This window comes from Amphibalanus amphitrite, unplaced genomic scaffold (genome assembly GCF_019059575.1).
Source record: "Amphibalanus amphitrite isolate SeventyFive unplaced genomic scaffold, NRLGWU_Aamphi_draft 000111F_arrow, whole genome shotgun sequence".
Lineage (NCBI taxonomy): Eukaryota > Metazoa > Arthropoda > Thecostraca > Balanomorpha > Balanidae > Amphibalanus > Amphibalanus amphitrite.
In genome coordinates this window covers 695,653-821,302 of record NW_024881606.1, presented here as the reverse complement: position 1 = coordinate 821,302, position 125,650 = coordinate 695,653, and the positions used below count along the sequence as shown (strand labels likewise).

The window sequence follows — 125,650 nt, the reverse complement described above, 5'->3', positions numbered from 1 at the left end:
AATATTTTACTTTAAAAATAAGCATAGCTGAAAAGTGGGGGCATGCCCCCCCCCGCTCCTATGCCTATGTTTTTTCTTAATGGTACAAATCATCCAGATTCATATGAGAAGGGTAGGTAGCTACCTACAAAACCAAACCAATGCCTCAATTGTTTATTGTTTTCTTACAATAAGTCCGTCCTCTGCCAATCGCACTAAACTATCTACTGTCACCACAATGCAGTGTGCGTCATGATTTCTCAACTCTATGCATACAATATATTTCCATTTGTCAATCACATATTGTTTTTTTTTACAGGCTTTCCGGTTATGACTGAGGCCAGCATCTCACGTGTCCTGGCTACGCCAAATCACTGCGGATGCCGGATGCCGAGGACCGGAGAGCCAACCGCTTTGAGGCGTGAGCTCTGTGGCGTGGCTCGAGTGACCACCAGCTTCTGACGGCTACGGCGCCGTCGACCTGGTTGAATAGCTGGGGCCTGGACGAGGGTGCCCTTAGTACGGTGACCAATCGGTTACGTCCGAGGGGCGCTCGAACACGCTGCGTTCGCGTGGCTGCCGGCGGCCGCCCCCTCGCACGTGAATCTCCTGGAGCGAGGACTGCGAGAGGCGGCCGCATCATCACCTGTGTCCGCGCTTAACACCGTGCCACGCACTAATGGCGGAAGCCCGACTTACTCCTATGGAGGAGCGAAGCTGGACGCTGGCTGCCAGGCTGCTGGGGAGGGCGCTGGGTCTGCCATCAGGGGACCCCCTGCGCGCGACCGCCGAGGCCTCGGCACCGGCGCGCCTGTCTTCGGTCCGAGGCTGGAGATTGCGAGGCCGCCAGGCCTGGGCGAGAGCGAGAATCCCACCGTGGCAACAGACGGCTGGCGGCATTTTCCGGTTGGACGTGTGCCCGATACGGGCTGGGGCCACGGCGGCGGAAAGGGAAAGCGTGGCTACGCTTCACCTCGCGTTCCTGCCCCTGTGTGCTGTCCGGCTTTGGACGGACGGATCTGCGGAGGGCGGAGTCTTCAGGCGCTGGGCGGGAGCCGTGCTGGTCTGACTGGACGAAGAGGCCGAGGAACTGCGGGCCCCGGCCGGAGAGCTGTGCTATAGCTACCGCGCGGAGATGGTGGCGCTGTTGACCGGTCCGGAGACCCTACTCGGAAGAGACAGAGACCAGGACCTGCGGTCCGTACCAGTGCTGGAAATGAGGCCGCTTTCTGGTCCCGGCGTTTTATTCTCCGGGTGAGTTAGCCCCGTCTAGCGCTTAGCCTTTCGGGACCCTCTCAGAGCCGCGGTTGTTTTCGCCGCTCGGCCCATTCGAGATGCAAAGTTGATAGTCGCACGAAGTTTATTTGGGGCTTCTGAATATACGACTTCGAAATTAATTGATTCTACAAAACCTTTTTCTTTCACCTATATGCATACATTTAACAGTAACTCCAGACTAGACTGGTTTGGCTGGCCCTAAATAAGCTTCGTGTGACTATTAACTTTGCATATCGACTGGGGCGAGCGGCGAAAACAACCGCGACCCTGAGTGGGTCCCGAAGGGCTAAACGCTGGACGGGATTAACCCGCGAGGAGAATAAAACGCCGGGACCAGAAAGCGGCCTCATTTCCAGCACTGGTCCGTACCTATCTGCTAACTGTGCGGTGGTGCTGGTGTAGTGCAGCATCTTTGGATGGATAGCTACATTTCACGATTAAATAGCTGTTACGTTTCTGACATTGTTCTGATATTGACATTTTTCTTTCTTTCGTTTGATAATGGTCTGTTGGCCGAAATATCACGTAAATAAAAAGGTAACTTTGCATTAATTTTGCTATAGACTCGAGAAAAAAGGTCAATGTTTTTCTTTCATATAACTGTATCAATCATGTTCCTCGCCAGAGCACTGGCAAACATTAATGCTGTTACGTTTCAGTGCAGGCGGCGTGACGAACAATGTGGTAGTTATCTGTTGGCCACTTCTGCGGCCGCTGCTATTTCCTACTCGAAGGCGGGCGCGCTGTTTGGCTGGGCCGGCAGGATGTTCCCATTATGTGTCGACGACAAAGCGAGTATATTCATGTTCTTTTAATGCACACTGTGGTCTGTTGTATATTTGAAGTTTTATTTTAGGTTCACGATTGCGAAGGGCAGATTCATCTTCTCTCTTTCATTTTTGTTGCCACTTTAGCGTTCATGTTTGTTATAAGTGTCCTGGTCCGGCTTGATTGTCATCTTTATTCGTGGTGTATTTTATTTTACGAACATGCTGGTGATCAATGCAATACACTTTTGGTTAATAATGCTGCTTTAGCTCTGATCCTTTGTGGGATGTCTTGATTGTACTACTGCGATAGTGATTTTTCCTCACCAAAATATGCAGGCAACAAATGTAAATGCTGCCAAATGTTTGTCATTGCGTGATGTATCTAAAAGACATCAAGTTCCTGAACGTGGTCGTGTACTACGCAACCGGAAACTCAATAGGACGTGGAATGCTGTGAAGCAAAACTACAGAAGTGAGGCTGGCCACGCCAAAATCAAATGAGATATGTCTAGCCTTTCTTCAGCCGCCAAGGCTTCGACAGACTATCCCCGGGTTCGGTGTCTCTCGAACTACGAAGATTCAACGTCGTCCGGCCAATCCTGGTTAAGGTCAGCGGGGACTTAGCTGTGGTTATGGAACAGGATTGGCCGTCCGAGAGACTCCGAATCTGGGGTATGTTGCAGCACAGCTATGTCGACCGAGTGCGTCGCAAGCTGCCCCACTCGACGACAAAAAGTAAAACCGTCCCGCCCTAGGCTGACTAGGCTTAGCTAGGTGGCAGCACAGTCGCGCCGGCAGGGGGCAGTGCCACAACCAGCCGACTGATATTTTCGTGTGACGTCAGAACCGGTGCCTCCCTGGTTGGGGTAGTTGCCAGTTGGTGAACGTGAAGTCCGTCATATCGGGGGACATTCATATGTGCGACAATTCAAATTTGCGACACACACGCAGGTGCTACAAATCCAAAAGTGCATCAACGAAGAAAGTGCGATTCGACGGAGGACCTAGTCGACAAAAGTTCTACAAAGTGCTGCACTTTCATTGGCTGGCGCAAGGCTGGAGCTGGGCGGAGGCGGGCGAAGCGCTGGCCAATAGGAGGGAGTGTCACAGCCACAGCTAACTCGGTACTCTCTCTGCGGCCGGCCGGGACGGCCACGCCGGAGCGCGGCAACGGAGCTCGGACGGAGGGGAGGGGGAGCCGCCGCGCACAAAAATAGCCGCACCTGGCCGGTCCGCGCGCATACCTGGGACGGGGACGCCGGCGTGGACAATACAAATTCCAGACGCCGCCGTCAAAACAGGGGGCCGGTCTCGGCCCTCCCAGGCTGCGCGGCGGCGGAAGGGTCAGGCGGCGCGGCCCGGTCAGGCCGGGCCCGGGCGGCCGGCGTCCTCGCGGCCGGCCGGTCTCGGCGGTCTTCCTGGCCGGCTACGAGCCACAGCCGGTGAACATACATAAGCATTCATACATGCGGCGGTCACATGCTGTTTTGGACAAACGATTTCAGCGAAGGAAGCAGAAGACGGTGAATTCCCCAGAACCTGCTTTTTAATTCTGCATGTTATTTTTAATGCAAATTTGCAACGAAACGCCTTGGAAAGCACAAGAGATCGTTTCAGGCAAGATAAAAACATCTCCATTATGAACTTCAATAATATGTATTTTAACCCGCGCACTAAGGGCATCATCGTGATCCTCTCGTCAATCCGCATCGAATGATATATATGTTCACCTCGAAAGGTCAAGGTCAAAGATTGACCTCAGGTCACGTGACCTCGAGGTCATCATGTATATCATTCGATGCGCCTTGACGAGCTGAACTCAATGAGACCATCCGCACGGCTGTATCTTGTTCCTGTACGGAGTTATTGGTAAAAAAACCTTTGGTGACCTTTGATGACGTCACATGACCTTACAGCTGCCCAACAGCAAAACAGACCTCAAGGTAGTGAAGGTTGGTCGTATATGAAGCCATGTATGGCTATGGGGCCATTCCGACCCGTTTTAGTGGTAAAAACAGGGAGTTGCTTTTTCCCCATTGACTTAAAATGGGGAGGTCGAGAAATTGACCTGACCTTAGGGCCCTGTTTCACCGGTGATAGCAGCAAGCTGCTATCACGTTTCGCGAGCTGACGTCATGTCGTGACGCCATACTGTTGTCGTAATGGGTAGTTCCGGCGCACGATTGCCGCGACCTTGGCGGCGGCATTAAGTGACGTATGAGCCTAAAAGTAAGAGTTTACGCAGTCATGATAGTATATATATTTTTGATATATATTTTTTCAATATGATGTATTTAAAAGAAGTTGGGTTTAGGAAAAATTTTGACATTAACTTCGAACATTTAGCTGATGACGTAAAACAATATTGCGGCAATCGTGCGCCAGAATTGCCCCTTACGTCAGCAGTATGACGTCATCACATTACGTCAGCTCGCGCAATTTGATAGTAGCTTGCTGCTATCACCGGTGAAACAGGGCCTAGGTCATCGATGTCAAAATTCCGAGATACACAAATTGTAGCTACTTATGACCTTATAACATCCTGCGACCTTCAAAGGCCTCCGACATCTACTGTAGCTGTGGCACGGTGTCAAATTTGCAAAAAAAAGTGACTTGAGGCTGAGTCATTCAAATTGACCTGGTGACCTGACCTTAAAAGTTAGGAGGTTCAAACTTGCACACCATATGTAAAATGGATGAGAGAATAGTTGTGCCAAATTTCGCGGCGCCACGCGCCACGGTTTTCCCGCTATCTACGAAAAACCTAAGGGGGCGGATATCCGCCCCCCCCCCGTCGGTGCGCGGGTTAATAGAAACGTCCGGAGTCGGAGTCGGAGTTGGAGTAGGAGTCGGAGTCGATTTTTGAAGCCGGAGTCGGAGTCGGAGTCGGAGTCACCCTAAAATCCATCGACTCCGCAGCCCTGAGGCAAACAACTTTTACTAGGCAAAGCTTTGCTACTGTGAATACCAGGTCAAAATGCAAGCATTTTTCTCAATTTGGAGAGTATATATGGTATGCCCCCTTTGCTACGTCCGAGACCACCTTTCGGGATCCGTCTTATATGATTCAGGCACAGTTTTCTCGCTTGGAATTTGTCAAGAGGTGACGCCTGCTTCCGGGCTGTTCAGAAGTGCCCCCTGTTCTGGGTTGTGGTGTTGCCCGAAACGGCACGAACCTTTCCCGATCGATGCATTTTTAGTAAATGGTCCATTGAACGGCTTTAGTCCAGCGGCTTTTCCGCAAGTCTAGTTAACTTTTTTAGTATTTTGTCCCATCCATCATGTCTGATTACGGTGTAAAATAGAATAGGCATTAACTACCGGGTTCATTTACTAAATCAATTTACCTACTCTTCCAACAGGCTCGATCCATTGCAGGGCATTCCTATTTATCATGGTAAACGACGCATCCTTATGCACGTAAAATGTAGTAGGGCATTTCCTTTATAATCACTTGCCTATCCGGGAAGACAATTATGAAACAGCAACTTGCATATAAGTTCCTGAGAAAACTGATCCTTTTTCCACTCACTGACAGACACATCTTATCACGCGTCGATGAGCTATTAATGTTTGGGAACCGATTAACCCCTTGTCAGTTCTGTAAAAAGGAAAACGGTCAAGGAACGTGATATCCACGGATATCACGTTGTTCAGTAAAAGGCACAATACGCGTATTGTGCCTTTTTCTGAACATTCATTTGGGCCCTGGTACCTGGAGATATTGTGTCAAAATTTTTAGATCCTTCATTGGGCTGAGCCGTGTCCGAATAGCTGGCGAATCCATGGGGTGGATATGAGGGCATTTGGAGGCTTATGTCATCGCCCTCCCCGCAGCCACAGCGCCGAACTAAATAAAATTTGCCGTTTATTTCAAAAGAGAGAAAATGAATAACTGTTATTAAACAAAGCTCGATTTAAAGGGAACAGTAATTACGGAGCGAGCGAAGCGAGCGTAGTCTTTCCTTAGATTAACGGAAATTTCTGAGTATGAGCGGCCGGCCGGCCGGCTGGCCGGCCGTGGTCACGCTTTTGCGAGGCTTATATCTCAGCAACCACTTGACCGATTTACATGCGGTAATTTTTGTAGGGTAGCTTCATTCCTTCTACCAAGTATTGCACTATTCCCGATGCATGTGGGTGACCCCTTATGCACGTGCCACGTGCAAAACCAAGAGGTGTCACTTTTGTAATTGTTGCAATATCTCGGTAACTACTGGGCCGATTGCGCTGAGAGTTGGCATGTAGGTAGGCACCCACTAGGCAATGCATATCCATGTGCCAGAATTGGGGCGCTGCTGCACGTGCGCACGTGCAGGGGTCGTTTCCAGATCTCGAGAACGGCTGGACCGATTGCGCTCAAATTTGGTACACGGTTACGGAGCAGTTAGTAGGGTGCCGTGCACAAGTCAGTTGGGACCCATTTTGCACGTGCGCACGTGCAGGGTGCCGCTTCCAGATCTCGAGAACGGCTGGGCCGATTGTGCTCAAATTTGGCACATCGCTAGAGACCGGTTAGTAAGGTGCCGTGCACAAGTCAGTTGGAGGTACCCCCTCGCAATTTCGCACGTGCAAGGCCCACCCTCTCGCTCGCTCCGTTAGTCGCCACAAAAGGCGTTATACTGGTGCATGAGAAATCGAAATCCGATGATTTTTTTATTTGAAGAAACTGTTGTGGCATGCGCCATTCATAACGTACGAGACCGCCTTTCTGGATCTGCCTACGCCCTATGTTTCAGGGACAATTTCCCGGGAGCGTGTTTCCGCTTATCTTCGGCGCTTAACGACTGATTCGCCGCTGATACAGAGTGACTCCTATACATCTGACACTTTTTAAATGTATCTAGGTACCGAACAACTCAACAAAAAATGTTTTCAAGCACACGAACTTAAAGCCCATGAATTTTTATTTTCATCCATGTCATTTAACTCACTTGCATTCATCATGCTTTTCGATAGATAGCATAAAACCAATACCATTGATTTTTTCGCTTCTTAGCTGGTTATTGAAACGCAACGTAATTTGATGCGTCACTTTAAGTAGACCCAAGACTCCTTCAAGTGGCAAAATATAGCGGCAAGCTGATAGATTTAGGAATAAAGGAAGTTGAAAATCTCCATGGTATGGCTGGCTTTTGGCAATCACCACAGCTGTTCACGAGATCAACGAGGAGACATGCGAAAGAGCCATCCCATCAGGTGTCGTTTCAAATCGACCAAAGGCTCCTCTAAATAGCAAAATATTGCGAATAGCTGATAGATTTAGGAGTGAAAGAATTGTTGAAAATCTCAATGGTACGGCTGGCTATCACAAGGGCTGTTCACGAGATCAGCGAGAAGACATGCAGAAGGGCCATCTGGGCCCAGTTTCACCAAGTGGGGTAATTTCGGCATGGGGTAGATTTCCATTCTGCCCCATGGGGTAAAATCCAGTTTCACCAGCTCAAACTACCCCCATGGGGTAGTTTCGGCGTCTCTTGTGAATGTTGGCTAAGCAAGCAGCATCAGCAAAACAACGGAACGTTTTGATTGGTCGAGAAATTCATTTCACGACGGCGTGAAATGAAGAACACATTTGATTTGGCTTCTTGTATTTGTCTACCAATCACCTTGGTAACGATGGCAATGGCACCTCAGTTTCCAAGATTCACAACTTTATTGAGAAAGGAATGCAATGCACAACCGCGAATCTTGATGGATAGGTTAGAGAACAATGGCATGTTTTATTATCGAATAGTATCGAATGTTTTAAAATTAATTAGTGTTTTAGTAAATTTGATGTTTATATTAGATGTTTAACTTAGATGTTTTAGATTAGATTAGATGTTTAGTGTTTTATAATTAGAATGTTTTAGTAAATTAGTGCATGTTTTACTAGTATCGAATACACCTTGCTTGGTATTTTTGACGACTTTTAACTACGTATCTTTTGCACCAGATGCTTTTATTTCTAATGTGCATTACAAAATACATACAGTACCTACAGATGCACGGCACATTTAACGCAACTTTATTGAGATATGCACAACAGCGACAAAAATAAAAAATAGATATGGAAAGTATCGAATCCACTTGGCCTGGTATTTTTAACAACTGCTTATTACGAATTGCTTGCACCATATGCTTTTTATTTCTAATGAGAATTACCTAGGTATGCACGACATTCTCTTGCTGATTTAGGTACGGCATTTTGATTTTGATTTCAGTTGTTATCGTCTTGACATTTGCTGGATATTTGCACATTGACCGTAATGCATATAAGATACCTCGAATGATAATTTGAATAGATCACACAAGTTGAAGTACAATGATCCTTTCAACAAGACACATCGTCAGCATGTAACCACCGTGAAGAATGTGCATTTTTATTGTTTATATTTCAAGGCTTCCTCATCCGGTATTCAAGGTCACTGTTGAAGGAAAACAGTTAAAAAAGTAAAAATCCTGGCATTCAGCTATGGGCGACATCTATAATGCTTCTTTTGGGTGTTGCAATGCAGATCACAAGCATAGGTGGTGCAGGCTACATGCAGTAAAATATTTGGATGAAACTTGAAGTACCTATGCTATGAATAATGCATATTCAAACATGACAGGTGATTGGACTTCAATAAAATATGTTCTTATTACTATTTTACTGTCAATTCTTGCTCACAATTCGTATCATATTCACAGATTACCCCACGTATGTCAGCCGTAATTTTGGTCGGATATTTGGGGTAGAATTGCCGGCAAACAGCTGATTGATTGGCTTGTTCAGATGCTCATGGACCGTGAGCATCTGTTTGCATGGCAAATTTGGGGTAAAATAAGAACTGCCCCATGGGGTAGTTTGGAAGTGGCCAATCAGAACCTACCCCATTTGGTGAAACTGGTTTGGGGTAGTTTCGCCGAAACTACCCCAAACAGAGCTTGGTGAAACTGGGCCCAGGTCTGTTTTGAAAAGAGTGGAGCTGTGCCTCGCTCAAAAATGGGAACATTTTGAGCACGTGCTCTTAGGAGCAAACGATGTCCGTGTGAAGATTGTGACACGTCTAAAACTGTTTTTGCTACATTATGTTGTCTTGCACTTGACCATTTGTCGAATGCATTCGAATGCATTCGACAAATGGTCAAGTGCAAGACAACACCTAATGTAGCAAAAACAGTTTTATTTTAAGTGAGACGTGTCACAATCACATTGTGCGTTGACTCAGAACTGAGCCGCTGGAGGCTCTCGTAGGTAATAAGCCTCAGGCTCAGAGAGCCCTTCCAATAGCATCTCACGGCTCACGCTCCTGGCTCGAGGATGCGCCCTTGCGCGTAAGCAGCTTTGCCAAATTATTCACCAAATAGCCCCTCTTTCTGGCCGCCTTTTTCAATGCGAATTCTGCCACGGTCGAAATGGTGGGCGCATGCCCAATCTGGGACGATCTGCAGCGCTGCCAGCCCAGCAGTCGTATGCTTATCTCACCAGTGCAGCGCTGGACTGTGCAGGCAGATGCCTTACTGACCACAGTGACCAGCAATGACACGCTGTGTCATTTCGGCCCGAAGCATGCCGACTGTCTGGTTCAGCGTAAAACTGGCCGTAGCTCGGTGACCCATGACCCGAGGTCCGTTCTCGACCTAATGTTCTGTGACCAAGGGCCGTGCCATGCAGCGGTGCAGCCGAAAGCGTTATCCCTTAGGGGTAGAAATGATTAGGAACCACATATGTGTTGTCATAGGTACAGGACAAAGCTTTTGCGGGGCCCTGTACCTATAAGCCCACCATGCAGTTTCCCTTCAATCGGCCTTGGTCCAGCAAAAATAGTCACGTGCTAACCTCTCTCCTTAGAAAGACGCTACTTGATGTTTGGGTAGAGCATAGGCTGATATTACGGATTGGCATTTGCAAGGGTGCAGCCAAGTTGGGTCCTCCCCCCTCCCTCCCCCTTTACGGCCAAGAATGCGTGATTTTTTATTTTTTGGCAACCTTATAAATAAGGTAGCAAAAATCCGGGAAGCAAATGGGATTAGGGGTAGGTTCGGTTCCGCGGGCCCCATCCTAACGAAAAACCTAATGGGCATTTGGTCCCACATTTCAGATGGTCCTGGATCCGCCCTTGTGCGTTTTACACTCGTTTCCTGTGTAGGTAGACATATGTTTCGACCCGTTTGAAAACCCGCCCGTTTTAAAACTGACCGACCCGTATTGAAACTGACCGATGGGTAGGTATTATCCGTTTTCACGACGGCCATCTGGTACACATTTGGTGCACATTTGGTGCAGATTAGGTGCAGATTTGGTCAAATTAGATCCAGTGTATCTCTGATTAGCATATCAGCTAGGGTTGCACTAATTGCTTATATGCCTGCTTTGTCATATTATCAGAGAGTAGGGGAGAGTGGGGTAAGATGCCCACTCCCAGGGTGGGAAAGACGCCCCACCCCCTCTTATAGCGGGAAACAAATAATCTAACATGAAAATTAATATTCTTAGCGTAAAGCGGAAGCCTGTCTTGCTAACTGCACAAAAATTTGCGAAGCTTAGTTGAGCAACGGTTGGCTGGTGATTGCATGTTTTTTATTTGCTGCTTTCAAAAAAATATTTTGGTGTCAAAACATTGTAAAGATCAAAGAAGGTAAATAATATTTATCTCCCTTGCTATGGTCGAGATACATTGACATACGTGTACTGTGTCCCAACCAGTTTGTTTCAGGTTGTTGTTTTATGGCTAACATATTGTACTGATTAAATGTTAATTCGGTACCTTGGGGAAAGATGCCCCCTGCCCTGATGGGGAAAGACGCCCCCCTATTTCCGTACGCTGTCCTTCAAGCAACCCGTCGAATCATTATTACATACTTGTGATGGGAGACAAAAGCCGATCTGGGACTATTGAGAGTCCAATACGGTCGGGTGCTCTCCATGCCGGTCTCTCGGCCCACACAACGACTTTTTGGGCGGCATCTGACTCTGAGAGCCCTCATGACATCCTCTGTGAGCCCCATTATTGACTCCAAGGTCCCTCACGACATCCTTTGAGGGCTCCCACGCTGGCTCTACGGGCCGCGCTAGCATCTGAGGTCCCCAGTTACTAGGTTTGTACTGTAATATATTACCTACCTAGAGTTCACCTATGCAGTTACTACTACTAGTGCTTATACATCTCGCCGAGCCGAACGACCGGCGCAGCGACGGCCAGCCGAAGGACAGACGAGGCACAGTAGAGGCACGCATTCAAACCAAATTCCACAGAAAATGGAAAAGAGGGAGACTGGAGTGTGGAGAATGCCGAGCTTACGAGTGCATACTGCATATCAAAGTCGACGTTCTCATAGAAAAGTGGCTTAGTATGGAAAACCTTCATTTGTGGCGCCGTGAATTGGCAGGCTATGTAGGCCGTGCATGTAGGTGCCTACAACAGAAATTTAATTGTGTTTACTATAAGGGTAACTAGTAATTTCATAGGGAAACGTCCTGAGAACGATACCAGGGAAAGTTTTGTCGGAATCTTTCTCGCAATTAAAGGGTTACGTGTTGCTACTTACGATGAACGATTTTATGACGATTGAGTAACAATTTGCAAAAACTGCATTTGCTTTCTCAGTCCAATTTCATCAACACATTTAGCTATGCCTATTATGTTTCATGTTTGGTTTTGCGCTACAGTGAGGTGAGACACTTAAAAAATATTTCGGCCTCATCCACTTAACTACCTACTGGTTCATTGGTTTGTACACGGCAGTGTTCCGATGAAGATAAAATGACACTTGTCAATTTCTATTTAGCTCCTACTATATAATTGCCTGTTTTCTTACACTTCATAGACATAAAAAACGTCAAATCGTCCCAGAATTTGCAATCCCATTCTTTCTCTCGCCCCGACCCCCTATACTCTACCCGGCCCAAGCGGGTCCGCCCGCGCTCCACGTGGTCCGGCCCGGCGGCTGGTGCTGTCCTCCCCTCATCCGTGCCGCTGAGCTCTGAAGCGCGGGTGCCCTAAAACCATGAATCACACCCACCCGGCCCGAGCGCCGGCCCGAGTAGGCCCGCATGGTCCGGCCCGGGCGGGTCTGGCGGCTGTGGATGGCACCGGCCTCGTCCCTATCGCGTTGTTGAGGAGTGTACCTGGCAAAGCACAGTGGAACGGGCAGCCTCATTGGTCAACCGCTAGCCAATCAAAACCGTCGCTTTTTTGAACCGCCTAAGGGCCTAATGGCGTCAGGCTCCCTGTAGCACTTAATCGCACTAACGAGCAGTCGCACTTCTGAATCTGTAGCACTCGTGTAGTATTTGCACTAATGAACTGTCGCATATTTGATATACACCCGTCATATCACCTGCAAACTCGACGAACAAGCAACGGCTAGCGTGTCCAAGATTACTTAGCGTGTCTTCAACCCATCGATCCGGCCCAAATTATTTTTTTTCGAAAAAGTTCTATGTAAATTTTTGAAAATTGACAAACATCGATGTCATGAAAGTAAAATAAGTTAGCTGAATTCGTAACGGATAAATAAAAATACTCTTGAGTGAAACATGGCGGCGCCCATGAAGCATAGGCGATTGATGCGCACGTAAAGGGCACACGGATTCACGTGTTTGGGTTATGAACAATTTGACGGACTGAAAGAAGTGTATTTTACGACTTTGACTGTTTAAATATTTGATTGGTGATTTCTTGACAAGTATATTGATATTGCTTGCCTCAAAACGCTTCTAAGCGATATTGACACCCGGCTATGACCATGACGCCAATCGGTGCTGCACGAGGTCGGAGAAGAAAACCAGCAGCTTGGGACACAACCAAAAGCGAATATTTCCTAAAATGGGATGCAATCAAGGGAGAACAGATTCAGAAGGAGTCACTTGAATTTTTTATCCATGTGAAGGATAAGCTTGGCAAACCATTTGATGATCCTGAGGATAAAGGTAACTCAAATTGACAATCCCACTTGCACTGCAGGCCTGAAAGAATTTGACTGCATTTGTTGGTCCTACTTCGGTTGCTGTGCTGGTGATGATGGGTTTCCAGTCTGGTGGAAAACATATTCCTGGTATTTTTTGGCAATATAATTTTTGTGAAGATTGTGATATAGTTGTGACTGTACTGGTGAATATTTATTAAACGTAATGGTCCGGCTGGTTGCTGCTGCTGGCTTCCACAATGCTTTGGCATCTGGCTAGGTTCCTTATTTTAAAGGGAATTTTAGGACTAGGCATTTCAGTTCATTGCTAGTTTGCATGTTATTTAACTTGATAGCTAAATACATTAGTCAGTAATGGTGTTAGGCAATATTTACTGATTGGATGCGTCTACCAAATGCCAATCAAAGAAAGGAATAAGTCATATTTTTAACATACTTAATGATTTTTTTGATTATTATCCTACTGATGTACTTATAGTTTGGGTATCATTAAAATGATTAAATGATCCATTGACCTAACATGAGCTTACTTGGTCCTAACTCTTTTTGCAGCTCTTTTCATCAGGAATGTCTTCACCCAAACCAAGGGAGAGGAGGTCCCGCTCAGCAAGAACAGTCTGGCCTCCCAGATTATTGAACAACTTATCCCAGATGTGGGAGATGAGGTTCTCCTTGATTTTTCTGCAGCGATGGACCAGCAGTTTACAGATCTCTGCGAGGACCCATTTGCAAGCCATGTCCTGCAAGCTCTCCTTCTTAGTATGACCTGCAGGATTCAGGTAACTTTTTCTTAGTTTACATCATAATAATCTGCTGTTTGGCAAAAAAAAAATCATCAATATGTACAACTTTTCATCAACAACACTAGGTCCACTTGTCAGACCAAAGATTTTGACTTATCAGTTATTATGCTATAATTTCTGTTGAATGACAGATTAATTTGCTTGTTCATTCCCTGCTTCAGGCCGGTCAGTCCCCAGTCCAGTTGGCCCTGCAGAACTGGGTGCTGGGCTGCAGCGAGCGGCTCCTGGCGCGGCTCGGCTCCCTCTGCCGACACCAGTACGGCTCTCACGTGGTGCGCACCTGCCTGGAGTGTCTGTCCGGCTGTCGCGCTCCGCAGCTGACCCGCAGTCGGCGCAGTCAGCAGCAGCGCTGGAAGGACCAGGAGGCCGCAGCCGTGACGCTAGACAAGGCCAGGTCGCCGCCAGAGTTTAAAGACAGGTTTATTGAGATGGTGAAGGCATTGAAGAATGCTGCTGACCTTCCAGGTGAGATGCATGTTATAGTTAGAGTCTGATAAATGGGTAATGCTAACGAAAACATGTAGCATGCATTTTACCACGAATTGCATTTTATCGTCCGTTATTTTACGTCAGCTGTGTATAACACTTGCAATTATGTTCTGAAAATAACTTTGCTTTTGATCGGTGAGTGTTTGGTATGCATCGCTCAATCTGAATGTCACACTCTCCGTGTTCGTTTGCAGAAGGTCTCAGCTCGCCCGACCAGAACTTCTCCGCAGTGATCCAGGTAGTCCTACACATTCTACACACCCTACCGATGACGGTTCTCAGTCGCAAGTTCGTCAAGCGTCTGATCAAGCTGCGCTTCGGCAGCTCGGCGCCGCACGATGCGGACGCTCTGCCATCGGTGTTTGAGAACGAGAGTCAGTTGCGTGTGCTGGAGGCCGCTCTTGCCAGCTGTGAGGAGGCTGAGTTCGGGAAACTGCAGCGGAAATACTTCCTGGGCCGTCTGTCGGCGCTGCTGGGGGATAACGTGACGGCGATCGCCGTGCAGCGCATGGTGGAGGCGTGTCCGAGCGGCGACCTGGTGAGTGGTAGCTCCAACCGCCTGGCCGAATAAATAACGGCCAGTGCTGGCTGACTCCTGATTTCAGTACCTATGAGTAAATGCCATGAAGGTTTAAGTATGTTGAACGGTGATATATCGGTATACATAGCAGGATGCCTAATAAGATGAAAATATGCTTCGTTTTTCCGTGGTATTTTTCTCAATTTATCAGACGTGAGTGACCTTCGGGCTCGACATCGCAGTAAGCATTGCTGCGCTGCCTTCCCGCCTGTACTACTGTCCGCCCCAGCCTGACATCCCAGCCACCTGACAACATCGCTCACTAACTGATAACACGTCCGTCCTCTACCACTGACCTGCCTCTCACCGATGCCGCCGCAGCTGGAGCCCGTGCTGGACGAGCTGGAGGCTGGCGAGTCTCCAGCGAGCTGGTGGACCTCGTCTCGTCTGCCGACAGCACTGGCGCAGGCCTGTGTCCGTCTGCACAGTCACCAGAGTCGGCTAATGAAGGTGGGTGAGGCAGAGGCGGGCTAGCCCAGCTCGGCTAGAGCAGGCCTACTCAGGACTGGCTGATAAAGGTGAGACCGGGACGGGTCGGGTTATCTCAGCTCGGTGCTCACTGCAACGGGTGGCCGGTCGAACCTTGTTCATGAGAGGGACTGGGAAATGTTCCTAACCAGGTAGCAAACAAGGAAGCTGTGTTTTTACGAGGAGGTGTCGCCCGGAACGAGTTTTCCTTCCAAGAACGCCAAGTTTGTAGAGCCTGACCTGGCCTCAAACGCTTTTGAGAAAACGTTTTATCGTCCCCTTTCCGTTTGGCCCCTGATCGAGCTAGAACTTCGTGGAAAGAACGAGCGTGCTGCCCTTGACGAGAGGAAGCCGATGATAACCAATTTTAAGGTTCTAGGTCATTGGTTGACCTTCCATCAGGTCAATGACCCAAAAGTCGGGAAAACCGGGACTTGTTAGAACGTCATAAAGTGTGGCTGCATTAAGATTTTTCGGGGTGCTGATCACGAATATCATGCTAGTTTTGATCACAGAATACAGATGATGTCTTTATGCATTCAGGTCAGGTCGGGTCAGGTCAGGTCAGGTCAGGTCAACCAGTAGGGGTCCTGCCGGGTATTCGTAATACGTGTCAATCGCCTCTGACAGCTTCGTAACATCATGGATTAAGTACTCCTAATCCATGGTAACATGTTATGAAAGCACCAAATCTACGTTTTAAATGTTCAAATAGTTTCGAAACTCGAATTCAGCTAAAAAACAGCCTAGAAACACGTAAAACTCGAAAAAGGGAACCAAGGTTATCAAAGTTCAATGACCTGACCTGATCTTCAGGTGACCTTGACACCTACCCTAATTGGGTCAGTCATGACATTTTTAGGGTAGGTAGGTGTAAAATTACTAACTCCTGGGTACTAAAAGTTCGTCGTGACCGGCCGATTTTACGCGAGTTATTCGCGAAAAAATCGAGGGGGCCGTTCGAGCCCCCCCCCCCCCCTTATACGGGGGAGGATTAACATCTCAACGGTATTTATTTTCTTAACCTTCCAGGCAGTGGGGGGGGGGGCATTTTTTGTCCCCTCCCCTTTAGTTTTTTCGATATATCTCCAGAACCGCTACGCCGATCGTCACCAAACTTTCAGTACCCTCCCGTGAATAGCTGTTGCACATTGTGACCAAACAATATTCCAAAGGCTATGATAGGTTGGCCGCAAATGACGTCGGAGTGACTTCATTTCTGCCATTTTCGACAAAAAAAAGGTTTCGCGGGAAGAGCTGTCAGGCCTACAGCTTTAGAGATACAGAAAAATGTTTCAGATATAAAAGGTGCAGAATCAGGAGGGCTACAAAACTGCTATCTCGGATTTGTGAAATTTCTGGATTTTGACCCCCAAAAATAAAAAAATAGATTTTTTAAAAATATAATAGCCGAAAAATCCAAAACGTTTTTTTGAATTTCGAAAAAACGGAATATCTGTGACAATCCCTACTGCCTTCTATCTACATACCAAATTTGAGATCGATACCTCTTATTTTGGGCAAGTTATATTATAGCGAACAAACTGTTCAAAATTGATGACGTCAAATTTTCAAACTCAATTTTTTAGCAATTCTAGACCTCGTAGCGCAACACAAAGACCACCATTAGACTTCCCGTGACGAACTGCATCGAATCTATACCCATTTTATGCAAAGCTAACAACTTTGAAATTTGACCTTTTTGACCTGACCCTGACCTGACCTTGACCTGACCTCCACCAGAAAGTGACCTAAACCGTACCTGATGGTCTTATAACCAAGATTATTGAGTTGGAAATGAAAAATTAGCCATAAAACATGCATCGCACAACCTTAGTAAAGTTGGGTTCATGTGGTGACCCTTGGTGACCTGACCTGGTATGACCAGTGACCTCTAATAGCAACATATTTACTAGACAAATGACGCCCTATCGCTGATTTTCGACAACGTAGGTTTTACTCGGTGTCATAGCGCTTTCCCTAGAAGACCCGTTAACGGTGAAACATTTTATCTTTGACCTGACCTGTGACGTCATCAGTGACCCCGAGGTCAACGAAATTTGGTTTCCTTCGACAAATTTGACAGGGCTATCGAATGCCGTTTGAATTTTCCGGATGCGTCCAGTAGTTTCGGAGATACGGGGGGGGGGACAAAAATGCCCCCCCCCCCCACACCCCGCGGAAGGTGGCCGGGAGGCCCACCGCCTGCCGGGTTAAAACTTCTACAAATTGCGTACAAGCAAAGCAATATCAGCGAAGTTGTCTTCTCACACACACATTACACTGTTGGCTAAGAAACCAGTTGTCTTTCTCAGGCGACACATTTTGTAGAATAAAACAATTTATACGGACTCCCTCGGTTACTTTTGGCGCATTCATTGTCTTTGTTGTTCATACTTTAACTTCATCCCTACCGTGTCCTCTGTCTGGCGGTCGCTGCTACCTTTTACAAAGAAAATGCCCCGTAATCAGGATTTCCGTTCGGGTGTCTGACCTTGCCGGCGGTGGCGGACGCACCCGCCCTGTCGCCACGCTCGCTACCGCCTGGTGCCGCGTTCATTAACTCGCGTCCCTGAGGAGTATAAAGTCGCGAGGAGCACCGTCACGCCGTGCACTTGTCCTCTGTCCGCCATGGCACCGCTACTCACCCAGCTGAGCTGCGCGGCGCTGCTGGCCGCGCTGGCAGTGACGGCCGTCCGAGGCGAGACGGAGCCGCCACCCGCGTCACCGACGGACCAGCCGGCCTGTCAGGGCGATCTCCAGGACCTGCTGCAGGGCACGGTGGAACTGCTGAAGGGCCAGCAGGAGCTGCGCCGAGAGCTGGCCAAGGTACGCCGCCGGCTGGAGGCGCTGCAGCCCCAGCTGGACGAATGCCCCGACAAGTGGATGGCCTTCAACGAGAGCTGCTTCATCGTCGGCGCCGACAACCGTACGGCGGACGGCGCGGCGGCCGCGTGCGCCGAGCTGCACCCGCGCGGCCGGCTGGCGTCGCTGGAGCTGGAGCACCGCTATGATGTGCAGCATCTCCTCCTGGACATCAGCCCGTTCATGCGCTTCTGGATCGGTCTGCGTCTGGACGAGGCTGGCTGGCGCTGGAGCGACGGCACGCTGCTGACGGAGAAGGGGGAGTGGATGCCCCCGGCGCCCGGAGATACAACAGAGGAGGAGTGCGCCGTCTACGACCGCTCCCACGCCCACCCGGGATGGACGTTCGGGTGGATTGATGAGGACTGCAACAGCCTGGCCGGCTATGTGTGCATGATCGGACGCTGACCGGTCACCCCAGCCGTGCGGACAAAGGACCGTGACGCAGGCGTTGACCGACCCTTCGCTGAATGGCCGCCCGCTGCCCGACCGCCTCTGCCGTGCGTGCAGAGGGTGATGACAATGGCTCGTGGAACACAGCTGCGGCGCATATGTCTGATGCTGTGTGAATGCTGGCAGTTCTCACTCTCCGAATAATGGCCTGAGACAAAAAAATGTGTGGCTGTTTTCAGATCCACTGTCCTGTCTTCAAAATAAGACATAAGTTTGTGGCAACGTGTTGATGGTGTGTTCATGTGCTGTTGATATGTGCTCTTTTCAGGTATTGAAATACATTGTTCCTCTGTCAACGTTTTTTTTTTTCTCTCGAAAACTTTGCTTTTCTGACGGCAGAACTTTACTGAATCCGATCTAGAGAAAACTGGTATCGTTTCGCCTGATCATTTTACAAGGTGCTGAAACGAAACCCAATAAAAAACAGAGGGCCTGAGAGGGTGTTTTCAGTAGGTATAAAAATTCATATTTCTTCGCCGGGGAGTGAGGTATGTAGATTAAAATGGGGTGTTTGTCGACAGTAGGTAAGTCAGCTATCTCTCGGCCATGCTAACCCTAGGTTCGATTCCCACAGCTGGCGGCGCGGATGTGAATCTGCTGTCTCTCGGGGTCCTGCAGTCAGGCCCTAACCTTAGGCTCGATTCCCACAGCTGGCGGCACGTGTCTGTGACTGCGAGTCGGCCGACCGGTCCTCTCTGCTGGCGCCCTGTCTGCTCTACCGGTGTACGTGGACCGAGTTCGCACGGATTCAGCACCAGCTGACGTCTGTTGAGATCTCCATGGATGGCTCGCTGCTGGTGCAGGCCCTGCTCAAGTTCTCCAAACCCACCAAGGTGAGCGCGTGCTGCACTGTTATAACAATAACAGCAAAACTCTCGTTCACCTCACCAATAATGTGACGCTTCTTTGCGTCTATTTTGCGTTGCGAGATATTTTATTGATCAATCGCAAGCAGCAAAGTTTTGAATGTCTGTTTCATTTTTAAAGCTTATATATGTGACAATCAATCGCCCCGCAAATCTCTGTCATTGTCCATCGTCTTCTCCTGCGTACAGTTCATAACCAGCTCGGATGCCCAAAATCTCGAGCCCCTACTACCCTCAACATAATCTATGCCCAATTACACCTGTCCTGTGCGATCTCCCCTGTACCGGGTGTGACGTCACCCGCCGTCTGCTGACGTCACTGTGTCTCTGACGTCACGCCGACAGCTGATCAGCAGCCTGCTGTCACTGCGCGCCGACCAACTGTCGGCCATCATCCAATCACCGGCTGGCAGTCACGTGATCGACGTCCTGATGACGTCACCGCACATGGGCGACAAGGGCAAGAGCCGTCTGCTGGAGAGTCTGAAGGTGGGTAGGTCACGTGGTCAACAGCGTCAGGTGGGCGACCCAATGGGTTTGGTATAGAAAAATAGTTGGAGATCAACTTTACAGGATGTTGGCTTTTCGCCCGCGGTATGAGCTACCTATTGAAAACGGCGTTATTGAAAACGGCTGGCTGTATTCCTCTTGCGCTTCTCTTTTTTTTTTTTTTTTGTTCTGGGCGTTGTTTCACGGGCTGCTGCTACCACGCTGCTATCAAATTGCGCGAGCTGACGTCACACTTGTGGTAGTGTTGGAGCAATGGGCCTGTTGATGTCTCCATGGAAACCCAATTTGACAAGTCGTAAAATCGGCGTGCTGCTATCACCGGTGAAACAGGGCCCTGAGTGGAGCGGTACCTACTTACGCTCACCTTTGGTGCCTACCTGCGAACAACAGCTCGAACATGTGCTCCGTGACAGTGGTAGGCGTTTAAACTTTAATAGGCCCCGTGAGCCTTGTTACCTGTTCCCTGCGCTTAACTTACTCGTTTGGATCGGAACTTTGCCAATGCAAAGTTCCGATTGTGACAGATGGTCAGAGTGGCTCCAGATCGGTGCAAATCACCGAATTTCAATATTTCCCCTCCCCCGATCTGTGCGTTGAGCGACGGTGGCGCCAGATTCGCCCCACTCGTGTACCGCCCGTGGTGCCACCTACCCCGCGGTGGACGGCATTTGACCACCAGACCCTTAGCCAAATGGATGGCCAGTGGCCAGTAGCCACTGAATTGACCGTTGGCCAATGGGTTCGGTAGGCATGAAAGACAATTTTAGCCTTTTCATAATCTTTACGCCCATGGCCCCATATAGTAAAAATGCTCAGAATGTCAATGCGTGCTTTTTGGCCGGGCCAGTAACTTGTCCGGTGCCCTCAGGGCTGCTTCACCGGAAATGGCGAGTTTCTAGGAGCTTGGTGCCTATCTATTTGGGTTCAGAGCTGCGAGCGGTGGCACTCTGTTCCAGTCTCTTCAGAGTAATGGTCAGTACCCCCTTCCCCCCGAATCACGGCATATTGGTTGCCGGGTTTGTGGTCACGTGGCACAAAAGTAAGGTTAATGGCGATAGAAATGGGATGGCTGATGTTGTAGGTTTCAAATTCAGACCGGTTTGAATTTCGTGCATTGTCGCACTGAAAGTGTGCAGACTGCAGAAATATGCCGTTAATTACGAGCGAGCGAGCGCAGCGAGCGAAGTGAAGTCTTTTCAATATAACGGAAAAATCTCAGCATGAGCGGCCCGGCCCGGCCTGTAACGCTTTTGAGGGGCTTATATTTCAGCAACCGCTGGACCGATTGGCCTGCGGTCTTTTTTGCTGGGTAGCCCCATCCCTTCTACCCCGTAATTGACTACTTTTGATACATCTCAGTGACCGTCGTGACACGTGCCACGTGAGGGTGTTCAAGCCGCTTTGCAAAAGTAGTGATTTTGAGAGGCTCATATCTCAGCAGCCGCTTGGACGATTGTCTTGCAATAATTTTTGTAGGGTAGATGCATCCGAACTACCAAAGGTTGGATACTCTTGATCTATGTGAGTGACCCCCACTGCACGTGCAAAATGCAAAAAGAAGAGGTGCCAAATTTATTCCCATTTTAATAACTCTGTAATTACTGGGGCGATTTCGCTGAAAGTTGGCATACAGGTAGGCACCCACCAGGCAATGCATTCCCATGTGTTGCGGTTAGGGTGCTACTGCACGTGCGCACGTGCAGGGGGCGCTTCCAGATCTCGAGAACAGCTGGGCCGATTGCGCTCAAATTTGATACACGGTTGGGGACCGGTTAGTAGGGTGCCGTGCAAAAGTCAGTTTGGACCCCGTTTGCACGTGCGCACGTGCAGAATGCCGCTTCCAGATCTAAGGAACGGGTGGGCCGATTGCGTTCAAATTTGGCACACCGCTAGCGGCCGGTTAGAAGGGTGCTTTGCACAAGCCCGCTGGAAGTACCCTCTCGCCCCTCCGCACGTGCAGGGCTCATTATGTCGCTCGCTCGTTCTTCGCCCAAAAGACGTTTTACTGGTGTTTAGTTGTACCCTAAAAACCCGCCAATGTGTCCTGCATCTTCTTTAATCTCCGCCGGGCCCCTCCTGTTCAATATGTATGTACCAGCTGACCACACCACCACAGTGGTCAATGTTTTTTTCAGTGTACCCCAGCCCACGCCTGCCTGGTCTCAGAGACTGTTTATGGCGTCATTGGCACAACATTACAGTCGCCTCTGACAGTGTTTGCCGCGGGAAATGCGCTAACTTATCTGATGGAGAGCCTTTATAGAAATGTGGGACATATGGGAGGTAGTGCATTGCAATGTTCAATTCAACTCTAGTGACTGTTTGTCTGTCCAGTATTCTACATTCAAAGGGCGGGTACACAGGCTGTATGGTTCACTTTTCAGGTGCAATGAAAGGTCCGTTTTCCAGTTCAATAACAGTTGAATGCCTTTTGTTGTTAGCCGGGGAAGGGGTGTGGGCTCAACTACGCAATGCGCGGCAGTAATCAATGATATTCCGCTTGTGAAAGAGTGTTCAATAGCGAGCCGTTCGCTGTATGTGAGTGACCTAAAAGTGGTCATGTTTTATTTCAGTAATTAAGAACTGATGTCTGCAGCGGTTTGATCAATAGCTCGGCGATTGCCTATACTTAACCCGCATAACTCCCTTACCAGAAGGTGGTACGTTGTATCGTTTCTCCTCCGTCAGTAGAACTTACATAGCTGCTATTGATTAGCCAAACTTAGCGGCAACCAACGAACTTCCACCTGCACGTGAAATAATAAATCCGGTAACGACTCGCCTCGTTCATGTGTGATCGTTGCGCTAATCCCTGTCCGCCGAAAGTGTAATGCGATTGACTGGTATACGGTTGGCGTGTCGACTGGCAGTGCGGCCGCCCAGGTAGGTGTCTGTCGGTACTAAGCAGTGTCCGACATCGCACCGCCGCTGTACTTACCCCGCGCTGGGCCGGGCTGTCTCCGAACAGCGGCTGTCTTTGTGTAATCAATGAACACAGACCGGCCGATTCCAGCAACGCGAGGTCAAACCTTCAACCGTCCATTGTGGGGAAACCATTTCGATATCAAACAGCCATACTCTGGCTAAAAATAAACCGAAGATAACCTTTTATTGGTATGCCATAGTGGTACCGGGACTCCCACCACTTTTACCGGTATCGCGATAAGTCCGAACTTTTCATAAAACAACACTCAACTTACGTCATTGGGGAAGGGGTTGGAGATCGTACCTATCTGTGTTGTGGTACCGGTAACATGGTTGGAAATAGTTGGAATGGATCAGCGGTGGTAACGCGGGACTGGCATTGGTCTGTTGGTAATGTAGGCGGAATAGGTCTATTCACCAACACCAACATTTGTTTTGACGTGATATAAAGTTGAGTCGACCAGATTTAGACATTTGGAAATGAAAGCACACTGCACAATAAGCGCAATTTATTTGAGAATACGTGTATGGAGCTTTTTTCCAATGTTGAGGACGGGAAAGCAACCACAGCTCATCGAACCTTTTGCAGGGAAAGATCCGACTGACGTGAGCCCACGCCGCATTACTTCGTGGAATTAGTCCACGCATTTAGAGCGACGTTGCTTCTCTTTTTGGTGGCTTGGTTTTAGTCGCACAGCTTAGGAAAGCAGGATGCTGTGAAATACTGCACCCTGCTAAGAAAACAACCTGTATGTCAATCAGCTCGCGGTTTTGTATCAATTCGAGCAGCATTGCGGTTTACTCCGGCGTCTTACAGTATACTCTAGGGCAGAAACAGACAGAATGTTTGGCATCGTTTACTGCCGGCAAACGGATGCCAAATAAACGTAAGAGCCTTTCTATGTTGGTGGGCTGTGCCATCGCCGGCCTGGGACTGTAGTTGTCAGTTTTGTTGCTCTCGACATAATCACAGTGGAAAGCTGGTTTGCATGTCATTACGCGGCATTTATTTCAGCGGTCGTTGCTAGCTGCCTGAGCCGACAGGACAAATACTTCGGACGTCAATCTGCAGCATGTTATTTGCAATATCCTTGGGTGCTAATTATACGCTTCCTTATATCCGTATTTTACACGATTGAGTTTCAAGTGAATCCCTCTGGTCAATCATGGTTGAACTTAATTCCGCTCGATTTTAATGGTGGACGTACCGGAGCATTTCGCCTAGAGGTGGCAAAAGATGAAAATTTTGGGAACCAGACTCGAACCAGACCCGACTGTACATTTCTGGAACCAGTCGGATCAGGTCTAAGCAGACTGGTTCTTTGGACCGGGTCCTCGGGTCCACATTTTGCCACCTCTAATTTCGCCACCTCTGAGGGACAGTCTGTAGCTCCGGCCGGGTGAATCTGCGCCGCAGACGGGGGCTCCATTCAGTCCGTCCGCTGCCTTCCTGGACATCAGAACAATGCGACCGCCCCCCCCCCTTCCCAACCCTCGTCACAGCGCGCTGATCTGCCCCCTCCCCCCACCGCCCGAGATTAGCACTGATAATCCCATCCTCTGGGTACCCGAACAAAGCCTTTGTGGCACCTCGCGGAAATGTGCCCCCCCCCCCCTTGCTCCACGGCATTCGAAGTATCCGTCCCCAGGTCATCATCTATCCCCCGGGGCTGTCAGAACTCGGCACCGGTAACTCTCGGACAAGACGCCATTTTATGGCCGCCGGCGATTGATTTTTCCCGGAGGCTACTTACGGCTGGTCACCGGCAGAGTTTTGTGGGCAAGCGGTTAACAGTGTCTGGTGTAGACGTGCGGTTATATACAATACTGAACGAGGCCGGTGTAAATAAATTTTCAAGACCGAGGTCCTTACTGAATTTTTGAACGAGGCCGAAGGCCGAGTTCAAAAATCAGTAAGGACTGAGGTCTTGAAAATTTATCACCGGCCGAGTTTGGTTACGGAGCGAGCGAAGCGAGCGTAGTCTTTCCTTAGATTAACGGAAATTTCTGAGTATGAGCGGCCGGCCGGCCGGCCGGCCGGCCGGCCGGCCGTGGTCACGCTTTTGCGAGGCTTATATCTCAGCAACCACTTGACCGATTTACATGCGGTAATTTTTGTAGGGTAGCTTCATTCCTTCTACCAAGTATTGGACTGTTCCTGATGCATGTGGGTGACCCCTTATGCACGTGCCACGTGCAAAACGAAGAGGTGTCACTTTTGTAATTGTTGCAATATCTCGGTAACTACTTGGCCGATTGCGCTGAAAGTTGGCATGTAGGTAGGCACCCACTAGGCAATGCATATCCATGTGCCAGAGTTGGGGTGCTGCTGCACGTGCGCACGTGCAGGGGTCGATTCCAGATCTCGAGAACGGCTGGACCGATGGCGCTCAAATTTGGTACATGGTTAGGGACCGGTTAGTAGGGAGCCGTGCAAAAGTCAGTTGGGACCCATTTTGCACGTGCGCACGTGCAGGGTGCCGCTTCCAGATCTCGAGAACGGCTGGGCCGATTGTGCTCAAATTTGGCACATCGCTAGAGACCGGTTAGTAGGGTGCCGTGCACAACTCAGTTGGAGGTACCCCCTCGCAATTTCGCACGTGCAAGGCTCACCCTCTCGCTCGCTCCGTTAGTCGCCCCAAAAGGCGTTATACTGGTATGTATTTTACTGTATGCCAACGATAAAATAATTGTCTAGACCGAAGCTCTTAGCCATTTTTTGAACGAGGCCATCCCAAAATGTTGACTTGGTAATTCGTTTTTGACCGTGGTCACTTTGCTTACACCAGTTATTACCACACCCCTCAGGCTAATGTATTTGAATAGGCCAGGTATACAGTAAACACAGTCCTTACTCCACTGGGCGTGCAGTTAACAGTTACCATCATCCTCAGTACCATGAGCGTGTGCTGGACAGTTTGATGCGCTTCGGTTTTATTCAGCAACCCTATATTTCCGAGCGAGGGGTAACGGTTGCCGTACTGCGACTTTTATGTCGAGACAATCGTTTTCCCTGTTGGCCTGCGTTGTTTTGCGTACAAATTCAGAGCGATTAGTATATTATCAGACAAGTATGATATCTTGAGCTTGCGTTTTAATTATGCACATTATGCACTTACCTATATATTGTCAACGTGTTTTTGCAACGCCTGAGACATAGAAGGAATGAAATGATTATAGCTTTCACCGTTACATGATCGGTAGATTGTCGGGCATTTGACGCCCACAGCTGACCCATTTTCGGGGAGGGTGAGGCGGTGTCGCATCTGCTGCCTCTAGATCAGCTGTTCTGATGGTCGTCCCGGGAACGGCCGGTCCGGTGGCGGAAAGTTTGATTGATACGGTGACCGGGCCGGAGTCTGAATTAGACCGCGCCACGGCCGGCTGATCGGACGACGTGCGACGCCTCGCTGCTCCCCGAGTAATGTGAGCCTGCACTCCTGAACAAACTGGCTGGAAGCCGTCACTCATCGACGATGCTCCTTTAAATAGGATCTCTAGACAGTGGCTGACAACTGGGTCGTTTACGCTTGCTTTGAGCTGAGCTATCGTCGCCAGAATTGTTACCGAGCTTGTTTTGTTGTTAGATTGACATGAGGACGTGCGACGATTGAGTCGAAGTTAATTTTGAGCTGGGTTATATGTTGTTGGGTCACTGGGTGCACGTTACACGATCTAGGTACTGGATTTGCTTAGCCATGTGTCCTTGCATTTTGCAATATGTTTTCCTTCATTGAAAATCAGTTTGTGAGTCACTCTCTATCAATAACGGTTCTTGTTTCCTTCTGAAATTATTTGCGCTTATTTACATGCCTTTTTTGTCCATACCTTTCTTCGCAACGCCCGTACTGTGTTCTTTTAGTACGGTTTGAGTGGTTCAAGCACCCGTATTTCATCTCCCTGCTCCTCTATTCCTCAAACGGCGATTGGCGGACTCGAAGCCGAAGTTTCAGCCTTCTGCCGTCAGGGGGCGGTGGTGAATTCAATAGAGAGCGACGCACCGACGTCCGTTCGGCTTCGGCCACCACTTAGCGGAGGAAAACATCCGACAACGAATAGTTGAAAGGCTTGGCCGGCCGGTGGAAAATGACCGGCCGAATTTCAGACTGGCTGCGGGAGAGAGAGGCCGGTCGAACCGAGCCGCGCCGCTGCGTCAACGGACGTGCCGGGTTTACGGTTACCAGCAAAACGGTCCTAAGTGTTCCGCTGTTGTCCAGGCTTTCTTACCGGAGCGTCGAGACAGTTTCCTGAAAATTGCGTGGACTGTCTGGGACGGTTCGGATATGTGACATTCTGAAAATGTGACATCCGGGTCCGGGACACCTATTAGGTAGGAGGCATTGATATTGGCACGCTCGAAGACATTTGAGTTATGAGATAATTCAGCTAGTTATCTGAAAGGCAATATATCATTTTTGGTACCTACGTCCTACATATATCCACAAATGTTCTGCATGATGCACTTCCCCGGGTAACACACATGATTCACTTCTGCAATTAAACTAACTGGGTGATTTGAACTGTTTCGGATATAGTGCAGCCACAAAATGCATTGACATCGGCTTGAATATTCTTACGCAGGTATCTTGAAACCCTGCGCACATTTCTTTAATGAACCTAACTCGTAACCAGTCACGTTAAAACACTGCTATTGAGCTTAAAAATCGGCAAGCTGCTGCTCTGTCATGTTTTGGCAACAGAGGGAGCTCCCCTAGCTCTGCGAGTCCTTCCCTCTGACCCTCCCCACCCCTTCTCTATCCACAGGACCAGCTGGTGCCCCTGGCTTGCTCTAAGCACGGCTCGCGCGCGCTGGACGCCCTCTGGGCCTCGGGCAGCCCAGCCCACCGCTCCTTCATCGCCGAGACGCTGGCTCCGCACCAAGAGCAGCTCAGACAGGACTTTTTCGGTAGATTCGCCGTGCGCAACTTCGCCCTGCCGCTGTTCTCCAAGAAGCGTGCCGATTGGACGGCTTACGTCAAACGGGAAGCCAACAAGCGCAAGATGTTCGCCGACCTGCTTCCGTCGTCAACCGGTAGGTGGCAGGGCCGTCGAGCGCCCGCGCAAGTCGGCTGAAGCGCTTTTTACCGGCTATTGAGCACGCCGAGAGAGAGCGAGAGTCGTTTGTTTTGCTTCGGCGCGGCGCGTCGGCGGCGTTTGCGCCAGTGCGCCGCTCTCTCGCCGGCGGCGCCAGTTATGGATCGGCAGCCCGTGTGCGGGACACGGCCGGATCGATTCCGCGCACTGGGGATTGCTGGAGCTGGCCGTTTGAACGTGCGCAGACATTGCCACGGGGGATGGGGTGCATCTCCCCGGCTCTGGCTGCGGCGCCGTGCTGCGCTCAAAGCCGCAGCCGCGCCGGTGGACGGCACGGGGGTGTTTGCAAACTGGGGTATGACTTATGGGCGGCTCCCTTCCTTCTCTCATACCAGACACAATGTGAATGTGCGTGTGCGTGTGAAAGATGGCAGGTTCTCCCTTTCCCTCCTCCCCTCTGAAACTCTGCAAGCTGAAACAGCGAAACAGCGGGTTAGGGGTGGGATGAATCAGTTCTCGGCTGCCGGCGGCAGCGAGGTAGTTGTGATGACTCTCCAGCGCCCGGGGCTATACGGACTGTTGGGGGGGGGGGGAGGAGGGGGGCAGAGATTAGCACCGGCTACACACGCGCACCCTGTCCCGGCGGGGATTACGGCAGAGCCGCAGCGTTAAGACGGCGCAGCGCCGGGCCGGCACCCTGGCACGGGCCGCCGGGCGATGGAGGTAAGGAGCAATGTTTCTCCGGGCTGAGAGGGACTCGTGGATATGTCCGGGTGTCTGGTGCAGAAGGTAGGGCGAGGGCCTCGATTCCCATATAATTTATGGGCGCCGATGACCACTGTAGTACGGGTGCCCCCCCCAAAAAAACCCTTATTTATCATCCCATGTAATTTCGTGACTTTTTATGCAAGCTTATCTTATCATTCATTGATTTAACTGATTTAATACAAAAACAAATTGGCTGTTGTATGCTAAAGGACCAAACTCAAAAGTCATTTAGTTGTCACTTTTGGTAGCTTTGTAAGTGGCCCACAACAGACTTAAAGCGATTTCAAAGACTAAAGTGCGACTTAAAAAAGCACTAATATGTCATCGCTATGTTGTATCTTAAATTGTAGTATATTTTTGACACTGCTGAATTTACCACTTTGAAGTACGATAACCAAATTTGATACGAATCTTATTTTCTGGGGCATGTGATCTGGACGTTTTAAAACACAAATCATTTAGTGAATTTTTAAAGTCAATAGCCATTTTGCTTATATGCGTACTTTGATGCACGTAGCCAGCTTATTTTTATGCATTCTATATTTTAGGGTGTGCGCAATGCGCATGTCCATCTCTTGTTATCAATACTTACGAAACAGTTTCGTGCAAAGCACATCGTTGGATTATCAGGCTGATAAAATGATGGCACTCCTATTTAACGGTATTCTTATTTGATGAGTAAGTAAATTTTTAGTATCTGAATTCTGAGGTATGTCGCGTGAAGTAAACGTTGTTCCTTTCAAATACATTTTTTATAATAATTTTCCAGCTCCGTCCCTGTGTACCGACTGAGAGCTGACATTTTCCACAAGCAAGACTTTGGGGGCATTAGGATGATATTGCAAATTCAGGCCGTACCGTAATTTAGAATCAACCTGTGCGACCTGGTTGACTGCCGTGTTGCAGACATAATATCCATTTTCGTTTCTATTACCCTCCTTACAGCTATTATTATCTCCATAAAACGCCTTTACCGATCAAGCTCATGCGAGAACTTGGTGTAGTTTCATGCAAGAATCTGGTGTAGTTTCATGATTTGAAGCTGAATGTATCCAGCCACCACCGGCCGGCTGGTAAAATACGTCCGACGCTTTAGTCCGTACTGAGGCGCTCATAGGCCGTGGAATGAGCCGGCTGATATATTCACCGAAATATAGCGGCGGAGAATTAGGCCAGCACCCTGACACCGCCTCGGTCGGGCAGCAGACTCGGGTCACGCCCCACAAGGTGAACGGAACGCACTGGGACGCCGCGGCGGCTCCGGCGCGGCGCCGCGCCAGATTGGCGACACTTCTGGCGCGATTCATTGTTATTGCGTGCCGGAGAAAATGTGACAAAGGGCCGCCATGTCGGAGGTTCGGTGTCGATGTGAGCACCGACCGACGACCTACCACCGGTTTTGCCCGGGCCTGGTCTATTAATGGCCCGCTGCCAGCAGCTGCGGTGGCCGACTCCGCACGTCGCCGCATGACAAGTTTTGTCCGACTAACGGCAGCTAAATACAGTGTCCAAGACTAAGTTTTAATTGAATAACTACCGCACTGGCTCCGCTGACGGTGAACAGTTCGGCTACATTAACTAAGCATGAGCTGGTACGGCCTAACCGATATGGTTGGAGCATCATGATCGCGGTCAGGCAGCCGCGTTCCATGGTTCTGGCAATCGGCTCGTCGTCGTAAACGGCGCCCCATGGGAGGAGTGCAGTGGGCTCCGACTGTGCGGTGTTTGAAGAGCTTTCGGTCGGCACGAGACAGGCCAACGACACCCATATATCTGCGGCACGGGACGCGGCGGAACTGGCATTTTTCGGTCACGCGATCGGTGTCGGTGCGCTGACGGGGCTGTAAACGGCCGCCCTGCGTACTGTCCGACTGTCCTCCGGGGCGGGGCAGGGGACGGGGGAGGTCGAGCTGGCCGTGCCGTGTACGCGGCCGTGATTAAAGCGTTCGGGGCCGGCCGGCGCCGTCCCAAGTGGTGTGCCGACCGCGGCGTGCCGGGCCTGGCACGGCGCGGTACGGCACCGGCGTCACTGATTGGGCCGCCGCACAGAAAGGCTGAAATTGCCGACCGGTCGCCGGTGCGGCCCTGTTTACCTCGGCCGAGGCTCGGTGCGGCGCGGGCTAGCGCCGCCGCCGGTCGATACGTGCTGGCTCCTCTTGCTGCGGTGATTGTGTGCCGACTGGTACGGAGCTGCCGCCCCCGCCCCCGCCCCCGCCCCGCGACCGGTCAGCGATTGGCGGCGCGTCCGGCCGCTCCAAAGGCGCGCTCCTCGGACCGGCCGGCGCTGAGGGGATGTTTGGTTGGCTCGGTCGGCTTTTTCGCCGATCGGCTCGGCCCGGTGATTCGGCCGGATCGTTACCAGAGCCAGGCACTGATTGTTGAAGCGGCGATCGACTCGGCACCCTTTGATGGCTTTGTGACACGTCTTGCGTTTCGCCGACCGAATTTGAGAAATGATGCCGACGGTGAAAGGCAGGGTATTTTCGAAGACTTCTGGCGTGGAAATGTTCTGTAGCTGGTGGTGGATTCTTTGCTGCCCCTTACCAACACTGGTTTGTAGATAAAAAGCTGGCTTAGCAGCTGATGACGAAAGAGACGGTCAATACCTTTGGAAGCAGTGCTCGGCAAGTTGTAAAGGATATTTTATTGCCATTATTAATGGAAATATGCATAAGTCACCATAAATGTCATGCATTAACGAATTCTATGTGAAGAGGCTAGTTGTCTCTTTTCATCTTTACGACGATGCGTTGTGTAGGCTGATTCTGTTGCAGGCTGATGGAAGCATAGATATTTTGATTCAATTTAGGTATATATGTACTATTGGGAGCTCATTTTATCGTTTTGTGGGTGTTTGCTCACACTCAGGCTCGATACCAAATTAATCAGCATTGCTTTTGTTGATAGTAAGCCCTTTCGGCCTGATCAGGCCATTGGATATCTCTAGGATGGTAGGAAAGGGTGGAGAGTGGAGATATTGCCTGTGCCAACCACCGACGGTACGTCGCAGCGGCAGGGATAGTCCCGGTGGGACTGGGTCTCCCGTTGGGACCGCCCGCCTGCCGCTCAAATGGTCAACCCCAAAGAGGGTGTACCCAAATTCAGCTGTTGCCTTCTCCAAGCGCCATTGTCTGGTGGGGATGACCGTCGGCCCGGACGAGTTAGTGTGAGCGAGGAAACGTATGGGTAAATCCGGACAAAAAGCAAGGACAGTTGATATTTTTATCAGTATGAAACCGCGGAATCGCCAGTGAATGTAATTTGGTGGCAGGCGGTAACATTCACTGGGGCTCTAGTCAACTGCTACGATCGGATTCTATTCTTGGAACAAGGATCATATCTTGTGCTACGAGAAATCGAATCTTGTAGGTACCCAGTACCCACTTGTATTGAACTATCACAACAGTCGGTCCGTTATGTTTTGGAAGTGCAGTTGGACTGGTTGCAGAACCTCCGTTTTCAATACGCGTATTTTCCAGTCCCCATTTACGGTGCTAGAGACCCTGATGAGTGGTGATTCCATGCCGCCGAGCTCTTGCTATATCTGTATGTAGATGGCGCTGCGCTAGGCGCCGTGTGGTATGCTGTGCCGCAAGGCTGTCGAAGATCCTCTCAACAGATGGCGCTAGTGGTCAACGCCTGCCACTATGCTGTACCGCAATACACCCAGCGTCCGCGCCCCGAAAGCCGAGAGAACGGCCGTCAGGCGCTGCATTTCCTTGTGTCACGGTTAGAATGCTGTTGAACTTGTTTACGTGCAGGAGCCTCCCGTACATCTCAGAAACAGCTGCGTGGATTACGCTCGATGTTGGTACGCATTTAGTACCTACTAGGAAGACTGGGTCCAGCCATTTGTGGGTCTCATTTATCACGTCAATAACTCAATATAATTGCGTTCACTGGCTCTTGGCTCAATAGAGATCTTACTTGTTTTATTCGTATGACTTTTTAGATCGGGTTTGAGTTGCGTTCTCACTTCTCACTATTTATTTGCCCTGATTGATCTGATCCGATCGGACGGATCTGAGGTTGCGTCATGAATATTGCAAAGTTTAAAGTCTCGCATGTCTCCTAGCGATTACCCGTTTAATAAGGTGTGTTTGGTGTTATGTGTACTGCAATGCACTCGATAATTTATGGAGCAATGTGCTGCCAATCACCTCATGCTGTAATCGGAACCCCACTTTCTGTCCTCATTTCCGTACAACGGAGACCGATTAAACCATTTTACTGGACCTGCAATTAGCAGCCTCTACTGGACATATAATGGTTAATGGTAAATCAATGATGGACACATTTATGGAAGGCATTACCGCTACATAATGTCAGACACAGAATAATGGTCAATGTTAGTGGTGGCTAAATCGCGGAAGAGAAGCAACGGCTGTCCGTTAGGATGAATAAAAAGAAGACAGTGTTTAAGGCTAACTCTTTTTCGCTTTTTTGCATTGCTACTCATTTTTACATTAAAGGTGTTGGATACGACTTTTTCTTACAATGGCAGCACCAATATTATGCCTATTTTTTTTTAATATAAACTGAAAACAAGAGATTTGTTCGACTGAAATCGTATGAAAATTTCATAATGTATCCAACACGTGAATATCTTGAATTTCGAGAGCATGAGAGATCAATATGTATGTTGCGTTGAGCGCAGTTGATATGTGCGAACTTATTGTGAATTTCAACCATTCCGCCAATCAAATGTCTAACCTCAGGCACCGGAGAAGGGTTTCGCGTTATGGCGCTCTGTTAGCTGACCACTGAGAAGACGGCAAAGAAGCCGGCATCCTGCAACTCTTTCCGTTTTGAGAACTCAAGAATCGACTGGCACCGCTGTATTTGACAGCTGGAAATAATGGAAACCAGGGCGGCCGGCCGGTCGAGCGCGGCGTAATACAGTGTTCCGGTGAAGTGACCACACGTCCGCCAGTCCATGCAGCTATGTTTGGACCGTCAATACTGGCTCCGATTTAAGTCTGTGACCTTTGCGTAATGAGTGAGCGGGGCTGCAGCAGGGGGGGGGGGGCTGCCCGGCGCCGGGTAGTGTTCGAGCCGGGCAACGCTGAGCTGCGAAGAGCTGCCGGTTTTGGGCACGCACTTTCGTTCGTTTCGACCTGGAAGAAGTACTGCAGAAAGCTCAGATGATTTGCATCGTAGATCGGACCTTGTATTTTTTTTCCTGTGAAACTTAGCTCACGAGGTGTGGACTTATTCTGATCCAGTCAGACCTGATGAGCTGTCAAAATTGGCAGCTCTGACGGATCCGACGCGCCGTCAGAAGCGGCCGCTCTGGCCGGGTCTGACACACCGTCAAAAGCGGCAGCTCCGTCGGTTCCGACGCGCCGTCAGAAGCGGCAGCTCTGGCCGGGCACTGGTGACGGCCGGCACCGGCCAGCCGACCTGCATCGATCGCCGAGGGCTCCTCTCGCTCTCTCAGTGCGGACTGAGCTATTGCCGCCGGGCGGGGGCGGCGGCGGCGGCGGGGGCGGGGGCGGCGCTACACCTGACCGTTAACGCCCCGCCCGGCAGAGCCGAGCGGCGGGGGACGGGAGGGGGAGCGCACCTGATCGACCTTTGATCAGAGGTGCTGGCACCAGATGAGAGCTGTCGAGAGAACAGGTGAGAGAGGAGGGAGGAGAAGAGACAGCTCGTCGGAGACACCGCTGATGCGAGGAGCAGGTGTGTTGAATGGTAGATGGATCCTCTCTCCCCTACCCCTCCTCCCCGCATAACTGCCGGTGCCCTCTGGGAGATACGGGGTATGATGAAGCTGTTAGATAACCGGCTGTCGACGTGGGACATCAAGGAGGTTCATTGTCGTTGGTACTTTGCAGGACGGCGAGGAGAGACCAATGGACTGCCTGTGCAGAAGACTACATCTAAGTACTGTACTGTCCACTTTCAGTATCATGTCTCATGCTCTGGAAGATCATGTCTATCATGTCTCATGCTCAGTATCATGCTCTGGAAGAAATACGTGAGAACTCGAGACGTGGAGTGCTACAATCGTTTTGTCCGCGCGCGTAACGACCTGAGAAGCCTCACCAGGCGGTTGAGGCGGAGGTTTGAACAGACTCTGGTTGATGTGCTCAAAGACAACGTGAAGCCTTTTTGGAGATATGTCAACTCACGTTTGAAAACTAAGCCTGGCATTGGAAACCTCAGAAAGGCTGATGGCTCGTTAGCACTTTCAGATCAGGAGAGGGCGGACGTGCTTGCTGAGTTCTTTGCCAGTGTCTTCACCGTGGAGGACTGTTCGAACATGCCTGACCTGGCGTCTCCATGGGAAGGACGAACACTAGAGCGTGTTGAATTGAGTCCTGCACTGGTTCAGCGCAGACTGGAGAGCCTCAAAACCTCCACCTCCCCTGGTCCTGATGGTATTCCTTCGAGGGTCCTGCGAGAGCTCGCGACCGCAATCAGTTCTCCCGTCTGCTCTCTGTTCCAGAAGTCCCTTGATAGCGGCTCTCTTCCAGACGAGTGGAAACTGGGAACTATTGTTCCAATCTTCAAAGGTGGTTGCAGACTGGAACCAGCAAACTACAGACCTGTAAGCCTGACATCCGTGCTTTCGAAGGTGCTGGAGGGCATAGTCAGAGACAGAATCATGAAGTTCCTCACGGAGACCGGGCAGCTCAACGATGCCCAGCATGGCTTCCTTCCCAAGAGGTCGTGCGCAACCCAACTCCTCTCTACTCTGGAGGACTGGACTCGGCAGCTGGAGAATGGAGAGCATATTGATATTGCCTACCTGGACTTTCGAAAAGCCTTCGACTCTGTTCCGCACAAGCGTCTGCTTGCAAAGTTGAAGGGCTACGGAATCCGAGGCCCGGTGCTCAAGTGGATTGAGGCATTTCTTACTGGCCGAGGTCAAAGAGTGGCGATCAATGAAACAACCTCGATTCAACACCCCGTCATGAGCGGCATCCCACAGGGTTCGGTCTTGGGACCGACGCTTTTTGTCATCTACGTAAACGACCTCCCAGAATGTGTCAAGAGCCACATCGCCATGTTCGCGGACGACGCAAAACTGTACGGCCCAAACCAGTCGCAACCGCCTCAGGCTCCTACTGACGCGAACGGCGCCCAGTTGCAACTCGACCTAGTAGCCGCAGCGAACTGGTCAGCGACCTGGCTTCTCCCTTTCAACCTGAAGAAGTGTAAGGTTCTTCACCTCGGGAGAGGTAACCCACGGTTCCAGTACACGCTTCTGGGGGAGCCACTCTCAGCGGTGACAGAAGAGAAAGACTTGGGCATCTTCATCGACGAGGAATTGAAGTTCAAGAAGCATGCTGCTGTTGCCATCAGCAAGGCCAACCAGATTCTGGCAGTCATCCGACGCTCCTTTGAGCTACTCAACTCCGAGACTCTCCCAGTCCTCTACAAGACCCTGGTCCGACCTCACCTAGAGTATGGCAACATCATCTGGGGCCCCTTCAACAAAGAAGATCAACGACTGGTGGAGAGAGTCCAGCGCAGAGCCACGCGACTTGTCACTGAAATCCGGCATCTCCCGTATCAGGAGCGGCTGCGCAGGCTACGGCTGCCGTCCTTGCTTTACAGAAGACGCAGAGGAGACGTCATCATGCTCTACATGCTCATGACTGGTCTTCTGAACCTGAAGAAAGAAGACTTCTTCCAGGCTGCTCCATCGGCAAGCACAAGAGGTCATACGATGAAGGTGGCCAAACCAAGAGCTCTGACTAGAGTACGAAGAAACCACTGGAGCGTACGTGCGGTCAACGACTGGAACTCGCTGCCGGCTGAAGTGGTTCTCGCACCGACCCTGAATGGGTTCAAGAACCTCCTTGACAGACACTGGTCGAGTCGTATGTACGATATCCCTACCATAAACTGAGTTTGAGCAAAGAGTACCGCATGAGCTCGACGAGATCGGGTCCAATAGGCCTCTGGCCTCCAATAGTCCCGCCAACATTAAGGTAAGGTAAGGTAAGGTATGTCTGTGTCATATATGAAGTGATGGTCCCATTGCGTACAGAGCACGCGACATAAGAAAATCTAAGTGTGTATTATTGGGCGATGTCGGGATAGATTAGTCAGAATACAGATATAGAGATCATGAATTGAGTACTTTGCTTACTTGAATATTAACTGAATAATATTACTTAGATAGTAATCACAGCTTTAACAGTAAACGTAACATGGTGTCAGAAGTTTATTGAACCTATTACTTTAGATGAATAAGTGAGTAGCTCTCAATAAGTTGATAAACATGGCGCAAGGATTTCCACTTCCACCACCACTCACACTGACACTGTCAAAGACCGATTCTCTGGCTGCACCGTGGAAGACATGGAAAAGACAGTGGGATAATTATTCGATCGCAACCGGCTTAAATGAAAGGCCGGAAAATGTTCAAGTGGCGACTCTACTGACATGTTTGGGGCCTGAAGCCTTGAACGTACTGGACGGATTGTGTCCAAATGAAGAAGATCAAAAGAAACTAGCGACTGTACTTGAGAAGTTCGAAGAGTTCTGCGGGGGATCTAAAAACGAGACATTTGAAAGATACAAATTTAACTCAAGAAACCAAGAAAACGAAGAGCCCGTTGAGTTGTATCTAGCCGAATTGAGAAAACTGGCCAAATCCTGCAACTACAGAGATCTAGAAGACAGTCTTATTAGAGACAGAATCGTTTTGGGAGTCCCTGACGTGTCTGTACGTAAGCGTCTCCTACAGGAGCCAGATTTGACTCTAGCCAAGGCTATTTCAGTTGTCAAAGCACACGAGGCGACACAAAAACAGATGAAGGACTTCGCCGGAGACACCAACGCCGAGGTGCACGCACTACAAAGGCGTCCCCCGGTACAACGCGGTCTTGCTGCGGCTAACAGACATGAAACGCCAAGGCCCCGCGAGTGCAAATTCTGTGGGAGAATGCACCCATTCAAAAAGGAGAGCTGCCCTGCGTGGGGAAAAGCCTGTCAAGCATGTGGCCGACGGAACCACTTTGCAACGAAATGCCGGTACGCAGAAGTGCGTCTACTTGAGCCGGATGCAGTCCAGGACGGCTGTGTAGAAGACGGCGCGAGTCAGCACCAAACGGAGAACACTCTGACTCTGGAGATCGGTGCTCTGTCATCGCGAGACGCAGGCAAGCTGTTCGCAAACTTGCTGCTCGGCAGTGACCACTTACAGCGGTTCCAGCTGGATACGGGTGCGTCTGCCAACATAATACCGCAGCACGTCTACAAAAAAGCTTGTGTGGACAGCAGCATGAAGAAGCTTAAGCGGTGTGATATATCGCTCGTCATGTTCAACAAAAGCACAACCAAAGTCGTTGGCAAAGCTGAGATAGACGTTCTGAACCCGAAGAATGGGTCAAGATATGTGGTGGAATTTTTGGTGGTACGCGAAGACTTCACCCCACTGCTTGGGCTGAACACACTGCAGACAATGGAGTTGATCGAAGTAAGGTCGGAGAACATCGACTACGTGAATGATTTAGATGTAAATGAGAGCAAAGAGACTGGCTTCTACAAAAATGAAGCAAGAGGAAACAGGGCTGGTGAGAAGAGCAGAGCTGCAAAAGCAGACCTGAAGGTACACAAGCAAGCGCTACCGGAAAGAAGCACAAACAAAGAAGCAGAGAAAAAAGACTTCTCAACAAATGATTTACATGCGCAGTACCGAGATATCTTCACTGGGGTCGGAAAGCTACCCGGAAAGCTTCATATCCAAACTGATGAGTCAGTGAGACCAGTACAACTAGCTGCAAGATCGGTTCCAGAAGCAATGAAGCAGGACATCAAGGACGAGCTGGACCGTTTGGTGAAAGACGGCATCATTTCGACGGTGTCAGAACCGACTGACTGGGTCTCCGCCATGGTAGCCGTAAGCAAGCCCACAAAAGGAATTCGGATCTGTATCGATCCACAGCCATTAAACACGGCCATCAAACGAAACCACTATCCGCTGCCCACGATAGAAGACTTGACTCCCGCACTAGCAAACGCTAAAGTGTTCACTGTCTGCGACGCCAAAAGTGGGTACTGGCATGTCGAGCTGGACACGGCCAGTAGCTACCTCACGACGTTCGCTACACCGTGGGGTAGGTATCGCTGGCGACGCATGCCGTTTGGCCTGTGTCTAGCGTCCGAAGAATTCCAACGAAGACTCCATCAAGCTCTCGAAGGCTTGGAAGGCGTGATGGCAATAGCAGACGACATACTCGTCTACGGGATCGGTGCCTCTCACTCAGAAGCCGTGGAAGATCATGATAGAAAACTGTTATGTCTACTAGAAAGGTGCAGAAACGTAGGACTAAAACTGAACATGGAGAAAATGAAGCTCAGGCAGACTGAAGTGAAGTATATGGGCCACATCTTCACACCTAATGGCATGAAGGCAGATCCTGACAAGGTAAAGGCAGTCAAGAACATGCCTGCCCCAGAGGACCGCAAAGGTGTGCAAAGAGTGCTTGGCCTGGTGAACTATCTACAGCGGTTCGCCCCCAACCTCGCGGAAGCCTCTGCACCTCTCAGATCGCTTCTCAAGAAAGAAAATGCATTCATCTATGAGGAGGTACACAGGCGGTCATTGGAAAAAATCAAGGAGATCATAACTCAAGATCCCGTGTTGAAGTACTATGATGTCAAGAGAGAGGTTGTGGTACAGGTTGATGCATCCAGCCATGGGCTGGGAGCCTGTCTTATGCAAGACGGCCAGCCGGTAGCATATGCATCAAGAGCGCTCAATGAGACCGAAAAGAACTACGCTCAAATCGAAAAGGAGCTTTTGGCTATTGTGTATGGACTCAACAAGTTTGAACGCTTCACCCAAGGAAAGAAAACTAAGGTGGAGTCAGATCACAAACCTCTCGAGTCGATCATGAAAAAGCCGCTGGTGAGCGCACCAAAACGACTCCAAAGAATGATGCTCCAGCTGCAGAAGTATGATTTTGAAGTTGTCTACAAACGTGGCCAGGAGATGTACATAGCGGATGCTCTCAGCCGAGCACATGAGGCCGAGGCCACAGACGACAAACTCAGGGGTCATGTATGCCTCATAGAAGAAATTTCGTCAGACGAAGTGGAAATAAGAAACATGAATGCCTTGGAACACAGTCCGGTGTCAGACAGAACGACAAAGCTCATTCTACAAGCTACAGAAGATCAAGAGATGCAAGAAATGATCAGAATGATCAAGAACGGTTGGCCCGGCAGCAAGAAGCAGCTATCTGACCAGCTGAGACCGTACTACAACGTCAAAGAAGAGCTTTCCACTAGGGATGGGCTTGTCCTGAGAGGCGAGCAGATCGTGATTCCAAGGTCCATCCGCCACATCTTGAAAGAGCGAGTGCATTCGGCACACATCGGACTGCAGGGATGCCTCAGAAGAGCTCGTGAGGCGATATACTGGCCAGGTATGACGGAGGAACTGAAGGAGCTGGTCACCAGGTGCAGTGTATGTCTGGAGTACGGTAGAAAACAACAACGGGAGACACTGAGCTCACAAGATATACCACAGCGACCATGGCAGTACATAGCTTGCGACATGATGGAGTTCAAGAACCACTCGTATCTGGTGACAGTTGATACATTCTCGGATTTCATTGAATGTGATAGGCTTAGTGACAAGAGAGGAAGTGAAGTGATAAGGATCTTAAAGTCCCAGATGGCAAGACACGGATTGCCCGAAAAAATGATGACGGACAACGGGCCGCCCTTCAATTCAGCTGAGTTCAGACAATTCGCTGAGAAGTTCGACTTCAGACATCAGACGAGCTCGCCAGGATATCCCCAGTCAAATGGCAAGGCGGAAAGTGCTGTGAAGATCCTCAAGAATCTCATGATAAAGGCAGAAGCGGACGGCCGAGATGCCTACTTGGCGCTGCTCGACTGGCGCAACACACCGACCGAAAGCATCGGTAGCTCACCGGCACAAAGATTGTTCGGTCGCCGCACACGCACACTGCTCCCAACTACAAAGTCACTTCTCAAACCCAAGACAGTGCGCGACGTCCCCAGCCGATTAGCTGATCGCCAGCAGAAGCAGGCCGTCTATTACAACAGAGGTGCAAAGGATCTTCCGATGCTCAGCGAAGGGGAGCATGTCTACATGGCCCCTGCACCAGGACGTAACCAGTGGAGGGCGGCTACCGTCAGCAAGTATCTGGGGAACAGATCATATCTCGTGAAGACTGACGATGACGGCGGCGTGTATCGCCGGAATAGACGTCACCTCCGCCGTGACCCGGGTCAGGACAAGCCTCCGTATCAAGAGGCCGGGTCACGACCGACCTTCGAAAGGGCTCGACCGGCACCGGACAGACCAGGAAGGGGTGCAGCGACACGCCAGTCATCTGATGATGAGTATATGTATATACCCGTCCCCAGTGTACCAAGACAAGTGGCTGCGACGCCACAACAGGCTCAACACAGAGAACAGGCGCAAGTGACTCGATCTCCATACCTACTCAGAAGCAGGAGGAGAGTCAACTGAGCATGTTCAGAAAAGGGAGGATGTGTCATATATGAAGTGATGGTCCCATTGCGTACAGAGCACGCGACATAAGAAAATCTAAGTGTGTATTATTGGGCGATGTCGGGATAGATTAGTCAGAATACAGATATAGAGATCATGAATTGAGTACTTTGCTTACTTGAATATTAACTGAATAATATTACTTAGATAGTAATCACAGCTTTAACAGTAAACGTAACAATGTCATCGTCTTCTAAGAATAGAGGATTCCGGTAATAATGGGATGAAGTATTTTGACGTATACGTTGACAAATTGCCGCGTTCATCGTTCCATAATGCTAGCCAGAATCTCCTTCGTTGTCGTGCGGCTTGTTCATAATAGTTAACGATTATAAGAAGCGCATATGAAAGGCAGACATGAGCCAACGCTACATTTGTCAAAAGGTGCACGTTCTAGATAACATAAGAGTAGGTATGTAACATACGCTTACGCGAGACATTCTTGTACCCGCACTGTATAGAGCACAGATATTATCTACGACATATCAGCGAAGTGTATTGGTTTAACTATTTTATCAGAGTTTGTCACAATATAATCATAATCTAAAAGCTGATCGCCATTGACTTTCCCATCTCCCCATCGAAGCCTGGGTGGCATCGGCGGCTTACGTTAACGGCCGTCTCTCACCGGCCATAAATCTGGCGCCTGTGCATAGCCAATGAGCTGAGCTAACGAGACCGCCCTGCTGCTACCCGGGGCACCCACGGTCGGGTACCGGGCCCGTCAGCCTGCTGGTCGTCCGGTTATCTCGCTCCACCAGCTCCGGCCTGCCTCGCACCCTTTCAGCAGTCCCGAGGAGCTCCTCTTGCGTGGCAATTGCGCTGCCGATTCCATTCGATTCTTTTCAATTTCTTCACTAGCGGCCCAATCCGTGTCGAATGCGAGTCTTTGATGAGTCTGTCAGTTGAAAGTCGGACCGACGTAGGCCGGATTAAATTCGGAGGAGCCTTGCGCTTTTTCCTGGCAGTCGCTGGGGCGGCTTGGCGGCCGTACCGCGCTGTGCTTGTCACAGCCGCGCCAGAAGTGTCGTCGGAGTACTGATCCGTACTCGCCAAAGAACACAGGGCGAAGGGATTAGTGACTGTGATGTTGCGCACGGCTCGAATCAAGACACTGTCCTGGAATCGTCAGCGTGCATAAATTCACTGCCTACCCTTAACTATGAGCAGCGGGCACTGTTTTCCCAGAGTGGCTTCACCTGCTGAGCGAAATTAAAGTGTGTGTTGGCGGAAAGTGAAGTTTCTCTATGCTTCTATTACACAGGTAGCATTGGACCACTAATTCCGTATACCGCCCTTTTGCGACAGAGGACCTGTTCGAAATTACAGAAAGTATTGCTTAGGTTGTATAATGCCAGGTGGCGCTTATATGCATTTGTTCGGAAGAGTGAAAAGCAGAAATAGGTGGTACTGTCATGTACCAATTTGTTTTCATATCACATAATTTCGGCCAGTTTCCGGTTCAGTATATCAGTCTGAGACCGTACCAAAGCCGAGCTGAAGCTTCCAGTCGGACGATTGGCAATAGATGTCGCGATGATTTAGTGCTCGCCTCGGAACTGTGCATATGGCTGCGTTCCAACACAGATTCATGACGTAAGTAGCGCGCCATTGCTGCTTTGGCTGAGCGGAAAACTAAATCACGGGCCTTACAGCCGTGCCCGCCCATATTGCTAAGGACTCGCACGACCCCAGGGTGGAGCTGGCCAATGTCAACATGTAACATCGGTACTTCATAACTCACCGCCGCCAGTGATGAAGTGCCATGTGCACCTCACCGGTCCGGCGATCAGCCGAGCACTAGTTATCGGACTGAGCTGCACAGTGCGTCGGTCTCAACATTTAATCTGGACGGGGTAACTTGTAATGGAATTTGTTCACCGATAATGGGATATTCCTGCATATCGCTGATTGTAAGGCGAGCGCGGTTATGGTTCACCTATGAACTTGAAAGATTCCGTTAAATGTTTCCTCAGAAATAGTTTGCAACATTATGGTACAATGTTCGTTGTCCGGTTCCAATGGGATTTCCTCAGCACTGGTATGAATTGAAAACCTTGTGAAATGTAGAACGTTGGCATTTATTGATCTTAGTAGATATTTCAGGTCATAAACGAGAAATGAAAAATATCGTAGCTGTTTCACTGCGTACTGAGTTGACATTTATTTGCTCACCAAGGATATATAATGAAAATAAGCATTACAAAATCAGATTAATTTTCCTCTGAAGCATGATGCAAGCTATCCCCCCTTACGATAACGTGAAAAACGTTCCTTGCGTGCATGTGTAGTAAATCATTCTCAACTGCATCTGTGACACTGGGACTTGAGTTTGTCATTGGTCGGTACCCGTGGCTGATTTACTGAAGGTCGGGACGATATAGGGTCGCATTATACACCAACTGCTGACGCGCCTATTTCGGCAGCGGTGCTGCAGCCTGTCCCACTGTGATTGGTGGGCGAGTATCGCTCAAAACGCTGTGTCCACGCAGTAGGGACGCGGCTAGTAACGCCAGCCGTATGTGTGTCGGTGCCCAGTTTCATAAATACAGAAGAAAGGATTATCATTGCAAGTACATATAAAAATGTAAAAGTGCCTAACGTCCCCTCCTGCTACCACCTGACCGCCCATCACTGCAACTCAGACCGCAGAAACCGCATCTATTTCTAAGACACATCCTGTCTTGCAACTTTCAGCTGCATTGTTTTCTTTTTCGGTCAAATATCACCGACGCTCCTGTCCGTCCGGTTTGCCAACTGCGGCTGCCATTTCTCTCACGGGATATGACGTCACGCCGCCCGTCTCGGTAAAGGTCCCGCCCTTTGCTGGATCTGCTCAGTCGGCGACACCGCGACCGGGTTTGATTCGTGACCTTTGCCCCCGCGCGACAGTGGCGGTGACCTTTTCAGTCGGTCTGAGTCGCGCCGGCGACGAGTTGTACTTGTGATTTCCAGAGGTCGGCTTACCTGGAGATGGTGGTGGTGGTGCGAGGTGCAGCCTTTCGGATTATTGGACCTGTGGGCAGGCAATGACTGTTTCGAGTTTGTTCAAACTGTTCTGGATCACTGGCCTTGTTGAAGGAAAGCACTTAGAGTTTAGTTCGACAAGGTGTAACATCACCCAGCTGGGAAACTACAAAGACAAATCTTTTATTTATTTATTTATTTCACAGTTCGCTACCCATCCACGGACACGGTGGCTATTCCGGGTAGTACGTCAGCAGTACACAAGGTTACACAGGGAGTAGCACACATACCACATTCGGTGACAAACCATGCTCCGTTCACTACACGATGCATGTGACCTGAGCGCTCAGCAGGTACCGGCGCAGCTCCGACTTGAAGCGGGGCAGGTCTAGCTCACGCATATCATAGGGCAGTTCATTGAATTCCTTCACGACAGAATACATGAAACGCCGCCGTCCCGACTCAGTGCGAATGGCCGGGGTGTGAAGCTGCTGTACTTGCCTCGTCTTTCCTGTGTCACCTTATCCTTTCTTTGTGTTTGGCCTATGGTTGGCCTATGGCCTTTTCTTTGAAAGTAGAAATGTAATATGTATGTCTATTTTTGTCGCTCTTTTCGTTTCACCGACGCTATTTTGAATTTTCAAGCAAATCGACATGGAGCATGAGTACCTACCTAATAATATATATCCTAGCCGCTTTTATTGTTACAGTCCTCGTTTTCGTAATGTCCTACTTTTGTCTCGTCACGCATGTCTCTGCATTGCTCCACAATGGTTTGTTTATTCTTTTGAAACAAGGTTTCTGTAAGAAAAAAATTGTCACGACTCTTGACTGTGGCGCTGCGTTCTCCCCTCAATTATTCACGACTGTCGACGCTGCGGTTTATGTAAAGAAGACATTGAAGAAGGGAGGTGAGCCACCCGTAAGTGGAAAATATAGGCCAGGCTAGATAGTTTTCGCAGGCATCTTGTCAGGAAAGGGGAATAAATACACTTTTTTTTTTTGTTTATGGAGAAAGACATCTGAAATCGATTCACTGGAGCCGGCAAGCGTTACGCTACCTAGTATTTCAGGGAGTTTCAGCATCGCTAGGATAAGCAGTTCAGTCGTTGAGGATCGAGGAGTTACGAACCGTGGTATCCGAATGTTCTGCTGCCACAGACGGGTGCAGTTATTTTTTTACATCTTAGTTTTTGTTTACGCGTTTTTAGACGTTTTTCGGCGCACTGTTGTTGAAGTTACACAGGCCTATTTTACAGCTATTTTTGATTCACAAAACTGCTGCAATTTTTAGAACTTTTTTTTGCATATAGACATTTTGATGACATTGGAATGCATTAAAAGATGTTTATTCTTAAATCTTGAATGCCAATATGAGAAAAATGTGAATCGAGCCACGCTCGTAGCGAAATATTACGAATCAATGATAATAACAGTAACCGGCAGAAAATAGTTACCGCGATTGTATAAGATAATACTATATATTCCGCGTGAAATTGACAGGAGATACTACGATAATAATAGCCTAAACAAATATTAAAATAACTGAAAGCTCATAATACCCGCCTAGCACTGCTAACGCTGACCATTTTCTTCGAACATTAAATGCTTACCATTCCATCACATCGGAAGATAATGAACTTGAACCTCGAAAAGCGAGTTGTCCAGTTTCAGCCTCAGTTTGTGCGGTACTGGGATACATTCATTATCAGTGAATCAAATAAAAATTGTCCGGGGCATCATGCTGTGATTATATGAACCAGTTAAATGTATAAAATCTAGTTATTGGCCAAACGTAACGGCCACGGACCGTAGGTTGACGACCCCGAAATTTAGCGAAATGAAGTATAGGTTCAAGCACTTTAAATAATGCTGGTGCGTGGAGTTGAATGGTGATGTAAATGTGGCCACAGTCTACAAACACGATAACAAATATCGATTGCGCTTCCGCTTCGCTCAACGAGAGCCATGCTCGTTCTTGCTCATGAAACAGTGCATCCCCATAAAATGAAAAGTCTGAACGAATGCATTCAGGTTCCTAACTCTGAATCATCTTATATTGAGATCCGTTTCTTAACAGGAACACAAACGCGACCCATCAATTTGTCAGTACTAAGGCAACAGCGTCTGACAAGTGACGACGCATCCAATGGCCAACTTCTGACACTATCTACCAATACGGTTACGGCAATAAAATTGCATAGCAAAATGCAAATAATATTGCACCATTTCCAAGCGCAGCTTGAAACCAAGTGCGACCAGCTAGTGTCATTTTCACAACCAAGTGCGACCAGTTAGTGTCTCGAGACACATTCCAACTGCATAGGTACCGCAGTAACCCATTAGGGGCGAAAGGAAACACATGACTTGTGTACGACCAGCGTTCTGTCAGCGCGTACGACGCATAAAGCAAACTGCTCAAACAACTGCGATCCCGAACAACACAACACAGAGCTCCGAAACGAATGGTTTACAAAAGTCTACGACTGACGACATCGAAACAGTACGTTGATCGGGACTAGTCACATGACACGGTCAACCCAGCTGGGTTATGGGTACTAATTGCGCTTCAAATTGACCTCTGACAGCCATTTACTTACGCTAGTTTGATGCATAAAACTGTACATTGAAACTCAAGCGGCAGCACATATGTCTCCATCAAGGTGGTTATATACAACAGAGCACCTCGCTAAAACGAGCGCGAGCCGCACTGTCACACTGACAGTTAACACTGAGCCGCGAGTCGTGACAGTCGCACTGCGTCATATGCACGCAGATGTCGCACTCACGGCACCGTTGCTGGCACTGCACTGCGGGTGGACACGCGCGGTGCAGTAGCTCCACGGTGTGCGGCTCACCGGAGGGATTATCAGTCTCCGACCGGACAGTCCAGGCGGGAAATGCGGTGTCTTCAATCATGACCGCCGTCCCCGTCTCCGCGGAGTGCCGCACGGCGGCGACGCGGCGGCGTCGGATCTTGAGCTGGTGGACACTGGACTCCTGCCAGAGCTACCAGCTTCAGCCCTTCAGCATGCTGTCATCAGCAAACTCCAGCAGAGCTCCAATGCAACTGGGAAAATAAAATTTATGCTGTTAAGCTAAATCATGCAAAACATTTCCTTGCACAGGATTCTCTTGCGCAGTTCAGCAAAATCTTCTGTGATAACTGATATCCATGGCCGTGACAAGAGGACTTGATGCCATTGTAAAAAAATATAGGTTCATTGGTTCTCATTTACCCACATCGAGCCTCTATAGGTACCATTCATTTGTGTATCATGAAGTATGTTAACTACACAATATTTATGCAATAGACTGACATAAAATATGTAGGAATGGCAAGAGAGATGGGTAAATAAGCTAATTAGGTTGCAGGATTTATTGGCACCAAACAGGTTAGAGAGAAGAAGTTCAAACAACCTTACAAACTACACCAGAGAAAGTCTTTGAATTAGGCACAAAATTATGCCACAGAAATAAAAACAATGCAGTTTTGTAGAGCATTTCCCAAAAGATAATTGTGATTCAGCCTTGCTCCCATCTGAGATTGAATAAATACAAATTATGAGGTGAAAGTTACTAAAAAGCATTTTTTTTTTTTTTAGAAAACAGCTTCAATCCATGTTTGCCTGATTTCAAACTCAAGGCAACATCTCATAGCTTTGACAGCATGAAATTTCATTATTGAGGTTACAATTTCCATAATCTTGTCAAAAACAGTGCACTTAATATGGATAACTAACACCAAATCAGCCAACCTTGTATCTTTATCTGGTGAAACTCAAGAAACCAATAAAGCAAACAATTTCTGAGCAAAACATTTAGGTATTTGACAAGCTCGACTACTGCCATGCAGCCTAATGCTCGTTGTTACATAGTAAATACCTACTTTTCAAATATAAATTTGGTAGTTCAATATATAATGAAATACCCAGCTCAATAGAGGCAATTATGATAATAACAGCAGGTAAGCAAAGTAAAAACAAAATCAAATATTTCTTCTACAGAAAAAAGCACTTGTACCCACTCAACTTAATTTTACTAAATCACTTATTTGAATTATCAGTCATCACCAGACTTGCAAAAAACTTTCTAGATATTATGCCACAAAAAATAAACAAAGTATCTGAAATTGCACAACATTAGCACCAGCCACTGGAGCGGTATGATGGGGTCTCGTAACTTGAATGTTCCGTCTGTAAGAGCATGCCTGACTTGACTTAATGGCTTTGAGACATCACCTTTGCAGCAGCTCCTCCTATTCTTTTTTAACATAAACTTAAACTATCATTACCATGCTGATGATGAGGTGGCTGGTTTCGGGCGCATGAAAAGTAGCAGCCCTTCTTTCATTCGATTTCCTTGTTTTCACATGCTGCACAAAATGTTTTTTCTTCCACGTTCCTTCTGTCATTATAGAAAATAATAGGTATCATAATTGCTTCACTTCTTCTTTATATTCCAAGTATTGCTGCTGCAATTCATCACATCTCCCGTTAGTAAACCATTGCCCTATGGCCGCTAAAGTAAATAGGTGGAATGCGCCAGAAATTGTCAAAATCGCGCCAAAATAGCAAACTAAGATGAGAAAAAATAACCGCACCCCCACAGACCTGCGCTGCGTTGCCGTGCCAGACAAGCAGCTGAGCAGTGCTTTGCGGCACAGCATAATTTCAGGCGTTTACTAGTGCCATCTGTTGGTGGGAGCGTGAAATCGCTGGTGCCTGGGCCAAGCGCGTTGGCAAACACTGTCAGAATTGTTTGCGAATTTAATAAGCTCTTTTTAAGAAGAAGTACAACAAATTGCGGTTTGTAGGAAGTGCCTTAGTGATTCAGCTAATGCAACTTTAAGTATGTCAATGTTTGTCAATGTCAATGTTTGGCTATATCTATCTTGTCGACTGTCCTGGACATCATTGTCATATTTTCGGGTATTGTCATTCTACCCAGGGCAGTAACCATTTCTGTAAATATGCCGAAATCTACCGTTTTCGTATTTATATCAATTGTGATCACTCTCAATGTGTCATAAATATAATCCCTTTTTATGAATTTTCGGTATGCATGTTATATATTCTCATAGCTCATTCTTGCATCGTGAAAGTGTTTGAGCTTTTATGACGTCCGTACAGTAACGCCTAAACGAATTCCCTCCAAGTCATTACAAAGCTGCAGATTGCAGAAATAGTCCATCGCTGATTATCCTGCAGCCTGTGAATGTGTCCGTTTGATATGTCTCTCCTCTCCCCTCCGTTCCCCTCCCCTCGCGTCTCCGTCACCGCGCAGGCGCCGTCAATCCCCACGCGTGCCAACTGTACTGTGTAAGTGCGCGCCAGCCACCGCTGCCGTGTAAACTGGTGACGCGGGCGCCAGAGCGCCACTGGATGACGCACACGGTACTGATTTCAGGCGGTGGTAAGCCCCCGACGGCAGAGGCAGGGACGCGGCCCGGCCGGCCCGGAGGAGGCGGCGCCCCCAAACGGCCCCGGCACCAGCCGCCGGCCGCGGGCGACAGTCTGCTTGTCATCGACCGACGCGGTGTGCAAGGTGTGCTCGATGATCTGGAATAAACGCGCTGACGCCCCGCGCTCTGTCTCTCTCTCTCTCGTTGTGTCGGCTCTCGCTCGGTGCGCTGCGGTGGGGAGGAAGGGAGGGAGGGGAGCGGTAGAGCTGGCTGGATGGCCCCCTAGCGGCGCTCGCCGCCGAGAGAAGCTGCCGCTGACGACGGCCGATTGCCGCAGATCAAACGTCGATTGTCGCCGATGAGCTGGCCTGGTTACCGTCGGCGGCGGCGGGCGGGCCGGCACGACCGCCGAGCTCTCTCTGAGATGAGAGGACGGCTGCGCAGGAGGCGCCGAGCGCTCCGTCTGGAGGTGTAATTACTCGACCCGCCGCCTCCGCCGGGATCTGCGGGATTTAGCGCGCGCAAGAGGTGCCACTAGGCGGCTGTGCGCCGGTTGGAGGCCGACCAAGTGGGCCGGGGTGGCTGCGCAGAGCGTCTCAAACCGATCGTTAATCACAGGGCCAGCTGACAATCGCGCGCCGGCGCCGGTAAAAACTGACGGCGCACTGAGGCCCAACATTAATAGATGCGCCTGTGTGGCTGCCGGTGGCGTCCGAGAGGGATCGCTGGCGGCGCGGCGCCGAGTGGCTGTCCTCACCGCGACCCGTCACCGCCAGCCGCCGCCCCCGAGCAGGTTATGTTGCACGCGCCGAGCCAAGATAAGGTCGGAGCGTCTGATGAGCGGGCGTCGAGGTAGCGGGGCGGTGATCAGTGGTGATTTATCTACTCCTGGCCGGGATAATTCCGGAGGAATGCTGGGAGATTTAGACGCGGAGTAATGTAGCTGGATTAAAATAGTTGCGTTTTATTCGTGAAGCATGTGCTCGGTATTTTTATATTAGCTTGTGACGACCGACTGTAACGATTCTAATATAATCGTGAGTGACGATTATATTAAAATGTGCATGACAATTGTGGAAGGTAGAATCGTAAGCAAAAGTGTATCCGACTATCCAGGCATTATCAACTTCATGAGAGTGGTTTCAATTTCATTTTGTATGTAGGTGCGAAGATCAAAGAGCACGAAGGACTCAGACCGGAATTGAAGCCAGTTCTGAAGAAATGGCAGTGTATCCTCGCATGTTTTTCTTTGACTTGTTTACCTTCCGTCCTGTTTTTCTCCATAATTGAGTCGATGCTGTTATTATCGAGATCAAGCCAGAGTGGCGTTTGTTCGAAGCCTAATCCGAGCCGCATCTGGTGAGCGGCCAAATATGGGAACGGACTCGCCCACACTGGCTGCTGAATTTTTACCGTGACGGGCCTAGAGGTGCCTTTTTACGTCCATTTCTGGCGCAGCTTTCCAGCCACTGACGCACTGACGTCCGCTCCAGTGGAGGATCACGGAGTCTGATGAAAAAAGCCGTCCTGAGAAAAAACCTTACCACTGAACGACGGTTGACGGAAATCCGGACAGAAAGTCGAAACCTGACGAAAGTCTGCATGGTGCTGCTTGCTCGGGATGAGACCCATGCCATTCTAGACGCTCAGTGTGTGCGTTTTTAAGTGTTTCAGGCTAGTTGCAGCTCAGCTTAAGGATGACCCAGTGGTGCAAACAAATGAGACAGGAGTGAGGAGTCAACAACTCGCAGGAGCGAACTATTACAGTTGCATGATCCGAGGAGAGGAGGATGTGAGAGTTATGAGATGTCGTTGGTCGCAGTGTCCTTCCAGTGCTCAATGGGCTCTTTGTCGCTGTGTCGCCAGCGTCAGACACTTGCGAGGCCGTTCTCGTCGTCTGTCCCACCCACTGTCAGAAGCGCTGCCTAGTGGCTGCGTCTGCCCCACTGCCTCCACACCCGTCCAACGCCTGCTGGCAAAACACACGCTGTCGGCTCCTACGTTTATTCCTGGAAGCGCGTTCTTACACAATACTGTCTACTAAGCCCAGATCTGCCCGCGTTAGTTCCAGTCGCCGTCGGCTGTGACCCGTTCAGACCCCCAGCCGGCCGCTGCGAGCTGCCCGCAGCCAGCTGTGGCTTTCCCATTCCGTGCTCCGCCGCCGCCGCAGCCTCCGCAGCCCCGAGCGCGCAGCACGCGACAGCGCAATCCCCTTCAACGGCCGATCGATACTGGACAGGGCCGTGCTTCAATGAGGGACTCCATTACGAGCTGTCGCTGGTGGCCGGAGATAAAAACGAGCGCAAAAACTGCACGGCAAGTTGCAGAACGCTAAACGGTGTACCGCACCGCGCCTTCTGACCTGATTTCGCACAAAGCTCGGTCTCGGTTTCGACAGTTAGCTGCTTTTTGAGCTCGCGTTGCAGTGCTGACGTAAACGGCCGAGGAGGCCCAGACGCCGCAGGGACGGTTTGTGATCGGCGCGCCACGACAGTAGGCTATTTCCGGCGCGTCTGCGGCGATTGCGGCGCGGCACGTCGGCGTATGTGGCGCGCAACTGGGCCAAGTTCACTGGGTGGCGCGCCCGCGCGGCGGCGGCGGTGGCGGCGGTCGCTGGCCCGCACCTCGGCCGCCGTTCTGACGTCACACCGTACAGAAATAACTGAATTATTGTCAAATGATCACGGCGCCAGCGCTGGCTTGCGGTGGAATGGACGCCGACGAACACCGCCTGCAAACCGCCGATGCCTTAACAATTACCGATGGCTGCGCGGGGCAGGCTATTTTGGGCGGCGATGACGGCGAAAGGGACGGTGATGGCTCTAATTGAGGTGGCGGCGGCGGCGGAGGCGACAGCGGCAAGGTCGGAGCGGCTGCTGGCGACCTGACTTCGGGTCACAGCCGGGCGGCGACCGATGCTACGACACTTATCGTACACAGCATGTACAGCGGCCGTGCGGCGCGCCTAACACTCTAGTATAAAACGTGTACGCGCCGCGGCGGCGCGGTCGGCCGCCGTCGGTCGGCGCGCGCCAGTATTGCTGGTCAACCTGCAGTCTGCACAGACACGGCACTACTCGACAACATCCATCTGGGTCGGCCCGCGGCCCTACACTCTGTACACGGCGCGCCGTATGGAGCGGAGAAGATTTGAAACATCAGCTGACCGAACTGAGACGATAGAGGGGTCGCGTCAACGTCCCCTGGGGGAGGGGGCAGAGCAGGGCCTCAGGCGTGCAGCGCGAACAACACAAAACGAAACAGTCTACAACAAAAATAGGAGCCGAAGAACCGGCGCGCAGCAAAACCATGACAGTACATCACTACAGAAAAACAGCGGCACTAAATGTAAAATAGGAAGCGTTGTACTACAGTATTGTTCGATAGTTGAGTATTATTCACTATGCTCTATATCAGGTACTATCAGACAGAAAACAAGACACTACGCTCATTATCGACGGGAAGCGCCTAGTCTCTCATATGGAGTGGTTACTAGTGCAAATCAAAACAGTGGTTTTGCATGTACGTTTGGCACAATCGTTACAGGAATTACAATAATTGCCAAGCAGCCGAACACCCTACAAAATGCGACGTCAGCGCACTGGTCAACACATGAGAAGCGCTAACAACTACAGCACTACTGCATACAGAGAATACGCACAAGGAAAACTCAACAAATTTACCAACGTACGCGACAATAACGCGCAACCCTGTAGACTGAAGAGAATATATAACCGGGCGATTTTACCTGAACCGTTAGACTAGAACGCGGAAACAAGTACCTGCAATGTCCCCTGAGAATACAAACAAAACTAAACGGCGCAGGCGCCGTTTAGTGGCGCGGCGCGCGGACGATTTCAGCGACATTTTCGAATCAGCTCCGGAGCTACAGTACGACAGGGTGGCTATTGTGTTATCGACGACTCGGCGGTCCGGGACGGGCGTGCGGCGCGGGCCCCTGCCCTCCCTCCCGGGGCCGCGCCAGGGGTCACGGTTTAGAGCCGGCCCCCGGCCGCGGCCCCAATCACCGACAATCACAGAGCGGCCAAAACAAGAGTGCTCAGGTACTAGCACATGCCGGGATTGGAACCCTCCACCTACGGGTCGCAACGTTAGGGTGCTCCTGTCCCCTGCCCCGAGGCGAACCATCAAATGCCCTAGATTCTAAGGAGCCCAATGATGCCGTTCTAAGGGCGACAATTCCCTTAGCAGCTTCCAGTCCCCTATGTGACAGAAAAGCTGGCAGGGTCCTCTCCTATGGGGCTCGCTACGATGTCGATTTCACAACCCTTTACAGAATCTCCGACCCTAATCAGATCCCTGGAGATCCGTGCATCCCGTACATCGACTAGTAGACAGGCACGGAACATCTAACACTGTCCGCCGCTCCCGGCATAACTGAACCTCTCCAGGACCCCACTGGGTGACCTGCCGCGCTCCGCCGGCTGACCCAGGGTCAGCACGGACGGCCACGGCGGCAGCCCCGCACCCCCCGTCCGCCCGCGCCGCACGCGAACCCGGCCTCCGGTTCAGTCTCATCTAAGGCACAAATTCCCTAGCGAGTGTCGACCGGACTCCAAAGCAGACTACACGCGCCTACGTCTGACACAACGGGCCACAAACAGTTGTATACTAAAATAGCGATCTACCCACACGCACAGAGTATCACTTCATCTAGACACAGCTGGCTATTGCTTTACATTACACATGGTTCGGCGCGGTCACTACGGTTCGGGCCGGCTCGTCCGACACCCTCTGTCTCTACTGCTGGCGCCCGGGACGGCCGGCGGACGGTGCGCCGGGCACCGCGGACCCGCCGGCCGCCCCGCCGCTCGCTCTCTCGTTCGCTCTCAGCCGAACCAGTAAACCCTGTATGAATGACTTGCCGGCGGGCGCGGCACGCCGCGGCGCCGACCGAGGCCGGCGCCGGCCGCTCTTCTCGCACTCTGGGTGGTCGGTAAGGCGCTAGGAATCCAACAGTCTGTACACAATGTCACATTGTGTCACAAAATAGGCTCAATTTATAAATATTGCTTACGGTCGTCGGTGCATAGGGGCGCCGCTGGCGCTGGCACGGGCTGGACTATGTCCGAATCGTCTCCGTTTAACGGCGTCCGCGCACGCACGTCTACAAAAGAGCGGTAAAAATCGGACGGCTAAGCTAGTGTGTACGCCTCTGGGAGTGTGCGCCGCCCGCGGGCGGGGGCGGGGGCGGCTCAGTCGGAGCCGTCGCGGTCCGAGGTGCCGCCCGAACAGCTGGCGTTCTCCTTGTCGCCGTTGTCGGGCTCGTCGGAGCGGTCGGAGCCCTCTTTGTCGCCGTCATCGGCCTCCTCCGCCTCCTCGGGCTCCTCTTCGTCGTCGGAGCCGGCGGGCGGCGCTCCGGCCGACGGCGGCCGCCGGGCGCCGGCCACGCCCACCGACAGGTCCAGGCCCTGCTCGGCCATCATCTGGAGGTACGTGTCGAGAACCGCTGAGCCGGTGGAGCCGGGCGCCGGCGGACCTCCGCCGCCGCCGCCGCCGCCCGCTGTGGGCGCCGGGGTTCCGCCGTTGGCGCCCGTCCCTCCGCCGGCGGCCGAGGTAACCGCCTGCGCGGCCAGCTGGTGCATCAGGTTCACCCGGTACGGGTCGGCGTCGCTGGAGGCGCCGTTCTCCTGGCCTCCGGCTCCGACGGGCGACGGCACCGGTGAGCTGCTCATGGACTTCTCCCAGCGACTGACCGACTGGCGCACCACCTCGCCGCGGCCTCCGGAGCGGGCGATGAAGCGCGCCGCCAGCTCGGGGTCCCAGGGCGCCGGCATGGGCAACAGCGGCAGGTCGCGCGTGCTGATGCCGCGGTGCTGGCGCGACATGTGCGAGTGCAGCGAGTTGCGCGACTTGGCCACCGTGCCGCACAGCACGCACCGGAACCCGGCGCACTGCGAGTGCTTGTCCTCCATGTGCGTGCGCAGCGTGTGCGCGTTCTTGTAGATCTTGCCGCAGATGTTGCACGGCCGAGGGTCGGTGGCGCGCAGACGGAACATGTCCATGCCGCGTCGGAAACCTGCACCGCAGGGCCAGCCACAGAGTCAGTAGCGATTGGGGGCCGGGAGGCAGGGCCGCTGGTAATGCATGACAAGACCTCACGACCCATTGTTTATTGTTAGATCTATATGCTGAGACCGTCAGACTATAACAAAAGGTAAGCCTCGCGCCCGTTTCAGTCCCGGTATTTGGTAAGCATGAGCCGTCGCCTGACTGGCGCTAAAAGAGTTACTTGATCTAAATCATGAGACAGTTTCTGGCAGTAACATTCACCGGGGATTGGGCGCGCGGTCGGTCTAAATTTACCCGTCTCCGAGCGTCGGATCAAATGGCACTGGTTCAGATAGTGTTCACCTTCAGTCTTCTATTCTGTGAACCCACCCCGCCTAATGATTAAACCGCCTATTTTAAGGCCGGTTACCGATCTTCTTTGCATGACGTCAATGGCCGTAATAACGCGCCCAAGTATCGACCATTGCCGACGGCGGCGAGCCAGCGGATCTAGCGACATGAGCCAGCAAATCTAGAGGCATGAGCCAGCAAATCTGGCGACATATCGGCCATTACCGAGCAATGCTGAGCCAGTCGATCAATCGCCGGCCATATTCGCCGGCCCGGAGTGGAGGATATTAAGCCTTCCATCGAGGGCGGAACAGTGCGAGTGATCCGGTTCCCTCCCCCCCCCCCCCCCCCCACCGACACGGGCGGGTATCTGCCGTCTCAGCAGCTTCCCCAGGGGCGGCTCGAGGGATGCGCAGTGGGCGGATCGTAAGACCGATTCATTGACTCACCCTGCTGCTGGTGCTGCTGGTGCTGCTGGTGCTGCTGTTGCTGGTGCTGCTGGTGCTGGTCGGGGCTGGGGCCCGTCTGCATATGGTTCACCGGGCTGGTCTGGTGCAGCCCTCCACCGAAACCGGGCAGACCCAGCAGTGAGCCCATGCCGCCGAGTTTCTCCATGTTGGAGCTGAGCTTCTCCAGCGCCGGATACTTGTCCATGCCCGAGAGACGCTCCAGGCCTGCAGACAGAGGGAGGGGTCAGGTCAGGTCACAGCAGGTCACTGAGGAAAGTGAAAAAGTACTCTGTCACGCCAAACTAGTGTCATAAGTCACAGTTTGATACACTCGAATCAGACCCTAAGACTGAAGTGAGTATTCATCACATCACAAATTGAACGGTGAATTACTGTCAGCGTCCTGCACCGGTCAACTTATTTTGAGCGGCCGAGAACCTCCCGGCCCCGGCTCAACCAGCTCCCTCCCTCGCGTCGAGCCGGTGTTATGAGCCGCTGCACACTGGTCGGAAACGCTCCAGCGAGAGGCCAGCGGCCTTTCCGCAAAAGTTTTTTGCTTGTTATTCCACAACTAGTGAAGCAAACTTCATAAAACTTTGCATACCTTCTCTGTCATATGTAAGCTATCATTTGGATGTCAAGCACTAAATATATGACGTAAATCTGTTAAGTTATGACGTCATAATTGAGAATAATACAGGATCTAGCACCACTTTAAGTCAAGAAGGGAAATTGGGAGCTGCTATTCGGGCACCGGGAATGGTTTCATGCACTCCTTGCAAGGTCCAGTGCTTGACTTTAGCATTGTTGACTTTGCGTGACGTCATTTATGACGTCACTAAGGCCATGTAAGTTTTTCGTCAATAACTCCTGATCAGATGGAGCTAGAGAGTCGGGAAAGCCACCATTGGACTCAGGAAGACCTGCCGAATCGAATGATATGCGATATGACCTCCTTCAACCATTTTCGTGACCTGAGGGGCTCCGACCTGACCTTGACCCGAGGTTAACACCTTAACCCTCGCCGGCACAGAGGGGGGGGGGGGTATGATCGCGACGAAACTTTTAGTACCCTCGCATTGATCGATTTTACACCTACCCTGAAAATTGCATGACCCTGACCCCAATGACCTTTGACCTGTGACCTATTTTCCGTGACCATGTTTGGCCGAAATCGCGATTCGGCGTATGTCGGCTCGCATTAGCCGCGCGTTTGCAAGCTTTTCGTGGTTTCAAACGTTCAAACATGTGATTTGATGTTGCTCCTATACATCATGATGGGTGTCAAGGTCACCTGAAGGTCAGGTCAGGTCATTGACCTTTGGTGACCTCGCGGGTGACCTCGGTTCACTTTTTCGAGTTTTACATGTTTCTAGGCTAGTTTTTGGAGCTGAATTCTAATTAAGCAACCAATTGAACATTTACGAAGTAGTTTTGGTGCCTTCGTAACATGTTACGTATTACACGTATTACGAATACCCGTCACAACCCCTACCGGTTGACCTGACCTGACCTGACCCGACCTGGTCTAAATGCTTAAAGACATCATCTCTGATCAAAACTAATACGATATTCGTGATCAGCACCCCGGAAAACCACATAGCAGCCACAATTTACGACTTTCTAACAGGTCCCGATTTTCCCGGTTTTCGGGTCATTGACCTGACCTGGAAGGTCACCCGATGACCTAGGACCTTAAAATTGGGTATCATCGGCTTCCTCTCGTGACGGGCAACACGCTCGTTTTTTCCGCGAGGCTCTAGCTCGATCAGGGGCCAAACGCGAGGGGGGTCGTACCAACCCCCCCCCCCCTTGTGCCGTCGAAGGACGCAAAATTGCCTGTGCCGGTGAGGGTTAAGTTGACTTCAACCGAACACCAAGTATAGCATTCAACGCGCCTGAGCTAGACAAACACGATTATGCCAAAATCGCGGCAGTGCGACCATTTTTGGCAAAGTAATTAACCTAAAACCGAGCCCGTGCCTTATGGCACTTACCTGACCTAAGAGGTCACTGGCTGACCTAAGACCTTAAAATCGGGTAGTACCTAATTTTTGCGTCTTATAACGGCACACAAGCTTGTTTTTTCCGCGAGGCTCTAGCTCAATTAGAGGCGAAACGGCGAGGGAGATGTACCAACCCTCCCCGGTCAATGTAGAAAACCAATCGGTCCGGCCAGGGTTAAATACCGGAATTGTGATCTAATGTAAAAAGACGGCCCAAGGTAACCCGACGTCAGTGACAGGTGTCCTATATTTGCAGCGTCTTATATTCACGAAGGTTTCAATTTCCACTTTCTTCAGCCGAGTGATGGTTGTCAATAGCAAGGCTCTCTAAATACAAGCCGTAATCGCCACGCAATATGTGGAAGGCTTTTGATGTCAATACATACATAAATGCATACATAAAACGCGCTTTTCACAAAATTCATAAACTCAAGCGCATCTGTTTTTAATGACCAGTCAGCTGCGCATGGATGCGTGCAGGCCACACAGGTCAGCGTAAGCCGGGCGCGGCGGCCGAGCCGAAACTGGGGCGGGGCGGGCGGTAGTTGGGTAGGAAGAACGGCTCCTGCAAATTTTGCGCAAATATGCGCAGTTAGCTTTTATGTTGCCCTGGTGTAAATTTAAATCCTACTTCATCTCACAAAAAATCAGGGTGGAACTAGATGGGACTACCTGTTGTTTCCTTACCTAAACTTTGCAGTTATATTCCAGAATCACTGTAGGAGAGCCTTCATAAAAAAGCTATAGTACCTCTTAGTTAGGGAAAAAGTATACCAAAAATTTTGCACTGACCAGTCGGCAACTTCATAACGAACATTTTGATGCATAATATGTGGGATTTCAATTTGGTGTCTATCAGCAATAAGACTCTGAATATCCGCCTCAAGAAACCTCTTGCTCCGCGTTAGTTTCCGAGTTCTGGGATACCCCATCTTCGGGGGCTGATTACAGCTATTTTTGGTCACCCGGATTAGTTTTTTTGGCCTAAATATAATATTTGATCAATTTCAAATCGATCTATATAAAAAATAATCCGAAACTCCGGAATCGCCCGTGGCCTCTCGTGAGGGCGTTTCCGACCAGTGTGCGCTGTGGGCTTCAGAAGCCACTGACAGGCCACATTTTCTGCCGCCAAAGCCGCCGTGCTGCGACGCTAAGCGACTCGACGGCCGGCCAGTAAACCCTCGTTTGTTCGTGGTGGGGTTAACGAGCTCCCGAGACCATTGCATTCTAAGTATATCGGCGGGCTCGCGGCGCGCTGCCTCTGCCGGTCCGCGGCGGCACTTTGTCTGATCGTTACGCGTCTCCGGGCCATTCCTAGCAGCCGGGCGTCATCAGAAGCGGGCCGCCGACCGCCGCGCCGCAGTCCCGCCCGTGCCGTCTCCGTATCCAATGATCAATACTGAACCGGTACCGGGCACCGCGGAGCCGCTCAAAATAGCGTGTGCGGTGCTCTTCATCTGCCATCCGCCCCGCCCCGGCCGTCGCCTGGGGGGTGACGTGACACTCTTTCCCCGGCCGCCCATCCGGTGCCCGCGCCTGGTCGTACCGTGATTCTAATTGCCAGCGCCATCGCGTGCGCCTCATTTGCTAATTTGCCGCGAGCGCGCAGTGTGACATTTGATCCGAGTTTTGCCGAAAGCTAATGACGCCCGGGCCGACGGCACCTGACTCAGTGACGCACCGCTATGACGTTCGGTGACCCGACCAATCAGGAAGCGGCACGGCGACAAATCAGGCCGCTGATTGGCTGCCTCCAGACTGCGCCCGGTCGCCCCCGGGGGCTACTGGGGCACCGGCACCGTGGGGAGCAGAGGCCCAGCCGACCGGGCGGGGCGGGACGGCCGCCATGGGCTTTAAACTCTCCGACAGCGCCCGCGGACCTGCCCCGGGGCGTGTTGCGCGGTCCGACGGACCATCTCCCGTCGCGGCCGGCGGCGGCAAATATGGCCGCGGGTACCGCCGGAGGCGATCGATCTGCGACGCTAACCGGGCGTCGGTGGTACGATTGGAACGGCCGACGCGCCGCCTCCGACGCGCCAGGTGTGACCCGACCCCCGAGCGGCCCGGGTCAGATAGGGGCGCCCGGGGAGAATCCGACGCAGCGGGAGGGTGAGCTGACCGCAGTGGCAAGCTCAGAGGTTGTCAGCTACAGAACATGACGACAACGATGATTTGTTGGGAGATAGTGACCTGATCTGACCGAGCTGACCTCTGTGACCCATGTTGTCAGTGTCGTCACGGCTTGACGATATCAAATCGAGACCGCCCTGGAGCGTGTGAACCTCTGAGGCCAGGGCGGTACGCTTTGAGATGAGACCCCGCCCTTTGAGATGACGTATAGACACTCCCACCCGTCCCCTCTGCAGACGATCTGTCTGAGGTTACACAGGACCGTCCCCATGGGGCCTCACCCCCCCCCCTCTCTCTCTCTCTCTCTCTCTCTCTCTCTCTCTCTCTCTCTCTCTCTCTCTCTTCCCTCTCTCTCTTCTCTCTCTCTCTCTCTCTCTCTCTCTCTCTCTCTCTCTCTCTCTCTCTCTCTCTCTTCTCTCTCTCTCTCTCTCTCTCTCTCTCTCTCTCTCTCTCTCTCTCTTCTCCCGGAGTTCCTCCAACCGTCATCGCCTACCGCCGTCACCGACACGGGTCGGAAAATCACAGCCGGCCATCTGGAATCCCTGCTCGTCGGTACCGTCGCGTCGGCGGTCCCGGAGGACGCCTCCCTCCCCTCCCCGGGTCAGCGGCGCGCCACCAAACACGTTCGCGTGTCCAACAGCGGCGCAGCGCGGCGTACACGACGCACACAAATAGGGGAAAGTGGGGTAAGACGGTCAAGGTAGGTAAGACGGGCACCCCCTCTGCAGACCAAACCAATAGCGCTACGAGCGAGAAAAATTAGGACCAGAATAGCCTTTCCCACTACACACCGCCATTGAAGTCTGGTGAATTTGTGTTCGGTCAATAATCTTTTATTTTGATTTCTTTAAAACACTCATTTCATTGAAAACATTCATAATGTATTGTGCAAGCTTTTGTGTGCAGCACTATAGAGTTAAAAACTGGCAATCACTTGTGGCACACTCATATGCCTCCAGTGTTCATTCACCGCGGATTTGCTTTGTCTGCATCAAATTGTCCACAGAGAAAAATCGTGCTGAACTTCTGACATTGAGTTTGGGGTAAGACGGGCAACTATGAATCCGATGGGTCTGTAATGGTAAAAATATTTTTGTTGCTGTAGGAAAAAAGAAGCATTTCTGATAAGAATATGTTCGATTCCGATACTCACAGACATGTTAGCAATATTCCTTCGGCACAGTTTATTCTCGAATAATGAATGTGAAAAACGGCTCTACATGGCTTCTGAACTAGGGCCTATATACGAGTATACGCCTTCTGCACGAATCTCGTATACTGCCATTTCCGAAGCACTTGAGACCAACGAGCGACTGTATCAATGCGGCTAATCTCGGGCATTTGCTGCGAGCTGTGCTGGTCGGTGAAAGAAGCTGGCCGTCTTGCCCTACCCATGTGACCGTCTTACCCCATGGAGTGGGGTAAGATGGGTTTTTGCAAGGTTTTGCAAAAATAGCTGCAGTTTATTTGTTGAGTCAGGTCTAAGTCTCATCTTCTGGCAAATGGAAGTAAAATGTCTGTAAAAGGTTTTCACTCAGTTTCCCGTTTCTATGATGTTTCTAACCGGCCGAAAAATGGCTCCAAAGTTAAGGTGCCCGTCTTACCCCACTTTCCCCTACGGCGAGGCGGCGTCTAATTGCGGCAAAACAATCGAACCAGCGGCGGCTGCATGTTGGAAGCTGCACCTGCTTCGGCAACATCGCTGGCAAGCTGATCAATACGGCCGGCGAGTAAAAACAGGGCACATCGGCTCCCGGCACGCTACGCCAGAGCAGCCGCGCCGCTCCCATCCCCAGATCGTCGGACTCGACGCGACACCAGCGACGGGACGGTACGGGCACGGCAACCCCTCCTCACGCACACGCCGCACACAGAGGCGGCCATTGTTTTGCGCCTTTCCATTTGCATGCAGCGGGGAGGGACGGGAGCGACGCGGAGGGGTGTCGAGCCGGGTCGGTCGGGTAGCGCCCAGTTGTCACAGGAAATGAGGTGTCTGGGCAAAGCGGCACGACCGCCGCCCGTTTAAATAGGCCCGTGATTTCTGCCCAGATGTGGTGCGCCGCACACGCGATGGCTGCCAATGAGGACGTCGGGCGGCCGCGGACCGGGCGCCGTGAGCCCCGAGTCCAGAGCTCGTCACTCACAGCCAGCCAGGAGACGCTATCGACGCGATAAAATCGGCCTTAAGGGGCGTCAGGGATCGGTCGCAACTCAGCCGGCCTGGCAGCGGCGCGGTCTCCCATCTGTTCGGCACGCTCGAGTGCGGTTCGCGCAACTCGCGACTCGACGTCCGAGTCGACCGACAATGCAGAGAGGCGGCAATATGCCAGCTCGCCGGCCGGGGCGGACGTCCACTCGGAGATTTATTAACCAGCCAGTCACTCGGTAAGATCGACTTTCGACCGAACTTGTCTGGCCCGCAGACGATTATTTGGGCGCCATGATGAGGCTCGTGATCCGCCGATCGGCGTTCGCCGCCGGCGGAATCGCGACAAACACCGACCAAGTCATCGGAACTGACTGCGATCAGCTGCACTCGACTGCGGAGGCACAGCCGTAAATTGCCGCCGCCATCGGCCAGTGTTGGAAAGAGATGTTCAGTTGTGGAAATATTCCGCGAACTCTAAGTTGCGGGCCGCGTATAGCCCGCTAAGCGCCGGCATTAGATGGCCGGCGGCTGGATTTGAGCGGACGTTAAAGCGCTGTTCATGCTGGCCGGCCTGAAATGTGGGAACTTTTTCACCGAGCTCATGTGGCGGCCGAGCTGGCGAGTTGATAATGTCCGGTCCAACATCTGGCTGCAGAACACGTCCGTTTATGGGGCGTAAGGAGTGAGAGAGACTGAAACGGTCTCACTCGTTTAAATCCAATAAAGTGCCGAAAATGAAGTCCACTGTGGCTTGAAAATAAATAATTTCGGGGTATTTCAAAGCGAAATATCCTACCGACCTTCTCCTTTTACACCCGTTTAAATAACGAAGTTCCTGTGGAGGTGCCCACGCGAGCATTATCCATCCCACCTCCTGCAGCTCACTGACCGTATTTCTCCTGGTGCTGCTGGTGCTGCTGCTGGTGGTGGTGCTGGTGCAGCGGCGGCGGCGCGGCCCGCTCGGCCCGCTCGCGCTCCTCCTCCAGTCGCCGCAGCTGCTCAGCGGCCGGGTCCGGCTTGTGGTTGTTGTTCTCCACGGCTCCGGCGGCGGTGAGGACTGAGGTTGGGATGGCCGTGATGCTGGGCGGCAGCGGCACGCTGGGAGTCGGCGTGCTCACCTCAGGGGCCGGGCGAGCCCGCTTGGCTGACGGGGAGGGGAGAGAGTCGGCCGACCGCCGACCGGACAGAGAGTCCGCCTGGAGACACACGAGAAGGTAATGGTCAGAGCGCAATGGTCTGAGCAGGCCAGGTCAGAAGGGAGCTGACGAGTTGTGTGATTTGGGGGTGACGATTACCCGAGCCTGTAATGAGTCAGTTGGTCAAGAGTCAGTTCGATGGTCAGTTTGAGACGAGTAGTTCATCAGCAGGTAGTTTGTAAGCCTCTGTTAGTTCGCTTAGCACTTACTGCCGCTGGATAAAATAACATCAGATTTTAAACAACAATCGGCGAGATGTGCAACGTGACTGATGGAATACAGACATAGAACCTCATGCTAACATCTGAACAAAAGCATCCACTTTTGAATGACGTCGTGCGTCCCTCATTTAATGTCTGAGACACCGGTGGCCATTTTCAATCATCCTAAAGTGCCCTCACAGCTGCACAGAGTCCCAGACATTTTCAGACAATGCCACACACGCCGCGCGATCATAAACTACCTCTGCCGCGTGCCCCATGAAAGCGCTGCGGATTCCTGAGCGGCACCTGAGCGCTGCGGCCCACCCCGAGCGGCTAGCCCCGTTCGCAAGTCTGCATGTGACGCCCGCCTGTCTCTGTGACGCTGTGACGTTGGTGTGACGCTCGGGGTGCAGGTATCCGTCACAGACAAACATTACGGCCGGCAGGAGCCGACTGCGCCACTCTCGCTGCAGGAATAACATGGCACTGGTGCGATGACGTCACTAGCCGCCCCGAGTTGGCACCGCTCGCAGCTCCGTCTGAACTGAGGGATAACAGTTGGACGACCATGACACTACTGCACCGACTGCACGAACCCGGCACCGGCGCCTGCCGCAGAGAGCCCTCGACAATCGCCGGGTGTACCGAGTTAGCGCGGACTGGGTACGCTTGACGGCTAAGACGAGGGTGCGAGGCGAGACGGTCAATATTGAAACGAGTTACCCAGTGAGACACTGAAGCGCTGAGCAAGTATTTGTACGTCACCTCAGCCGGCTCGGTGACTGCGCCGATGGTGCTGAACCGATGGCGGACCGATGGTGTACCGATGGCAACGATGGACCGGTGGCCGCCATTGTGGCATGTGCCAGTCAGATGCATCCCTTCGCACGCCGGCGTCCGGGCGGCGGCCAACTTTACAGTTTACAATCGCGACGGTCGGTGGCGGCGACTGGAACCGTTTCCGGTCGCTGCCGCTCTATCGCTCGGTCGTCTTAGGGATGAAGATGGAGTTGAAAGGGGCGGGGAAACTGAGTCTGAGGACTGACAATGCTGAGCTGTTTGTGTCACTAATGATATTGTCTCGGCTGTAGTTTTGTGCAGTTTTGTTACGATTTTGAACATCTTTTCAGTTCTCGCACATGCCTGCTCGATAGTTCCAGCTTCTGTGTCTCATTAAATCTTTTCCATATTAGCCACAAATGACCGGCAAACTTGGTTCCTCTTTTTGAGATCTGGTTTTTGAGACGGGATGATCTGTCCCCTGCTGACCAAACCCCTACTGATTTCCGGCATTTACGCCTGGTGGCCTGTCTCGGCTGACCCCACCCCACACACTGACCTCTGGCATGGGCGCGGGCGCGGCCATCTGCTGGTGTTTGAAGCCCGTCTCGGACAAGCCCTTGACCTGGAGGAGTTCAGCGGTGCGCAGGAAGTCGCTGAGCTGCTCGTGCGACACCTGCACCTCGCCGTTGTACATGAAGCGCAGCAGCGACTCGAGACTGGCAGGGGAGACGTTCTGCAGGATGACGATCGGGTGCTGGCACGGGTTCGACTGTCGGAGAGAATGTGACACGATTTAGTGACATAATGACACACAGGCGATTAATGAGCTGACACGGACGGGCTGTCTGGCATATCACATTTCTGTGCGATATTATCTTCATTTGTGATTGGAGACAATAATCATCAGCGTTCGAAGATTGCTGAGGCGATGAGCGTACTCATGTGAGCACTGGAGTGCTTACATGCCAACGCCCAATCGGATCCTAAGACATACTCAAGTGACTCGCCTAGATTGAAAGACCAGTTTTGTCTACAAATCGCGAGGACCCGAAGTCATCGTTTAACGGCGGAAGGCAAACGGCATAACCGTCTGCTTATCATTTGATGTGCAAATATTAAAGGGACCCTCCCACCTTAACATTAGTTTTGAGTTGAGATAGCCAAGTTTGCGGCCAGGCTCAGAAACCACCATTTATCCTGGTCGCAACCCCCGCAGCTTTATGGTGTTCAAGAAATTTCTTCCCTTTACTTGCAGGGTGGGACCAGCTTGGTCCCTATCTCTTAACCATTACGGGAATCTGATGACGTCATCAGGCTTTCGAACGTCCGTTAAATGTTTGACTAAAACGTTTTGTAGCACGCGGTGGTATATGCTGCTTTGCGCGCAACAAATGCCGCACTTTCAAATAAAGTCGCTAGGAATAGCGGAGATCCCAAAAAGTAAACAAAAGTAAAAGTCTAATATCTTGAAAACCGGTGAATATTTTTCGATGAAATTTGGTAGATATTCGTTTTTGCTCTTTCTGAACCGAGCGACATCACTTTCATGCAAATTCATTAACTTTTTTGAAGGTGGGAGGGTCCCTTTAAGGATGAGGCCTAAGTTTCACGAGAAATGCTTACGAAATACAGCGGGCAAAATGCTGAAATAACACACAAACGTTCATCCGTCATCACATACAATGGCCATCCATTTGCCAGAACCACAACTGCCAACACTATCCTGTTCCCAAGTGTGAACAAAGTCCATCATATTTTATAAGCAGTCCGGTCACGGTAAATGAAAGTCGGTTGCATCCACACGAGGTGACGGCCGCCATCGCTCGTTCTGTCTACATTTTCTGCGAACCGTTTAACGTAGCAAATGTCTCAGGAAACAATGAAAACCTACTTTGATTTTCAGCATGTCGCAGAATCACTCGAGCCCTTATCATGGGTGTAAGTTTACTGTTAAGTGGGGTTGTAGCTGCAACCCCTAGGATTGGATAATTTAACATTACGCTTATGGGGTGAGGTGCACAAATTGGGCTCTAAACAACTAAGTGCAACCCCATTGAATTTCAAGAAGTTACACTTCTGGCCCTTATCCTACTTGCCTCTACGGACTGCAAACCGTTCCCTCGCCCCAGTCCATCATAGATAAGGTCGTTGCCCTCCGAACCCACCTTGAGCAGTTTCCTGAAGTAGGGACTGCACGCCGAGAGCACCACCTTGTGTGCCTGCATGGAGAGGCCGTCGGCAGAGATGGTGACGTCGACGAACTCCTCCTGATCCTGCAGCTCGCGGAACGACGTCATCATGTTGTGGTGGTAGTCGCTCCATTTTAGGCTGTAGTGCTGCTCGTCAGTGGTTTGACCCATGGTGGAGGTGGTGGTGGTGGGCGGCCGGTGGGACGCTACCGCATGTCACCTCAGCTGTACCTGTCGGAGGAGAGACCAGGTCAGAGATCATGGTCGATAAAAGGTCAGAGGTCATAGCCGTCGCAGGGCTCGGGTCAGAGGTCACATGAGCCAGGTGAGAGCTCAGGTCACAGGACTAAGGTCGGAAGTCACAATTGATAGAGGGGTTAAGTCAGAAATGACAACAGATGGAGGGCTCAAGTCAGAGGTCACACACGAAAGAGGGCTTGTTCAGGTCATGTCAGCCGGTGGAGGACTCACTTCAGCTCATATAGGATAGAGGGCTCAGGACAGAGGTCATACACGGTAGAATGGCCAGGTCAGGGCCGGGGCCGGCAGACAGTTCAGGTCAGGGCTCATCTAAGCCAGGGAAGAGCTCAGGTCAGAGGTCACAGCCGGTGGAGGGCTCCATTCCGAGGTCACAGACGATAGAGGGCTCAGGTCATAAGCCCAGGTCAGCTGTTGCGATCGAAGACTATAGTGGTCCAGATAATATGCATTACTATATGCTTGCTTTAATTATTCAAGTAGGTCAGGTCATTTGACCATTATCCAGCGGGAATCCCAGCCGCCAATAAAATAGGTAAGCCATCGGCACTAAGCTTGCTCTAAGGAAAGTGTTATGCCCATGCGTCCCATGGGTGTCGTTTTGTATAGGCGACAGAGGCCCGAGCCCTAGCAATAATTTCAGAATTTTAACATTAACCCTATGGCGGTGCATGGTAAGAATGGCTTTGGTATCCCGAAATTAACCATTAGAGCCCTACCAATAAATTTCGTAACGTGACGCCCGTGTACAGTGGGTCTATTTAAGATCTCCAGAGCCACCACGTGGCGCTACGGTCGGGGTAGGGCGAGTCCAAATCCCGAGGGAAGTGAGGTCACCGGTCATTGTGGGGGAAGGAGGGAGGGGGAGTGACGCGGTATCACGGCGCATTGGGCGTGCGTAGCGCCGGGAGTGGGCCGCCCAGGGCCGCCCGCCACTGCGCCGAGGCTGAGGGGAGGGGATGATGTGTGCGGGTGCGTTCACTACGGTATGGTGGTATCCTGTTCATGTGGAACCAGCAAGAATGCGACTGAAGGGAATCATTATCTAAAACAAACGGACAAGCAAGCGAGAGGCAGCGCCAGTTCCAGCCAAAATCTTGAACAATGATAATTGAAATCTAGGACGTATTAATAGCATGCAACTATTCAGCCAATAGTTGCATGATGACAGTCTTAGGCTTTTCTAAAATGTTATTTGAGTTGGGTATTTTTTCATTTGGCACGTTCAGTTTTGATGAGTTTTATCGGGTCGAATAGAATCCGAAAAGAAAGAGTTAAAATGGCTCCGGAAAATGACCAAAAATATTTTCTTTAAAAATGAAACTTAGCTAGACATTTATAAGCGATAATTTTGACTTTTTTGGGAGGATTTTGGGGAAGGATGTTGGCGAAAGATGTCATCGTGCTTGTCTGTGTTGCAGTAGAAGCAAAGGTTTTGGTTCGTGTCCAGATAAAACCAGACCCGGGAGTGGGGCTCGAACTCACGACATCGCGTTCAGCTCACAGGTTACCCAACCTAAACGCTACGAGCACCTATCGCCCCGCGCAGCTTGCTCAGTGCTACGGGTATAGTTAGGCATCCATGTTTAGGCCAAAGTGTCTGACGTCTGTCATTGTCACGAGGCGAAGCCCCTAGGTAAATGTCCGTCCCGGTAGCTCGGTTGGTAGGGCGTTGGACTCCGCGTGGTGAGAGCGCACGTCCCGGTTGCAAAAGTCCGGGTTCGAAACGCGACGTGTGCTTGACGTTTTTGAGCTCCTGACGGGTATGGTTGTGGTTGGTGGCAGGCCGCTGCCAGGCGAAGTCAGTGAGGGGATCGGCCGTGCGCGGCTATGTGCGCACGTTAAACTTTGGACTCTAAATTCTGCCATAGACCAGGAATTGCTTGATCGGAGGGTGGAGGGTAGGGTCAACGCAACAAGCTCAGCTTAGGGGGGACTCTTTCCTCATGATTCCTTTCATTCAAAAGGTTCGGGCCAAATTTATATTAAAAAAGGGGGAGCCGAACCATGTTGGGTCGGGTTGAAGCCGGTTGGACCTGTGTCTTACACGCAATCATGGTAAGAGAAAACAGAGGCAAATTTTGGGTCAAATATTTTTATTAACTGATCTTATTGTTTTTTAGCTTACACGTATAATAACTTTAAGCTTTTTTTTAAATCGAGACTTTATGCACAAAAATGTGGCATTCGTCCGCTTTTCCTCATCTCCTGTCACCGACTTGATTTGACCTTAAATCTTACCAGCAAAAAATAAATCACCTGCGTGATATAATTATTTACCCAAGGGCGCTCTACGCAAGAAACGACAGCCGGTCAAAAAAATTAGCGAACGATACGATATTTCTAGTGCTTGAATTATATTCAATGAAAATTTCAGGAGACATAAATAATCTTAATCCTTCGGGCGCTCGGAACATTTCCTAGCATTCCATTGCCAGCTGCATTACCAACATCATATTTGCATTACTTTGGGTTCATCATAGTTGACCGTAGATGAACCGGCCACAGCAAACCCATGCCTCATTATCCTTTCCTCCAAGCAGCCAAGCTAACCGGCCGCCCGGCCCACCACCGCGATATGGAACAACACTGGAGTGCGCCATTTGCCTGCGGCAGTGCCCCACCGCGCCGGGGCTGTTTGACAGGTCACCCGCACCGTGACCTCGCCAACCGCCCCCCCCCCGCCCACCTCCCCATCGGGCCCAGCTCGGTACTGACCTCCCCTTGAATTTGACATGGACTCGACTGAGGCTCAACGCCATCTAGTAACGTCTGGAGATCCTTACTAGATCCACTGTACGTCCGATCCCTTGCAATGGCATGTGTTGTTAAAATACGTGGTACATAGCGTAGGCGTAACAGTTTTTTTAATTTTTCATGAATATCAATGTTATCTATGTTGCCTAATAAGTAACCTTACAAATAGAATATAAAAACTTTATTAGTAGGAAGTAACGTTAAGTATCCTGGAAATGCTGAGACGGATCAGGAGCATGTAAAACACAGCCTTAGATCGTAATAATTTTCGACTTACGTCTTCCTAGTTGCAACTCTGGCTTCTATCATAGAAGTTCTATGACCATTGCCAAGCCCTAAATCGACAGACATCTTTTCACCGAGTCGGGATGCCAAAATCAGCGTCAGTAGGTCACTTTCTCGACAGTCGTGTCGACTTTGACACCTCGCAGGTAGGCATATGGTACACAGACATCCATCTCGCACAGAGACTGACACCTACCGACACCGAGACAGAGACTGACACCGATACGACACATATACCGACACCGCACTGACATCTTCATTGATAACGAGACTGACGCCTGTACTGACCCCCGCACACACACCAAGATGACACGTTTATCCATAATTAATCCAACACTGACACTGACACTGACATCGAGAACGACTCAACCGACCCGGAGATTGACACCTAAATCGATACCGAGACTGATACCGTTGGCCGTAACATTACCCCACCGATTGACATCACATCACCTATTGGCCTGTTACCTCACACCTCTCTTGAGTCACCAAATGTCAACTTCACCAGCGCACACCACCTGACCCTGCCCTCAATCACAGCCCCCCTCTGGATCACCAGCTCCCCCCTCCACACACCCCCCCCCCCCAGCCGCCGGGTCACCTGGCGCAGTCCGGTGTGCCGCGTGAGACCTCCTGCCGGTCTCTCCGGACCAGAGCGCACCACCAGCTCCTCCGAGCACACGTCATACAAAAATGGCGCACCTCCGCAAACCCTCACTGCCATCTAGCGTGAGAACCGTAAATCATGGGACCCACGGCGCAAGCCTCGGGCGCATGTGACGGTAACATCTCGACCAACTAAAAACGCAACTGGGAGCCGGTTACCAATAAAGAACGGGCTCGCACACATGCGCACTGGGGTCGTCGGAGGCGGCGGCGGAGCCCGGCCCGGTGCTCTTCGTCGATACAGCTCTGGTTGCGCCCGCCAGATGAGAACAATCGTGCGGGCCGTACACTAAACAGCTGAGAAATCAATAGTCACTAAATAAAATGCTCCAATCAGGAGGCGCCGTGGTCGACCCGCAGCCCAAATGAGTTATGGCGGACAGAGGAAAATATTGAGCCAATCGGCATTGTCGCCCGGCGATCGATGATCAGGAACCAATGCTACATCAGAGAAGAGAGAGAGAGAGAGAGAGAGAGAGAGAGAGAGAGAGAGAGAGAGAGAGAGAGAGAGAGAGAGAGAGAGAGAGAGAGAGAGAGAGAGAGAGAGTCCCGGCAATTTTCAATGCGTCACAAATGACTCGCCCGGCGCTGGCGGCGTCGGCGGTACCGGGCACCGGGCGGGGGTGGGGAGGGGGGGGCGGGGTGTCGGGCCCGACGCCGACGTCGACGTGGATGATGCATTCATTAGCGGCGCTCGGCGGCAAATGGGTTGATCGGCGCGCTGCGATGGATTGCCTCAGAGGCGCGCACCGCAATGAGGCCACCGCTAATGGGATTTTCGTCGGATTGCGTTGGTCGGATTGCGCCTCAGGTTGGTGAGATGGCACTGCGCGTGCTGGCACAGAGCGCCTCTCCTCTCGCCGACGCGGCGGCGGCGATTTCGGGTATTGAGCGTCTCGTCAGACGTTCCCGGAAAGGCGTGGTTAAAAACAGGCCGAGCTGGCCGCGGAGAGAGAAGGAGAGAGGCAGAGAGCGAGTCATACGGACGGAGCGGCGGGTGGGCGGCTCGCCGGTCGGGCCGGAGGAGGCAGCCCCGGCAGCCCGGCAGCCCGGCGCCGTATGCTCTGTATGAGGTACGACGGCACAGGAGGCGGCGGACGCCGTCAGCGGCGACCAACGGCCATGGCGGCGCGCGGATGGAACAATAAATCTCCGGAATAGGGTGTCTGAACGGACGAGCCGCCATTGAACGCGTCAGCAATGAAGCCATATTCCCTGTCACGGTCCAAGTTTTGTCGCCGGGTGATTTACTGGCGTCGGCTTTGATCAATATTTCGGCTGCTGATGTGCGACTGAGTAAAATCGGTGTCAACTGCTTCGCGGCCTGACGGCGCTGTAGGCGGCCGCTAACTGCCGAGGGCGATCGGCGGCAATGAGTGAGCGCGAGTTACAGGAACTCCTCGACTCATTAGGCCCGGGCAGCGCTTGTCGAACAGCACTGCGGATCCGAAGGTTGGGACTTTAATTGTGAAAAACCGCCCGCCCGCCGCCAAACGCAAAACCGCAAAACGACGCCTAAAACGCAAACGCAAACTTCGCAAAAAAAACAATCGCCCGCCCGCCAAAAACCGCAGAAAAAAACGCCGCAAAAAACGCCCGTCCGCCGCAAAACGCAAACACCGCCTCCGCAAAAAACGCATCGCCCGCCGCCAACCGCGCAACGCCGCAAAAAAACGGACGCCCGCCGCAAAACGCAAATTCGCAAATAACGGCCGGCCGCCGGCAACCGCAAAACGCCGCAAAAAACGGCCGCCCACCGCAAACCGCAAAACGCCGCAAAAAACGGCCGCCCGCCGCAAACCGCCGCAAAAAAAACGGCCGCCCGCCGCAAACCGCAAAACGCCGCAAAAAAACGGCCACCCACCGCAAACCGCCGCTAAAACGGCCGCCCGCCGCCAAACGCAAACACCGCAAAAACACCCGCATCGCCCGCCCGCCCACCGCCAAACACAAAAACCGCAAACACCACCGCAAAAAAACGCCCGCAACGCACGCACGCCCGCTGCCAACCGCAAAACACCGCAAAAAACGGCCGCCCGCCGCCAAACGCAAACACCGCCAAAAACGCAAAAACGGCCGCCCGCCGTCAAACGCAAACCCCGAAAAAAACGCAAACGCCGCCGCAAAAAAACGCCCGCCGTAGGCAAAACGCAAACACTGACGCATTAAGACAAATATGGCGCCCTGCGGCAAATGTGGTGCATTCATATCTGCCGTTTAAGCAGCCATCCCTTAATTACAGCGCATCCTAATCGTCCAATGTTCGACAAAGTTAAGCACATTCTGCGCTTTGCGGCAAAAATGGCGCTTTGAGACAAACGTGGCGCACTGCAACAGACATGGCGCATTCGTTCATGTCGCTTAACAATTCATCCACCCACCAAATTCTAGCCCAATCGGACTTAAACTTACAAAGTTATGCACATTTGAATATTTCACTATAAAATATCTCCGCCACGAAGGTGCCCATCTTCACACGTGTGCCACGTAACCACTGGTGGTGTAAGCAGGACTTGTCCCCTCGCCGGTTGCACCATTTCAGGCTTCCTGACTGGTGCTGTTTTCGTGCTATAACGCCACAAATCGGCAAACACACGATAATCTGGGAGGTACGCGACTCAAACACGTGGCCACGTGGCACGTGCCGGACCTCTGATAGCTTCACCGCTCAGGCCACGTGATGACCCATCGACGTGGCCACCAGCATGTAAAAGATGACCCCGGCCGGTGTCACCGTCTCTGAACAGTGGACGGCTAAACTCGAAAAACGGGAAAATTTAGGGAAATTTCACCTTTCGAATATATAATTTCCCCAGAATTTTAAATTTTTCATTTTACAAAAAATCCGAGATAGCAGTTTTTTAGCCTCCTTCATTCTGTGCCTATACCCGTTTTCAGATCGACCCTATCATAAAAACTGACGGCCTGACGGCTATTTCCCCCATTCCTTGCATTTCACAATGCTAGTATATTTAAGCACCAAAATTGACCACGTGCCACGGCACGTGCAATTGCACGTGCGCCACGTGACCACTAGTGCGACAAGCTGGACTCATCTGCTCACCGGCTACACTGATTTGGTGTCGCTAGATGAAGTCGTTTCCGCGCCATAGAACCCCGAGTAGGCCAATGTCGGATTTTCCCGGAGGTTACCCCATCAAACACGTTTGCACGTGGCACGTGCTTTTCAATCGCCCCATATCTGACCCATACCACGTGGTAGCCAACACCCCGGTGCACAACATATTGGAACTTTTTCAAAATCTAACGTGGAAATTTTATGCAAAATCGATTTGAAAATAATTTTTCAAAATTGCCATAGGCTCAACATGGGGTAACTATCCGTCCCGATTACCCGAAACTGTACCCTATGATTTTTAAATAACTAACATCAAAAGGTGAGGTGCCTGGCCGAGATCCAATCCTAAAAATATCAGCAAATATAATTGACGAAATTTTTCGCAAATCGAATTTCCAATTTTCCCCCATGTTAACCCTATGGGAAAATGCACGTGCCGATTACCCCAAAACGGGTTAATTATATTTCAAGCGACCGGTACCAGCCGGTAGCTCCCCCATACGGGACCAAACGCTGAAAATGGCAAAAAAATCTAACGAGCCGTTTTCGAGGGTATCAAGATGACCCAAATCGCGGCAGAAACGCTAAACACCCCCCTAGAGAGGTAGCTCAGGTTGGGATTTTCAATAGAAAATCACAATTCTAAAGAATAGTGATTGTCTAATTGAAAAGTCCCAACCTTCGGATAGGCCCGGGCAGCGCTTGTCGAACAGCACTGCGGATCCGAAGGTTGGGACTTTAATTGTGAAAAACCGCCCGCCCGCCGCCAAACGCAAACACCGCAAAACGCGCAAAACGCACGCCCAAAACGCAAACGCAAACTTCGCAAAAAAAGAAACAATCGCCCGCCCGCCGAAAAACGCAGAAAAAAACGCAAAAAATGCAAAAAACGCCGCAAAAAGCAAACACCGCCGCCGCAAAAAAACGCCCGCATCGCCCGCCGCCAGCCGCAAAACGCCGCAAAAAAGGCCGCCCGCCGCAAACCACAAAACGCCGCAAAAACGGCCGCCCGCCGCAAACCGAAACACGCCGCAAAAAACGGCCGCCCGCCGCAAACCGCCGCTAAAACGGCCGCCCGCCGCCAAACGCAAACACCGTAAAAAACACCCGCATCGCCCGCCCGCCCACCGCCAAACACAAAAACCGCAAAAAACGCAAACACCGCCGCAAAAAACGCCCGCAACGCCCGCCCGCCCGCCGCCAACCGCAAAACGCCGCAAAAAAACGGCCGCCCGCCGCCAAACGCAAACACCGAAAAAACGCAAACACCGCCGCAAAAAACGCCCGCCGTGGGCAAAACGCAAACACTGACGCATTAAGACAAATATGACGCCTTGCGGCAAATGTGATGCATTCATATCTGCCGTTAAGGCAGCCATACCTCAATCACAGCGCATCCTAATCGTCCCATGTTCGACAAAGATACGCACATTCTGCGATTTGCGGCAAAAATGGCGCTTTGAGACAAACGTGGCGCACTGCAACAAACGTGGCGCACTTGTTCCTGCCGCTTAACAATGCATCCAGCCACCAAATTTTAGCCCAATCGGACTTAAACTGACAAAGTTATGTACATTTGAATATTTCACTATAAAATATCTCCGCCACGAAGGTGCCCATCTTCGCACGTGTGCCACGTGACCACTGGTGGTGTAAGCAGGACTTGTCCCCTCGCCGATTGAACTATTTTAGGCTTCCTGACTGGTGCTGTTTTCGTGCTATAACGCCACAAATCGGCAAACACACGATAATCTGGGAGGTGCTCGATTCAAACACGTGGCCACGTGGCACGTGCCGGACCTTTGATAGCTTCACCGCTCACACCACGTGATGACCCATCGACGTGGCCATCAGCATATAAAAGATGACCCCGGCCGGTGTCACCGTCCCTGAACAGTGGACGGCTTAAGTCAAAAAACGGGAAAATTTAGGGAAATTTCACCTTTCGAATATATAATTTCCCCAGAATTTTGAATTTTTCATTTTACAAAAAAATCCGAGAAAGCAGTTTTTTAGCCCCCTTCATTCTGTGCCTACACCCGTTTTCAGATCGACCCTATCATAAAATCTGTCGGCCTGGCGGCTATTTCCCCCATTCCTTGCATTTCACAGTGCTAGTATATTTAAGCACCAAAATTGGCCCCGTGCCACGGCACGTGCAATAGCACGTGCGCCACGTGACCACTAGTGCGACAAGCTGGACTCATCTGCTCACCGGCTGCGTTGATTTGGTGTCGCTAAGTGGAGTGGTTTCCACGCCATAGGACCCCCAGTTGGCCAATGTCGGATTTTCCCGGAGGTTACCCCATCAAACACGTTTGCACGTGGCACGTGCTTTTCAATCGCCCCATATCTGACCCATACCACGTGGTAGCCGACACCCCGGTGCACAACATATTGGAACTTTTTCAAAATCTAACGTGGAAATTTTTGGCAAAATTGATTTGAAAATAATTTTTTGAAATCGCCATAGGCTCAGCATGGGGTAACTATCCGTTCCAATTACCCGAAATTGTATCCTATGATTTTTAAATAATTAACACCAAAAGTTGAGGTGCCAGCCCTAGATCCGACCCTAAAAATATCAGCAAATATAATTGACGAAATTTTTCGCAAATCGAATTTCCAATTTTTCCCCATGTTAACCCTATGGGAAAATGCACGTGCCGATTACCCCAAAACGGGCCCATTATATTTTATGCAACTTTGCCACAAGGTAGCTCCCCCATAGGGGACCAAACGGTGAAAATGGCAAGAAAGTTGACCGTGCCGTTTTTGCGGGAGTCAAAATGTCCTAAATCGCGGCAGAAACGCTAAACACCCCCCTAGAGAGGTAGCTCAGGTTGGGATTTTCAATAGAAAATCACAATTCTAAAGAATAGTGATTGTCTAATTGAAAAGTCCCAACCTTCGGATAGGCCCGGGCAGCGCTTGTCGAACAGCACTGCGGATCCGAAGGTTGGGACTTTAATTGTGAAAAACCGCCCGCCCGCCGCCAAACGCAAAACCGCAAAACGACGCCTAAAACGCAAACGCAAACTTCGCAAAAAAAACAATCGCCCGCCCGCCAAAAACCGCAGAAAAAAAAACGCCGCAAAAAACGCCCGTCCGCCGCAAAACGCAAACACCGCCTCCGCAAAAAACGCATCGCCCGCCGCCAACCGCGCAACGCCGCAAAAAACGGACGCCCGCCGCAAAACGCAAATTCGCAAATAACGGCCGGCCGCCGGCAACCGCAAAACGCCGCAAAAAACGGCCGCCCACCGCAAACCGCAAAACGCCGCAAAAAAACGGCCGCCCGCCGCAAACCGCCGCAAAAAAAAACGGCCGCCCGCCGCAAACCGCAAAACGCCGCAAAAAAACGGCCGCCCACCGCAAACCGCCGCTAAAACGGCCGCCCGCCGCCAAACGCAAACACCGCAAAAACACCCGCATCGCCCGCCCGCCCGCCGCCAAACACAAAAACCGCAAACACCACCGCAAAAAAAAAACGCCCGCAACGCACGCACGCCCGCCGCCAACCGCAAAACACCGCAAAAAACGGCCGCCCGCCGCCAAACGCAAACACCGCCAAAAACGCAAAAACGGCCGCCCGCCGTCAAACGCAAACCCCGAAAAAACGCAAACGCCGCCGCAAAAAAACGCCCGCCGTAGGCAAAACGCAAACACTGACGCATTAAGACAAATATGGCGCCCTGCTGCAAATGTGGTGCATTCATATCTGCCGTTTAAGCAGCCATCCCTTAATTACAGCGCATCCTAATCGTCCAATGTTCGACAAAGTTAAGCACATTCTGCGCTTTGCGGCAAAAATGGCGCTTTGAGACAAACGTGGCGCACTGCAACAGACATGGCGCATTCGTTCATGTCGCTTAACAATTCATCCACCCACCAAATTCTAGCCCAATCGGACTTAAACTTACAAAGTTATGCACATTTGAATATTTCACTATAAAATATCTCCGCCACGAAGGTGCCCATCTTCGCACGTGTGCCACGTAACCACTGGTGGTGTAAGCAGGACTTGTCCCCTCGCCGGTTGCACCATTTCAGGCTTCCTGACTGGTGCTGTTTTCGTGCTATAACGCCACAAATCGGCAAACACACGATAATCTGGGAGGTGCGCGACTCAAACACGTGGCCACGTGGCACGTGCCGGACCTCTGATAGCTTCACCGCTCACGCCACGTGATGACCCATCGACGTGGCCACCAGCATGTAAAAGATGACCCCGGCCGGTGTCACCGTCTCTGAACAGTGGACGGCTAAACTCGAAAAACGGGAAAATTTAGGGAAATTTCACCTTTCGAATATATAATTTCCCCAGAATTTTAAATTTTTCATGTTACAAAAAATCCGAGATAGCAGTTTTTTAGCCTCCTTCATTCTGTGCCTATACCCGTTTTCAGATCGACCCTATCATAAAAACTGACGGCCTGACGGCTATTTCCCCCATTCCTTGCATTTCACAATGCTAGTATATTTAAGCATCAAAATTGACCCCGTGCCACGGCACGTGCAATAGCACGTGCGCCACGTGACCACTGGTGCGACAAGCTGGACTCATCTGCTCACCGGCAGCACTGATTTGGTGTCGCTGGGTGGAGTCGTTTCCACGCCATAGGACCCCCAGTTGGCCAATGTCGCATTTACCACGAGGTTCCCCCATCAAACACGTTTGCACGTGGCACGTGCTTTTCAATCGCCCCATATCTGACCCATACCATGTGGTAGCCGACACCCCGGGGCACAACATATTGGAACATTTTCAAAATCTAACGTGGAAATTTTTGGCAAAATCGATTTGAAAATTATTTTTCGAATTCGCCATAGGCTCAACATGGGGTAACTGTCCGTCAAGATTACCCGAAATTGTACCCTATGATTTTTAAATAATTAACACCAAAAGTTGAGGTGCCAGCCCTAGATCCGACCCTAAAAAAATCAGCAAATATAATTGACGAAATTTTTCGCAAATCGAATTTCCAATTTTTCCCCATGTTAACCCTATGGGAAAATGCACGTGCCGATTACCCCCAAACGGGTTAATTATATTTCAAGCGACCGATGCCAGCCGGTAGCTCCCCCACACGGGACCAAACGCTGAAAATGGCAAAAAATTCTACCGTGCCGTTTTCTTCCCTATCAAGATGACCAAAATCGCGGCAGAAACGCTAAACACCCCCCTAGAGAGGTAGCTCAGGTTGGGATTTTCAATAGAAAATCACAATTCTAAAGAATAGTGATTGTTCTTAATTGAAAAGTCCCAACCTTCGGATACCCGGGCAGCGCTTGTCGAACAGCACTGCGGATCCGAAGGTTGGGACTTTAATTGTGAAAAACCGCCCGCCCGCCGCAAAACGCAAACACCGCAAAACGCGCAAAACGCACGCCCAAAACGCCAACGCAAATGTCGCAAAAAAAACCAAAAAAATCGCCCGCCCGCCGAAAACCGCAGAAAAAAACGCACAAAATGCCGCAAAAAACGCGCGTCCGCCGCAGAACGCAAACACCGCCGCCGCAAAAAAACGCCCGCATCGCCTGCCGCCAACCGCGAAACGCCGCAAAAAACGGCCGCACGCCGCGAACCGCAAAACGCCGCAAAAAACGGCCGCCCGCCGCAAACCGCCAAACGCCACAAAAAAAAAAACGACCGCCCGCCGCCCGCCGCTAACCGCAAATAACGAACGCCGTAAAAAAACGGCCGCCCGCCGCAAACCACAAAACGGCCGCCCGCCGCAAACCGCAAAATGCCGCAAAAAAAACGGCCGCCCGCCTCAAACCGCCGCTAAAACGGCCGCCCGCCGCCAAACGCAAACAGCAAAAATACCCGCATCGCCCGCCCGCCCGCCGTCAAACACAAAAACCGCAAAAAACGCAAACACCGCCGCAAAAAACGCCCGCAACGCACGCACGCCCGCCGCCAACCGCAAAACGCCGCAAAAAACGGCCGCCCGCCGCCAAACGCAAACACCGCCAAAAACGCAAAAACGGCCGCCCGCCGTCAAATGCAAACACCGAAAAAACGCAAACACCGCCGCAAAAAAAAAACGCCCGCCGTAGGCAAAACGCAAACACTGACGCATTAAGACAAATATGGCGCCTTGCGGCAAGTGTGGTGCATTCATATCTGCCGTTTAAGCAGCAATCCCTCAATCAAAGCGCACCCTAATCGTCCCATGTTCGACAAAGTTACGCACATTCTGCGATTTGCGGCAAAAATGGCGCTTTGAGACAAACGTGGCGCACTGCAACAAACATGGCGCATTCGTTCATGTCGGTTAACAATTCATCCACCCACCAAATTTTAGCCCAATCGGACTTAAACTTACAAAGTTATGTACATTTGAATATTTCACTATAAAATATCTCCGCAGCGGAGGTGCCCAGATTTGCACGTGTGCCACGTGACCACCGGTCGTGCAAGCAGGGCTTGTCCCCTCACCGATTGTTCCATTTCAGGCTTCCTGACTGCTGCTGTTTTCGTGCTATAAGGCCACAAGTTGGCTTATACACGATAATCTGGGAGGTACTCGACTCAAACACGTGGCCACGTGGCACGTGCCGGACCTGTGACAGCTTCACCGTTCACGCCACGTAATGACCCATCGACGTAGCCATCAGCATGTAAAAGATTATCCCGGCCGGTGTCACCGTTGATGAACAGTGGACGGCTAAACTCGAAAAACGAGAAAATTTAGGGAAATTTCACCTTTCTAATATATAATTTCCCTAGAATTTTTAATTTCTCATTTTACAAAAAATCCGAGATAGCAGTTTTCTAGCACCGTTCATTCTGTGTCTATACCCGTATTCAGATCGACTCTATCATAAAAACTGACGGCCTGACGGCTATTTCCCCCATTCCTTGCATTTCACAATGTTGGTGTATTTAAGAACAAAAATTGACCCCGTGCCACGGCACGTGCAATAGCACGTGCGCCACGTGACCACTGGTGCGACAAGCTGGACTCATCTGCTCACCGGCTGCACTGATTTGGTGTCGCTAGGTGGAGTGGTTTCGGAGCCATAGGACCCCCAGTTGGCCAATGTCGGATTTTCCCGGAGGTTACCCCATCAAACACGTTTGCACGTGGCACGTGCTTTTCAATCGCCCCATATCTGACCCATACCATGTGGTAGCCGACACCCCGGGGCAGAACATATTGGAACTTTTTCAAAATCTAACGTGGAATTTTTTTGCAAAATCGATTTGAAAATAATTTTTTGAAATCGCCATAGGCTCAGCATGGGGTAACTGTCCTTAACGATTACCCAAAATTTTGTTAATTATATTTTAAATAATTACCATCATGAGGTGGGGTCCCGGCCCGAGATTCGACCCTAAAAATATAATTCATTTCTAACGTGGAGTTTTTGCGCAAATCGCATTTTAAATTTTTCCCCATGTTAACCCTATGGGAAAATGCACGTGCCGATTACCCCAAAACGGGTTAATTATATTTCAAGCGACCGATGCCAGCTGGTAGCTCCCCGATACGGGACCAAACGCTGAAAATGGCAAGAAAATCTATCGAGCCGTTTTCGCGGGGATCAAAATGACCAAAATCGCGGCAGAAACGCTAAACACCCCCCTAGAGAGGTAGCTCAGGTTGGGATTTTCAATAGAAAATCACAATTCTAAAGAATAGTGATTGTCTAATTGAAAAGTCCCAACCTTCGGATAGGCCCGGGCAGCGCTTGTCGAACAGCACTGCGGATCCGAAGGTTGGGACTTTAATTGTGAAAAACCGCCCGCCCGCCGCCAAACGCAAACACCGCAAAACGCGCAAAACGCACGCCCAAAACGCCAACGCAAACTTCGCGAAAAAAAATCACACGCCCGCCGAAAACCGCAGAAAAAAAAACTAAAAAACGCCGCCAAAAAACGCCCGTCCGCCGCAAAACGCAAACACCGCAAAAACGCAAACACCGCCGCCGCAAAAAGAAACCGCATCGCCCGCCGCTAACCGCGAAACGCCGCAAAAAACGGCCGCCCGCCGCAAACCGCAACACCGCAAATAAAGGCCGGCCGCCGCCCACCGCAAACCGCAAAACGCCGCAAAAAACGGCCGCCCGCCGCCAAACGCAAACACCGCAAAAACACCCGCATCGCCCGCCCGCCCGCCGCCAAACACAAACACCGCAAAAAACGCAAATACCGCCGCAAAAAACGCCCGCATCGCACGCCCGCCCGCCGCCAACCGCAAACCGCCGCAAAAAACGGCCGCCCGCCGCGAAACGCAAACACCACAAAAAACGTAAAAACGGCCGCCCGCCGCCAAACGCAAACACAAAATACGCAAAAAACACCGCAAAAAAAACGCACGCCGTCCGCAAAACGCAAACCCTGACGCATTAATACAAATATGGCGCCTTGCGGCAAGTGTGGTGCATTTATATCTGCTGTTTAAGCAACCAACCCTCCATCAGCGCATCCTAATCGTCCCATGTTCGACAAAGTTACGCACCTTCTGCGCTTTGCGGCAAAAATGATGCTTTGAGACAAACGTGGCGCACTGCAACAAACTTGGCGCATTCGTTTCTGTCGCTTAACAATTCGTCCACCCACCAAATTCTAGTCCAATCGGACATAAACTGACAAAGTTATGTTTATTTGAATATTTCATAAAAAAATATCTCCGCAACGGAGGTGCCCGGATTTGCACGTGTGTCACGTGACCACCGGTGGTGTAAGCAGGACTTGTCCCCTCACTGATTGCACCATTTCAGGCTTCTTAACTGGTGCAGTTTACGTGCTATAAGGCCACAAATCGGCAAACACACGATAATCTGGGAGGTACTCGACTCAAACACGTGGCCACGTGGCACGTGCCGGACCTCTGATAGCTTCACCGTTCACGCCACGTGATGACCCATCGACGTGGCCATCAGCATGTAAAAGATGACCCCGGCCGGTGTCACCGTCTCTGAACAGTGAGCGGCTAAACTCGAAAAACGGGAAAATTTAGGGAAATTTCACCTTTCGAATATATAATTTCCCCAGAATTTTAAATTTTTCATTTTACAAAAATTTCGAGATAGCAGTTTTTTAGCCCCCTTCATTCTGTGCCTACACCCGTTTTCAGATCGACCCTAGCATAAAAACTGACGGCCTGACGGCTATTTCCCCCATTCCTTGCATTTCACAATGTTGGTGTATTTAAGAACAAAAATTGACCCCGTGCCACGGCACGTGCAATAGCACGTGCGCCACGTGACCACTAGTGCGACAAGCTGGACTCATCTGCTCACCGGCTGCGTTGATTTGGTGTCGCTAGGTGGAGTGGTTTCCACGCCATAGGACCCCCAGTTGGCCAATGTCGGATTTTCCCTTAGGTTACCCCATCAAACACGTTTGCACGTGGCACGTGCTTTTCAATCGCCCCATATCTGACCCATACCACGTGGTAGCCGACACCCTGGTGCACAACATATTGGAACTTTTTCAAAATCTAACGTGGAAATTTTTTGCAAAATCGATTTGAAAATAATTTTTCGAAATTGCCATAGGCTCAACATAGGGTAACTGTCGGCGTCGATTACCCGAAATTTTGTCATTTATATTTTAAATAATTACACCCAGAAGGTGAGGTGCCAGCCCAAGAACTGACCCTAAAAATGTAGACAAATATTACTGAACAGATTTTGCGCAAATCGCATTTTCAATTTTTCCCCATGTTAACCCTATGGGAAAATGCACGTGCCGATTACCCCAAAACGGGTTAATTATATTTCAAGCGACCGGTACCAGCCGGTAGCTCCCCAATACGGGACCAAACGCTGAAAATGGCAAGAAAATCTAACGAGCCGTTTTCGAGGGTATCAAGATGTCCTAAATCGCGGCAGAAACGCTAAACACCCCCCTAGAGAGGTAGCTCAGGTTGGGATTTTCAATAGAAAATCACAATTCTAAAGAATAGTGATTTGTCTTAATTGAAAAGTCCCAACCTTCGGATACCCGGGCAGCGCTTGTCGAACAGCACTGCGGATCCGAAGGTTGGGACTTTAATTGTGAAAAACCGCCCGCCCGCCGCCAAACGTAAACACCGCAAAACGCGCAAAACGCACGCCTAAAACGCCAACGCAAACTTGGCAAAAAAAAAACAATCGCCCGCCCGCCGAAAACCGCAGAAAAAAAAACGCACAAAATGCCGCAAAAAACGCGCGTCCGCAAAACGCAAACACCGCAAAAAACGCAAACACCGCTGCCGCAAAAAAACGCCCGCATCGCCCGCTGCCAACCGCGAAACGCCGCAAAAAACGGCCGCACGCTGCGAACCGCAAAACGCCGCAAAAACGGCCGCCCGCCGCAAACCGCTAAACGCCGCAAAAAGCGACCGCCCGCCGCCCGCCGCTAACCGCAAATAACGGCCGGCCGCCGGCAACCGCAAAACGCCGTAAAAAACGGCCGCCCGCCGCAAACCACAAAACGCGGCAAAAAACGGCTGCCCGCCGCAAACCGCAAAACGCCGCAAAAAACGGCCGCCCGCCGCAAACCGCCGCTAAAACGGCCGCCCGCCGCCAAACGCAAACAGCAAAAACACCCGCATCGCCCGCCCGCCCGCCGCCAAGCACAAAAAACGCAAAAACGCAAACATCGCCGCAAAAAAAAACGCCCGCAACGCACGCACGCCCGCCGCCAACCGCAAAACGCCGCAAAAAACGGCCGCCCGCCGCCAAACGCAAACACCGCCAAAAACGCAAAAACGGCCCACGCCGTCAAACGCAAACACCGAAAAAAACGCAAACACCGCCGCAAAAAACGCCCGCCGTAGGCAAAACGCAAACGCTGACGCATTAAGACAAATATGGCGCCCTGCGGCAAATGTGTTGCATTCATATCTGCCGTTTAAGCAGCCATCCCTTAATTACAGCGCATCCTAATCGTCCAATGTTCGACAAAGTTACGCACATTCTGCGCTTTGCGGCAAAAATGGCGCTTTGAGACAAACGTGGCGCACTGCAACAAACATGGCGCATTCGTTCATGTCGCTTAACAATTCATCCACCCACCAAATTCTAGCCCAATCGGACTTAAACTGAAAAAGCTATGTACATTTGGATATTTCACTATAAAATATCTCCGCAACGGAGGTGCCCAAGTTTGTACGTGTGCCACGTGACCACCGGTGGTGCAAGCAGGACTTGTCCCCTCACTCATTGCACCATTTCAGTGTTCCTGGCTTGTGCTGTTTTCGTGCTATAAGGCCACAAATCGGCAAACACACGATAATCTGGGAGGTACGCGACTCAAACACGTGGCCACGTGGCACGTGCCGGACCTTTGATAGCTTCACCGTTCACGCCACGTGATGACCCATCGACGTGGCCATCAGCATGTAAAAGAGGACCCCGGCCGGTGTCACCGTCTCTGAACAGTGGACGGCTAAACTCGAAAAACGGGAAAATTTAGGGAAATTTCACCTTTCGAATATATAATTTCCCCAGAATTTTGAATTTTTTATTTTACAAAAAATCTGAGATAGCAGTTTTTTAGCCCCCTTCATTCTGTGCCTATACCCGTTTTCAGATCGACCCTATCATAAAAACTGACGGCCTGACGGCTATTTCCCCCATTCCTTGCATTTCACAATGCTAGTATATTTAAGCACCAAAATTGACCCCATGCCACGGCACGTGCAATAGCACGTGCGCCACGTGACCACTAGTGCGACAAGCTGGACTCATCTGCTCACCGGCTGCGTTGATTTGGTGTCGCTAGGTGGAGTGGTTTCCACGCCATAGGAACCCCAGTTGGCCAATGTCGGATTTTCCCGGAGGTTACCCCATCAAACACGTTTGCACGTGGCACGTGCTTTTCAATCGCCCCATATCTGACCCATACCATGTGGTAGCCGACACCCCGGGGCACAACATATTGGAACATTTTCAAAATCTAACGTGGAAATTTTTTGCAAAATCGATTTGAAAATAATTTTTCGAAATCGCCATAGGCTCAACATGGGGTAACTGTCCGTCACGATTACCCGAAACTGTACCCTATGATTTTTAAATAATTACCCCCAGAAGGTGAGGTGCCAGCCCAAGAACTGACCCTAAAAAAGTGGACAAATATTACTGAACAGATTTTGCGCAAATCGCATTTTTAATTTTTCCCCATGTTAACCCTATGGGAAAATGCACGTGCCGATTACCCCAAAACGGGTTAATTATATTTCAAGCGACCGGTACCAGCCGGTAGCTCCCCCACACGGGACCAAACGCTGAAAATGGCAAGAAAATCTACCGAGCCGTTTCGGCGGCGATCAAAATGACCCAAATCGCGGCAGAAACGCTAAACACCCCCCTAGAGAGGTAGCTCAGGTTGGGATTTTCAATAGAAAATCACAATTCTAAAGAATAGTGATTTGTCTAATTGAAAAGTCCCAACCTTCGGATACAGCACTGCGGATCCGAAGGTTGGGACTTTAATTGTGAAAAACCGCCCGCCCGCCGCAAAACGCAAACACCGCAAAACGCGCAAAACGCACGCCCAAAACGCCAACGCAAATGTCGCAAAAAAAACCAAAAAAATCGCCCGCCCGCCGAAAACCGCAGAAAAAAAACGCACAAAATGCCGCAAAAAACGCGCGTCCGCCGCAGAACGCAAACACCGCCGCCGCAAAAAAACGCCCGCATCGCCTGCCGCCAACCGCGAAACGCCGCAAAAAACGGCCGCACGCCGCGAACCGCAAAACGCCGCAAAAAACGGCCGCCCGCCGCAAACCGCCAAACGCCACAAAAAAAAAACGACCGCCCGCCGCCCGCCGCTAACCGCAAATAACGAACGCCGTAAAAAAACGGCCGCCCGCCGCAAACCACAAAACGGCCGCCCGCCGCAAACCGCAAAATGCCGCAAAAAAACGGCCGCCCGCCTCAAACCGCCGCTAAAACGGCCGCCCGCCGCCAAACGCAAACAGCAAAAATACCCGCATCGCCCGCCCGCCCGCCGTCAAACACAAAAACCGCAAAAAACGCAAACACCGCCGCAAAAAACGCCCGCAACGCACGCACGCCCGCCGCCAACCGCAAAACGCCGCAAAAAACGGCCGCCCGCCGCCAAACGCAAACACCGCCAAAAACGCAAAAACGGCCGCCCGCCGTCAAATGCAAACACCGAAAAAACGCAAACACCGCCGCAAAAAAACGCCCGCCGTAGGCAAAACGCAAACACTGACGCATTAAGACAAATATGGCGCCTTGCGGCAAGTGTGGTGCATTCATATCTGCCGTTTAAGCAGCAATCCCTCAATCAAAGCGCACCCTAATCGTCCCATGTTCGACAAAGTTACGCACATTCTGCGATTTGCGGCAAAAATGGCGCTTTGAGACAAACGTGGCGCACTGCAACAAACATGGCGCATTCGTTCATGTCGGTTAACAATTCATCCACCCACCAAATTTTAGCCCAATCGGACTTAAACTTACAAAGTTATGTACATTTGAATATTTCACTATAAAATATCTCCGCAGCGGAGGTGCCCAGATTTGCACGTGTGCCACGTGACCACCGGTCGTGCAAGCAGGGCTTGTCCCCTCACCGATTGTTCCATTTCAGGCTTCCTGACTGCTGCTGTTTTCGTGCTATAAGGCCACAAGTTGGCTTATACACGATAATCTGGGAGGTACTCGACTCAAACACGTGGCCACGTGGCACGTGCCGGACCTGTGACAGCTTCACCGTTCACGCCACGTAATGACCCATCGACGTAGCCATCAGCATGTAAAAGATTATCCCGGCCGGTGTCACCGTTGATGAACAGTGGACGGCTAAACTCGAAAAACGAGAAAATTTAGGGAAATTTCACCTTTCTAATATATAATTTCCCTAGAATTTTTAATTTCTCATTTTACAAAAAATCCGAGATAGCAGTTTTCTAGCACCGTTCATTCTGTGTCTATACCCGTATTCAGATCGACTCTATCATAAAAACTGACGGCCTGACGGCTATTTCCCCCATTCCTTGCATTTCACAATGTTGGTGTATTTAAGAACAAAAATTGACCCCGTGCCACGGCACGTGCAATAGCACGTGCGCCACGTGACCACTGGTGCGACAAGCTGGACTCATCTGCTCACCGGCTGCACTGATTTGGTGTCGCTAGGTGGAGTGGTTTCGGAGCCATAGGACCCCCAGTTGGCCAATGTCGGATTTTCCCGGAGGTTACCCCATCAAACACGTTTGCACGTGGCACGTGCTTTTCAATCGCCCCATATCTGACCCATACCATGTGGTAGCCGACACCCCGGGGCAGAACATATTGGAACTTTTTCAAAATCTAACGTGGAATTTTTTTGCAAAATCGATTTGAAAATAATTTTTTGAAATCGCCATAGGCTCAGCATGGGGTAACTGTCCTTAACGATTACCCAAAATTTTGTTAATTATATTTTAAATAATTACCATCATGAGGTGGGGTCCCGGCCCGAGATTCGACCCTAAAAATATAATTCATTTCTAACGTGGAGTTTTTGCGCAAATCGCATTTTAAATTTTTCCCCATGTTAACCCTATGGGAAAATGCACGTGCCGATTACCCCAAAACGGGTTAATTATATTTCAAGCGACCGATGCCAGCTGGTAGCTCCCCGATACGGGACCAAACGCTGAAAATGGCAAGAAAATCTATCGAGCCGTTTTCGCGGGGATCAAAATGACCAAAATCGCGGCAGAAACGCTAAACACCCCCCTAGAGAGGTAGCTCAGGTTGGGATTTTCAATAGAAAATCACAATTCTAAAGAATAGTGATTGTTCTTAATTGAAAAGTCCCAACCTTCGGATACGGCAGGAGTTACACTGACGGCTGGCCACGTGGGGAGACACCCCAGCGCATTGCTGAGCTCCGGCATGAAGCATGATTCGGAGAAAGAGACGGTAAGGTATTTCCGTGGTAAGCTCTGACTCACTGGTAGGCTGGGGCATCGTGAGACATCGATCGGTACACTGAAAACAATTTCACCCGAAGCTGGCGAATTAAGCGTTGCTCTGCGGGTGGTATATGTGTATTAACTCGCCATGTCCAGATTCTAGCTAGAGGGTAAGCAGACTTGCCTGCCTTATTACTCGTAAATATGCACTGTACCCACATTTTGCAGTAAGGTAGCTACCCAGCACCGGATATTGTCCCCGCGGGTGTCGAGTCATTGGCATAGCCCTCACTGAAAGAGTTGGAACTACTCGAGGTATCGTAAACGCGTATCCGTGGATGGCGAACCTTAAAATAACCTGCCCTGAAGGAGTTGGATCTACTGTTACAACTAGATGGCGTTGTCTCATACAGTTTTGAATTACAACAATTGTTTAACTTTTTTTTGAACCAATGATAGTGCTGCAAGCTCCGCAGTCGCCTCACGTACGGAGATGAGTGACTGTTGTGTCAGAATGATGAATTGCAGAGAGCTGTCACACATGACAGCGAGCCCGTCAGATCAGACAGTTTCCGCTGGCAGCCGGTCGCTCTTATCACCGCCTTATTATATTCGAGAGTAAATAAATGTCAGGTGTCGGTATCTGTTAATCTTACTTTAAAAATCAGTCTGGAGCTTCCAAACTCGCGCATTTAGTTGATAGTAGTTGCAACTCGAGGGTTTGATTTAATTTCACGTGACTTAAGAAATATATCCATGCCGCCTCTTCCGAATCGCATGCACCATTGTATGAAACCGCCGATGCATTTTTATCTCTTCTAAATATGCTTAATGGTAGGTAATCCATGGTTTCTTATTTTCTTGATGAAAATATCTAAAAAGGGTCACACTAAGCAAACCGTTTGTCTCAAACGGCCACAAGAAAACCAATCGCATAGAGCGCTAGCACGTTCATCATGAGCCCGATCTGATGCAGCAAAAGCTTGACAAATTGGGTACTTCATGGCCGTGCTTGAGCGGAAGATCTCATAAATTAATGCGCATATCTGGTGTGGCTGCACGTTTTCCGGGTTATCATAACACCACCATGTGGACGAGGAAGACCCGTAGCGATTTATCTCATCCGTCGCGGGGCTTCAGTCCGACTAATGAACGACGTCCCTCGGTGTGAATTATTTCAGATTGATGCATGCAGAAAAGTTGATATCTCAGTATTTTTGCTTGATAGATAAACAAGTAAAAGGAACATGACTATTCTGCTTTGCTTTGATAATAAATAGGTACGTCTATGTTTACTTATACCTAAGGAAAATGGTCTTCTCCTTATCACATTTTTCACCCCATCTCACAAGCATCACTCCCAATCCGACCATAAAAAGTCTACGGTTTGTATGGGTACTAACAAAAATGTTTCTTCGTATATTGTTAATAAGCTCACAATACACGACCGTGTGCTATGTATGATCTCCATCCCCCATCTTCCCATTGCAGTTCGCACGCAGGGATACCCTCTCGCGTGGCAATGGCGCCTGAAATCACCACGCATCCCCACGATGACACACCCCTCTCCACTGCAACCCCTCCCCCTCCCCTTCACTGAGTATCTGGCGAAGCCCCTCAACGCGCCGCTCGAAGCCTCTGTGGCATCCACGGTAGGGTGAGTCTGACAACCCTGTTCAACGAAACCTTACCGTCAGCAAGCGCACTGCAAGAAATGCAGAAATCCGAGAGCATCATCATCAATCTTACCATGGAAAAAGCCGCGACCGTGCGCGCCCATCCCGCCGTAATGTACGGCGCTCCATTCGTCTACATGCCTCCAAAATGGCGGATGCAGATTATGGGAGCATCGTGTCTTGCACTCTGCCCAGTGAGGACTTTATTCTAGTGGGGGTGAGAGCTAATAACTATCATCGAAGGGACGGCTGAACTGATGGAAAATGTGCGAGCCGCCGCAAAGGAGGTCAAACAGACTCTAGCAGGGCGGATTAGGCCTACGTGAAAAGTTGATAAATTATTGTAGAAAATCCACTGGGTCACAAATAAATAATTGCATAAATGAACAATTGCAAATGTTAAATTGCAATTTAGTATAGCTATAGATTTTAAGTGTATGTGAGCACCTGTGGATAGGTGCAAAAGACATTTCTGCACTCTTTTGCGCATACTCGTAGAGTTCCGAATCTAGCTTAAAAACTATTTATTACGTTTATTTACCACAATGATCTTTTCGATTTTATCAGACCATCGATTTTCACTAAAAGCAATTTTAGCCCGCATGCCAGGTCTCGTTACGGCGTGACAGTCCCCCATTCCCCTCTCCCGCTACCCCCAGCACCCCATCTGGTCCATGTGTGAGGGCTGTCAGCTCCCGTCCCTTCCCCTCTCCGCGGCCCGTTTCCGGGCCTGCACACCGACCCAGTCGACGCCGCACCTCTCATATCAAAAATCCGACCCGGCCGATGACAATGTCCCATCGACGCGGCCCGCATCGCGCGCCCACAAAGGATTAGCACGGTATACGAATCGCCCGTTATCTGCAGCGGCCCGCGTTAGTTATTCTTTTGTCATTCACCATCTGCATCTCTAGCAGCACCCCGTTATTTTTTGCTGCGTCCCACTGCCCGATGCGGCGAATTTGACGCGTTCAACGGGTGACGGCAAACGCGCCGCGGTGACGAGAGTGACGCGGACGGCAGTGCCGGTTATGGTAGCGCACCGAGCTGCCATTTGCGCAGCGCTGAAAAAATGACACGTCACGGACGCGTCTTGACGCTGGCCTCGAGGGAGCCAGATGTCGGTGAACTCCAAGGGCCATTGAGACGAGGGCGGCGCGGCAGCGGCGGCGGCGCCGCGCACCGGCCGGTAAATTTTCAAATGACAACAAACATGGCGCTCTTCTAACGAGTCTGTGACAGTGGCGGCGCGGAGAGACGCCGGGAGTGTCACAGCGCTGCTGACAGACGAAAACCGGGCCAAACGCTGGATAGAAAGGAAAAAAACTGGCTCCAGGAAATTCCTTTAAACCCATTGATACATCGCTTCCAGTAGGTATTTCCATGCCTATCTCGCAGTGTTCTTAACTTTAGGAGATATTTATCGCCCTTATCTCCAAACGATAACATTCATGACCTGAAATACCGACAACATATTTGTTTATTCATTAATGTATTTCTCAATTAAAGGGACCCTCCCACCTTAACATTAGTTTTGAGTTGAGATAGCCAAGTTTGCGGCCAGGCTCAGAAACCACCATTTATCCTGGTCGCAACCTCCGCAGCTTTATGGTGTTCAAGAAATTTCTTCCCTTTACTTGCAGGGTGGGACCAGCGTGGTCCCTATCTCTTAACCATTACGGGAATCTGATGACGTCATCAGGCTTTCAAACGTCCGCTAAATTTTTGACTAAAACGTTTTGTAGCACGCGGTGGTATATGCTGCTTTGCGCGCAACAAATGCCGCACTTTCAAATAAAGTCGCTAGGAACAGCGGAGATCCCAAAAAGTAAACAAAAGTAAAAGTCTAATATCTTGAAAACCGGTGAGTATTTTTCGATGAAATTTGGTAGATATACGTTTTTTCTCTTCCTGAACCGAGCGACATCACTTTCATGCCAATTCATTAACTTTTTTGAAGGCGGGAGGGTCCCTTTAATCAAATTGCCAACTGATTTTGTCATATTTCTTCCTTGCATCCCGTGGTGCGCCCCTCTGATGGCGACTGCCTGCACAGGAATCTCGGCCTGTTCTTGGCCCATCTGCCGCTACAGTGGCCAGTGGCTCTCCTTTACCGTGATGGGAGCACTTCATGGCCGGGTCACGTGACTTCTGGGAACAGTCACGTGACAATAGGGGCAAAGCCGGGCGACTGACGCTGAGCCGTTGGCCGGCACTGACACGCGGTCAGCTCTGTTCTGCCCGCGCCTAATGGGCCGCCCTGGCCGTCGTGGCCGTAAACCGCGGCGGTCGCCGTCCCATTCATTAGTGACCGCCTGTGCTCGCTGCCGTCCGAATCGGTCATCAACGTGTCCCACTGGTAGCGCTGGCCGGATCCGCGGCCAAATCTGCGATAATGTATTTCATAGTGCCAGCGACAGCGCATATGAATCTCGCCGGTCATAACTTGTGCTGCTATACCAATAGCAATCCGCATGAATCTCTTTGGCTAAAGCTGTGCTTTGTACAATGACCAGCAGAACAGTTATTGGCAATTTGGAAGTTATCATGTCATGGCTGGAAAGGGCTCGTTTCCCGTTTGCCCAATAGGATGATGTTGGCTCCAATGATGTGTGTGCGCCATTTCGGTATTACATCTGGCCCGTTTATGAACGCTGCGATTTATGCGGGCCATCCATGATTGCGGATATAAACCGTCAGATGATTTGGAACCGTTAAAGGCAGGGACACGCGTAAAATAACCGCTATGGGTGGCGGCTCAATGCAAATAGCTGACAAAGATCACCTTGGCGTGGGCCGTTGACGGAGGAGTGCGCTGTCTTCTTCAGCAAAAAACATTTATCAAAAGCGGCACGAGTTGACAGCACTAATCAGATGCAGAGCGCTTTCACCGCTCCTCAGAGGCGGCACCTGGCGTATCAGGGCTTACCGTGCACATGAAAGGCCTCATCCCCCTGCCCCCTACCTACCATCTGCACGGAAGCGGGCACAGCGCCCGTCCTAGCTGGCCCCATCACTGGAACAGACTCATTTGCGCTCTCTGGCTAATACGCGGCACATTGGCACGGACGCCTTGCGCGCATACACATGATTAAAACGAAGCCCCGGTACGCCCGCATCCGTTGCTGATTAGCATTGGTCTCTGACCACCGACTAGGATGATGGGTAATGCGGTTTTTACGGCAGAGCGGACCCTCGCGCAGGAAGCTCGCGTATGTCCTTGAGCAGCAGGCAGGGAGGGGCGCCGGTACCGGGTGTGCGCGCTGCTGTGGCTAATTCAAACGGCCGACGGGACGTGTGGGCACCGAGACCTTGGCCCGTGGGGCGCCCATGAGGCGCTCACAGAGGGCACCACGCCGAGTCATCAGCGTGTGTGAGAGCTGTGATGACTTTTGGATTACCAGCTCACTGTGCCGTGTGCGCGGCAGATGCTGTTTTATGATAAATTCAAAACATATTGCGTTCGATGAAGGTAACTATGTACAATAGATCTCTAGCTGCAGCACCTAAATGGTCAGGACAGCTTTTATCAAATGGGGAGGATGTTTATAAATAGTTATTGTGAACAAACAGAACAAATTAAACAAATAGCTAATTAACTAGGTGTAAGGGGTCAATGTGCAGCGTTGCCTGTCAGTCAACGTCTTGATTAGTTTGTTATGTTGAAACGAAGTTATCAAATGCAACCTTTTAAACAATGTAGAGCAGACATGTAAATCACGTCCATAATTACACGTCTTTATTCAACCAGGTGTCTGAAACTAACAATGGTCATGTGCCGACTGACAGTAGTCGAATAATGGGTATATTGCGAGACACGTGGGTATTAGACCAGTTTAATAAATATATCACCATGCAGGTGGGTACTGGCACCACTGCTAAGTTATTATGGGACCAGATGGCAAGCACGGTAATAATAGCTTGTAAAGCGTGGTATTTCAGTATTCAAGATTTAGTTACATCACATTTCACTAATAGTACACCTATTTATTCACCCAGATACTGAAAAATGCTCAATTAATGAATAATGTGTATCATATGATTTGATTACTTATTTGCAGCATACACAATTATTAAAGTCAGGCTACGAATAAGTATCAACATCAAAAAGTGCGCAGAGCTAGCGTGTAGTAGCAACTTCAACGGCGTTTACAAGTCCCAAGAGAGAAACCCCTTGTTCCAACTCAACTCAACTCATTTATTTTAACAGACCAGACAAAGTAAAGACACACAAAACATACAAATAGGATTGGTGCAAAAGCCTAAAGCTTAACCCGCGCCCCACGGGGGGGGGGGGCTATTTATAGCCCCCTCCCGTTTTTCTGCAATAACTTCCAAACCGCTTGACGGATCAACGCCAAACTTTCAGTACCTTCGGCTGCATCAATTTGACACCTTGTGTCAAAATTTGAACTTCGTAGCTACCATAGGTTGGCCGGAAATGACGTCAGAGTGACGTCATGTTCGTCCGATTTCGACGCAAAACAAAAAACCACGGCAGTCGCTCCCAAGAGCTCAGTTTTTAAACTAGATCCAATTTCTTTGCATGAAAGGACTCAGAATTGACCGCGCTATCAAACTGCTATCTCGGATTTTCAAAATTTTGAAAATTTCGAAAATTGTTTATAATAATATTAAAAATTTATATTTTTATATTTTTTCAAAAGGTGTTTGACTTTTCGAAAAAACCGGAATATATGTGACAGAATGCATGATTATTACTAACTCTAGCAAGTTTTAGCTAAATATCGTCAAAAATGGCCAAGTTATACGCATTATTACAAAAAATTCACAATTATTAATTTTTCAAATCAATTTTGCAGCACGTATTTGACATCGTACACCAATATAAATGGCACCATCGTGTTCCTGAGCTCAAACTGCATCCAATAGACACCTTTTTTGTTGAAAAATTTTAACTTCAAAATTTGACCTTTTTTGACCTGAAAGTGACCTGACCTAAGCTAAATTCGACTCAAAATGACCTCGAATGACACAGACGACAACAAAATTCGAAATCTATGGCCTAAATGGACCATAAAACATGTGTCACGTGACCGACGCAATGGGCGACGCATGGTATAATATTTTGTGACCTGTGATGACCTGACCCTGACCTGAAAATCAAAGTACAAGTTTGGTACCCTCAAGGTATCTAGAGCATCTGTTCACGAGTGTGGAAACCAAAAATGAGCCTGATCTGACTTGTAAGACGGCGGCCAGAGCCCAAAATGTGAACAAGCCAAAATGCTAATAATTTTTACTTTGACCTGACCTGTGACGTCATCGGTGACCTCGAGGTCAATGAAACTAGGTTTCGCTCGACAGTTTTCCGGGGCTGTCAGACGCCGTTTGAATTTTGACGATCGGCCCAACAGTTTCGGAGTTAGGAGGGGGGCTGTGAATAGCCCCCCCCCCCCCAGTAGGGCGTGTTATACACAGACCCCAGTGGGGCGCGGGTAACTCAAGGCACCTCTCCACATTCAATAGAACTTAACAAAACATGACACCGCCGGGATTAACATAATACACCAACATAACTATAAATTAAATGAAAGGCGAACATAAACAGGAGTGTGATATTACTCCTCCGCTGAGTCAGCAGCCGCCCCCGCCGCCCGCCGCAGTGCCATCGCCCTGACCACGTCGCATCCAGTGCAGTTACAGCTCAGCCCTCATATACAAACATCTAACCAATCCAATGTCAAATATCAAATACCCATACGGTCGTTGGGAACGTTTTGCTCGAAATCATTCACTGTTCGAACAACCCCACTCACGTACGGGACGCTGTGCCATCATCCCGAGTCCCGACCGTGTCACCACTACTGTCCGGCAGCCCGAGCGGCCGGCGGCGGGCATTGCGGCACAGCCGACCAGTGCAGGCGCACCAACCCTAATGCCATCTGTTGCACAGTGACTAAGCTAGTTTGGAATGCGGGAGCCCGCGGTGTTGCGGTCTGTCGGGCACACGTCACAAGGACGACGGCCGGGTGAGGGCCGAACACGGCTCGACGAAACGGCGCAATGGCAGGTAAACTGCAGACGAGCGATGCAAATAAATAAACTAATAGAATGTTGGTATCTAAAGTTAGTCGTCGGTGCCTGGCGGACAGGACAGTGCCCATAAACGAATGTCTGTTGCAATTTGCTGGTGTCTAAATGAAGACTGGTACATCTTAGGGTTAGCTAAAAAATATCTGGAACGTGAGTCTAGCAGAGAAGTAATGTCTGCGAGATTGAAGAGCCTTTCTTAGGGATGCATGGTTCAGATCCCTAAAAATAGTCCTCCTGCGTTTTAAATCCGTTCTTTCTTTGGTTTGTCAGACCTAGTGCTTTAAAAAGTTCCTCGCCAATATTCACTCCGAGGTAACACTGAATGAATGCATACTTTAGTCCAAAAGCTGGGCAATATTAGCAAACAACTCCAATAAGACAGAGACCATGTTCCTCTTAGATCATACGACCAAATCACTGCTGGGCCAGAAATCCTATAACTCGGCTCGAGTGATAGACTGCACTACAGTTCAGCATAGTTATAACAAGAATATCTAAGCACCGGCTAAACTTGCAGTTCCGACAGTCAATATTTGTCAAACTCATGAATGGATATTGTCATGCGAGCTGAAACGCAAACTTTCGGCTAATCAGATGTTTCGTACTGACGTCGCAGAATCATAATGAACGTCTAATTGATGCATGGAAAAGTTTGACTAGTTTGATAGCAGTCTACAGAGTAGACGACAGGTTTCAGACATTTCCCGAGAACGTTTTCTGCTGAATATGTTAATGCCCTTACATCATGCGATTGTCCTATCTTTGTTTTTCCTTTGTAATTAACTTCAAGAATATGTGCCAGGCTTGAGTGGGTCTATGTGACACTTAAAATATATGAGTCTGGCTCTCCCCATTTACAACGTTTTCCACCAGGCCAGTAATCCATGAAAACAATAATTGTTTTCAGCTGTGAACATTATGGCGCAAGTAAATTTGTCGCATCACACCCTGAAAAACCGGGATTAGTGTGAACAGCATGATGGCACTAACTTCTGGCAATGAGGTTGGCGGAAAGAGGAAGACGCCGAAAATATGTAGGTAGTTCACATAGTCAACGAATGAATGCTAAAATTTCCTTCCAAGATAAGAAGGCTACCTACTGATACTCCTCAATTATATTTTAACCCTCGCCCGTAAACGGCGATCTGCCACCTTCGCCCATGCAGGGGGGGGGTTGGTGCGACCACCCCCCTTGGCGTTTGAAAACGGAGCGTCGTAGAGCTTAGCGGAAAAAACCAACGGATTGCTCTCAACGAGATCTCGCGATTGGTGGTATATTTTTTGGTCCTAGGTCAACATTTGACCTACTTTTGACCGGTCAAAGGTCAAATTTTCGGAAAAATAGACTTTTTTCAACTTTCCGCGGCGATTGCGGCAAAACGGTGGGAGATATTGACTTGAAACCTTCACTATTGTGTTCCTTGATCAATTCTCTATCGTTTGGTATGTATTTCGTTTCCCTAGCTCTAAAAATGGCGCGTTGGGAGCGCCGGAAGTCGGCAAGGTCACAGTCGGCGGCAGAAATTCGAAAAATCAAAATCTAAATTTTTGAAATCTGATTGTATTTTTTTGATTTGGGAGGTCCATTTGCTCCCTATAGAAGCTAATATTGCTGCATATTCCCATTGAGGTGACAAGAATTAGCAAAATAGTGGTTCGGGCGCTTTTCAAAAATAGTACCGGACGCTGTTCCTCTTGTGACGTCATAGCTCCGTGACCTGACCTGACCCGGTCAAGTTTCTTATACCATATGATAGCCAATACTTGCCCCAACATGCATGGGAAGTTTCATCACGATCCATCAACCGATGTCCGTACCACCGGCAGGAAACCTCGGGCGTTGGCACTCAGTTTGTGAAAATCCGGCCGGAGGCTGTTCCCTTTGTGACGTCATAACTCCGTGACCTGACATGACCCGGTCAAATTTTTTTTTATCAAAAGATGCGCAAGGTTTGCCCCATAAGGTACCCAAAATTTGGCGGCGCTGCGCGCCGCCGTTTTTGCACTATTTCCGAAAAACCTCAGGGGGGGGGGTTGCACCAACCCCCCCCCCCCTACATGGGCGAGGGTTAAGATTGGCGTCTGCCATGGTTACTCATCGTCAAAATTAATTTCAATCTTATGTTGATTACAAAACAGTATCAATCAAAAAGTCTAGCGTGAATGAACCTATTTATGTCAGTCAAAGCCTTATATGCGCAACCACAACGCGTGCACTGCAGCGATTTGTCGGTTAAGCGTCCTTTTATTACCATTTCCATCAGTGTGAAAAGGTGGCACATCCATCCGTAGACGACAAATCGCACGGCGCACGCCGTTCCGGCCATAATTGGGTCCGGTTCGCGTGTCGGCCCGCCATACCAACAACCATTACCTGGTCGGGCTCCTATCTGGCCTACTGCACTGCTTAGAGGCATTAAATATTCTAATACGGCTGCGTGGCGTACACCAGTAACTCGTGCTAGTGTCCACACGGGGACCGGCCGCCGCCCATTTCTAATGATAACATCCCACTGGCTGGAAATGGCCGTGTTTGAACGTACCGATGTACTGTAAATAAATATTGTTTTTACACACGGAGGTTTGGAGTCGAAAAGGACTGTGCCTTCCGTTCCCACGCCCGCCGCGCAGACCCTGAGCTCTTCCGGCTACGTCAGGGGAGGGGAAGGGGAGCGACCGATCCGCCAATGCCTGAGTTCAGCGCGGTGTCGCCGGTTTCCGAGCGGCCCTGGCGTCCCCGCTGGCGCACTTGTCCGCTGCCCGCCGGCCTCTGTCCGGTGCCGCCGGAGCGGGGGGGGGGGGGGGGCAACGCGTCTCTGTCTGCGTCACACATGGCTCCACCGCACTATGGTTGGAAACGGCCTCACGGATGGCCGGGGGTCAACGCGAAAAAATGTTTTGCCCATAACTTGTTAATGCGTAGACCGACTGCGATGAAACTTTGCATAGGTATACCAGTGTCTTTCGTGCATCATACAGTAACTCAGAAATGACGAGGTCACGTCACGTCACGCGTGTGTGACGTCATCATTGCAAGTATGTTATAAGTCGCCTATGTCTTTCGTTATGTTATCGATATCGCGAGGCATTTTGAACATGTTTTGAATACTGCTATTACTGAATGGATATTGTTGTTATGCTTTAGGGCGAGAAATATCAACGTAGTGACGCACAGTGTCTTACTATTGGTCATAAAGGGTAAAAAATTTGGAGAAAGAGTATTTATGATTTTTTTTAGATTGGGCAAAAAAGCAAGAAATAAAATAACGATCAAATGACAAAACATGCGTCAGATTAATCCGGCAGTTGCTGGGGTATTTCCCCATCCGCCGTTTGCCGGGGGGGGGGGGGGCGTTCAACGCCCCCAGCCGATAACTCGCGAACAAATAGGCGCAGCGAAACGCACGAGGCGCGGCAAACGAAAGAAGAACGCGACGAGACGATTCACATGAGTACTTTAAAGTTGAATTTCGAGGTCACAGGTCGGGTCAAGGTCAGGTCAAACACTTGAAATCGGGCTTTCAGTAGCATGGACTTTAGAACCTCGCAATCGGTGCCTCGCGTTTCGCGTTTCGATTATATCGTCATCAGTTGGTCCTAAATAAATTCAGTCATCAGTTGGTCCTAAACAATCTGTCACAACTGTCACAACTGTCACAACCCTTCATATAAGTGCTAAAAGAGTGTCAGATCAATGTAGGGGTCAGTCAAACATAGGCCACTGGCCAGTTTCAAAGTCAGGTCAATCAGGTAAGCATATAACCCCGAAAATTAAAACTGGTACCTATTCGCAGCCCATGCATGACACATGTTTTATGGGTACTTTTGGGCGTAGAACACGATGGTGACATTCATTTTATCATACGAGTACGTGGCTGGTTGAAAAAAGATCAATTTCAGAAATGCATGCATCATGGTCGTGAAGTATAGTCACGAGAAATTGCCAACATTCAGCTCAAGATTTTGGAAAATGTAGAACGATGATCAAAAACCATAGATAGCCATTTGATTTGCCATGGTATTGGCAGTGTAATGGCGTTTACAGCATGTCTGTATGTCTGCTCTGTCGGTGGATATTCATATCCATACTCCAGGATATCCATATACGTTTGCACGATATCCATACTCCAGGTGCAGGGGCGAGCAGTTACTTCTTACGAGGGGTGCGGAGTCGAAGTCAGAGTCGGAGTCAGAGTCGGAGTCGGAGTCGGAGTCGCCCAGAGTCGTGGCAACGAGCCAGGAGTCGGAGTCGGAGTCGGTGTCGGTCAGGAGCCCGCAGTGGAAGTCTGAGTCGGTCCGAATCGGAACAGCTCCCTCACGACTCCGAAACACTGGCAGGGGTCCGGAGTCGGAGACAGAGTCGGCCGGAGTCATGGCAACGAGTCAGGAGTCGGAGTCGTAGTCGGAGTCGTATTTGGCGCCACCACGACTCCGCAACCCTGCTTCTTACCATCATTTATAAGGATAAACGATTGCAAGACTGACGAGCCGACCTGGTGCTAACGAAGCGACGGGTAGGTACGCCTCGGGAGATGAAGCTTCACGGACGATTTTGCGCACAAGTGCGCAGTCTGCTTTTACGTTCCCCTTACACAGAATTGAACAGAGATTTATTCTGCCAAAAAGCTCAATGGAGGTCGATGGAGAACTTTTTGTATGTCCAATGAAACATAACCGTAATTTTGCAAATATTGCTGTGGTGACACTGCAAACAGAATGCAATGCCGTTCCTGATTTTGAACACGCATGGGAAAAAGAGTCACTCCACTCGATAGCCAACATAACAAGGATTATTTTGATATATAATAATCCAGTTTTACAACGTCATGGAGGTACTCCACATGCTATCACCAGCGCGGTTGTTTAAACCTTTGACGGCGCACCAAAAAAGCCACTATCAGAAACTCCCGATTCCACGTACAATAATGGAGACTAAATGCGCAACTAAATAATTTTTTCTGCCCAATTCAAAACATTTCATCAATTTCCAACAGAATGACACCCCAAATATACATATATTCCGAAATTGCCCACGGCCATCCGTGAGGCCGTTTCCAACCATAGTGCACCGGTCCATCACCAGCCCCAGGGAGGGGAGGGGAGGGGTCACTAATCTCTAACACCAGTGAGTCAACTATTCGCCCAGTCGAGCTGTGAACAGCGCCAGGCACGCTGTCTCCGCACAGACAGAGGTTTATGTTCCAGGGAAAATACAATGTTCCAAGAAAATGGCATGCCTCGGTGCAGTTCGAAGAGCTTCTGAGTGAAATGACGAGATTTCTGGTCGGTGCTTGCGTCATCCGACTCGCTAAGTGACATCTATATAAATGCATGCAGTCTTTTGAGCTTCGGAAACTAGTCCAGAAAAACCGGTGGGGCATGAAATAAGGTTTCTAACAAACTCATATATCTTCAACTTAACAAGCTCGACCAACTTGTGATATATGCTGGTAGCAGGAGCCTTTTTGAGCGGCGTCCAAACTCTGATGAGATGGAGTTTGTGCGCTCATCCCAGCCAGCAAAGGTAATATTTTTCTAGACGGATACAAATGTGACAGCCAACAGACACGTATGCGAGGCCAACAGAAACGACCGTTCGTTACAAGGGGAGCATGCAAACAATACGAGCCGACGACTTGACCTGATTTAAGTGGAACTGCAATTTGAAGCCGAAATATATTTACTTGGAGTAGCATTTGTCGCCAACAAAGATTTTGCCTGCTGACACTCACTCGTTTGAAAAGGGAAATGAAAACGCAATGCTCTATCGAATTTAAGCGCGGCGCACCCCGGAGTGAATTTCATCATTTCGGCACTAGTTTCTCAGAGGAAAAAAAATCGACACTAGGTTCATTTCATTGAAGAATAAGCTTCGATGAAGATGTACAAGTTCTTATTACGCCTGTCATTCGCACGTGTTTATGAAAAGATATTGCATTACGGCAATTTCTCATTAAAGCCCCGTTTCATCCAGCTAATAAAACACTGTAAAGAGCCGCACACTTAACACAGCTCATACACAGCATGACATAACAGCATAGCACAGCATAAAGCGACACTTAATACGCCAGCATGCTCCCAATAAAAAGAAATGACACGTTGAGTGCCTTTAACCTACGCGGTAGTCGCCATTACCGACTACAGTGATTTTTCCCATCAACCGTGTTAAAAAATCAAAGTTGAAAACAATAACATAATAGTTTCAGTAAGTAACAATGTAACTAACTATAAAACTGAAATAGTACGCCAAGCTAGCTGATCCTAAATACCAGTCGGGGGTATAAACGACAAAAAATCTGAGCGACTTGTGCAAAGGAATAATAGGTATCATTCCGAAGAAATAGATTGATTATTAGACATAAATTTAGAATGAAGCTTTGTAGAGCCTGCCTGAATAGGTGTGTAGTTGGTAGGTAAGCCCTAATCCCACCCAAAAGAGCGTTGCATTTATTTTTACTTTCATAAACTAAATCTCCCCTATAATGGTATGACATACATTATGGTATGTAAGTATTTTTGTTTCCTTGTAACTAGTAAAAGTATATGTATTTCCAATGAATTTTGTATTTTCCAAATATGGAAAGATAAGCTTTTAAAAAGCTGAATTGTCCCCTGAATTGACTCTCATGTTCATTGTATGTTTTCTAGATTTTTATTCTCCCGCTGAATCAACAACTCAGGATGAATATCTATGATGCGAAATTTAGCTAAAAGCACACCACATTTAGATAAGTTGATTATCTTATTTATTTGTCTTACATTCATTTCAGGATTTGCTCGTTCTCACTTGCACCGAATTTTGCCCAAAGTTAATAACCAACATAATTCTGATAACTTTTATTTTGAGATCAAAATACTACTCAACTCTTTTGCTTATGACACTTGAACAATTTAATTTCGTCTTTGTAATTGCTTGGTATTCCGACATCATGTGCATCTACATATATAGTAACTTTCAATCACATCGTTTCGCATAACACCATTTTCGCAAACTGACAAATGCATTGAAATTGACTCCATAAGAATACTGCAATGGAAGTAGGTAAATATTTTCATTTGTATGAATAGCACTAAATGTTACAGCATTTGATATGCATAACTAGCACTCAAAATAGATCCCGGCGATGCGTTTTGACCGAAGTATTTTAGTCAAACCCTTTCAAGTTCGTAAAGCCCTGAGCACGGACTACATGTAATTTGGTATTTAAATACCGGTGGCTAGTTACAGTAAGAGCTCGGATCAAATGGGTCAAACACCAAAAGTGTGTAATTAGGTGCACCTGTCACTAATAGCCGGCCAATTAGCGACCCCGCACCTCCCGGGGCCCACCTGGGCCGTGGACCCCCGCCGGGCCCGGGGGTCTGGGGACCCACCTGAAGTGAGCGGCTGCCGAGGTGCGCCCACCGGCGATGGAGCGCAAGGCGCGTCTGTACGAGGCGTACCTCCTGCAAGAGACGACCGACGCGCAGCGCGCTGCACCGGTGCGGTGCGTACCACTCAGCTGACGGATCGATCGGGCCGCCATCGACCGCTCCGCGCCGCCGCCGCCGCCGCCGCCGCCGTCATCGGCACAGCGCGCCGGCCGCGGCCGTCCGCTGCCGACCTGACCTGAGGTGACCGCGGCGCGAGGAGCGGCGGCGGCGGCGTGCCCCAGCCGGTGGTACCGGCGCCATGTGAGACCATGTCGCGGCCCGGGTCGCAGGCCGACGCAGAGAGCGAGCGCGGAGGTCACCTCCGGGAGAGATTGCAGGTGAGCCCGGCGGGTGCGCACGCCCTCCTCGAGCGGAAAACTGACCCCCGTTTGACCCATGGGTATGCAAGGGGAGCTGATTTTTGTGAGGATATGCAGCAGGGTGGCAAGGGCTCTCAGGCAGGTACTGCGCATGTCTAAACCGTCTGGATAGACAGAAATCACGTCAAGGACGCTGGCTGCGGCGCACCTGGCGCAGGCGGCGGCGAGCCTGGCGCGGGCGGCCACATGTGCGCCGGCCGCGGTGTGAGGTTTGGCTCGTAACACTTTACGGCTGTGCCCGAGGGGCTGGAGGATCAGTCTGCAGAGTTGCAGAGTTTGTCTACTGCGTCATCCAGCCGCACTGTTGGTTTTGATGGTCAGGTTTCGGTGCTAGATTACAATCACCATGCATGAGCAATGAATATGCAACATGCATGTCAAACAGCGTAAGTGCAAGCACACGATAAGGAGGGCCTTTGTTAGCATTTGGCGTTTGATTTGAGTGGGTGATGTCACGCGTCTTGTTGCATATCCACCCCTTGAAATGAATCAATTCAGAATAATGTTTGCTTGCAGTAAAATCAAAGGGGACTTATACATTTGCCTATGTACTGATCCGGTGAATAACGACAAAATCTCCTCATTGTTTCATGTCATTATGATTCAAGACCCACAGTTAAGCCTGAGGCATAGTCTGCTGGTCATATATCTTGCATACCGCATACCACATTGGCCGCCCACTGCACGTGTCGCTCTTCTTACCTATGCACAGTAAAGCCAACACTTGCGTTCTGTTGTGTTCACCATGTGTGTTGAGACTAAAAAAGAAATCACCGTTTAGGTGATAAATGCAAGCTTTGAATTTGTAAAATGAACCTCTATTCAATTAAAAAATAAACACTTACTGTGCAGACTGCAGGCATCCCACGGCAGCATGGGCATTCCTTTATTCATGTCGTCACATGGTCACACATACCTAACTAACTAACGATTTCTTTAACCTTTTTCGTGGAGAGGCAACAACTTATGCAGTGATTTGTCTTACTCTTATTGAGCAAATAACTACATTCAAGATTCTGCCGAACCAAAAGGGACTTGCGGTCAGGTCCGGTTCACTGATTGCTTGGTCAAGGACCTCATTTTGATCATTTTTTAATAAACATTTTTGCTACGGATCATATCTTACAGGAACAATACCGAGCTATCCAGTTCAAAACATATAGAGACTGTCGACATTTCACGGCGTCGCCTTCGGAAGGTGCCCGCTTGCCACGGGCACACGAAGACCTTCGATTTACCACTGACAGGAAGCGGATACGGGCGCATGCCTCGCGCTTTATCCCAAAGAGGCGCGCTAGGACCAATGAACGCGCCGGTCGCGGTGGTCGACACAGTGGTGGCTTTTACTGAGAGGTCAGTGGCCGAGCTCGGCTCCCAGCGCGCCGCGACCAAGGCCAGGCGGCCACACACGGACGCTTTGTCGATTCAAAAAGCGCTCGGCCGTGATGGGCAGACGCGGTGCCGGCTGGCGCTCGGCCGCGCCGCCCGGCGACCATGTGTGCCCCGGGACTGAACTGAGGGGATCACATGGGGCTCAATGCGCACGGGATGGGGAGAGTGGTGCCCCATCCCTGCAACCCGACGGGGAGGAGTTAATGCCCCGCAAAATGGCGGATATTCGATCGTTGTGCGAGGGTGTAAAGTGCCTGCTGATGTGGTTAGTCTCTCATGGCAGATTCAGGAAAGAAATGTTAAACGTAAAGTCCCCCATCAAATGGCAAATTCGAAACAATGCGTTTTTAACAGCATACGGAAACGCAAATGATTTTGGCATTTAACTTTCATACCGTGATTCTGCTACTTAGCGCATTTCAGTTGCGTTAATTCCTTTTTTGAATTCCTTAATTCATATTGGCATCTTGTAACTGCCTTTTATGTAGATACCTAATTCGACGACAGCATCCACAACTGGCGTTTTTAGGTCGATGCTAATTTGCGAACTGTTTTATTTTAACCCATAAATACCTGCGAGCAAATCCTCTTTTCTCGTTAACTTTTTACACATCAAAGGATATTAACCACAATCACTTTGAGGGTTGGGACGGGAAATACCTTCCACTATTCGCATCCGCTGGACTAGAATTCCCGCTTTATTCTGGGCGCATGGCAACGTCGACCATATGACAAAGCCCGATTCATCAGGCTCTCATATCGACTATTCATCTCCTCCACGACGATTTTCGGTTTGAACTCACCCTCGTTTAGGCAAGTCAAGGCCAGCGTATGAATTTTCCGTATTATTCTGAGATTAAAAATGGTCGCCGACCCCGTGGCCGTGGCCATGTTTTACGTTTCTCGTCTCGCTCCATTCTTCTCGCGGGCCTCTTCGTTTTCCGAGTCTGCCTCCCACGGTCGGGAACAGGCGGAAAACCGCCAGTCATGCGTTCATGGCCACGCCGCCCACAAAGTGACCCATTGTATAAATTTGGTATACATGCTAAAGGTACTTGCTCTTCACTGAATAAGACACATTTCAAGGTCAACCGGGGCGTCGAATATTACCAGCAAATACCTCGCGACCCTCACAGGACGCGACCCTGAAAAGCGGGCATTCATCTGTGTAAGCAGCGACCAACGGCCGGGTGCGGCGGCGCGCGTGCGGAGGAGGCGGCTGTCAGCGGGGCGTTATAATCTGTGTCCTGGTCCGGCGCCGCATCGCCGCCGGCAGGAGCAAACAACTGCCGCCCGGACGGCGCGTAACGGTTCCGACGGCCGAGATAAGGACGCTCGATAAAAAGGACGCATTGTCGATCGAGTCATGCTCGGACCAATTTACATTTTTAGAGCCGGGGCAATGAACTTGGAGTATTTTCTGAGAGGCGGCGGCGGCCGGCCGCCGGTGACGGATGCGGCGCGGATGACGTGGACGGCGCGGCCGTTTCGGCGCGGCTCTGAGCGGCGCACCAGACGCGCTAGGCGAGAGCACCGTATGCACTCCCGGCCATACGTCCCTCATCCCGAATATCAACGAGATGGAAATCAGCCAGATCTCGCCTTGAAGCCGGTAAAAAGCCGAGTCAGTCATGAAAAAGACGCATTAGGTATAAGTTCATGCTGGAATAAGATAATGCTGCGGGACTGTCTTTGTTGGCGGTCGATAAAAAGTGGGAGGTCAGCGCGGGGGCCGGCCGCGGTCAGGTTAGCCGCGATAACTCGCGAGAACAGTAGAGACTTTGAGAGGGTCGACGTTTCTTCGCTCACTTCTCGACCGACCGTATAAATTAGAGCATTGGCAAACCGCGAGGAATGCCGCTGAAATAATAATCCGGGTCGTTGTTTATGGCTTCCATGCAGGGATGACGTCCACGGCCAAATATAACCACCGACGGATGGACAATAGTTGTCGGCTGTGACCGGTTCTGCACGGCAAGATATTAACAAATCTGGTAAGGTTAGACTGTCGCTGGCCTGTATACAATTACATGCTCGTGTATAAAACCTGGAGGCAGCACTAACCATATGATCGTTTTAACCATATCACCGCGGGGTGGATTTGTGTCTCAGCTCGAGCCACGCGTGCTCAAAGTGTCTCGTCACGAGAGAGCTCCGGCGTGATGCCGAGTCGCTCAGTTCCATCACCACCCCCGCGTCCTTACCACGGAGGTCACGCCGCCGCAGGGGCGCCGCCAGCAGATCCCACCCAGGGTGCCGACGAGCACGATCAATCAGGATATTAACCCGTCAGTTATGATCAATTTGTCTGACCGCTTCTCGACGGCTCCACCTTCTGCGAACACGCTGCTCGATCTACCATGGCCTCAGCGCGGCTACACCGACACTTATTTCATACACCCCTCTCGGCACCCACTCCACCTACATCCTCCCTCCGCCTCTGCCCGAGTCTCTCCGTGCACAACCAAAGACCTCCCGCGGCTGCGCGCATGATTTCAGGAACGCAGCATCATCGCGCGAGCCCTGAGTCAAGGCGGCGGCGGCGGCCCACTCAGCGGCGCATGACTCGGAGTCTTGCATGTACGGGCTCACTTCCGGCCGGCGGGGGAGAGCGTTTTTACCAGGCCGACGCGTGGGGCTGGCGGCCAGACATTTCCGGGGCGGTGCGGCAGCGAGGGGCCGGCCGGTCACGTCTGTTCGTCAGTGTGCGAGTGTGAGACCGAGAGAGAGGGGAGCCGATCACCGATGGACAATGGAGGGAAGAGGGGCAGAGTGCCGGGCAGAGGGGCGGTCAGGGGAGGGGGAGCGGCGGAAATGAGGATGAAACTGGGTACCGGCGATAGGGTTGTGAATTTAGCGGGAGTTACCTTGAAAACATTTATAAACTTTTCATTCCTCGCCCTTTCATTACTGACACATTATTTGCAGCATGCCATCCAGACTAGTAGGTATTGCTGGAATTTATGGGAAACATATGGAAGTTGTTCCACGGAGTATTATCTCCTACCTTTTTCGAACGATCATGAATCCATTCTTTCCATCTTTGATTTACCATAATCCAATTAGTTCCAGGTGAAGTGTCATGAGTTAAAAAATTGCAAAATGACAAATTATCCATACGTGCTGGCTGCTACGAACCTGTTTGAGATAAGATGTTACTAGTTATGTAGATGGATTTTGTGACTGCTATAGCGTCTCTTCCCAATCACCATCCAATCTGTTGACACTAATCGAAGCCGCTCTGTCACCTCGTCTGCGCGCCTCAATCGCCTTCAGTCGACCGCGGCTGCCCAGTGGCAGGAATTTCCCGGGCACTTGGCATGACACCGCAAAAACCAACAGCGCTCTCTTCCATGACGTCCGAGCTCGTCGGATGGCGCCCGCTGCCAGCGCGCCGCCAGCTGCGCTGAATTTGCCTCAGTGCGCCGCCATTCGGTGCGCCGCGTCGTCACCGATGCGCCGATTCCGTCGCTCTGCAGCGCCGCTGTCGGTGTCAACTTCACTGAGGCGGAGAGCGGCGCGTCAGACCCGCGACCGTCAACATTCCCGTCAACACCCCGTTCGGCAAACGGCCCGCCTCTTGAGGGCTGCTGTGCCTGTCCTGCCGCTCCGGTACTCATCCGAGTACCCCCTGTCCGAACCTCGACATACTAACGTCGTCCTGGACCAGTAGTGACCGCGCCCCCATTCAATCACGCCTCCATTCAATAGACGCACCGCCCCCTTTCTGTCCAGGGTCGACCGGGCCGTGACGAATGCCTTTTTCACCGCCTCGGCGGGCGCACACCCACGGAGCTGGTCGTAAATTCCACCAGGTGCGCGCTTCTGGTCGGAACGAGTCTCGGCCGAGGTGCCACAATGCGGCGGCCCGTTTTACCGCACCGGCCGACCGGTTAATGGTCGATCCACCGGCGCGGTGTCTCTCAGTGCGGGTCTGTTCGGTGTCCGGCTGACAGCAGAGCGTCCCGAACGCGCCCGCAGTCGGTAGTTCACGTGTGCTGTTCGCAGTCGGCGGCATGTGCGACCTAAAAATACGCGACTGACGTCAGTGCTAGGTATGTGACGCCGGCCGGTGATGCCGTCGGATTAAAGCGACAGTAGCGGCGGGGTAAATACGATTCCTCCTCCCGACGACGGTGGTTGAACACTCAAACGGCCCAGCTCGCTCTCGGAGCGCGGTGACAGCTCAGAATATGTCTCCCCTGTGGCGCCCAGACCGCCGAGGTTGGCAGTGTCGATACGGCGGTAATCGATGGCTGACACCGACTTACGCCGTGTTTCGGAGAATTCATGGCCGGCAGTGTGTTTGCCCGCCGGCGACGGGTATTCGCTGGAAGCGACTGCAGGCCAGGGGGCCGTGTCTAGACTGTTATCCACCGCTGTCTGCAGCGTAGGGCTGATATTCCGATTTCCAGAAACTTTTTAGGCATAAAGCTGCCACTAAACAATTAGCGGAAACATTTCCTTTCCGAATGCATACACTTGGGGTACGGCTGGCATTAGTATCTCGTTTTCATTCCTTAGTGTCCTGTTCTTCCAAAAATGTTTGTCACTTTTTCAGCCCTCTCCTTCATCCACCCTCAAAATGAATTATGTGATGCACATGAAAATTTATTTTTGCTTTTCCTGTCTCCATCACCAACATCGTCACCCCCCTCTCTCTCTCTCTCTCTCTCTCTCTCTCTCTCTCTCTCTCTCTCTCTCTCTCTCTCTCTCTCTCTCTCTCTCTCTCTTTCTCTGTTTCTCACTCCTCTCCGCTTCTGGTACCCATCACCACACATCACAGCCGCCACTCGGCGCTCGATTACTTCCATCCCTTCCCTGCCCATTCCGCCAGCCTACTCCACTCAACAGCTATCTCCAGAACCACCTCATCATCACGGATCTGCGGCGTTCGTGCACCTCCCGGTGCGCCAGAATTGCCGACGGCCCTGCTCAAACAATAGCAACCTGTTTGCGCTGCAACGGCACGTATAAATAAACGTCGCTCTCATGAGGAGACATGCCAAGTGGCGCGGTCGTAAAAATGGCCACCGCCACGCCTGGTTCGAGACCAGGTGTATGCCGTCGAATAAAAGTATCACTGGATGGCAGAGGCGCACTCAGGCGCTTCCATATGGGAGGTGATCGACTGAAGGTAACAAAAACGGTTCTGATTTTAAAAAAGCATTATCTCGTAAATACGCCGTGCTGGTTGCCAGTTGTGACGGATTCATAGAGATCAATGCAAATACTGCGTATTTGTAAGCGGTTTTCTCACACCTAACAATAACGCGCCGCCCCACGCGAAGGCCCGACATTCGTCTGCTGCCTGCTCTCCGTCGGGAATGTGCCAGTCACCCGACGGCTTTTGATCAGTCAGGACATGCCAGCACCGCGCGGCGCGTCGGTGAAGGCCATCCCACTCCGGCGTCCCACTGCCTACCCTCGCTCGACAATGTCCGGACGATCGGGCACATCAGATCCTATCGCCATATAACCAGATGGCCATTTTATAACCGGTCCGATACCGTCGCTGGTAGGTAAGGGAAATACCTACTTCCACGCTGACATGTTGGGTTGTGAAATACCACTTTACGTTGACATATTGGAATGACGACTACTGTAGCGCGTTCCAGCAAGAACGCGTTGACCTGGCACCTTCCAACGCCTCCCAACCAGCACATAATCATACGCACTATGCAGTGTGAAATTTACTGCAAAGCAAAGACTTCTAGTCACTCACTCTCGACTCTCATTCAAATCCCACTCTACCCTGGGGTGCGATGGAAACCCGGTGCCTTGCTCGTGCCCGTCGCTCAGACTGGGCTCGCCTCTGTGTCGCGCCGTTGCTGACGCGAGCACTCCGACGGCCTATGAGCGAACGACGGTGGTGCCAAGACGGCCGTCTACCGACGTGTACTCCACGCAGCGACGTGCCGCAAACGACAATCGCTGGCGCACTGCCGCAGCCGCCATCGAGCGGGACTGGAGTGGCGGAGGAGCTGATCGGGGGGGGGGGGGGGAGACGCAAGTCGTTTGCTCATTTCTCCTTTTCGCGGACTCGCGGTGCGAAAATATGGTTTTGCTCAACGAGCTCGCGTAGGTGGAATTCAATCAAGAATGTCGAGAGGCCTCGAGTGGCTGTCGTGTTTTCGGAGCAGGGCGTGCCGCGCGCACAGCCGACGAGCTTTCACCCCAGTTCCCCGGCCAGGAGCGACGTATATGTTTGGCCGAAGGGCCGAACGGCCCACTTACTACCTGAGAAAACAGCCAGTGGTATGAGGTGTTTTATCCCGGCGCGAAGGCCAGCCAGTGCCAAAATCGATAAAACCCAAACGGCTCATTAGGAGGTGGCCACTGCAGGGCTTTCATTCAAACCAAATTTACTACCGGGTCATCCGGAAGCCTTGTGCTTCAGTTAATCATCGCACAGGTGTGTCCGTTGTCTCAGAGACGGCCCAGGTTTGAGGTTAATGCGACCTCGGACTGGTGCAACACTGGTCCGTTTGCGCTAACCAAAAACGCTGCACAAGTCTCTGAACATCCCGTCGCCTTATGTTCAGAGCCCGGTGAAGTGAGTTGTGTTGTGAAAGCAAACCGTGCTGACGGTATGGGAAACAATGACACCGCACGTTATATGCTCGCACGATTTGAACACGCAACGTGCGCTCTTACCAGCCGAGAGAGCCGGAACGCGACAGAAGAGAGAAAAGATATGTTTTAATCGGACAAAATTGAAAACCTATGATGACCGGAAGGTAATTCAGTTGCTCCATTTAGGTCATTCAAACATTCCCCACCTCTATTTTTAAATGAAATAAATAACATTTTATACTATAGCAATTTTGACCGTTCAGATCTCGAGGCTCATGGTTAGATTCTTCATTCAAGACCAGATAAAAATATTTTTAATTACTTGTATCTAAAAATTGAAGCACTGACAGCGTTTTCTACAAATCCATCGAATGGGTCTGAATCTAAAACCTCAGAAGCAGATCATGCCATAATTTTAATGCTAAGTTTGATCAGCACTCAATACTTATAAGATTTCAAATTTCTTTTTCTTCGCATGTTTGAAATCAACTTTAGATGCATTGTACTGTAGCAATATGCTTCAATTTTTAAATATATTTATGACATAACAACAAAGGTAGAAAGTATCAAAAGCAGCCGAGCGCAGCCCTAAACATCAAATCGCGTGCTTATTAAATGTACCGCCACAGACGTACTAGTTACCTTTGAAATATGCGCTGAGTTTCACGGGTTTAAATCCTCCGAATCTCTCAGAAGACAATTCACCAATCGATGTTAACCTCCATCAGACCTCAACAGTGCTCACCGTTTTTATTCTTCAGAGTCATTTGAAGGGCACCCCCTATCGCGATGACCCCCAGCGCCCAGACAAGAGGCACGTAGGAGGCGCCTCCCCGCCTGGAGACAGACCAGGGTAGATGGATGCCGGGCCCGCACAGTCCGCGTCGTCTCCGTAAAAGGCACTGATCAAAAACGTAATGCGAAATGGCGAGATATCGATCAGAACTTAGAAACTCACAACTTCAGATGTATGTAACTGGGAGTTTCTCAGACGCTAGTTTGTTCTGTGTTACCAGAAAATTAACACTTGGATTTGAAGATGCTAGCAATTTTAATTATGATCCGACATAATTTGGCGATGAATTGTTAACTACAATAGTTCAGGTGTACTTTCTAAATTGTTATTTAGTGGGGATAGAGTGTCATCTAATGGAACATTCAATCATAGACATGACAATTTTAATTGAGATTGCAATAAATAAATAAAACAGTCTATTCAAGCGTCCTGGAATGACGCACAGACTCTCCTTGGAATCAGGAGTGGCCCGTAACATCAAAACCGGTAAATGCTTTCCGTGAAACCAGCGATGACCCGAACTGGTAGCCCTAAGTAGCCGGTCAGTTACATTTGGTGACCCCGTTTCACGAGCTCTGCTAACGGAAATGGTGACGGTGATACTGATAAGGTAGGTTCCACGTGTGAGGCCCAGTACACGCATAGAGCCTGTCCGGTCCAGTCCCATCACAGGACGAATTTGACGAATCAGAGTAACAAGTTACCAAAGGGCGTTTGTGTTACTAAATGGAAGGTGTGTGAAAAGATGAACGTGGAGATTAAATATGATGCACATGCAAATGTTGAACACGGTACCTACAGGGTGGAAAGTAATTACGCGAACATGTATTTTCTTACAATTTTGACCGTCAGTGGAGCATTTTTATGAGTACGGGCTGTCATGGAACATAATTGGTCGTGTTTGTTGTCGCCTCATCTACCAAAAGTGACCTAACTTTGAACAATGACCTGGAAGGTCTTAAACACCTCTCGACTTGAAATGGTGCAGACACCATACGCTGCACAAGACCGAAATGGGCAAAGAGCTCAATTTGGAGCTGCCAGGGAAAGCGTTTGTGATTATTTTCGCTGGACTGGCGGAGAAGGGATTCGTAGCGGTCTCAGCACCAGCATTGCACAATTATACGTTTTTTAAAAACATAATAACACTTGAGAGGACTTAAAAAGCAAAGCCGTCCGCGGCAGCAACCCCTCGGCGAATTCTGTCGCCGGGCGGGTGGTCACCATGTCGGCGACAAAACGACGCCAGTCGACCCGAATACTGGCAAAATAGCTTACTCTGGCCGGGTACCCGATCTAGGATATCACGATTCGCACATTAATACGCAAAAAATTCGAAAATTAAGTCGTACAAACCCTCGGGATGACCAAAATTCACGAATTAACAGCAGAATTGTTAATTGAAGCTTTTCAAAGACAATCAAAGATGGACAGAGGAGGACAGGCAGCTGGATTTGTGGTTGGGTGAGACATCTGTGAAACTGTTTCATCCGTCAAACCTGCAGAACAACTGCTCTGAGGGCTGCTGTTGCGTCCTATGTCCCGTCCGTCCCAACCTTCAAACATCCGGCAAAGGAACACATCAGTGGGTCACGAGCCCCCGGGTGGTGTCAGAATTGCGTGTAGCGCTAAAAAAGGTCACTAAAAATAAAGTATACAACCGGTGGAACATCCTCCAAGACGAGTGCCTCTGTCTAATCCACCGTGCAACGAAAGGGGCAAAATGACTGAGCGCACTTTTGTGCCTGACGCAAAGAAACTACTCTTCATGATTGGTGAAATCCTTACTTTCACGGCCAACAAAACGCAATACTGGTGCTCTGAGAACCTGTTTTTCTTCAGGACATACAAAAGCTGATCTGGGAAACGTCTGGGCCTCAATTCGATTAAAAATCTCCAGATGACTCCTCAGGAGACCGTCTAAAAGCTGCAAGGAGCCACCAATACCGATTACCTCACTGGACAGCTCCATAAGGTGTGGGCTGAGCTTTAGCCAACAGATCTTCACATGCTGATGTAAATCATGCCGGAACGCCTATGTCAATGCATCGCAACTAGATAAGGATAAAGTAAAACATATAATGTTTATGTCACCGCCGTTTTTTCATTACTAGAAGACGAAAAAGTATGTTCGCGTAATTACTTTCCACCCTGTATGTGGGGCACGTTTCCTATTTCATACCTGCAAGAAGCACTGTCTCGGCTTTTTGTCTGAAAATAACTTCTTTGCAATCTTTTTTATAAACGAAATAAGGATAGCTGATATTTTTTCTAATTTTAAATTCAAATGAAGAAAATTGTTCCCCTTTCTATTCCTAACAAATCATCACGCATGTATCAACGACGATCTAACTAATGCGGTGATAAATGTGACATATCGGTATCAGTCGGCCGGCCCACCGCTCGACCCGTGCCAAGTTCCTTGCACTGAGCAGGCCGCACATTATAACGGCATCCCACGACTGGCGGCAGTCGATGCTGATGGATCTAGTACACAGCACCTCCATTTGTTCCCATGCTGACTGCGGCCCGGCCGTCCAAAAGTCTGCAGCGTGATCTATCTGCCTTCAATTAGATCACACAAAGCCTGCTTGGCTTGGCAAGTGTGGCGCTTACTAAATATAATCTCGGTCATGTCGGGTCTGCCGACTGTGACAGCTCTAATGACTTCAGGCTGGCCAACGCCGGGCACTGAGTGAATAGTTCAGCCGCATCCACGTGCTGCAGCATATATGAAATAAACAAATATGATGCTCACTGTAAATAGAGAGCCTCAAAGTCGGCCGAGTGTCCAACTAGCCCATTCAGGAAAGGGCTGGACTTTTCCGAGGGTCGTTGAGATAACATTCATCTGCGAAAAATTATGCCTTCTTACGTCTGCAGTCTGTCCCACCTGGACGCAGTACCGGCGGTATTTCAAGGGTTATTAGCACCAAGTAAACAACCTTCCCCTGTGTCCCAGGGAGCCCGGCTGAGGGGCTCCGGGAGGGGTACCCCTGCCCGACCCGGCTGTCCCGAGGGGAGGTCAGTCCTGCTGAGGGTTTCGAGGGGCGATGGGGCCCTGCTGAGGGGTCCGATGAGCGGCCTAGTCCTGTTGAGGGATCCAACGGTCGGTCCAGCTCCGCTGAGGGGTCTCGCCCCTCGAGGGGTAGGTACCCACTACCCAGCCCTCCTGAGGGGTCCCGAGGGGCTCCCCGACCTCCCGAGATGTCCCACCGCTTCCACTGACCTGAGTCTGGCCGGTCGTTTGTTGGCAGTCGAGACTGAGCGCGGTGCGACACAGGCGGCGACTCCGTCGCTCCGATGGGAGCGGCTCCGACAGCTCCAACAGTTTCGTACGCCAGGTGAGCCTCAACCCGCCGTCAGCACTCACTGAGGTGCCCTCCCCGCCTCCCCGGCCCCGCGGCCGCCCTTGAGCAGCGACATCTAGCGGCAAGGTGGCGTAACACGCGAGAGTAGCGACACCTGACGGCGTGATACTAGCGCCGCTATTGAGGTCCCTCTGCCTCAGTCGGTGGCCACTCACAGGGCCCATTTCCCCGGCACTGGGCTCAGATTTTTTTTTTGTCAATGAAACCAATGAAATATTTGCAAGCAGATCCTGTGCTAAGAAGGTGGACACAAAGGAAGCTGGGAGCAAGACCGGTAAACTACGGGAGCATGAAAAGCTAAACTAAAACTAAAACGGCTGAAAGCATGCATTTTTTCATATGTTATAGCAAATGCGATGTACTTAGTGAAAGACGTTCTAAAGAAAGGAAATTTTAATGCATACCGAAATCAGTGATACCATACCAGGCTAAAAATTGTTCTTTAAATCTATATTACTATTTGAGGTGACGTAGTTTCTGTTTGTAACCGAGGTCGCGACATGGTGCTACGTAGCGCGGGTTACAGATCACACCGTTGCACCTACCGCGCTGAAATTTGCGCAAGTTATAGAACAAGGATGGACAACGTGCCTTTGAGCGGTCTCGGCTCGATCGGATCGATAGCGAGCGCGTGGCGCGTGCCCAAAAAGTGCAAATTCGCGTCATAGACTTTACATGGATAAATCGGCTGGCAAAAACGGGCGAAAATGGCTAAATTTGCCCGACACGGGTCCGTTCCCCGTGCAATATCTCGGTAGCCGTGCGCCCGATCGGCACGGGGAAAACAGCATCGTGTAGAGAATCGAACGGGCAATCGAATAGTGTGCGGTGCATGGGTGGCACGCGCCACGTGCAACTGTGAGGGCAATTTCATTTCATTAAGTGTCATTTTAAACGGATTTTGGATTTTATTTTATTTTCCCGTGACCATCAGACTGAGAGAGTTGAAACAACGTCAATTGGCAAGAGAAATGTACCGCCTCTCATGGAATAATTGTGAACAGCTAATTCAAAAACAATGTGGAAAAAATCGCTGAATTAAATGGTATTTGTCCATAATGTGCCACTAAAAAGTTACACGGGATTTCCTGCTTAACCTGATACGCTTGACAATGGAAAATGCTATCATTAGAAAGAGCATTCAATTCTCTCCAAGATCCAATCATCACGTTTGCATGACAAGCAACAGTATTCTTAAAAATATAAATGTTTTAAACCTCTGCAAAACGATTTTTAGCGAAAATTATCTACGCCTTTCATTTGTCTTAAAACTACGCACCTCAATTATAAAGCACATTTGACAGATTCTGAAGTGGAAAGCATGCTTATCAGACACGGGCACCTCGATGCGGTGGATATTTTTTCCACAAACCAAAACGTTTAGCCGTCAAAAAGCAATCGACCGAAATTGATAGATAACCCAACCGACACAAGAACAACCGAACACCCGCCGATCGAAAATATCCCTTTTCAGGGCCTCGGCTAAGGAATTTTGACTGGTGGGCCACTTGGGCAGCGACATGGACTGACCTTCGTAGCCATAGCCCCCCCCCCCATCAATTTTCGATTTCTCCCCAGATTTCGGCCACTTTATTCTGCAAAAAAAAACATCAGGATGGCATTAAAAAAAAAATGTAAAAAAGAAACGGGGCTCGACCCCCGCCTCCGACTCTTCAGAGAGAGGAGAGAGTAGGGACCCACAACCCTCTCAGTGGTGATACTCCGGCGGTGCACATTAAATCGCACAAGCATGCACAAAATATTGACACAGATTATAAAACTTTGGACGATAACTTACGGCCGGTCGGATGTTAAAAATCAGCGAGCCCTGAGTGGATCGCTCGCCGACTAGTCGGAGAGTCGGAGAATCGAAAGCGGTCGGACGCGATCGGGCGTTGTCGGGTAGATCGGGAGGAATTGTGAACAGCACGAGTGCAACTTTATATATGTAGTGGGTTGTAGCAGGAACCCCAAAAAGGGGTTGTAGCAGCAACCCCAACATCTCTGAAAATGATCATTAACCTATTGGTGTCGCATGGAAAAGAATTGACTCAAAAGCCCAAGGGCACTGCGCAACCTTAATATTTTCTAAAAAAAAGTTATGTACCTACACTTCTGGTGAACAATGTCCCAAACTTCAGATTTCTCTTGGGTGTCTGAGTGGAAAATTCTAGCCACCCAAAATGTGAGTGTGGAAAATTATCCATTCTTATTCTTGAGTGTCATCTCCAGCCCAAATGAGAAATTTTTGGAACGCTGACTGTGAACGGTTCGAAATTCTTCCGACTGGTCAGATGTGTGACTGCAAGCATCATACCGGTCGTGAAGACGCATATTATCGCTTGCAGACTTCAATCGGCTGGAAGTCGCCGACACTACCTCTATGTAGTTTGACTCTGGCTTGTATCGTGTCTATCGGCGAGCCGTCTGAGATCGCTTGCAGGCTTATCCCCGACCGTCTGAACTGGTCTGTTCTTTATTCGTAGTTTTTCTTGCAATCGACTGGTCTGCGGCAGATGCTTATGTGACTGCAACCACTCGATCGATCGGAAAGCTTGCAAGAACTCTCACAGACCTCGATCGGCTGGAAGCCGCCGACACTGTCTGTAATTGACAGAGGCAGACGTCTTTCACGATTATTGCATAAAATTCAAAGCCTCGGTCACACTTCACAGGATTGGACCAACGGACGAGAAACGGACGAGAACTGTCAGCGTCCGGTGATGTCCGTTTGTTTCCGTTGGACGCCCGTTTGTCATCCGTTAATAGGTATCCGTTCCATGTCCGGTGGTGTCCGGTTGAGCACACCGGACACCACCGGACATGGAACGGATATTAACGGATGAGAAACGGACGTCCAACGGAAACGAACGGACATCCCCCGGGGCCCGGACATCACCGGACGCCGTCCGATTATCGTCCATTGGTCCAATTCGGTGAAGTGTGACCGAGGCTTAACCTACGGCTGTCTCAAGAAACCGGGAATGGTGATGGTATTAGGCGGGCAGCGACGATCATTTTTTTTTTTTAAGTTGCGGGTACTATAGTCCACTTTTTACCCCAAGAGGATATTGCAAACAATAGGTTCAAGTTTTTTTTTCACAAGAATATGTTTCGCCGATGTGTATTTTACAGCCTGAAAATGTACGATAAGATCTGCTAATTCAATTTGAAATGTGAAAAATGTGAAAACTCTTAGATTTTTCGAAAATTACTGGTGGGCCAAATCTTTGAGGCTGCTGGGCCATTTCGGGTCACTGGTGGGCCATTTGGCCCACCAGTTAACATGTTAGCCGAGGCCCTGTCCCTTTTCGCGTTGCGGAGCACGCGGGTCACCCTAGTCAACACCTAAGTATGAAGGTACATACTTCAAACGTTGTTCGTCCTATCTTTAGAAAAAGCATCAAAAAGCATCGTCCTATCTTCATCGTGTCTCGTAGGTGGCGCTGCTGCTGCAGTGCTCACCTCAATATTCCGGCAACTGCTGCCCTCTTGTGGTCAATGACTGAAGCTATTCCATTAGACAATGCAGCTGGGCAGGCAACATTTGCCCTCTGGGACCGGGTTCTGGCCAAACTTTGGGAGCGTAGACTTCCATACAGACGGCTGGCGCTCAGGCGCAGGCCGGAAATGGGACACTGTTGGTAAGTAAGTGCAGAGAGGTGCTTACACCGACGAGAGCTAAGCAAGCTGACCCGGCTGATGCCTATTGATCCGGGAGCTTACAAGTCAAAGTTTGGCCTCCTCTTAACCTTCCAGGCGGTGGGGGGGCATTTTTTTGCCCCCCCCCTTTAGTTTTTTCGATATATCTCGAGAACCGCTGCGCCGATCGTCACCAAACTTTCAGTACCCTCCCGGGAGCAGCTAGCGCACATGGTGACCAAAAATTTTTCCAAGGGCTATGATAGGTTGGCCGCTAATGACGTCAGAGTGACGTCATTTTTGCCATTTTCGACCAAAAAAAAAAAAGGTTTCGCGGGAAGAGCTGTCAGGCCTACAGCTTTAGAGATACAGAAAAATGTTTCGGACATAAAAGGTGTGGAATTAAAAGGGCTACAAAACTGCTATTTCGGTTTTTCGAATTTTTTGGATTTTGACCCCCAAAAATAAAAAAATAGATTTTTTGAATATAATAGCCAAAAAATCCAAAAAGTTTTTTGAATTTCGAAAAAACCGGAATATATGTGATAGCCCCTACCGCCTTCTATCTACATACCAAAATTGAGATCGATTCCTCTTTTTGGCCTAGTTATAGCGAAAAAACTGTTCAAAATTGATGACGTCAAATTTTCAAACTCAATTTTTAGCAATTCTAGACCTCGTAGCGCAAAACAAGACCACCATTAGACTCCCCGTGACGAGCTGCATCGAATCGATACCCATTTTATGCAAAAATATCAACTTTGAAATTTGACCTTTTTTGACCTGACCTTGACCTGACCTCCACCAGAAAGTGACCTAAACCGTACTTGATGGTCTTATAACCAACACCATTGAGTTGGAAATGAAAAACTGGCCATAAAACATGCATAGCATAACCTTAGTAAAGTTGGACTCATGTGGTGACCCTTGGTGACCTTTGGTGACCTGACCTGTGACCTGACCTGGTATGACCAGTGACCTCTAATAGCAACATATGTAGGGGAGGGTGGGGCAAAGCGGCCACCCTAACGCTTTTCACGATGCCAACGCTTGATCTTTAAACTTGAAAAGATTCTTTCTATACCAATGTGATCCCTATTAAGTTGCCTTTTATTTCAACTGCGTTTTATTTCCAAAGGCGTTCACATATGGAAGATATTGACAAAACTTTAAACCTATGCATATTGGCCACTTTGCCCCATACCCTGGGGCAAAGCGGCCACCGGCGTCTTCTCAAGTCCCGATATGAGAAACAAAATAGCTGCCTCATGTACGACTAGGGTATTTGATGGTGACAAGGTTTAAGCGAGGATGGATGTTTGCTTTGTCAGCATCCCACCTGTAGGTAAACAAAGAAAGGATTTTCATGAAAAAACATTTAATTGCATTATTTGGTAACTCATGCAACTGAAAAGTGGCCAAGATGAATGCATGACGACACATTTGAATATAAATAATGTTTTTTATCCAGATGGAAACAACTTATGGCCAATTGGGGGGTGGCCACTTTGCCCCGGCCACTTTGCCCCGCGCATACCGTCCGAGACAAAAAGATTCCAGCTTAGATATTAGTGGGGTAAAAAACATTAAAATTGGTAGAATGCATGTACGATACCCATGCAATGCATGGACAAGAACGCTTATAAAAATTCCAAACGGTTATGAAATAACATAACATTTAAAAAATTTAAACATAGTTGGTATCCTGGCAAGAAATGCTTTTCAGTGTTTCACAGAACAATGGTGATGGGCCTGAAACCCCGGTCTGGCTCATTCGAATAACCGTGAAGAGAAGCATAATTGGAAACCATAAATTGGAACTGACGCCAGCTATGAAGGGCTGAAACGATGGGTGGCCGCTTTGCCCCGGGTGGCCGCTTTGCCCCACTCTCCCCTACTAGACAACTGACGCCTTATCGCTGATTTTTGACAAAATGCGTTTTACTCGGTGTTATAGCGCTTTCCCTAGAAGACCCGTGAACGGTGAAACATTTCATCTTTGACCTGACCTGTGACGTCATCGGTGACCCCGAGGTCAATGAAATTTGGTTTCCCTTGACAAATTTGACAGGGCTATCGAACGCCGTTTGAATTTTCCGGATCCGTCCAGTAGCTTCGGAGATACGAGGGGGGGGGCAAAAAATAGCCCCCCCCCCCACCGCGCGGAAGGTGGCTGGTAGGCCCACCGCCTGCCGGGTTAATGCGAACGAAAAAGAAAATGCTTCATCACCCGTCCGTGGCTTCCATCCTCAGGATGTTCAAATCATTCTCCTCCACGCCGCAACCCTCGCTCCGGGCTGGACAGGCACTTTTATCTAATGCGGGCTGCTCCCTTGGAGCGGAACCCACTGCTCGCAAGGGAGCGCACCCGTAACCGGGGGCGGTGAGTGCTTAGGGGACTGGTCGGCCTATCTTTCGGGACGGGCTCAGACGGCAGACCTGGTGACTCACTAGGGTACCCGCCCAGACCAATGTCTCCCCTCAATTCCTAACATCCTTCCGGGTCTGAAATGGTCTTGTGAGACCAAAAGAGCCTAATCCAACAACAGCAACAACAGCAGCAGCAGCAGCAACAACAACAAAAACAACAAAAACAACAAAAACAACAACAACAACAACAACAACAACAACAACAACAACAACAACAACAACAACAACAGTGTTTCTGTGCTACTCCTAGTGATGAATAGCAGGCATAGAAATATTCTCATTTTGTATTTATTCATCTAAGCAGATACGCATTACGCACTTACCCTGGAATATAGACATCGTGCGAGCGGTTTTTCTCTACAATCTGAACTACAATCTTAAGGTCGGCTGTCATAGAATTGCTGCTGTTGAGACGCATTTGACTGTCTGCTCTGACATGTCCCATGTTTGACATCTGAAATGTTTTCCATGTCAGATGTGACATGGGAAAAGTTGTTCATCATCGTAATCATCCCAAACTAGTTCTACCAGTGCACCGGTGCACCAGTGCTACCTCGTTGAGTGCTTTGACCAGGGGCTTTCCTCCTTCGGCGAACCTGTCTCGCGATAGCTCAGAAGTGACAATCATATCAGAACCCAGTTACCCCGAGATCAATCCATTCGGTCGCTGCCGCCCGGATCTATACACGGAAGGCACTAGCGGCTAGAATTACAGAGTTCTACGCCGGCAAACGAATAAAGCCAAAGCCGGAGTCGCATCGATTGGTCTGCCCTGCCAGCGCTGTCAGTGGGACAATTCCGCCCGACAGCCGGGCTCAAGCGAGGTGCACGTTTGCGCCGGACCGCTACTGCGTGCCAGCTGATCCAACTGCGCGGCAGCCGGCCCGTGGTGTCGGCCATTGGGGAGCGGGCGGCGCCCTGACTCCGGCGCCTGGACCGGCTCACGGAGGGAGAGACGGGTCAGCTGAGAGCGCAGCAGCCGGCGGCAGTCAGCGGAACCGGTCCTCAGAGATTGGCGTGGATGGTGCAGACGAAGGCTACATAATATCTAAGCTAGCAATGGTGCAGTGGATGATGGGACGGTGTGATCTTTTCATATCGCTCGAAGGTGTAGGGGCTTAATACAACTGGATTGCATGCAAGGTCAAATTTACAATTGAATATTAAGGCGAGGAAGGCCGTCGATCCAACGAACAGCACAAATTAAACGATTTGAACGAAAATTATATTTTTTAAATACCTAGCGTGTGCACTGTGCATATTGTCGTAAAACTGTAATGCCGCTGCCTATAACAAAGTCGATTTTTTACCTGCGATAAATAAGCTTAATACGGCACAACTAGCTTAGACAAGAAGCTCGATTCAATCAATACTCAGACGGCATTGATCTATTCACACACGCAGTCTAACTTCGTTGCAAGGTCATAACCTTTCGTGACTCGATTAAGGCAATCCATATACAGCACATCTATTTCGTATTGCGCATGTGATTTCCATCTAAATGCCATTACCGATTCCACGCCAGTTGGCCAACCGCCGCCGTCGCCACCGCGGAAGGGTTGGATGTGGGTGATCGGTATGCATGTGCTTGTCAAATAGTTGCAAGGCTATGTCGAGATCAATGTGCCGTTGATGCCGGTAAAAGCAAGCTTTCAATGATTCAGTAGATTATTTTTGTTACGTTACATTGGTTATACGAGTCTCTTTTAGCCAAGCGGGCAAGATTTAGCGAAACAGCGAAACATTTGCAAGCACCTATGTGGCTAACGGGCCAATGCTCACGTGTTAACCCTATTAGTGGCAGGGGGGGGGGGTTGTTTTTATCCACCCCTCAGGTTTTTCGGGAATATCTCCAAAACCGCTGAAGCTACGATGCTGAAATTTTCTGACTTTTCCTAAAACTAAATTGGGCACATTCCCTGAAAATTTCAAGTTCATAACTTTACCAGGGGCGGCTCCAGAGCACTGGGAATTGGGGGGTCCTATTCGTGAAGCGAGTCATTTGGGCGAAGATCACGATGCTGCACCAGTTTTACGAACAGTGAATGAAAGGTATCATGTGATAACATATACCTACAGTTATTGTGCATCCTCTTTTGACACGTTTTTGCTATAATAGGCGGATCCAGGCGTCCAAAAAGGGGGGTTATGTTTTACCTCCCAACATAGGTGCCCTGACACCGCCTATGCATGACCAATACAATTGTAGTCGTTCTCTCATAAGAAAATTGTAACATAACAAGACCATTACCACCATTTTTAGAAACAGTACCAACAAAAACCTTATTTACTATACTTTTTGTGTACCCCCAATCTCAATGATCTGTATCCGCCTATGATTTTTGAAAATGCATATTTTTGGGATCCATGTGAATTCCTGGTTCATTCTCTATCGATCGGCAAAAGTTGCGTTAAGATTGGTTCAGAAACCTGGCCGTGATAAACAGTCTAAAATGTATCTGCAATTTGCCGGTTTTTACCCCCCTCTACCCCCCTATTGACATTTTTTAATTTTTATTTTTTTTTAGAAATGTAGATCACGTTGAGCGAAATCGAATGCCGTTTGAATTTTGAAAATCGGCCCGTTAGATCTCGAGATATCAAGGGGGGTCGTAAACAGCCCCCCCTGCCACTAATAGGGGGTAGCCAGGAGCCTGCCACTAATAGGGTTAACGTGTTTACGCTTCTTAACTTTTGCCTTCTACGTGCTCCATCCGGACCGACGCAGTGGCATATAATCTAAATCGATCCAAACTGAAAAGCGGTAGGTGGTTTTCTGTTTTGTTTTTTTGCAGGCTTTAACATCATATCGTATTCACATATTTCTTGACATTTAGCACCTTGTGACATTGCTTGTGACGCTGCGGCAATGTGCGCCTTTGCGCCGCTGCGTATAACAAATGTCACATGGTTTTACTCGTTTAAACACGGAAGCGTGCTGTGCCGCCGAGCGTATCTGTCG

The 125,650-nt window shown here is 50.2% G+C and overlaps 2 protein-coding genes across 4 annotated transcripts; one reads left to right on the top strand and one right to left on the bottom strand.

The window, feature by feature from the left end:
* Positions 1-12,348: 12,348 nt before the first annotated feature.
* On the top strand, positions 12,349-49,749 carry LOC122381000 (nucleolar protein 9-like). Its single transcript, XM_043364654.1, has 9 exons — positions 12,349-12,927; positions 13,476-13,702; positions 13,888-14,191; positions 14,410-14,753; positions 15,117-15,245; positions 19,232-19,414; positions 19,793-19,936; positions 27,647-27,914; positions 49,572-49,749. The coding sequence occupies exons 1-9, from the start codon at positions 12,738-12,740 to the stop codon at positions 49,730-49,732; spliced, it is 1,950 nt and encodes a 649-aa protein (XP_043220589.1). The 5' UTR covers positions 12,349-12,737; the 3' UTR covers positions 49,733-49,749.
* Positions 49,750-51,554: 1,805 nt separating this feature from the next.
* Positions 51,555-116,620, bottom strand: LOC122380999 (zinc finger and BTB domain-containing protein 7B-like). Of its 3 annotated transcripts, none has more exons than XM_043364651.1 (6): positions 116,475-116,620; positions 67,014-67,268; positions 65,405-65,617; positions 63,556-63,862; positions 56,379-56,603; positions 51,555-55,606 (listed from the first exon to the last, which is right to left on the bottom strand). In XM_043364651.1, exons 2-6 carry the CDS (start codon positions 67,206-67,208, stop codon positions 54,783-54,785), a joined length of 1,764 nt encoding a protein of 587 aa, XP_043220586.1. In that variant the 5' UTR covers positions 67,209-67,268; positions 116,475-116,620; the 3' UTR covers positions 51,555-54,782. The 3 variants fall into 3 exon arrangements, with proteins under 3 accessions (XP_043220586.1, XP_043220587.1, XP_043220585.1); XM_043364652.1 differs by lacking the exon at positions 116,475-116,620 and adding an exon at positions 104,063-104,132; XM_043364650.1 differs by lacking the exon at positions 116,475-116,620 and adding an exon at positions 70,939-71,086.
* Positions 116,621-125,650: the final 9,030 nt, after the last annotated feature.

Excerpts from the sequence above, each read along its gene's own strand:
- LOC122381000 (XM_043364654.1), top strand. The coding sequence starts at position 12,738 with ATGACCATGACGCCAATCGGTGCTGCACGAGGTCGGAGAAGAAAACCA. Across the intron at positions 14,192-14,409 it reads GAATGCTGCTGACCTTCCAG|AAGGTCTCAGCTCGCCCGAC; the intron begins GTGAGATGCATG and ends GTTCGTTTGCAG. Across the intron at positions 14,754-15,116 it reads CGTGTCCGAGCGGCGACCTG|CTGGAGCCCGTGCTGGACGA; the intron begins GTGAGTGGTAGC and ends ATGCCGCCGCAG.
- LOC122380999 (XM_043364651.1), bottom strand. The coding sequence starts at position 67,208 with ATGGGTCAAACCACTGACGAGCAGCACTACAGCCTAAAATGGAGCGAC. Across the intron at positions 65,618-67,013 it reads ACTTCAGGAAACTGCTCAAG|TCGAACCCGTGCCAGCACCC; the intron begins GTGGGTTCGGAG and ends TCTCTCCGACAG. Across the intron at positions 55,607-56,378 it reads CCAGCAGCACCAGCAGCAGG|GTTTCCGACGCGGCATGGAC; the intron begins GTGAGTCAATGA and ends CCTGCGGTGCAG.